Source organism: Nerophis lumbriciformis, linkage group LG24 (genome assembly GCF_033978685.3).
Source record: "Nerophis lumbriciformis linkage group LG24, RoL_Nlum_v2.1, whole genome shotgun sequence".
Classification (NCBI taxonomy): Eukaryota; Metazoa; Chordata; class Actinopteri; order Syngnathiformes; family Syngnathidae; genus Nerophis; species Nerophis lumbriciformis.
This window is the reverse complement of record NC_084571.2, coordinates 9,477,416-9,613,298: the sequence shown is the minus strand read 5'-3', so window position 1 is coordinate 9,613,298 and position 135,883 is coordinate 9,477,416. Positions and strand designations below refer to the sequence as shown.

Genomic DNA, 135,883 nt, shown 5'->3' with positions numbered 1-135,883 from the left:
AAATGTGGACTCGTCAGACCACAGAACACTTTTCCACTTTGCATGAGTCCATCTTAGATGATCTCGGGCCCAGAGAAGCCGGCGGCGTTTCTGGATGTTGTTGATAAATGGCTTTTGCTTTGACATAGTAGAGCTTTAACTTGCACTTACAGATGTAGCGACCAACTGTATTTAGTGACAGTGGTTTTCTGAAGTGTTCCTGAGCCCATGTGGTGATATCCTTTAGAGATTGATGTCGGTTTTTGATACAGTGCCGTCTGAGGAATCGAAGGTCACAGTCATTCAATGTTGGTTTCCGGCCATGCCGCTTACGTGGAGTGATTTCTCCAGATTCTCTGAACCTTTTGATGATATTATGGACCGTAGATGTTGAAATCCCTAAATTTCTTGCAATTGCACTTTGAGAAACGTTGTTCTTAAACTGTTTGACTATTTGCTCATGCAGTTGTGGACAAAGGGGTGTACCTCGCCCCATCCTTTCTTGTGAAAGACTGAGCATTTTTTGGGAAGCTGTTTTTATACCCAATCATGGCACCCACCTGTTTCCAATTAGCCTGCACACCTGTGGGATGTTCCAAATAAGTGTTTGATGAGCATTCCTCAACTTTATCAGTATTTATTGCCACCATTCCCAACTTCTTTGTCACGTGTTGCTGGCATCAAATTCTAAAGTTAATGATTATTTGCAAAAAAAAAAAAAAGTTTATCAGTTTGAACATCAAATATGTTGTCTTTGTAGCATATTCAACTGAATATGTGTTGAAAATGATTTGCAAATCATTGTATTCCGTTTATATTTACATCTAACACAATTTCCCAACTCATATGGAAACGGGGTTTGTAGATTTTCTGAATAAATTATGTGATAATGTTCATCAGTCAACTCATTGGTATGTCAGACTTAGCCTTGTCTTGGTTTAACTCTTATCTTAACTCTTATCTTACTGACAGGATGCAGTGCGTCTCCCATAAACAATGTGACATCGGACTATGTTGAGGTAACGTGCGGAGTTCCCCAGGGTTCGGTTCTTGGTCCTGCACTCTTTAGTATGTACATGCTGCCGCTAGACGACATCATACGCAAATACGGTGTTAGCTTTCACTGTTATGCTGATGACACCCAACTCTACATGCCCCTAAAGTTAAAGTTAAAAGTTAAAGTTAAAGTACCAATGATTGTCTTACACACACACTAGGTGTGGTGAAATGTGTCCTCTGCATTTGACTCACCCCCTAGGAGGTGAGGGGAGCAGTGGGCAGCAGCGGTGCCACGCCCGGGAATCATTTTTGGTGATTTAACCCCCAATTCCAACGCTTGATGCTGAGTGCCAAGCAGGGAGGTAATGGGTCCCATTTTTATAGTCTTTGGTATGACTCGGCCGGGGTTTGAACACACAACCTACCGATCTCAAGGCGGACACTCTAACCACTAGGCCACAGAGTAGGTAAAGCTGACCAACACGCCGGATTGTAGTCAGCTGGAGGCGTGTCTTAATGAAATTAAACAATGGATGTCCGCTAACTTTTTGCAACTCAACGCCTGGAAAACGGAAATGCTGATTATCGGTTCTGCTAGACACCGACATTTATTTGATAATACCACCTTAACATTTGACAACCAAACAATTACGCAAGGTGACTCGGGAAATAATCTGGGTATTATCTTCGACCCAACTCTCTCGTTTGAGTCACACATCAAGAGTGTTACTAAAATGGCCTTCTTTCATCGCCGTAATATCGCTAAAATTCGTTCCATTTTGTCCACTAGCGCCGCTGAGATCATTATTCATGCGTTCGTTACGTCTCGTCTCGATTACTGTAACGTATTATTTTAGGGTCACCCTATGTCTACCATTAAAAGATTATAGTTGGTACAAAATGCGGCTGCTAGACTTTTGACAAGAACAAGAAAGTTTGATCATATTACGCCTACACTGGCTCACCTGCACTGGCTTCCTTTGCACTTAAGATGTGACTTTAAAGTTTTACTACTTACGTATAAAATACTACACGGTCTCGCTCCATCCTATCTTGCTGATTGTATTGTACCATATGTCCCGGCAAGAAATCTGCGTTCAAAGAACTCCGGCTTATTAGTGATTCCCAGAGCCCAAAAAAAGTCTGCGGGCTATAGAGCGTTTTCTATTCCGGCTCCAGTACTATGGAATGCCCTCTCGATAACAGTTAGAGATGCTACCTCAGTAGAAGCATTTAAGTCCCATCTTAAAACTCATTTGTATACTCTAGCCTTTAAATAGACCCCCTTTTAGACCAGTTGATCTGCCGTTTCTTTTCCTTTCTCCTCTGCCCCCCTTTCCCCTGTGGAGGGGTAGACACACAGGTCCGGTGGCCATGGATGAAGTGCTGGCTGTCCAGGGTCGGCACCCTGGGTGGACCGCTCGCCTGTGCATCGGTTGGGGACATCTCTGCGCTGCTGACCCGTCTCCGCTTGGGATGGTCTCCTGCTGGCCCCACTATGGACTGCACTCTCACTATTATGTTGGATCCGCTGTGGACTGGACTTTCACTGATATGTTGGATCCACTATGGACTGGACTTTCACAATATTATGTCAGACCCACTCGACATCCATTGCTTTCGGTCTCCCCTATGGGGGGGTTGGGGGCGGGTCCTCTCCAAGTCATTCACATCGACGTCCCACTGGAGTGAGTTTTCCTTGCCCTTATGTGGACTCTGTACCGAGGATGTCGTTGTGGCTTGTGCAGCCCTTTGAGACACTTGTGATTTAGGGCTATATAAATAAACATTGATTGATTGATTGATTGGTGTTAATTATCAATCTATCAAGATAAAAAAAAAAAGATATCAAAATCAAATTACAGTATGTTATTTATGTAGTTTGATCATTTTCCTCGACTGATGTACTAACATGTGTCACGTGGGGGTCGCATATTGATGCGGAATCGTTCCTTCCGTGCAACACGGACACTCCGGACAACAACGTGAGGGTAAGAAATGATTTAATGATATAAATCATAGGCAAACAGAAAAACAAGCAAAAAAAAAGCGTGCCGAACACACAGGAAGCTAAAGTTTAAACTTAGCACAGGACTCTGGAACATGAAAAACAAACCAACGTGATGTAGCTTACCGCAAACAAGGAGCACAGGACGAGTGAACAGAAAGGCAGGCTTAAATAGTGTCAGTGATGAAAAACAGGTGCGCGTCGAGAACACAAGCGGCAGGTGAAAATAATAAGTAACCATGGTGACGAAACAAACTCACAGGTGCACAAGCAATAACTAAAGGAGTCCAAAACTAACCAAACATAACTAAACAAAACATGATCCGACCACGGATCATGACAGAGCCCCCCCCTTAAGGACAGATTCTAGATGTCCTAAAAAAAAAAAAACAACACATGCAGGGTGAAAAGTCACGGGAGGGCGGAGGGAGGACTTGGCGGTGGGTCGCCAGGCCAAGTGTCCCCGAATCCATCGAGGTAAAGTCAAGTGGCGGCGGCGAGTGGAGCGCCGCTGCAGCAGGCGAGGCGGGCGCCCAGGTAATGGCCACATTCGTGGCCAACTGGGAGGTGGGCGCACTTGGCGAGGCGGACGACCAGGGAGCGGCCACATCCGTGGCCGACTGGGAGGTGGTCGCACTTGGCGAGGCGGACGACCAGGGAGCGGCCACATCAGTGGTCGACGGGGAGGTGGGCGCGTCGGCGCCGTCATGGCAGGCTTGGACGCAGCAGCAGACGAGTCAGGCGTGGACGCAGCAGCAGACGAGTCAGGCGTGGACGCAGCAGCAGACGAGTCAGGCGTGGACGCAGGTGCAGGCGGCGAAGCTTGGCGTGGTGCGGGTGCAGGCGGCGAAGCTTGGTGTGGTGCGGGCGCAGGCGGCGAAGCTTGGCGTGGTGCGGGCGCAGGCGGCGAAGCTTGGCGTGGTGCGGGCGCAGGCGGCGAAGCTTGGCGTGGTGCGGGCGCAGGCGGCGAAGCTTGGCGTGGTGCGGGCGCAGGAGCTAGCCGAGGTGCAGGAACTGGAGCAGGAGCTAGCCGAGGTGCAGGAACTGGAGCAGGTGCTAGCCGAGGAGCAGGAACTGGTGCTAGCCGGGGTGCAGGAACTGGTGTAGGTGCTAGCCGAGGTGCAGGAACTGGAGCAGGTGCAGGAACAGGTGTCAGCCGAGGTGCAGGAACTGGAGCAGGTGCTAGCCGAGGACCAGGAACTGGAGCAGGTGCTAGCCGAGGAGCAGGAACTGGAGCAGGTGCTAGCCGAGGAGCAGGAACTGGAGCAGGTGCTAGCCGAGGAGCAGGAACTGGAGCAGGTGCTAGCCGAGGAGCAGGAACTGGAGCAGGTGCTAGCCGAGGAGCAGGAACTGGAGCAGGTGCTAGCCGAGGAGCAGGAGATGATGGTGGCGTCTGCAAGCCCACCGGAGATGATGGTGGCGTCTGCAAGCCCACCGGAGATGATGGTGGCGTCTGCAAGCCCACCGGAGATGATGGTGGCGTCTGCAAGCCCACCGGAGATGATGGTGGCGTCTGTAAGCCCACCCGGGCTGAGGTTAGCCATGAGCATGGCGGAGGCGGTCTAGCTGGGGGTTGCGGCTTGACATGCCGACGGATTGGTGGTGGAGGACGAGCTGGAGGTTGCGGCTTGGCAGATCGAAAAACTGGTGGTGGCGGCCGGGATGGAGGTTGCTGCCTGGCTGGGCGCAGCTGAGCAGCCCCACCAGCACAGCTCCCGGCCCCAGCCCCCCCCTCAAGGGGCGGATACCAGACGCGCTCCGGAACAGTCTTTAAGCGTGGGTGGCGGGAGGTAAGGAGGGGGGTAGAATTCTCCCGTTTAAATTGTCCTGGAAATCTTTTTTCCTCCCCCACCTGAGATTGTGTGGGAGGACAGAGGGAAAAAGTCCTTGACGTGGGCGGGGCTAGAGTCCGAGTCACTGGGGGCGGAGGTGATTGAAGTTGACAGAATCTATTTTCAGAAAAAGTGTCCTGATGGTACTTTATTTTTGGAAAAAAGTCATTAGGAGGTGGCTGATAAAGGGAGACAGACGGAAGAAAAAAAAAATCCAGATCAGAATCTTCCCTTGACGCCGGCGGAATGATGTCATCGCCGCGCGCCGTTTCAGTGACGTCATCGGAAGTGGGCGGAGTGACGTCATTCAAAATGGATGGCGTTATGTTGTTGTCAGAGTTCATGGAAATTTGGCTTGCAGCCCAATCTAAAAATTGTTTAGCAAAATGAGTAACTGGATTACCAAACAACTGAGGGGAGGAAGACTGAGCCGTTTGTGGTGACTTGCTGTTCGGAGGAGGAGTTTGGGGGAGCGACGCATTTTGGCGGCGAAAAACCTTTTTGGCTGGCTTCCGTCCTCGCCAGTGCGTCTCCATCTCCTCGAAGCCCGGGGCGAAGGAACTGTCAGCTGTGCTCCTTCTGTCACGTGGGGGTCGCATATTGATGCGGGATCGTTCCTTCCGTGCAACACGGACACTCCGGACAACAACGTGAGGGTAAGAAATGATTTAATGATATAAATCATAGGCAAACAGAAAAACAAGCAAAAGAAAAGCGTGCCGAACACACGGGAAGCTAAAGTTTAAACTTAGCACAGGACTCTGGAACATGAAAAACAAACCAACGTGATGTAGCTTACCGCAAACAAGGAGCACAGGACGAGTGAACAGAAAGGCAGGCTGAAATAGTGTCAGTGATGAAAAACAGGTGCGCGTCGAGAACACAAGCGGCAGGTGAAAATAATAAGTAACCATGGTGACGAAACAAACTCACAGGTGCACAAGCAATAACTAAAGGAGTCCAAAACTAACCAAACATAACTAAACAAAACATGATCCGACCACGGATCATGACAACATGTGGTTTATCTTGTACATACAGTATGGAGCATCATCTACAAAGATACAAAGAAATGCTATTGCGACATCCAGTGGACACATTTAGAACAGCTGTTTCTTTCACTAAAAAATTTCAGGTAAATTTTTATACTTAGCAAACTCACCCCGCGGGCCGGATAAAACCTGTTCGCGGGCCTGATCCGGCCCTCAGGCCGGACGTTTGACACCCCTGCCGTAGGGGCTTCTGACCTACCACTTGAGAAATACTGTGTTAATTTATTACGTACTGTGAACATGAACTATCAACATTTCCACTTACAAATAATGTAAGTAATACACTTTTTAATGTAAAAAATTATTAATCACATTTCATCCAAATTTGTTAATAAGTTGTACAGAGTTACCCAAATTTAAGAGCGTTTTGAGATATGAGGCTGATTGTTGTGCTTTAAATAGCAAGCACAAATTTGTTACAGTACAAGCATTATTGTCACAGTAAATCCCGCCCAAAACATCTGGTTTTACTCGCTAGCATTAGCTTATAGGCAATAATACAAATTCTACAATTCTATCTCGATCCAGTCACAAATCATATTAAGCCCAAAACAGTCAAAATATCGAATTTAATCCGATATTCACACATCGACTATAACATGAACGTCTCCCCCAAGTCTCGCGAGACTCGTCGAAGCTAGCGATGCCAAACCTCGTGACTATACGTCACAAAGACGCATTTGAAATTAAGATGCGTTCAAAGCACTGAAGAAAATGAGGAATTTGAGTGTTTTCGCTTGACCGAAGTGCAGAAATACTACAAACACTTATCGGTATGATGCGGTGTAATTGTCATGAATCAAAAGTGTTATTAGATATAATTACACGGCAGATAAGTATTTACAACTAATAAATATACTAATAAATATACATATAAGAATCTTTCAATCCATGTGCCATTATCAATAAGGATTATGGACAATGTTCTGTAGGAAATGTAAAAGTCGTGAAAGACCATGCGTCCTTGAAGGCATCATTGCGGGATCCAAACAGTATCACTTCGACCGTTAATGACGCCGAGGCTCGCCTGAGGAGCCGCCTGGTCCTTTTTTAAAACATATTTATACATTTAAATAATTTAAAACAAGATTTCAACGTCCACTGTAGCTCGGCAGCGATGGTCGAAGGAGACAACAAAAGCGCCAACATGCTGGTTTGTACTCTGAAGTTTAGTTACCGATTGTGGGTGTGGAAGGTTAGCGTGTTGTTTTGCTGCTTTTGTTGCATTTGATGGCCTCTGATGGCAACCACGAGCTTCCCTGTTGTTGGCAAGCAGACGAGTTTAGGATTTAATGTTTTTTATTGTGTTTGTCCCTGACTGCACTGACTTGCTATATGCTCAGCAAAGCTTTAGAATCGCTTCTGCTCGAATGTGACTGCTAACATGCTAACCAGTTAGCCGCCTGTTCCCTAAGCTAATGGCGTGACTTGCAGTCTGCTTAAAGATGAAGCCAACATGCTTTACTTCAACACATGAATTGCTTATTAATAGCTTACACATCGAATATACAATAGCTTCCAAAAAAATCCACCGTGTGAAAAATTCTAAACATGAAAAATAATTAGCGCATGATGTCCGTTGTGTAACGTCGCACCATTTAATGTTAACAAGATGTCGTGTAACGTGACATGGTGTTGTGTATTGTCTTGTGAAACGATGTCATACAATATAGTATGATGTCACGTCACGTACAATGTATGTAACACGACATGCGAACACATCATGTTGCGTAATATAGCATGATGACATGTAACATGTCATACAACATAGCATGACGTCATGTAAAATGTGTACAAAACAGAGTGATGTCATGTAACATAGTATGATGTCATGTAACGTAGAATATATGTAACACGACATGCGAACGCATCATGGTGCGTAATATAGCATGATGACATGTAACATGTCATACAACATAGCATGACGTCATGTAAAATGTGTACAAAACATAGCATGATGTCATTTAACATAGTATGATGTCATGTAACGTAGCATGATGTCGTGTAGCATGTCTACATATTTTGATGACAATACAGAATTCTATTCTTGTGTAATGTCATGTAACAGCATGATGTCGTGTAACATGCCATATAACACGGCACGATGTCACGTAACATGCTGTGATGTTACATAGCATGATGTCACAACATCAAATAAATGCCTCCATATAACATAGCATCATGGCTTTTAGCATAGTTGGATAACTATGCAAAAAGGACATCCATCCATCTTCTTCCGCTTATCCGAGGTCGGGTCGCGGGGGCAGCAGCCTAAGCGGGGAAGCCCAGACTTTCCTCTCCCCAGCCACTTCGTCCAGCTCTTCCCGGGGGATCCCGAGGCGTTCCCAGGCCAGGCGGGAGACATAGTCTTCCCAACGTGTCCTGGGTCTTACCCGTGGCCTCCTACCGGTCGGACGTGCCCTAAACACCTCCCTAGGGAGGTGTTCGGGTGGCATCCTGACCAGATGCCCGAACCACCTCATCTGGCTCCTCTCGATGGATGACAAAGCATTCTATTATATTCTGGTATGATGTCATGTAACAGCATGAGATCGCGTAACATGTCAAACAACATAGTATGATGTCATGTAACAACATTATGATGTCGTGTATCGCGGCATGATGTCTTGTAACAGCATGATGTTGCGTAACATGATGTTGTGTAATATAAGGCTCAGGAGACGGCCCAGCTAGAGGAGCAGCTCCAGGCCTGGGGGGAAGTGATCCTGGTGGGGGACCGTGTCCTACGCTGGGAGAAGCCGTGGTTCCCCGCAGCCCTAATGGGCGCCACCAGCGTGCTCTTCCTGTGAGTCACGTTGTCGCACAGATCACGCGCTTTCCCCGGCTTTGTAAATACACCCAATTCCTCGTCTTTCAGGCTCATTTACTACTTGGACCCTTCGGTGCTGACGGGCCTGTCCAGCACCGTCATGTTGCTGTGTCTGGCCGACTACCTGGTGCCCACGTTGGCCCCCAGGGTCTTTGGCTCCAACAAGTGGTGAGCGGAGTCACGGGCACAATGGTTGTGTGTGTTCACGTGCATCATTTTAACGTGCGTGTGTGTTTGCACGCGCCGCAGGACCACAGAGCAGCAGCAGCGCTTCCACGAGATCTGTGGTAACCTGGTGAAGACGCAGCGTCGCGTGCTGGGCTGGTGGCGACGTCTGTGCGCGCTCAAGGAGGACAAGCCAAAAATGGTATGAGAAAAGACAAAAATGGCCTCCTGGCGGACACAACTTGTGACCCCATGACTTGGTGTGTGTGCAGTATTTTGCATCGGTGATCAGCAGCCTGCTGGCGGTGGCGTGGATCGGACAGCAAGTGCACAACCTATTTCTCACCTACGTGATTGGTGAGTGACCATCGTTGCTATGGCAACAACAAACTGAGAAAAGAGGAGTTTGTGTTTGCATCAGTGTGGGACACAGCCATAAAAAAAAGAAAAAAGGGAAGAAAAACGTCTCACAACTGCGACTCGTTTCCAACCCTTCTTCACGTTAACGAGCCGGTCAGTAACCTCGGTTTGTTTGCGAAATGTCACAACCCTGCAGTCTTTTCATCAAATTTGATTTAAACTAACAACGGATCAACAAACTACATTTCATTTGCAGTTCTAATCATTCTTTGCATTTTTAAACATACTTTTTTATCGCTTTTGTGATGTTATTCCCGTCATTGCGATCAATTATGCAAATGAGGTGATGATGTCATCGGGCAACATTTAGGACAGTCAAAAGCAACTTTCCTTAGTGAGTATTTGTCCAATTAAATCAGCTACAACTGCCATCATTAAGTCAATTCTGGACATTTTGGATGATTCTATTGTTGTTATTTTCACTTTTTCTTTGCATTGTGTTTCCTAACCCTAACCTTGTGTATTTTTTAGGGGTTCCTAATCGCGAGTGGTATTTACAATTCTGAATCGACTCAACATTCTCAAGAATTGTTTAAAAAATATAACTTTTTTTTGGTAATTTTTTTATAATCATTCACACTATATACCAAATAACATGGAATACGGTACACCTGGAAAGTATTTACAGCGCATTACTTTTTTCACAGTATATGTTACAGCGTTATTCTAAAATGGAATACATTTGTTTATGTCCTCAAAATTCTACAACAAATACCCTATAACAACGACGTGACTGTTTTTCTGAATTTTTTTGGAAATGCATTAAATATACAAAACTTAAGAAATCACATGTACATAAGTATTCACAGCCTTTGCCATGAAGCTCAGAAGTGAGCTCAGGTGCATCTTGTTTCAACTGATCATTCTGGAAATGTTCCTACAGCTTACTTGGAGTCCACCTGTGATATATTTTGTTGTAACTTTTGCATTATATAGTTCATGTGTGATGATCATTTGATTTAATTGCTGATAAATTGATCTATTATTATTTACAGCTAAAAAGAGTTAAAAGGGAATTGATTTGATTTATACATGTATTTGATATTGATTATTTGAGAAACACTGACACTGAATTGAGTTGTTTCTACTCAATAGCCTAACAAAGGTTTAACTAAAAGACTGCATGTTCCACAATGCATTGCGGCAAAACAGGATGTTAGAAAAGACCGGGAGCAGGTGCATTGTGGTTGTTGAGATTGAGGATTACGAGCCCACGGGTGATGAATGAATGACAGATAACAAGATATAGAGATCGTTTTGTACCGTTTTGTATACCATTTTTTTCTTATATAAAGTACAACTTTATTACACATTTTCGACGTCCTGTCCAATACTTTGATCGTAGTTAATCTACATATTTAGTTGGTTGGACATGATTTGGAAAGGCACACGCCTTTCTATACAGTATATAAGGCAGAGCACATACCAAGAATGAAGTCGAAGGATTGGTGTGTAGACCTCTGAGTCCGGATTATCTCAAAGCACAATTTTCTGACAGAAGGTCAACCATCTCTTCCTGTATGGTAGAGTGGCCAGACGGAAGCCATTTTTTGACAAAACATTTTTCGTCAATATGCACCTGAAAGACTCTCAGACCATGATAAACTAAATGATCTGGTCTGATGAGACAAAGATTGAACTCTTTGGTGTGAATGCCTGGTGTCATGTCCCTACAGTGAAGCATGGTGGTGGCAGCATCATGCTGTGGGGATGGTTTTCAGCGCAGGTACTGGGAGACTAGTTAGGATAGAGGTAAAGATGAATGCAGCAACGTACAGAGACATCCTGGATGAAAACCAATGTTTCTTATCCAGCCTGATGGCGCTTGAGAGGTGCTGCAAAGAGGAATGGGCGAAACGTCCCGAAGATAGGTGTGCCAAGCTCGTAGCATCATATTCAAAAAGATTTGAGGCTGTAATTGCTGCCAAAGGTGCATCAACAAAGTATTGCTCAAAGGCTGAAATACTTATGTTTTTTTATTTTATTTTAAAAAAATTAGCACAAAAAAAACCCTTTTCACATTGTCATCATGAGTTATTGTGTGTAGAATTTTGTTGACAAAAATGAGTTTATTCAATTTTGGAACAAGGCTGTAACGTAACAAAATGTGGAAAAAGTTAAATGCTGTTTATAATCTGGATGCGCTGCATAGAGAGAATCAACTCTGAATCAAATGTTCACCTCAGGAATTGGAATCAAACTGAAACATGAGTGGTTGTAAAATTCACATCAGCACGGTTTAATATCTCCTCCTCATGACCCAAATACCGTGTACTGTCACATCATAGTTTTGTTGTTTACAGACTATTTTCCTGCAGTGGAAGTAAAGTGACAGTGAAAATTGCCGAGCCCTGGATTAGCACCTATCAGCTCGAAACAAATATCGTTAAAAATATTCCACAAAAACGTGGAGAACCACTGATCTGAACACATTTGTCAGAGGTCTGCGTGACGAAATGTAACGCTTTCGTGTTTGTAGTGAGTTTCCTGCTGCTGCTTCCTGGCCTCAACCAACATGGCGTCCTGTCCAAGTACGCCTGCATGGCCAAGAGGGAGATCAACAAGCTGCTCAAGCACAAGGAGAAGAAGAATGAGTAGTTTGTGTCCTGTTAGTGTCCTGCGTTCCCTTGGGGAGACTGACTACTGACTTTGTGTCCTCCATTGTGTCCCATGTCTCTTCATGTAAACACGCCCCTACTTCCTGTCAATCTTATTTATGTGTCCTGTCACCAATGTGAATAAAGTTCATTTTAAAAGATGCTTATTTGGCCCTTTTTAGTCTTTATTTGCGCAGACATTTTCTTCTCAGAAAGGTTATTCCTTCATCTACACTTGTGTGAAGTTGTCCCAATTGTTTGTGCTGCAAACATTTTTGGTCTAACTTAGTTTTATAAATAATTAACAAATTACGATTAATACCAGCTCCATAAAAAACTATAATAGACCAAAAATGTTAGCAGCACAAACAATTGGGACACGTTTGAAGAGTATTAAACAGGTCTCATCTACCGTTTGACTCAGGTTTCCATGACAACCGGTTCTGTGATTGTTAGGAAGGACATTTAGCGTCATAGGCTGTTGACGTTACATGTGTGACTTTAAAAAAATAAGATTTACAATATTAATTCTATAATACTTGGCGAGCAGTCATACAATGGTAATATTAATACATTAATTATATATCGTACATGTTAGCAATTTGTGCGGTTAGCATTCAGAAACAGTCAATTCCTTCACTTTCTATTTTCAACTTCATTGTGACTCCAATGTCGTTGTTACCGGTGTCCAGCAGGGGGCGGTAACAAAACGAGACAAGAGGTTTCGATTTTTGCATACAAAGAAACTACGGAAAAAACACTTTTTTGTGTCTTCACGTGATCTACACGGGAAATACGAAAGTTTTTTTTTTTTTCATTTTCAAAAACTTTATTTTAAAAACAGTACAATACAGGCATAACGGAGTATCAAATAACATGCACAAAAAATAAATAAATAAAACAAGGTACAAGTGCAAGGGATAACCGTAAAATAAAAGCAAGTAAAAAAATCAGGCCACACATTTATATTTTCTTTGATGGTGATCGTTTTTACCATTTTTTTGAGAACGTGGCCTTTTTGTTTTCCTTTGTCCTTACTGGTGAGTTGTACAATTGTTTTAGTTCAGAATGAAACAAAAACAATATTTGGTTTGCATGACAGCACTGTGGCTTTATGAATGTGAAATTTACCTAAAAGACATAACAGTTTTAGGGCATTCTCTCCACTTGATTAAAATTCCAATGCAAAAACAAAACCATACATTTATTTAACTCAAAAATTGTATGGTGGACTAAACAGAATAAAATAAACTTCCGTCCAAAACAACTGGGATAACGGGCAATAAAAACAAAATGGGTTATTGTTTTTTTCCAGTATAATAAAATGTGCATTCTCGAGGAACACCCTGTATTAATTTGGATATATAAAAGTTACAGGGGTAAAGGGAAATATGAAGGTCAACTCGGAAACATTTAAAAACACTCAAAGAGGTGTGGTACACACTGCAGCCTGTACGTGGCGCTGCAGGGCCTACCGCACAAGATGAGATAAAGGACATCACCTATGTGTCCCACACACAACTTTCAATGACGTATTCAAATAAAGTCACAGCATAATATGAAAGAGGAGCAACAAAGATGAGCTGCTATCTTTGATTATCCATCCATTTTCTACCGCTTGTCCCTTTTAGGGTCGCGGGGGGTGCTGGAGCCTATCTCAGCTGCATTCGGGCGGAAGGCGGGGTACACCCTGGACAAGTCGCCACCTCATCACAGGGCCAACACAGATAGACAGACAACATTCACACTCACATTCACACACTAGGGCCAATTTAGTGTTGCCAATCAACCTATCCCCAGGTGCATGTCTTTGGAGGTGGGAGGAAGCCGGAGTACCCGGAGGGAACCCACCCAGTCACGGGGAGAACATGCAAACTCCACACAGAAAGATCCCGAGCCCGGGATTGAACTCAGGACTTCTCAGGACCTTCGTATTGTGAGGCACATGCACTAACCCCTTGTTTGGTTCTTTTATGAATTTATTATGGGTCTACTGAAAATGTGACCAAATCTGCTGGGTCAAAGTATACATACAGCAACATACATTATCAATTTTAGTGATGTAGAAAAGGTACAATCAAATCAAACTAGCTGCATGGCATGGCCTCTTAACTTCATGTGAATGATTAGGGTTGATGACACTTGTTGACTTCTCTGAGCCCATTTAAATAGGGTTCATGTGATACAGTCATTGGACTCGGTTACAAACGCGACAATGGGAAAGTCATAGGAACTCAGCACAGATCTGAAAAAACGAATCATTGACTGGAACAAGTCAGGAAAGTCACTTGCAGCCATTTCAAAGCATCTTAAGGTCCCAAGAGCAACTGTGCAGACAATTGTTCATAAGTGCATAAAGTGCATGGCACAGTTTTGTCACTGCCACGATCAGGAAGAAAACGCAAGCTATCACCTGCTGCTGAGAGAAAATTGGTCAGGATGATCAAGAGTCAACCGAGAACCACCAAAATGTAGGTCTGTAATGAATTGGAAGCTGCTGGAACACAGGTGTCAGTGTCCACAGTCAAGCGTGTTTTGCTTCGCCATGGACTGAGAGGAAGCCCTTGCTCCAGAAACAACACCTTAAGGCTCGTCTAAAGTTTGCTGTTGATCACTTAGACAAAGATAAGACCTTCTGGAGGAAAGTTCTGTGGTCAGATGAAACAAAAAAATAGCTGTTTGGCCACAATACCCAGCAATATGTTTGGAGGAGAAAAGGTGAGGCCTTTAATCCCAGGAACACCACACCTACCGTCAAGCATGGTGGTGGTAGTATTATGCCCTGGGCCTGTTTGCTGCCAATGGAACTGGTGCTTTACAGAGAGTAAATGGGACAATGAAAAAGGAAGATTACCTCCAAATTCTTCAGGACAACCTAAAATCATCAGCCCGGAGGTTGGGTCTTGGGCGCAGTTGGGTGTTCCAACAGGACAATGACCCCAAACACACGTCAAAAGTGGTAAAGGAATGGCTAAATCAGGCTAGAATTAAGGTTTTAGAACGGCCTTCCCAAAGTCCTGACTTAAACCCCATTGAAAACATGTGGACAATGCTGAAGAAACAAGTCCATGTCAGAAAACCAACACATTTAGCTGAACTGCACTGATTTTGTCAAGAGGAGTGGTCAAAAATTAAACCAGAAGATTGCCAGAAGCTTATGGATGGCTACCAAAAGCGCCTTATTGCAGTGAAACTTGCCAAGGGACATGTAACCAAATATTAACATTGCTGTATGTATACTTTTGACCCAGCAGATTTGGTCACATTTTCAGTAGACCCATAATAAATTCATAAAAGAACCAAACTTCATAAATGTTTTTTGTGACAAACAAGTATGTGTTCCAATCACTCTATCACAAAAAAATAAGAGTTGTAGAAATGATTGGAAACTCAAGACAGCCATGACATTATGTTCTTTACAAGTGTATGTAAACTTTTGACCACGACTGTATGTATACAAATGTATGTATATATATATATATATATATATATATATATATATATATATATATATATATATATATATATATATATATATGCACACACACAAATAGATAGCCCGGCGTCAATGATTAAATGAGGAGTTTGTGTCTTCTACAAACATAATGAGTTAAACTTTCTTGAAGGGACAAGACTTAATTGTGTGTTTCATGGACGCACCAACACTCTGATCAAGTACTTATTTAAAACCAACTTGGCATATTTTTAATACAGTTTTTTCAAATGACCTTATATATAACGAACGTTACATTTTTTTATACTTATTTTTTTGGGAGCATTGCTGGGATTGGTTTGGAATTGGAATTATACTATTATGTATTATTATATGCTATTCTGTTGGACAGATTTACTTGCTGTGTGATTTTTGTAAATAAAATAGAAGAACATTTTTTAAAAATTTTTATTTTTTGGAATCAATTAAGAATTGGTAAAAAAGAATCGCAAATCATTTAAAAATCTATTTTTTCGACGCGTCTACCTAATGTGTCTGCTAAATTTTCAAAAGTTGTCTATTTCAAATAATAACATGTCTCATAGCATAAAGAATATAAGATAGAGTTATTTATATATCTCAAACGCTGAAGTATATTGAGGTAGTGGTGTGAATAACAATATAGTCAACAGAAATAACAGGATAAAATCATACAAAGCACACGAAAATGGTGTTTCAAACCATAAAAAAAATGAAATGAGTAAAATAATGAAGCAAATGGGATCAAAAAGTATTTGACAACAACTTTTCCATTTAAGTTTTTATGAAAGTGAATTACTCCTTTCTTTTTATGGTGATTTTAATCTGCAACCTGTATTAATAATGTCGAAGGAGTGTGTATATTGTACATATTACATATTGTTATGAAGGTGTCTGTTACTACATTATATATATACTTGCAGTGTGTATATTGTACATATTACATATTGTTATGAAGGTGTCTGTTACTACATTATATATATACTTGTAGTGTGTATATTGTACATATTACATATTGTTATTAAGGTGTCCGTTACTACATTATATATATACTTGTAGTGTGTATATTGTACTTATTACATATTGCAAGAGGGCACCAAGCAAGCTACAGAACGTACAAATGAGCAATACCCCCAGAGTCTCCCAAGAGGGGGGGGAGGATGAGAGACTCTCTAGGACAGATTCAACAGCAACGACAAGGACAGTGACACAGACACAGAGAAGGCTCAAACAAACCACCTTGACTGGGAAGTGAAATGCATATGCGGAAAGATCTGCAAAGGTGCAAGAGGGCTCAAAATACACCAGAGCAAGGCCAAGGACAAGGCCAAGTGTGGACAGGGACGGACGCATACACACCGCTCAGACGAACAGTCTGGTGAGACGCAGGAGAACCCTAGGCAGGAAGCAAACCATAGTCCTAGAGATCTCTCAGTGCCGGCAATCCCCCAAAACCACACAAGGACAACCTCAAATGCCATCCCAGAAAGCCCACCCCAGCCAACGAAGGAAAGAATCAAGTGGCCTAAGATGAGTGAGACCAAGGAGTGGTCCATGCTCGATGAAGATCTGGACATGGTGCTTGAAATGGTTCAAGCAGGTTCAGTAGAAAGGAAGGTGGATTCACTCACAGCCATCACCTACAACTTGGCAAAAGAACGGTTTGGAACAGTGCCAAGGAGAGAGAACAAAGCCAGACCAGAAAAGGAGGAAAACAGAAGAAAAATAAAGATCAAACAACTTCGAAAGGAGATTAAAACCCTGAAAAAGCAATTCAAATTGGCAAGCACGGAAGAAAAGGAAGGTATAAAAGAACTGACAGCTAGCCTCCGCGAGCAACTCATCAGGCTGAGAAGAGCTGAAGGGCAAAGGCAAGGGCGGAAAAGGCAGGAAGCTGCACGAGCCCAGTTCATAAAAGACCCCTATTGCTTCACCAAGTCACTTTTGGGAGAGACGAGGTCAGGGACTCTAACAAGTTCTAAGGAGGAGGTGGAGGAGAAACTATGCCCTACTAGAAAATCACGGGCTTGGTACCATCAGTCCACCAACATCCTCCCTCAGCACAGAATATCCATCATGGAGAGAGGTTCAAGAGGTTGTCAAGCACGCAAGATCAGCTTCTGCCCCAGGTCCCAGCGGTATACCCTACAAAGTATACAAGAAATGCCCTAAGCTCCTACACAGGTTGTGGAAGCTTATGCGGGTAATATGAGCCAAAGGAACCGTACCAACAAGCTGGAGAAGGGCAGAAGGGTGCTTTGTGCCGAAAGAACAGGGATCCACACAGATCAGCCAGTTCCGAACCATTTCCTTGCTCAGTGTGGAGGGGAAAATCTTCTTTTCAGTGCTGGCCAAAAGAATGAGCTTCTTCTTGACCCGTAATGGATAAATTGACACCTCTATCCAGAAGGGCGGGATCGAAGGGGTCTCCAGGTGCCTGGAGCATACAGGGGTCCTCAGCCAACTTATCCAAGAAGCAAAGGAGAAGAAAGGCAACCTAACAGTAGTCTGGCTTGATTTGGCTAATGCATATGGGTCAATTTCCCATAACGTGATCCAAGTGGCTATGGAGCATTACCACATCCCACATCACATCCAGGGGATGATCACCAGCTACCTGGGAGACATCAAGCTACGATTCCAAGCAGCCATGTTCACAACAAAATGGCAGCCAGTGGAGAAGGGAATAGTGACAGGATGCACCATCTCCCCCATCTTGTTTGTCATGGGAATGAACCTGATCATCTATGCAGCGATCATAAAGTCAAGAGGACCAAAGACTGCAGTAGGAAGTCAACAACCAGCAATTAGGGCATTCATGGATGATCTTACCGTGATAACACCAACTCACGTGCAGGCAAGATGGGTTCTGGCGGAACTGGATCGTATGGCTACTTGGGCGAAGATGATCTTCAAGCCCAAGAAATCAAGGTGTCTGGTGATCCAAAAGGGGAAAACAATGGGAAAGTTCAAGCTGCTTGTTCAGGGGGAAGCAATCCCGAACATCCAGGGGAACCCTATTAAATGCCTTGGAAAGTGGTATGACGGATAAAAACAGCATCTCCAGCACCGAAAATCAAGTTGAAGAATGGTTGAAAAAGATTGACAAGTCTGGTCTGCCTGGGAAATACAAGTGCTGGATCCACCAGCATGGCCTACTCCAAAGACTTATGTGGCTTCTCACCGTGTACGAAGTGGCTATAACAACAGTCGAAGGGTTGGAGAGGAAGTTCAACAAGCACCTTCGGAAATGGTTGGGAATACCCCCGACCTTTACATCTACGGGCTCTACATAAGGTCGGGTCAGCTCCAGCTCCCCATGTCTTCAGTTCTGGAGGAGTTTAAAGTCGCAAAATGCAGACATTCCCTGACGTATAGGGACTCCCAAGATCGACTGATCAGGGAAGCTGGAATAAGAACAAGATCTGGCAGGAAGTGGGCCGCCAGCACTGCTGTTATCCAGGCAGAATCATCTCTCAGGACCAAAGATACCATCGGAAGCCCCTGCACTGGAAGACAGGGTCTAGTAACATCACATTTCCAGCAGTGGTCCAAATCCACTCCCAGGGAAAAGAGGACCATGATCAGCGTTGGGTTAGTTACTGAAAACCAGTAACTAGTTACAGTTACTAGTTACTTTATTTCAAAAGTAACTCAGTTACTAACTCAGTTACTTACACCAAAAAGTAATGCGTTACTGTGAAAAGTAACTATTTAGTTACTTATTTTTTTCTTTAAGGCTCCCATTAATGCCCTTTTAGCCTTCATTTCAGTACTGTTATTGCACTGGAGAATAATACAATCTGTTGATCAACTTGACATGCATTTGCATCATTGAACTCAGAAAGCAATGTAGTCTACATACAACACACAAAGACAAAGATATGTTTCAAAGGGCCAATTTATTTCAGGCCAGAACAAATTGACAAAACTATTTTAAATAGCTGCAACATAACATACATAAGTAACAAACAGCATAATAACAGCATAGCTTTAAACCTGGCTTCACCCAAGGAAGGCACATATGACATACACAAAGCCTAACCAGGCATTTTTTTTCCCTTAAGGAATTCGGAAATACAATCATGTATTCAGGAGATCAACACTGTATTGAAGCCCAGAACACTACACATTTCCCCAGTTTTAGTTGAGAGATAAGGAAAGATTGCCCTGGCCCACTAGGATCCCTCTTTATGTTTGTGAACTTTATAGTCTATACATTTAGAGTGATGTGATAATCAAACACTCTAGAAGTCTAGAATGAAAGAGTATATAAGAGAATTGACAAGAGTGTGTACCTTCAATGATGAATGATGAGCAGAGGCAGAGTTTGGAGTGTTTTCTTTAGCTCGCTTTCCATGTTTATGTACTCACTGTCCAGGTACTTAGAACATGTTTTCTGTGCCATTTACTGTTTGACGCCGGTATCATGCTAATTAGCTGCCTGAAAGCGGGTGACTCCACTGTAGAAATAGCCTGCATGTCTTCTAGCACATACGCTGCAATGGCTCTATCAATGTTGTCCTGGCTAGCAGTCCCTATGTTAAAATCCTTAAGTGGAGCTAAAGTGGCATCGGAGTCTGTGTCTCTCTTTACTAGCTTCGCAGAAGCATGTTGCATCTTTGATCCAAGACACAACTTACATTTAACTAAAATGTTCTTTTCTTTGTGCTCGACAAAAGAAAAGCAGTGAGATTGTCTCCATGTTAAGAAACTCGACTTCTGGCTTCGCCATGTCTTGTTAGTTGTTATGAGAGTAGCGTATGTGTGTGTGTGTGTGTGTGTGTGCGAGGCCCTTTAAGATATGACAGCATGTGAGGTGAGTGACGTCACTGAGTGAGTGGGCGAGAGAGGTGAGGGAGCGGCAACAGTGAGTGCGTGCAGGTGCTCTAGCTTGGTGGATAGCTGCGTTCAAGACACCAATAAAGTCACAAAGTTGCAACAAACCGCCGGCCTCGTCATTCACCCTCGAGTCCGGAGCTGAAGGTTGTTAGCCCCGAAGTACATAGGCCCTGGAGGAACGTCTCCCCTGCGCTCCTCGACTACCCCCCTCCACCACCACACACACACCCACAAAAAGCATGCTTTTTTTTTCTCGTTGTGACACAGAAGGACGACACCTCAGCGCTCCAATAAAACACACTCAGATCTTCTGTTTCTAGCTAATACTGCAAACCCCGTTTCCATATGAGTTGGGAAATTGTGTTGAATGTAAATATAAATGGAATACAATGATTTGCAAATCCTTTTCAACCCATATTCAATTGAATGCACTACAAAGACCAGTTATTTGATGTTCAAACTCATAAACTTTTTTTTTTTTTCGCAAATAATTAACTTAGAATTTCATGGCTGCAACACGTGCCAAAGTAGTTGGGAAAGAGCATGTTCACCACTGTGTTACATCACCTTTTCTTTAAACAACACTCAATAAACGATTGGGAACTGAGGAAACTAATTGTTGAAGCTTTGAAAGTGGAATTCTTTCCCATTCTTGTTTTATGTAGAGCTTCAGTCGTTCGACAGTCCGCGGTCTCCGCTGTCGTATTTTACGCTTCATAATGCGCCACACATTTTCGATGGGAGTCAGGTCTGGACTGCAGGCGGGCCAGGAAAGTACCCGCACTCTTTTTTTACGAAGCCACACTGTTGTAACACGTGCTGAATGTGGCTTGGCATTGTCTTGCTAAAATAAGCAAGGGCGTCCATGAAAAAGACGGCGCTTAGATGGCAGCATATGTTGTTTCAAAACCTGTATGTACCTTTCAGCATTAATGGTGCCTTCACAGATGTGTAAGTTACCCATGCCTTGGGCACTAATGCACCCCCATACCATCACAGATGCTGGCTTTTGAACTTTGCGTCGATAACAGTCTGGATGGTTCGCTTCCCCTTTGGTCTGGATGACACGATGTCGAATATTTCCAAAAACAATTTGAAATGTGGACTCGTCAGACCACAGAACACTTTTCCACTTTGCATGAGTCCATCTTAGATGATCTCGGGCCCAGAGAAGTCGGCGGCATTTCTGGATGTTGTTGATAAATGGCTTTCGCTTTGCATAGTAGAGCTTTAACTTGCACTTACAGATGTAGCGACAAACTGTATTTAGTGACAGTGGTTTTCTGAAGTGTTCCTGAGCCCATGTGGTGATATCCTTTAGAGATTGATGTCGGTTTTTGATACAGTGCCGTCTGAGGGATCGAAGGTCACGGTCATTCAATGTTGTTTTTCGGCCATGCCGCTAACGTGGAGTGATTTCTCCAGATTCTCTGAACCTTTTGATGATATTATGGACCGTAGATGTTGAAATCCCTAAATTTCTTGCAATTGCACTTTGAGAAACGTTGTTCTTAAACTGTTTGACTATTTGCTCACGCAGTTGTGGACAAAGGGGTGTACCTCGCCCCATCCTTTCTTGTGAAAGACTGAGCATTTTTTGGGAAGCTGTTTTTATACCCAATCATGGCACCCACCTGTTCCCAATTAGCCAGCACACCTGTGGGATGTTCCAAATAAGTGTTTGATGAGCATTCCTCAACTTTATCAGTATTTATTGCCACCTTTCCCAACTTCTTTGTCACGTGTTGCTGGCATCAAATTCTAAAGTTAATGATTATTTGGGAAAAAAAATGTTTATCAGTTTGAACATCAAATATGTTTGTATATGTATATGTTTGTAGCATATTCAACTGAATATGGGTTGAAAATGATTTGCAAATCATTGTATTCCGTTTATATTCACATCTAACACAATTTCCCAACTCTTATAGAAACGGGGTTTGAACATAAAAAATAACGTAAAATAACGCAGTAACGCATCATGTAGTAACGGTAACTGAGTTACTGAATATAAAAAAATAACGCGTTAGATTACAAGTTACCGCCGAAAACAACGGCGTTACAGTAACGCGTTAGTCCCAACACTGACCATGATCCAAGATAAAGTTTGAATCCTTGAGGAAGAAGGAAGAAGAGCTAAAGCCGTCGAGCTCGCAACCCAAGGTGCCTGGACAAGGTGGAACCTTCCCAAGAGGAACGGGACGTGGAGTGAACTGTGGAGGCTGGAGCCGTTTCGTATCTCGTTTCTGCTCCGGGCAGTATACGACAGCCTGCCGACCCCAGTCCACTTGCACAGGTATGAGGGAGGACCCGCTGTGCAGGTTGTGTGGCGGTAAAGGAACTATGGCGCACATTCTTTCTGGGTGCAAAACAGCATTGACCCATGGAAGATACAGGTGGCGCCATGACAAGGTGTTGGCAATGCTCGCAGACATCTTGGAGCAAGAGAGGAGAAAGAAACACCCAGCCAAAACTAAGCCACTGCTGAGCAGTGTTGGGACTAACGCTTTACAAAGTAACGTGTTACTGTAACGCCGTTAGTTTCGGCGGTAACTAGTAATCTAACGCGTTATTTTTTATATTCAGTAATTCAGTTACCGTTACTATATGATGCGTTACTGCGTTATTTTACGTTATTTTTTATGTAGTATCGACTAGAAACAGAAGATCTGAGTGTGTTTTATTGCAGCGCTGCGATGGAAAAGAAGAGGTGTGCTTTGTGTGGGTGAGGGCGGGGGGCGGGGGGGGGGGGGGGCGCAGGGAGACGTTCCTCCAATGCATACTTGCCAACCCTCCCGGATTTTCCATGAGACTCCCGAAATTCAGCGCCTCTCCCGAAAACCTCCCGGGCCAAATTTTCTACCGAAAATCTCCCGATTTTCAGGCGGAGCTGGAGGCCACGCCACCTTCAGCTCCCCTCTTAACCACGCTCCCCTCCCCCAACCACGCCCCCCCCCCACCTCCCGAAATTGGAGGTCTCAAGGTTGGCAAGTATGACAAATATGTTGAAGATGTTCTACGAGTCGATGGTGGCGGGCGCCTTCTTGTACGCCGTGGCCTGCTGGGGTAGCGGACTGAGAGCGGCATCAGACTGTATAATGCATATGTTCCTTTTTGACTGTACTTGAAATAAATAAATTATAAATGGGTTATACTTGTATAGCGCTTTTCTACCTTCAAGGTACTCAAAGCGCTTTGACAGTATTACCACATTCACCCATTCACACACACATTCACACACTGACGGCGGGAACTGCCATGCAAGGCGCTAACCAGCAGCCATCAAGAGCAAAGGGTGAAGTGTCTTGCCCAAGGACACAACGGACATGACTAGGATGGTAGAAGGTGGGGATTGAACCCCAGTAACCAGCAACCCTCCGATTGCTGGCACGGCCACTCTACTAACTTCGCCACTTGAATGTATAATAGACTGTATTTATATTATTCACATGTGAATAATGCTGTATAATAGACTGTATTTATATATTATTCACATGTAAAAAATACCTAAGTGTTTATTGTTTATTGTGAGCGAACTGTGGTGCTGAATTTCCCCCAGGGATCAATAAAGTAGTTTATATTCTATTCTATGTGCGCACTATTTATTTATTGCTAATTTGGGTATTTTTTTTGGTTGTGTTGTACTTTTGTAGCTGTATGTAGAATGGCACCACGTTCATGGCCCAATCATATGTGCGCAATATTTATTTATTGCTCATTTTTTTGTTGTACTTTTGTTTGCGCCTCTTTCATGGTGCAATCGTATGTGCGCAATATTTAATGTTGCTCATTTTTGGGGGGTTTATTGATTGTGTTGTACTTCTGTAGCTGTATGTAGAAGTGGTGGCTGGTTGCAATAGCTCTGTGCTCTTTAATGTATTTTGTGTTCTTTAATGTCTTCCTCTTGTTTGCGTGTGTTTTTACCTTTCTTTTGTGTACTTTTTGAATCTGAACTGCAACCACATCATTCCCCTTAGTGGGATGAATAAAGTCTATCCTATCCTATCCTAAATACAAATCTTACTCAATCACTGAGTCCAAAGTTGGGCGTTGGAACAATGTCTTACTTTAATTTCCCCAAAACGCAACATAATCGCCCACTTCTACATGGGGAAGCTGTTTATGTATTATTTCTGCTAATATTCTTAGTTATACCAGTTTTGTTAATTGGAAGGGTTAAGAATCGCATTTGATTTTTTTTTTACATATTTTGTCGCTGAATTCTCAGTGTATGTTTGACACCGCTTTGTCCCACAGACCATGAAGGCAGCATGCTATGATAGCGGGTCATCAGGTGTGGTCGGTACCAGACGGCCGGACTCCACCGAGCAGAACCAGGCCTTCGCGGAACCTGCCGACCAGCTGTCACAACATGAGTGAGTTTAACACATTTGGGCAAGTTTATTTGAGGTCTTGTCAAGTTTCGTTGGCACCTAGTCCGCGTCAGGTCCGGTTCTGGACTATAACCGGACTACATGTTTAAAAGATGGCGTTATTTGCTGTCAAACAACACAATAGCCAACAATAACTCTTCATGATCTAAATCCCTTTTAGTGAGTCTCCTGGAAAGCATACGAACTGCGTTCAATTTTCCATTGTTTTCAGCACTCAGAATCCACCAACATTGCGTGAAAAGTGGGCGCTGAAACTGTCAAAATGGAAGTTCTTGTGCTAAATGTGTTTGCCGAATTAAAGATCTCCTCTAAAACGGCTACTGTAGTTCTAAATGAGCAACAGCAAAGTGACATTTTATGTTGTTCATATTTCTATGTGAAAGACGAAAAGCTACAACGAAGTTTGGCTCAAAGCCGGAAGGTGTTGTGTCGTGACGTCACTGCGTCGCTATCGCGCTAGCCTAGCTTAGCATACAGCTGCTCTTCATAGATATCAAAGCCATTTTTGTAGCACATCATTAAAGTGATCTAAGCAGCTCATTTAAAAGTTAGCGAAGTTTAAACACGGAATTATACGTAATTCACGTGACTGATGGTTAGGGATGGTGCGTTCCAGTGCATTTTTTAAACACGGAAGTTCCACTTGCCTCGCTGAGACATTATTTAGGTCTAATCTCTGTAGATAAGAAAAGTACATTTTGTATATTTGTGGACTGATGGGTGAACAAATGTGGAGCTGTTCTTAGAACAAACATTCTTTAATGAACAAACTGTTACATTGTCTCGCCAACTTTTTTTTGTTGCTAAAAGATAGTCTTTGCTCAACAATGCTTGTCATTATTAGCAATTACACGGACGCTATGCCGAGTATAAATAATGTGATACATGAGTCAAAGCTAAATATAAAGAGGCTCGTTTACGGGTTTTTTTTTTCGTTTGGAATGCGGGACATTCTCACTTCCGCTTACAACGAAACGTAACATAACGTTCCGGCTTGTTTGTTTTCCATTAAAGTTCTTATCTAAGTTCATCACGTCTTTCATCTAATTTACTATCAGACTTTCATCCTTTAACTTGAACAAGTCACTCATTTGGAAAAAATATATTTTTTAACATGACTCATTTATTTAGAAGTGTGTTAAAAAGTCCCTAGCTTCCTGTGATGGATGTATTTACTAAAAATGTGGTCATGGAAACTAATCCTTCCTCGTTTTGAAACAAGAAGTCTCCATTTTTGTCTCCATCCAGGCCTCCTCTTCTAAAGAAATGAGTGACCCTTCACCCTGTTGTCAAACATCAGACAAAAAGAGGAAGATGATTTTTGAATAGTTGTCCTCGAGGAGCGAGAAATCTTCATGTTTGCATGCAGAGCTGTGATTGGTGCAGCCATGAGTGACTGGAGCAAAGAGCAGCTCAGATCTCCACTTTGGAGCTGATGGTCTCCTGATGCTTCCTGGTCTGAAGACTAAGGACAGGACCCAGACTCCCGTCAACGCCTTCTTCTTTGTTGTCATAATGGCGGGAAAAGACTACAATCATCTCTTTAAGTTACTCATCATCGGCGACTCTAGTAAGTTAAACGTTGTCTTCTCTCGCTTCATATTTCATGTCTGATCACTCGCTTTGTCCTCCATGATCCCCAGATGTCGGGAAAAGCAGCCTCCTGCTCCGCTTTGCTGACAATTCCTTCTCTGGTGAGTTGGCGTCTACATTATTATTACTGATATATTTTTCACATGCACAACGCTGAGAGGTGATGTTCCCAAATGGTTGACCCATCGCAGCGTACTATAGAAAGAAAGCCCCCTGGTGGCTTGGATCATTTTGACCTCAGAACTTTCAGATTGTCACAAAGTATTCTCCATGAGGGGGCCCCTATGGAAGTACTGTATTAATGTAGCAAAACTATTTGCAAATGCGTATCGCAATCTTTGCATCTGTAATCTCAGTCACATGTGCGTGTACTTTGTAATTTGTGTGTCTGTATCTCAATCAGTGTGTGTGTAATCATATCCACGGGTGCGTGTTTTAATTTGCGTCTGTACTGAATATAATTTGTGTAAAAAAAAATATAAAAAAAAAATACAAAAAATCAGTCAGCATTTCGATCCATGTGTAAAAAAAAGAAAAGAAAAAAAGTGTGTATTCAGATACGTGTAAACAGGCACCCTGATTGGATGCCTGTTTACACGTGACTTTTGCGACACTTCTGCCGTATAAGACTTGTGTCCGTGCAGTGATCTGAATGTGTAAAAAAACTTCTGTCTGGAACTTCAACTTTTCTTTCCCTATACGCACCACTCGTCGGCGCCTTGCACCCACTCATGTTATTCCGTGTTGACGTCAACATTAAACACTGTGACACACCTGCCGAAAAAAACAAGAACTTGTTGACCGATAACATTACTGAACTTATTTGAAGAAAACAAAAATACTTCTGACAACTAAGTTACTGCTTAAACATGGACTGTTACTGACAGCAAGTGATGGAAAGAAAAGAAAAAGACAGCCCTTTAGGGTTCCGGCTTTAAACAAATCTAAATAAATGCTCACACACACAAATCGAAATCCGGACACACAAATTAAAACACAGGACACGTAAATCGTATTACAGAGGCAAAGATTGAGATACGCATTTGCAAGTAGTTTTCTTACAATAATAATTTCATAGGCTCCCTTAAAGTTTTGTTAAGTAGAAAAGGATGATGGGTGCATTGGGGAGTTTTTAAGTATCTTCTGACTGGCGCCTCCTGGTGGTCTGACAGGAAGCTACATCACAACTATCGGCGTGGACTTCAAGATCCGAACGGTGGACATCGGCGGCGAGCGCATCAAGCTGCAGATTTGGGACACCGCGGGCCAGGAAAGATTCCGAACCATCACGTCAACGTAAGAAACGTTTAGTTTGGGGTACCGGCACCGTACTAGTCTCTGCACGGGCTAAAGACGCCGTGTGTGTATAATAAAAAAAAATTGATATTAAGAGTATGTGAAAGTTTGACTCCTACCTTGTTTACTTTCGTAACGACCTCCTTAAAGTTTTGTAAACAATCAGAAATATCAAGCAGCTAAAATATGCCAAACAAGTGTGGAGAGTTTTGCATTTTCCCATCACGTATTGTAGTGGGTCTAATTTTGAATTATGTATAGTGCTTTGCCATTTGTTGTAATATCCACAAAGTTCAGTGAGCAGATTGTGTTATGTGTGACTGTGTGTGTTGACTTTCTATGTGGGTTGCAGTTCGCACCATGAGTCGGAAGGTTTGTTTGGATTAGGTCATAAAGAAATGCTGTGCTGTGTAAACTTCATGGTCGTTGACATGCTTTACTCACGTTGTCTACAAGATGGCAGCAAATGTGCAGTAATTAGAAAATTCAAAATTAATTTGTTGCCACCCAACGGGCTTTTATTAAACTTATATCTCGCAGGCCAAACTGAAATTGCCCACAGGCCGAGGTTTAAACACCCCTGACCTAAAGTGTGTGTGTGTGTTTGAGCAGGTACTACAGGAACACACACGGTGTCATCATCGTGTATGACGTCACCAATCCTGAGTCCTTTGTCAACGTCAAGCGGTGGTTAAATGAGATCTCTCAGAACTGTGACAACGTCTGCAAAGTTCTAGGTCAGTTTGTCCCCACGATGACGACGATGATGTGCAAAAATCAGATGTTTTAATCTTGTTTCCATCCAGTGGGAAACAAGAACGACGACCCCTCAAGGAAGCAGGTGGATACCCAGGATGCTTTGCAGTTTGGAGAGTCGGTGGGGGTGCCCGTGTTCGAGACCAGCGCCAAAGAGAACATCAACGTGGAGGAGGTGATTGGTCGATGTTTGTTTGCGTCGTGCTGCTGTTGTAAACGAAGGTCTTTCTGTTTTGCTCCAGATGTTCATGGCCTTCACCCACATGGTGCTGCGGGCCAAGAAGCAGAGCCAGAGCCGAGCCGAGCGGGATCGAGAGCGCGACAAGGACACTGTGAACATCAATGCGCAGAGAGAGCGAGACCGCAGGAAGCGAGGAAAGAAATGCTGCTGAGGACAGGAAGTGACCTGCGGCCTCCTCTACTTGTCTTATTCTTACGCTTGAAAGGACTTGTCTAGGACTAGAGGAGCAGCAAGTTAAAAACAAACTTTTGCACTTTATTGTGCCACAATCCAACTGACCGAAAGGGAACTTACTAGAAACTAACACATGTGACCAGGAGCTTTCATTTTTTTAACTATAATAAAGTCTTACCTCCATCGTGTCTGCCACGCTTTGACGTCAGGAAGTAGAAAAAACAGGCGCAGAATGTCCTGTGGCACTTGAACACGGTGTAAGGTCTCAGGTGGTCTTTGGAAGTCTGTAGACCCCAGCAGAGAACATCAGCTGATGCTCCCTGACCTTCCTATGCAAGAAGGCCTCCAGCTCGTTGACGTCCATCTCCGTGACGACGGGTCCCGTGGTGACGAACATCCTCAACATGGAGTGGATGCGTTCCAGGGTCATGGCGTCCAGGTTGGTCAGCATGGCCTGGATGTAGGCCCAGAAGAGCTGCAGGCACAAGAGAGTGTTCCTCCACACGTCTTAAAACAAGATGGGCGCAGACGGCGTGCGTTTTACCTGCAGCTTCTCCTCGCGCTGCTCCGACTGCGTGGTGGTGTTGGAGTCTCTCTCCTCGTCGCTGTCGATCAGCATGACTCCTCTCTCCATCTCCTCTGTGGAAGATCCTCTCTCCAGTACGCTGTAACGCCCGCCGCCCTCCTCCCGCAGCACGCCGTGCTGCTGCCACAGCGCCAGCTTCCTGTGCACCACCTCTTTGGGAACGCTCAGCTCCACGCTCAGCTCCTCCAGTGTCCACGAACCTAATGCACAACGACTTCATGAAGAAAGGAACACGGGAATGGCGAAGCGACTGTTGGAATACTCCACTCTTGTCCTGGAAGTGCAGGATGATGGCGGCGTGGACCGGCGAGACGTTAAGGTTGCTCAGCGTGCGGTCTTCCAGCTCCACGTCCAGAGTGACGGAGCCCAGGTGAGGCTTCCAGCTCAGCGTCCTCATGGCCTGAAAGCACGCCAACGTTAGGGCGCGCTCACCTGAGCGACATGCGTGTGGCGGCCGTGGTTACCTTCAGCTTCTCGTAGCGCCGCGTGTACGCCTCCATGGCGCTGCAGATGAGCGGCGGCAGCTCCAGCTTCTCCTCCTTCAATGTTGGCCAGAACTCAGACGACAGGATGATGGCCGAGAGCCATGAGGACGCAGGCTCCTCCCCCAACCTTGAGTCCTCCTCGCCGATGTTTGTGTTAATGCGACGAGAGTCAGCCATGTCCTACGCAGCAGACGTTACAATGGTTATTAATATTCTTCTATTACCTAATACATATCGCACACCCTTTTTTACACGGATCATTCCATCGAGGTGATTTTGCCGCTCTTAAAATGTGAATTGGGACTTCATTTTTAATATTCCATATTTATGGGGGGAATATAATGGACTGCATTAATCAACACTAATAATTTCAGTATGTGAACAACAAGACACTTGTCTGTGCAACAAATACACAAGTACCTCGGGATACAACTTTAATTGTTCCTGGTTTGCACTTTGTACTTCAAAAACTAGAATTGCTAAATGATTTAAAATCAAATTAATTGGTGCTGGGCCCCCAAAACATCACCATTTTAACATTCATCATGCCTTTAAAAAAAACATACTTTTAGAAAATAAGTATTATGTAAAACAATACAACGGAATGTAGTACAAACAAGTACAGTAGTTTTATGTAATAAAAATTTATAGTATTTACCTTGTACTGGACTTCTATGGTATCTATTTCTAGCTGCTTGTATGTCAAACACACCATCTACAGCTTCTCAATATTTTCATGGATAAATGTTTAGATATTTTAACATCCTTAGCTGGTGTAACGGAATAATTCTGCTTCAGTATGGTGCAAACTGGCAGTACTACGCTCCAACTGCTTCACCAAGTTAGCAAGCACATTCCACAGCCCCCAGTTTTCATCCGATCGGAACCGTTCCATTATCAAAACCTTTGGCTCAACCGGGAATCGTGAGCTCCCCTCAAAACATTTTCAAAATATCCCAGGTTACCCGATTTTCCGGGACAATTTTCCATTGAAAATGAATAGGTAATTTTTCTAACTTTCACAATTCCCACATTTCTCAACCGATTCAAACCGTTCCACTATCCACACACTCATCTCACCTTGGACAATCAAACTACTAAGTTCCAAAAAATTCCAGAAATTCCCAGAATACCCGGTTTTCCAAAGCCCTATTTTCACCTCTTCCTGGAAAGTTTTCACAGTCCACATTTTTCAACTGTTTTTGACCATTCTACCTTCACAACATTCCTCTTAGTTGGGACAACAAAAGCTGTCATTTTTTTCTTCTTAAAAATTCCCGGTTTTACCGAAATTCCAGGAATTCCGAAACACCAATTCGCATTCAAACTGTTTCCACGTCAACATTTTTCAACAGTTCCGAAAAATTCCAACACCAACCCATTCATATCATCTAGGACAATTGTGGTATTATCTATATTTTCAAAATCTCCCGTTTTTCCCCAAATTTCTAGGAAATTTTCATTCAAATGAATGGACATATTCATAGTTCTACAATGCCCAAAATGTTCAAGATTTTGGGCCATTTTTTAACCGATTCCAACCTTTCAATTCATCCTCCCACACTACGCTTTCCATATATCAAACGTAAAATATGTTTTCCCGGAATTTGCAGGAATTTTCTCCCCGTTGACGATGAATGGGAAATATACTGCAAATTACAACTGCATATTCCACATTTCTCATCCAATTTGAACTGTTCCACCATCCACACACTCTATCCAACCTGGAAATTCAAGCCAGCATGTTTCCCAGTTCAGAAAATTCCCTGATTACCTGGAATTACCCCTCCCCTGAAAATGAACGGGCAACAAACAAACCTCTCCATAGTCCACATTTCTCAATCCTTTCGAACTGTTCCAACATCCACATACTGCACTCTCCCTTGACATTCAAGCATTGAAATTGCAAATTCTAGTTGTGAATGTGTTGGTTATTCTTATTGTAAATATTGTGTGCATGGAAACAGTCACTTCCTCCACTACAGTGCCGTGTGTAGTTGTTCACATTGTTTGAAACTGTGACCACCTTGGCCAAATGGAGGAGTAGGTAGCACACGGACAACATGAAGGCTGATCGAACTGCACAGGTTTGTAGTGTGTCACATGGAGGAGGAAGACGAGAGCATTGTTACCTTCAGCATGACCTCGCAGAAATGCATGTGTGACTCTCCAAAGCGAAGCTTCAGCAGCTCCACGTTGCGAATCTCCCTGCCAACACACAAGGCGAGCACTTGGGTCCAGAGGAAGAGCGGGGACCTGTGCGGCGTACCTGGCGGTGTTGTAGTTGAGCTGCTGCAGCAGCCGGTCGGCCAGCACTGTCCTGTACTCGTTGATGAAGATGTCCTTACTGCCGTAGATGCTGACCAGCAGGCTGATGATGTCGGACGAGCGCCGCTTGGGGCCCGACTTGTCTGGCAGGCAAACACAACGTGAGCCACGCGCACATCTGAGCTAAAACCTTACCGCAGTGCAATCACTGACCGGCAACGGCGTCGGTGGGGTCCGGAGTCCAGCTCTCCGGGTCGCCGCCTTCCTCGTCGCTGTCCTGCATCTCCAGCGTGACCGGGTCACCCCGGGACAGCTCCGAGGCCAGGTCGGTGCAGCCGGTCACTGCGTCCCCGGTCAGGCCGTCCACGATCTGCCGCACCGTGTCCTCGCGCGTCCTGATTGCACAACAGTTTCTCAAACGCCTGTTTGACTGGCACTGTCGAGAGGGGGCGTGTCCCCATCGGGAATCACCTGAGGTATTTTCGGATTGGCTGACAGGCCACCTGCAGGATGACCATGGACGGGTCCAGCTCGCGAAGTGTCTTGATAGCCGAGATGTAAACGGTAAGGATATCAGATGTGTGGACACCTGAGGAGAGACGAAACTGTCTATTATTCTATGTATTGTCGCTTTAAGACACATGTGTCAAACTCAAGGCACCAGGGCCAGATGTGGCCCAAAATAATACAGTATACTTAATAAAGTACCTTTTCTTTTATTAATAAATGTATTTGTAATTTCTATTTTGAAATATATGTACTGCATGAAATTGCATACCTTTTAATCGTATCCAATATTGGAACAATTATTATATTATCATACTTTCTAAATATTTTTGGTCAAAATAAATACTTAAATATCTTAGGATTTCAAAGCAAGTTATCCATCAAACTGTACACTGTAAAAATTACAAGAGATTTTATTGTGTTTTTTTTTTTTACAGTACTTTACTGTAAATTGAAAAAAACTAAACCACAGTTTTTTTTAATGCCTTTTGTTTAACGTATAATCTACAGTTGTTGTTTTTACGGTGTATGGTTATGGTAAAAAAAAACAAAAAAAAACGTCCCACTGTTTTTCCATTAACAAAAACATGTTGTAAAAAACACTGTAAATATTACAGTAAAATTCTGGCAATGAAGCTGCTTGTTTTTTTTCCTGTAAAAAGCAATGGTACTGTTTTTTCATTTACAGTAATAAACCGTAAAAACAACAATTGCAACTCAGTCACCAGAATATTACTGTAAAATATAGTGTTTTTGGGTTGTTGTTTTTTTACAACAAATGTTTTTCTTTTTTACAGTGAATATCTACAGTTGCTGTTTTTACGGTGTAGTACTCATAGCATTTACAGTAATATGTTGTAAAAACCACCGTAAATTTTGCAGTAAAACTCTGCCAACTAAGCTGCCATTTTTCACCGTAACAAAACGGTTGTACTGTTTTTCCATGTACGCTAAATTGTTGTAAAACAAACATAGTTTACAGTAAAATTCTGGTAACTGAGTTGTCAGTTTTTTACAGTAAAATCTATGGCTGATGTTTCTACGGTGTACTGTAAATGGAAAACCGACAACATTGTTTTATTCTGGCTCAATTGCCAGGATAAAAAAAGCAAAAAACAGTGGTACTGTTTTTGTATTTACAATAATATGTTGTAAAAACCACCGTAAATTTTACAGTAAAATTTTGACGACTGAGCTGCCATTTTTTTAATCTGTAAAACATACAGTTGTTGTTTTTACAGTGTATTACGGTAAATGGAAAAAACTGTACCACATTTGTATTTCAGTAAAAAACTGGCAGTTGCCAGAATTAAAAAAACAGTGGTAAATGAGCTGCCAGTGTTTTTCGTAAAATCTACGGTTGTTGTTTACTGTAAATAAAAAAATGGTACCAAATTTTTTCGGGTAAAAAACTGGCAGCTAAGTTGGCAGAATTCTAAAAAAAAGCAGTGGTACATAACTGCAATATGGCCCTCAAAGAAAAAGGAGACAATCCAAGCTCACCAGGGTGCAGCAGACGGCTCTCAAACGTGGATTTGAGCGAGGTGAGGAGCTGCTGGCGTTGGTTTGTTCTTTCTAAACAGAACTTGAGGTCTTCAATGGCGGCTTTGGATTCTGGGAAGTCTGAAAGAGGAAGACAATGAGCGCCTCTTGAAATGTAAACCTGACGGCGATCTTCGCTCACCTCGGATAATGCTGAAGAGCTCTTCGATCCTCATGTTGACGTAGATCCTGCAGAAGAACTGGTGCATGTGGCATCTCCACTGCTTCAGCACCGAGCTGGAAGACGCCGCACCCTGGATGTGGCTGGCGAAGACGCGGCCCAGCCAGCCCACCACCAGCTCCAGCCACTGCGCACGGAGAGTGGACGTGTGAAGAAGAGCTCCTGAAGGGCTTGCAAGATGCAAGAGCTACCGGTACTTCGTTATTTTGTTGACTAAAAATCTTTGTCGAGGGTATCGTCAACGACCTATTTTCCCCTGACTTAAGTAGAATAACTAATCAAAACAAATGGACGTTGACTAAAATAATAACCAAATTAACTGACTATTTAGTCAACGAATAAAAACAAGACGAAAATGTTGCTCTTCGGGGGAGTTTATTGAAGCGTCTGACACTTCAATAAACTCTCCTGAAGAGCAGGGAAACCTGTGAAACAGACCTGTAGGGATGAACATATATATACACACATACATACAATTATATATATATATATATATATACACATTCTAGATTTATATCACTGTTTGCTGTATTTAAACAGGCCAGTGGCCAAGACGTCAATTGTGTCGTTGTACACAATATAGAATATAACTACTTTGTTTCTTCATATGACAATTTTAGTCACATAATATTTAACTATTAAAAACATGCTTAATTTCAGCTAAAATAATAACACACATTAAGGTTATTGTGAAATGTACTTTTTGAAATGTTCATGGAGTGCACGTCTTGTTGTGAATTTAATAATCAAATTAAATTAATTAAAGCGGTTTTAAAACAGCTTCAAATATGCCTTGACTAAAACTAAATCATTTTAGTCAACTAAAAGTAGACTAAAACTAAATCAATATAGATGACTAAACTAGACTAAAACTAAATCAATTTAGTCGACCAAAAGTAAATAAAACTAAATACATTTAGATTACTAAAACTAGACTAAAATTAAATCAATTTTGTCGACTTAAACTAGGCTAAAACTAAATCAATTTAGACCAAACAAAAACTATGTACTCTACTAAAAATAGACTAAAAGTAAATCAATTTAGATGACTATAACTAAATCAATGAAGTCATCCATCCATCCATCTTCTTCCGCTTATCCGAGGTCGGGTCGCGGGGGCAGCAGCCTAAGCAGGGAAGCCCAGACTTCCCTCTCCCCAGCCACTTCGTCCAGCTCCACCCGGGGGATCCCGAGGCGTTCCCAGGCCAGCCGGGAGACATAGTCTTCCCAACGTGTCCTGGGTCTTCCCCGTGGCCTCCTACCGGTCGGACGTGCCCTAAACACCTCCCGAGGGAGGCGATCGGGTGGCATCCTGACCAGATGCCCGAACCACCTCATCTGGCTCCTCTCGATGTGGAGGAGCAGCGGCTTTACTTTGAGCTCCCCCCGGATGACAGAGCTTCTCACCCTATCTCTAAGGGAGAGCCCTGCCACCCGGCGGAGGAAACTCATTTCGGCCGTTTGTACCCGCGATCTTGTCCTTTCGGTCATAACCCAAAGCTCATGACCATAGGTGAGGATGGGAACGTAGATCGACCGGTAAATCGAGAGCTTTGCCTTCCGGCTCAGCTCCTTCTTCACCACAACGGATCGATACAGCGTCCGCATTACTGAAGACGCCGCACCGATCCGCCTGTCGATCTCACGATCCACTCTTCCCTCACTCGTGAACAAGACTCCGAGGTACCTGAACTCCTCCACTTGGGGCAGGGTCTCCTCCCCAACCCGAAGATGGCATTCCACCCTTTTCCGGGCGAGAACCATGGACTCGGACTTGGAGGTGCTGATTCTCATCCCAGTCGCTTCACACTCGGCTGCGAACCGATCCAGCGAGAGCTGGAGATCCTGGCCAGATGAAGCCATCAGGACCACATCATCTGCAAAAAGCAGAGACCTAATCCTGTAGCCACCAAACCAGATCCCCTCAACGCCTTGACTGCGCCTAGAAATTCTGTCCATAAAAGTTATGAACAGAATCGGTGACAAAGGGCAGCCTTGGCGAAGTCCAACCCTCACTGGAAACGTGTCCGACTTACTGCCGGCAATGCGGACCAAGCTCTGACACTGATCATACAGGGAGTGGACCGCCAAAATCATACAGTCCGATACCCCATACTCTCTGAGCACTCCCCACAGGACTTCCCGAGGGACACGGTCGAATGCCTTCTCCAAGTCCACAAAACACATGTAGACTGGTTGGGCAAACTCCCATGCACCCTCAAGGACCCTGCTGAGAGTATAGAGCTGGTCCACAGTTCCACGACCAGGACGAAAACCACACTGTTCCTCCTGAATCCGAGGTTCGACTATCCGGCGTAGCCTCCTCTCCAGTACACCTGAATAGACCTTACCGGGAAGGCTGAGGAGTGTGATCCCACGATAGTTAGAACACACCCTCCGGTTCCCCTTCTTAAAGAGAGGAACCACCACCCCGGTCTGCCAATCCAGAGGTACCGCCCCCGATGTCCACGCGATGCTGCAGAGTCTTGTCAACCAAGACAGCCCCACAGCATCCAGAGCCTTAAGGAACTCCGGGCGGATCTCATCCACCCCCGGGGCCTTGCCACCGAGGAGCTTTTTAACTACCTCGGCAACCTCAGCCCCAGAAATAGAAGAGCCCACCACAGATTCCCCAGGCACTGCTTCCTCATAGGAAGACGTGTTGGTGGGATTGAGGAGGTCTTCGAAGTATTCTCTCCACCGAGCCACAACATCCGCAGTCGAGGTCAGCAGAACACCATCCACACCATACACGGTGTTGATAGTGCACTGCTTCCCCTTCCTGAGGCGGCGGATGGTGGTCCAGAATCGCTTCGTTTTCCATGGCTTCCCCGAACTCCTCCCATGTCCGAGTTTTTGCCTCCGCAACCGCTGAAGCCGCACACCGCTTGGCCTGTCGGTACCTGTCCGCTGCCTCAGGAGTCCTATAAGCCAAAAGAACCCGATAGGACTCCTTCTTCAGCTTGACGGCATCCCTCACCGCCGGTGTCCACCAAAGGGTTCTAGGATTACCGCCACGACAGGCACCAACTACCTTGCGGCCACAGCTCCAATCAGCTGCCTCGACAATAGAGGCGCGGAACATGGTCCACTCGGACTCAATGTCCAGCACCTCCCTCGTGACATGTTCAAAGTTCTTCCGGAGGTGGGAATTGAAACTCTCTCTGACAGGAGACTCTGCCAGACGTTCCCAGCAAACCCTCACAATGCGTTTGGGCCTGCCAGGTCTGTCCGGCATCCTCCCCCACCATCGCAGCCAACTCACCACCAGGTGGTGATCGGTTGAAAGCTCCGCCCCTCTCTTCACCCGAGTGTCCAAAACATGAGGCCGCAAATCCGATGACACAACTACAAAGTCGATCATGGAACTGCGGCCTAGGGTGTCCTGGTGCCAAGTGCACATATGGACACCTTTATGTTCGAACATGGTGTTCATTATGGACAATCTGTGACGGGCACAAAAGTCCAATAACAAAACACCACTCGGGTTCAGATCCGGGCGGCCATTCTTCCCAATCACGCCTCTCCAGGTTTCACTGTCGCTGCCAACATGAGCATTGAAGTCCCCCAGTAGAATGAGGGAATCACTCGGGGGAGCACTCTCAATTACTCCCTCGAGCGAATCCAAAAAGGGTGGGTACTCTGAGCTGCGGCTTGGCGGGTAAGCGCAAACCACAGTCAGGACCCATCCCCCCACCCGAAGGCGGAGGGAAGCTACCCTCTCGTCCACCGGGTTGAACTCCAACGTGCAGGCTCTGAGCCGGGGGGCAACAAGAATTGCCACCCCAGCCCGTCGCCTCTCATTGCCGGCAACGCCAGAGTGGAAGAGAGTCCAGCCCCTCTTGAGAGAACTGGTTCCAGAGCCCTTGCTGTGCGTCGAAGTGAGTCCGACTATATCTAGCCGGAACTTCTCAACCTCGCGCACTAGCTCAGGCTCCTTCCCCCCCAGCGAGGTGACGTTCCACGTCCCAAGAGCTAGCTTCTGTAGCCGAGGATCGGACCGCCAAGTGCCCTGCCGTCGGCTGCCGCCCAGCTCACAATGCACCCGACCTCTATGGCCCCTGCTATGGGTGGTGAGCTCATTGGAGGGGGGACCCACGTTGCCTCTTTGGGCTGTGCCCGGCCGGGCCCCATGGGGACAGGCCCGGCCACCAGGCGCTGGCCATCGTGCCCCACCTCCGGGCCTGGCTCCAGAGGGGGGCCCCGGTGACCCGCGTCCGGGCGAGGGAAATCTGGGTCCTTTAATTAATGTAGTCGTACTATACTAAAACTAAATCAATTTAGATTACTAAAACTTAATAAATTTAGTCAAGTAAAACAAGACTAAAACTAAATCAATTTAGTCAACTACAAGTAGGCTAAAACTAAATGAATTTAGATGACAAAAACTACACTAAAACTAAATCAATTTACCGGTAGTTGACTAAAAGTTAACTATAACTAAATAATTTTAGTCGGCTAAAACTAGACTAAAACTAAATCAATTTAGTCGACTATAAACTAGACCAAAACAAAGTCAATTTAGTTGACTAAAAGTGACTAAAACTAAATCAATTTAGATAACTAAAACTCGACTAAAATTAAACCAATTTAGTTGACTGAAAGTGACTAAAACTAAAACAATTTAGATGACTAAAACCAAATTAGTTTGGATTACTAAAACTAGACTAAAACTAAATCAATTTAGATGACTGAAACTGAATCAATTTAGTCAAGTAAAACAAGACTAAAACTGATTAAATTCAGTCAACTACAAGTAGACGAAAACAAAATTAATTTAGATGACTAAAACTAGACTAAAACTAAATCAATTTAGTTGACTACAAATAGACTAAAACTAAATCAATTTAGTCACTATAAACTAGACCAAAACATAGTCAATTTAGTCGACTAAAAGTAGACCAAAACAATCAATTCAGATGTCTAAAACTAAACTAAAACTAAACCAATTTAGCCGACTACAAGTAGAATAATACTAAATCAATTTGGATTACTAAAATCAGACTAAAACTTAATCAATTTAGTCGACTAAAAGGAAATCAATTTACATGACTAAAACTAAACCAATTTAGATGACGACAACTAAATCAATTTGGATGACTAAAACTAAATCAATTTAGTCACTATAAACTAGACCAAAACAAAGTCAATTTAGTCGACTAAAAGTAGACCAAAACAATCAATTTAGATGACTAAAACTTAATCAATTTAGTCAACTAAAAGGAAATCAATTTAGATGACTAAAACTAAACCAATTTATTCGACTACAAGTAGACTAAAACTAAATCAATTTAGATGACTACAACTAATAGAATTTGGATGACTAAAACTAAATCAATTTAGTCGACTATAAACTAGACCCAAACAATATCAATTTAGTCGACTAAAAGTAGACTAAAACTAAATCAATTCAGATTACTAAAACTAAATCAATTTGGATGACTAAAACTAGACTAAAACTAAATCAATTTAGATGACTAAAACTGAATCAATTTAGTCAACTACAAGTAGACTACAACTAAATTAATTTAGATGACTAAAACTAAATGAATTTAGTAGACTACAAGTAGACTAAAACTAAATCAATCTAGTACACTACAAGTAGACTAAAACTAAATAAATTTAGTCAACTATAAACTAGACCAAAATAAAATCTATTTAGCGCACTAAAATTAGAACAAAACTAAATCAATTTAGATGACTAAAAGTAGACTAAAACTAAACCAATCTAGTCGACTACAAGTAAACTAAAACTAAATCAATTTAGATGACTAAAACTAAATCAATTTAGATGACTAAAACTAGACTAAAACTAAATCAATTTAGATGACTAAAACTAGACTAAAACTAAATCAATTTAGATGACTAAAACTGAATCAATTTAGTCAACTGAAACAAGACTAAAACTAAATCAATTAAGATTACTAAAACCAGACTAAAACCAAATAAATTTAGTCGACTACAAGTAGACTAAAACTAAATCTATTTAGATGACTAAAACTAAATCAATTTGGATGACTAAAACTAGACTAAAACTAAATCCATTTAGGTGACTCCACCTAAATAGATTGTCGACTAAAATCTGCTGTCAAAATAAAGACCAGAATGCTACCTCCTGAAAGTCGAGCAGGAAAGAGCGCTCGTACTCGCCCCTGCAGTGCTGCTCCATCCAGCGCTCGATGAGTCTGTGCAGGATGGAGGTGACGGCGTCCGAGCTGACCCACTCCAGCAGCTCCATCTTGGACCTTCACGCACATTTGATGGATCACGTGGCGCACGTTCAAGAGGCACCAACAGCGACTGTTTAACTCACAGAATGTGGCTGAGCTCATGCAGGTGTTTGAGGGCCTCCTCGCACCAGCACTCCTCGTTTGGGACCGCACAGCCGGGGCAGGAGCCCGCATCTGGAGCCTCGGAGCCCACGGCCCCGCCCTGCCCCTCCTGCCCCTCCTGCTTCATATACACAGAGAAGGTCCTGCTGTAGAACTCCAGCACCCGATCCTGGAGAACCCGTGACGGGGGGAAAAGGAGGAGACCCCTGATGACGGTGTAGGCCCGCTCCCTGAGGGTCCCGGGTCCCGGTCCACACAGTCCGTCACGGCCCTCATCCTGCCACGTTCCGAGCCTGTCCAAGCCAACTAGAAGAACAAGTAGAAGAATCAACGTCAAACTTCCAACATATTCACCATCTCACTCTACTTGGATAACTTGCCCAAAAACGGCTGGAGACGGTCCAGGAGAGTCCGGAACGCGGTGAGGAGAACCCAGGCCCGACCTCTCTCCTCCAGCTCGTTCTCCACCTGCCTGAATCCAGACCAGAACTCCGGAACCACGGAAGACGACAGACGCATCTGCAGCGTCTCCAGTAACCAGCTGGCCAGTAGCTGACCCAGACCTTGCCCGGCCAACACAACTAGGGAGTCTGACAGGTTCTGGTCCACCGTCCTGCCAGGACACATCTGGTCCAGACCAGAAGAGAGTCAGGATTAGGGTCTTCTTTTCCTCAAGTAAACAACACAAGTCATATTTATGTTTAAAGAGTTCAAATGTTGATTTGAACAAGATTAGCTTCAATACTGACCAGCGCTGCTGTGACGTTGTCCCAAGCTTCGGCGACTCCAAACTGAGGTTCGCTTTCCATCACAATTTCATTCATTTTTTTACGCGTTATCAACAACAGTAGAGAATATACTGGATATTCCTATAAATATTTGTAAACGAAAATATTAAAGGGACACTAAAATGTTTTGCTGTAGCACTTTAGCGCTGCTCATTTTTGTTCTTCTTCTTCGTTTACTTTTTTCCTGACGTCGCATTGATGGTGACACAGTGCTGCCACCCAGCGGCCATAAAGGTAACACTCGCAATGCCCTGTTGGAGATGGAGTTGTTGTTTGAGTTTCTTTTTAATAATTAGTGAATAGGTTGTATTGCATAGGGTGAGATAAATACGATTATCAATAAGTTCAGAAAGTTTATCATGGTTCTTCTTTTTTGTACTTTGTAAACCCTTTGAGTTTGAACAGTTTCATAAATTAGATCATATTAGTACAATGTTCGATTTCTTTACTTAATCCATCCATCCATCCATCTTCTTCCACTTATCCAAGGTCGGGTCGCGGGGGCAGCAGCCTAAGCAGGGAAGCCTAGACTTCCCTCTCCCCAGCTCCTCCTGGGGGATCCCGAGGCGTTCCCAGGCCAGCCGGGAGAGATAGTCTTCCCAACTTGTCCTGGGTCTTTCCCGTGGCCGGTCAGACGTGCCCGAAACACCTCCCTAGAGAGGCGTTCGGGTGGCATCCTGACCAGATGCCCGAACCACCTCATCTGGCTCTTCTCCATGTGGAGGAGCAGCGGCTTTACTTTGAGCTCCCCCTGGATGGCAGAGCTTCTCACCCTATCTCTAAGGGAGAGCCCCGCCACCTGGCGGAGGAAGCTCATTTCGGCCGCTTGTACCCGTGATCTTGTCCTTTCGGTCATAACCCAAAGCTCATAACCATAGGTGAGGATGGGAACGTAGATCGACCGGTAATTTGAGAGCTCTGCCTTCCGGCTCAGCTCCTTCTTCACCACAACGGATCGATACAGCGTCCGCATTACTGAAGACGCCGCACCGATCTGCCTGTCGATCTCACAATCCACTCTCAAATGCAGAGGACAAATTTCACCACACCTAGTGTGTGTGACAATCATTGGTACTTTAACTTAACTTTAACTTTACACATACAAACTGTAGCACACAAAAAAGCACATTTAATAATAAAAACGTTATTATGGTCTTACCTTTACTTATAAATGAAGTCCATGCGCCGCTCCATCTGAACAAAAGCATTGATAACTTGTTTATAGAAGTCTTCCTTATCTTTCTTCAGTTTTAAAAGTCTCTCTGTCTCGATGGAGATCTTCCTTTAATTATTACCTCCTGCTTCGATTGAAAGTCCAGTTTAGAAAACTGTTTTATTTTAGATATGCAATCCTCCATGTTAAAAGTCCAGGCGAGAGGAAAAAATAAACGATCCTAACTGTTTCTGCTTGTTGTCACTTATTCTGCAGCCGAGTAGTTGCAAAAATGATCTCTGGGATCACTAGCGCCCTCTACCACCATGAGGCGGGATTTCTGCGAGCCTCAGCCAGTGCGTCTTGGCAGCCGTTTTATGATTGCTCAGCACAAGAAATACGTTACACACATACAGTTGTTGAAAAAATACTCTGTACATTATATACCTCAGCTAACTAAACTATGGAAATGTATAATATAATTCATATAGCAATACGGTCTCACTGCACAGCAGGCCAGCAGTTAGCCGAGTCATTGCGCAATCCATGGTGAGGCTCAACTGGCTGCTGATCACCGCAAGTCTCTTCTCAGTATTTGAACGGCAAATGTGAAAATTCAGCGATTTTGAATAAAAATAATCTAAAACTGGTGAAGCTAAATGAACGATAACTTTATAGTATAATCACTGAATACATATAACAATTTAATAAATTTTTTTTATTTTTACATTTTTTTTCTTTCCATGATGGCACGTGAGGCCATCATGGTCATCACCTGCCTCCCCTGACTGCACGTCACTGAGATATAGTAACACTAGCGAGCAGTAGAGAATATGTCTACAACCATGGATAAAAAAAATGCAAACTACTGTATTGTTACAAATAGTAACAATATGGGCCATTATCTTTTCATTAATGGAAATAGAAAAACACAAAAATGTATTTGAAATTAATTTTAAAAAACAAAACAGCAAATTGAAAAACAAAGCTTTTTTTTTATTTTTTTGGTGTCGAACATCAATAAATACAGTACATTCCCCAAAAAACGGTTTGATTTTAAATTCACATTTCATACAATAAAAGTTAAATTCCATACATTCCTTTGCGTTTAGGATGTTTTTAGCATAACGGTAACATCTTTGTTCAACAGGAGTCCTACTGTCGTTTTAAAAAAGTGTCATTAAATAGTTGTCCAACTTTTGTTTCAGAAAAAATGGCCCGACATGTGTTTTTTGATTTGCATTTAAGAATTAAATAAATAAATAATAAATGATAAATGGGTTATACTTGTATAGCGCTTTTCTACCTTCAAGGTACTCAAAGCGCTTTGACAGTATTTCCACATTCACCCATTCACACACACATTCACACACTGATGGCGGGAGCTGCCATGCAAGGCGCTAACCAGCAGCCATCAGGAGCAAGGGGTGAAGTGTCTTGCCCAAGGACACAACGGACGTGACTAGGATGGCAGAAGGTGGGGATTGAACCCCAGTAAATATAATGAACGGAAGGTACACGGACCAATATGGTGTATGTTTTGGTGATTCATTTTCTTGTCATGAATGGAAATAGAACAACAAAAAAACAACTAATTTATTTGAAATTCATTTAAAAAAACAAAAAACAGCAAATTGAAAAACAATTTTTTTTTTTGGTGTCGGACACCAATAACTACAGTACGTTCCCCAAAAAACGGTTCGATTTTCATTTCACATGTCATACAACAAAAGTTAAATTCCATAGTAAACACAAATGCAAATACAGACAAAACCGGATGTTTGTTCATATTCTGACACTGGAAGTATTTTTATGTCCCCATTTACGATATAAAAGATTACATTTGGTATATTTATAAAGCATAAAAACCGAGAAATGCTTGTTAATATTATTATGTTGCAAGCTCATTTGTTTATACATAAGAGTCGATTTCTGAAAGTAAAACCCAAACTTTCACATTGGTTTAATAATTTCTAATTATTAGTAAAATCTTGGAAAATTGTGACAAGTAGAAAAGCCCTTAAATTAATATGTTAATTGGATGTTTTTTTTTTAGATACGCCCTTTTTTATAAAAACATGTATGTTTTAATTGTTATTATCTTACTTTATTTTATTAACATTTTTGTTTGTATAAAGATGTTAATTGCTCAACCCTTTGTGTTTGAAAAATTATAATACATTGAAGTGCCTCAATTTATCTGTATATTTTCAATATGTACAATTTGTTCAAGTTAAAGTTAAAGTACCAATGACTGTCACACACACACACACTAGGTGTGGCGAAATCTGTCCTCTGCATTTGACCCATCCCCTTGTTCACCCCCTGGGAGGTGAGGGGAGCAGTGGGCAGCAGCGGTGGCCACGCCCGGGAATCATTTTTGGTGATTTAACCCCCAATTCCAACCTTGATGCTGAATGCCAAGCAGGGAAGTAATGGGTCCCATTTTTATAGTCTTTGGTATGACTCGGCCGGGGTTTGAACTCACAACCTACCGATCTCAGGGCGGACACTCTAACCACTAGGCCACTGAGTAGGTTTTGTGTTTGTAATTGTTCAATAATAAAAAAAAATCTTTAAAACTTCCGGTGTTTTCCAGTTTCTAATTACTAGGGTTTGTTTTATTTTTTGATACCCCCATTCATCCATCCATCCATTTTCTACCGCTTGTCCCGTTCGGGGTCGCAGGGGGTGCTGGAGCCTATCTCAGCTGCATTCGAGCGGAAGGCGGGGTACACCCTGGACAAGTCGCCACCTACATTAAATATAAAATGAAGATCAAAGCGTATTTTAGAAGGCTTTGTTTTCTAATTGTATTTTAAAATGAAATTTAGATAAACCAACTGTTTTTCGTTTTTCAATTTCCATTCATGAAAATAAAATTCAAATACCAAAACATACACTGACCAAAATGAATATGGTATTTTGTTGTGGCGAGCAGCACGGTGACACAGGGGCTAGTGCATGTGCCTCACAATACGAAGGTCCTGAGTAGTCCTGAGTTCAGATCTTTCTGTGTGGAGTTTGCATGTTCTCCCCGTGGGTTCCCTCCGGGTTCTCCGGCTTCCTCCCACCTCCAAAAATATGCACCCGGGGATAGGTTGATTCGCAACACTAAATTGGCCCTAGTGTGTGAATGCGAGTGTGAATGTTGTCTGTCTATCTGTGTGGGCCTGCGATGAGGTGGCGACTTGTCCAGGGTGTACCCCGCCTTCCGCCCGAATGCAGCTGAGATAGGCTCCAGCACCCCCTGCGACCCCAAAAAAGGGACAAGCGGTAGAAAATGGATGGGATGGAGGGATTTTGTTGTGGGTTTTGTTTCTTGATTACTTTCAGTAATGTGTCACTCTCTCTCCTATACACTAGAGGGCGGTGCCGCCAAAATGACGTAATTGTCTGAAGCGCAGAAGAAGAACTAGCACTAGCGGCGTTCTGTGGACAACAATCATGGCGTTGGACAGCGAGTAAGTTAGTAGACAACTTGTCTCAATGGTCTCCTTTCAAATTGCTGCCATTTAGCGGCAGTCGAACACCGTATCGTCCCATTGTGTCAATGGGACGATACGGGACCGGCGGTGCTAAGTAGTCACGTTTAGCTAACATGAGCTAAAGTTAGCCTCGACGGTCTGACAGCTCGAAACATAGAAAATATTATCTTTCACATGTGTAGCCATTAATGAGCCGGAAGTGTAAAGTATGAATGATGTTGACTTCCTCCTCCAGTGTGCAGTGTGAGATAGAAGTTCTGCAGTCCATCTACTTGGAGGACCTGCAGGTCACCAGGACACAGGATGGGTGATGACGTCATCATGTCACGTGTTTATTTGACGTGTTTACAAATATGCCTTAACACACGTGCGTTGGGATTGCAGGGCCTGGGAGGTCAGCCTGGTTCTGTATCCGTCCACAGCCGAGGATTCCGGCTCCCAGTTCGTCCGACTCACCCTGAAGTTGACCCTGGACCAGCAGGTAACGCCTGGTAGCACCTGAGCTCCAGCAGTCCGGATGTCGCACGTTAACTTCCTGTGTTGTGCCTCAGTATCCGTGCTCGTCTCCGCACATTTCCATCCACAACCCGCGTGGTCTGTCGGACAACAAGCTGAGCAGGTGAGCCTTCCAGAGATCTACTTCTTCCGCCGCCGTCGACTGACGCCATGTTTTTTGTTTTCTTCTTTCAGTGTACACAAATGTCTGCAGATGGAAGCCGAGTCGTGCGTCGGCTCGCCCGTCTTGTATCAGCTGATCGAGGTCACGGCCTTCACTCGTTTCGACCTCAAACAGGATGTGAAGTCGTGTTTCATTTCCTATGATTTGTTCCTCAGAAAGCCAAAGAAATCCTGACTGAAAGCAACATACCTCATGGAAACTGCGTCATCTGCCTCTACGGCTTCAAGGTAATCGTGCAGTGCTCGTAGTAGACCTGGGCCGATGTTCGATAAGTCAATTGATCAATGAATGAAAATGAACTCTTGCAAGCAAGCTTAAAAGCTTACATGAAAACAAGAGACATTAACGTCTTTCTCCATCAAGAAACGTCATACCCCTAACTAAACTTGTGTAAACATTACTGTCTAAACTACTAAGATACAGTATTCACATTAAACACAAACAAATGTGCAGTCTTTGCACAAAGTGATCGATATAAACGCCACAGTGTCAAGTTGAAACTGACGGACGTATCGTCAACAGGAAGTAAACTTGCGTGACGTCACATAAACATGAAGTGAAACCAACTGATAACCCAAAAGAACATTATCAATAAAAAACCTTCTAAAAAAGTTTACAAATGAGAGAAGATATTTGAACAGACAAATAAAAGTGAAATGCTCTTACGAAGCCAGAACAATATTTAATGTTTCCACTGCCAAGAAAGTATATTGTTAGAGATGTCCGATAATGGCTTTTTTGCCGATATCTGATATTCCGATATTGTCCAACTCTTAATTACCGATTCCGATATCAACCGATACCGATATATACAGTCGTGGAATTAACACATTATTATGCCTAATTTTGTTGTGATGCATTAAACAATGTAACAAGGTTTTCCAAAATAAATCAACTCAAGTTATGGAAAAAAAATGCCAACATGGCACTGCCATATTTGTTGTTGAAGTCACAAAGTGCTTTTTTTTTTTAACATGCCTCAAAACAGCAGCTTGGAATTTGGGACATGCTCTCCCTGAGAGAACATGAGGAGGTTGAGGTGGGCGGTTTAAGGTAGCGGGGGGTGTATATTGTAGTGTCCCGGAAGAGTTAGTGCTGCAAGGGGTTCTGGGTATTTGTTCTGTTGTGTTTATGTTGTGTTACGGTGCGGATGTTCTCCCGAAATGTGTTTGTCATTCTTGTTTGGTGTGGGTTCACAGTGTGGCGCATATTTGTAACAGTGTTAATGTTGTTATACGGCCACCCTCAGTGTGACCTGTATGGCTGTTAATCAAGTATGCATTGCATTCACTTGTGTGTGTGAAAAGCCGTAGATATTATGTGACTGGGCCGGCACGCAAAGGCAGTGCCTTTAAGGTTTATTGGCGCTCTGTACTTCTCCCTACGTTTGTGTACCACTCCATACAGCGGCATTTTAAAGTCATACATTTTACTTTTTGAAACAGATACCGATAATTTCCGATATTACATTTTAAAGCTATTATCAACCGGTAATATCGTCAGTCCGATATTATCGGATATCTCTATATATTGTCTCTATTTATTTAATCATGGTCATAAGATTTTAGTGTGTGCATAACTACATTCTGAGCACATTCAATATTAACCGCGATCATTTTTGTCACAATAACTTTATTTAAAGATTTTATTTATTGTTTGGGTTGCGTTTATTTGAGGGTCTCCCACCCTCTCCTCAACAAAAAGTGAACCTATTTTATTGCTTCTGCTATGATTTTTTTTTAAGTGCAAAATTTTGCTGACAGAGTATATTTTATTTGTTTGTTTTGGATATCTAAAAGTTTAAATTCCAATTACAATGTTAAAATGTTCGAGAAATACAAATTTATTGCATTTGAAAGGGTATGCATGTATTATTATTTCATCAATGGTTAATTTGGTCTCAAAATAATGCTGACAATAATGTTTACTTTAAAATTTTTCTTTTCGTTAGACAATATTTTTGGTGTAGTAGCTTGAATTTTGCCTCAAAATAAAAATAAATATATATATCATATTTTACATTTTGATTAATTATATTTTTAGGTATATAGAATACCGAAAATATTTTATAATAAAAATCTTTCTAATAAATCTTTAAATTTTTACTATAATTTTTTGTCCAAAAATGCAACTAGTATACCAAAAATCCTGTCTGACTAAAAGGAAATTAAAAAAGTATATGAATGAGAAGACATAATGAACCTTTTTGAGAAAAAACTTCTCTCCAAGTATCAACATATAAATACGGTAGTGTAGTAGGTCAAAGTATTCATTAAAAACAAGGCAGAGGTTTTATTTACCAAGTATATTAATATTTTTGGCCACTGTAACATTACAGACAGTTTGAACAGTAACACTGTTTGAATAAAAGAAAAGAAAACACTACTTTAATTAAGTGATTCTTTGGCGTCCCACTAGATAGAGCCAGTATCACAATTTAAGAATCACTGAATTACAGCTGAATGCAGCTGAGACAAGCGGTAGAAAATGGATGGATGGATGGATGGATGAATTAGAACAAACAATTCCGAATGTGTCCAGGAGGGGGAGACATTCACCAAAACCTGCTGCTACCACTACTTCCACTCACACTGCCTGGGCCGCTACGCCAGCCACTCGGAGAAGGAGCTCCGCCTCCGAGAGAAGGAACTGGCTGAGGACAAGACGGCAACACGCCATCAGGTCACACATTGCCGGTTGCGCTCCGTCGCAGGAGTCCAGCCGGGCGTTCTAACGAGCCACGTGACGTGTCCGCTAGGAGCTGACGGTGGTGTGTCCTGTTTGCCGCGAGCCTTTGGCCTACGACCTGGATCACCTGCTGGCCAGCGCCGCCCCCCTGCTGCCCGAGGTAAGGCACACGTGTGCAAGCGGGAGGCGGTTAGCTTGACCGCGCCTTCTCATCCTCCAGTTGGACGGCGTCGGCCTCGGGTCCAGTTTTCAACAGAAGTGGCGAGAACTTCAAAAGGTTCTGGAGAGACAACAGAGGAGAGGTGGAGTCATCGATCCCGAGATGGAATCCAACCGTTTCCTCATCCACACTAACGAGGTGAGTGCATCACGTGACCCTCAAAGCTGCGTCAGCTGGGATGTTTGTCGTGTTCCGCAGGCGCCACCTGTTGATGAAGACGCCATCCAGGACCCGGCGCCAGCCTGCGCCTCGCAGGAGGGTCCACTGCCATCGCGACACTTCATTCCCGCGCCGACGCACTGCCGAGGCGCTCACGCCCACAGGCGCCACAGCCGCGGCAGGGGTCCGAGGCGAGGCGGCGGGCCCAAGCCGCATCACGCCAGAGGTGCGCCTCTCGCAGAACACATGGACGGACTCAGCCTGTCCTCGCACGCCTCCGAGGGGTCACCGGGCGCCAACACAGAGGGACGCACGGAGTTCCGAGAGACGCGCGAACCAAAACCGACCCACTTCGTGTATCGTCAGGCAGGAAATCGCGGCCTGAAATGTTCTGCAGGTGGGGGGCCCCAGCGTGGCAGGAGGAGGGGTCCCCCGCAACACCACCACTGGGACCCCAGAGCATCGAGAGGGGGCGCTCCCTGCCAGCAGAGGGTGGGGGACAGGGAGGAGGGGCTATGACCAAAGGCCGCAGCAGGTTCAGAGAATGAGCACACAAAAACACAATCATTTATTAAAATCTCTGGAAAAATAATTTGGTTTTAATCATTGATACTTTTTATAGTTATTTTGATTTTAAAGGTAAGCGCGGTCCCTCGAGGGGCGGGTCCGTGCGTGATGACGTAACCAAGCGTCCTGTCCGCCATATTGGCGCTTTGTTGTGAAGGCGGGCGTGCGCGTTTGTTTTGAAGCGTAGTGCGCGGACGGCTGGCGGGAACGTAACCCGGCAAAGACGGGTTCAGAACCGGCCATGGACGCGGATCTGGACCCGACTCAGGCGGACAACGATGGCGGAGATCTGGACGCTCGCATTCCGACTGCGTGCTCGTCGAACGGCAGCGGCGGAGAGGACGACGAGGCTGAGGCTCACGTTCGAGAAGCGGGAGGCTCCGTTAGTCAGCTCACGCCAGACCGAACCGGGCTACTCGGCAGGGAACAAGAAGTGTCGGTGGAAATTGGAGGAACTTATTTGTGTCAACGCGCCGACAAAACATGGCGTAAGTTGTTCCCTGCTAGCATGGTAGCATGCGGCGGTAACCGTTTCTGACGTGTGCTTATATTCACAGACATATTTACGTAGACGCCATATTGGATGTGTCAATGGAAAAGAAGCAACAACCAACCAGTTTATAGTCCTAATACCTATGTGTCTGTGGCAAAAAATATCATGGGTTGTTTTTTCATGCTCATTTGTGTAAAAAAATATTTAAAGGCGGCCCATTTACTTACGTTAGTTTACGTAGTAGATTTGCCACATCCAATATGGCGGGCACGCTGACATATTGCAGTGTATTTATGTTTACGCCATCCCGGGAAACCAAATCGGTCCACGCATGCGCGAGGAATTTCTGCGACGTCACGTGCTGTGATATTCATTCGTATTTTGTATAAAACGGATAGTTAACGTAGTAGTAAAAGAGGACAATAATATGAAGATGAAAATGGGGTAGATTAAAAAAAAAAATCAGGTTGTATTATCGCCACCATTTAAATAACTTTCACTCGTCTGTCATTGCAATAAATGACGCACGGGGGTGCCACTGACTCATTGCGTAATTTCTTTATTAAATTTACTTTTTTTTTTTTTTTAAACAAGACACTTTACATACATATCTGCTGCCTGACAAAAATTGTGAATTGAAGTATTTGATTTAAATAAAGAAGTAATGTGTATTCTTAAATTACGTTTTTTTGTATGTATTATTTTATATTACATTGTTTTTTAAATGAATAAAAAAGAAGAGCATGGTAACGGTGACAGCGTGCATAAACATAACTGCCGTAAAACAAGTTGACAGGAAGTGATGCAATCTTGGCACATGCGTCGACTAACCGCGTAGTGACACGCCGGTCACATGATCACTGTCAGCTAATTCCAACTGGTTCCGAAAACCAGACAAGATCAAGCAATGACATCATGGCGTCGTCAGAAGATCATAGCACTTCCGGTTTGATTGAGTCAACCGCCATGTTTGCGTGTTTGCTAACATTGTTATGATCTGCTGGGATGTTATTAAAGTCATGTTTTCGTGGCAGATGCCGCCGAAGTCATTCAGTCCCGACTCAATGAGCAGGAAGGAAGAGAGGAGTTCTACGTGCACTACGTGGGATGTAAGTCTCACACATACGCGCGCACGCACACACACACCTCGGCGTGGTGATCATGTGATGGCTTCAGTCAACAGACGTCTGGACGAGTGGGTAGGCAAGGCTCGCCTGGCGCTCACCAAGACGGTGAAGGACGCTGTGAGGAAGAGCGTGGAGATCGGCGGCGTGGGCGACCTCGGAGAACAACCTGAGCGCAAGATCACGCGCAACCAAAAACGCAAACATGACGAGATCAACCACGTGCAGAAGGTGCGTGGGGGTGGGGCTGGCTGACCCGTGGGGGCTCGCTCGGCTTGGCGGCGGCGTCTGAACCCACATTTTGTCCACGCAGACGTACGCCGAGATGGACCCGACCACGGCCGCACTGGAGAAGGAACACGAGGCGGTAAGCGCCGGCGTGGTGTGCTTTGATGTCACGTGACTCCTCGTCACGCCCCGTGTCTTCCGCAGATCACCAAAGTCAAATACGTGGACAAGATTCAGATCGGAAACTTTGAAATCGACGCTTGGTACTTCTCGCCGTTCCCCGAAGACTACGGCAAGCAGCCCAAACTTTGGATCTGCGAGTACTGCCTGAAGTACATGAAGTACGAGAAGACCTTCAGACACCACCTGGTCAGTACTGCACACACACTGCACACCTTGTACACATAGCATTTGGTAGTATACCTAGAATGTGGTAGTATACCTAGAATGTGGGAGTACACCCAGAATGTAGTAGTACACCTAGAATGTAGTAGTACACCTAGAATATAGTAGTATACCTAGAATGTGGTAGTACACCCAGAATGTAGTAGTACACCTAGAATGTGGTAGTACACCTAGAATGTGGTAGTACACCCAGAATGTAGTAGTACACGTACAATGTAGTAGGACAACTAGAATGTAATAGTACACCTAGAATGGGGTAGTACCCCTAGCATGTAGTAGTAGTGGGGTATTACACACACAATGTAGACGTTGTACTCGTACAATGTAGTAGTACATCTAGAATGTGGTAGTACACCTAGAATATAGTAGTACACCTAGAATGTGGGAGTACACCTAGAATGTAGTTGTACACATTCAATATAGGCGTTGTGCACGTACAATGTGGTAGTACACCTAGAATGTAGTAGTACACCTAGAATATAGTAGTACACCTAGAATGTGGTAGTACACCTAGAATGTAGTAGTACACGTACAATGTAGTAGGGTATCTAGAATGTAGTTGTATACGTACAATGTAGTAGGACAACTAGAATGTAATAGTACACCTAGAATGTGGTAGTACACCTAGAATGTAGTAGTACACCTAAAATGGGGTAGTACACCTAGAATGGGGTAGTACACCTAAAATGTAATAGTACACCTAGAATGGGGTAGTACACATACAATGTAGACGTTGTACACGTACAAGGTAGTAGTACATCTGGAATGTAGTAGTACACGTACAATGTAGTAGTACATCTAGAATGTAGTAGTACATATACAATGTAGACGTTTTACACATAGAATGTAGTAGTACATGTACAATGTAGACGTACATGTACATTATAGACGTACATTTACATTATAGACGTTGTCATACCAAAGACTATAAAAATGGGACCCATTACCTCCCTGCTTGGCACTCAGCATCAAGGGTTGGAATTGGGGGTTAAATCACCAAAAATGATTCCCGAGCGCGGCCACCGCTGCTGCTCACTGCTCCCCTCACCTCCCAGGGTGTGAACAAGGGTGATGTGTCAAATGCAAAGAATAATTTCGCCACACCTAGTGTGTGTGTGACAATCATTGGTACTTTAACTTTAACTTTTGTACATGTACAATGTAGACGTTGTACATGTACAATTTAGACGTACATGCAGAATGTAGTAGTACACATAGAATGTAGACGTTTTACACATAGAGTGTACAACTACATTCTATGTGTAAAACGTCTACATTCTAGAATGTAGTTTTACACGTACAATGTAGTTGTACACATAGAATATAACTGTTGTACACACAGAATGTAGATGTTGTAAACGTAGAATGTAGACGTTTTACACGTAGAATGTATTTGTACACATAGATTGTAGACGTACACGTAAAATGTAGTTGTACACGTAGAATGCAGACATGTAGACGTTGTACACGTAAAATGTAGTTGTACATGTAGAATGTAGACTGTGTACATGTAGAATATAGTAGTACACATAGAATGTAGAAGTGTACACGTAGACTGTAGTAGTACAGTACACATAGAATGGAGAAGTTGTACATGTTGAATGTAGTTGTACACGTAGAATGTAGACATGCAAGTAGAATGTAGTTGTATGTGTAGAATACACACGTAGAATGTAGAGGTACAAGTAGAATGTAGTTGTACGTGTAGAATATACATGTAGAATGTAGTTGTACGTGTAGAATATACATGTAGAATGTAGTTGTACGTGTAGAATATACATGTAGAATGCAGACACTTGTAGAATGTAGTATTTCTGGTCATTCACCCTTGACCTCTCTGTGTGTGCGTGTGCGTGTAGTCCCACTGCCAGTGGAAGCAGCCTCCAGGCAAAGAGATCTACAGGAGAAGCAACATCTCCGTGTACGAGGTGGATGGACGTGACCACAAGGTGAGGTCATCACACTGATGAATGGACCAATAATGGATCAATAATAGATCAATGAGTGCAATGCAAAAAGTCAGTGTTCTAAAACAAGAAAAAAAAAAAAAAAAAAATAGGGGTATTTTATTTCAACTAAGCAAAATTATCTGCCAATAGAACAAGAACATTTGGCTTGTCAAGACTTTCCAAAACAAGTAAAATTAGCTAACCTCAATGATCCCAGAAATACCTTTAAAATAAGTATATTCTTACTAACAACAAGTGCACTTTTCTTGGTAGGAAAAAAAAAGACCTTTTTGCTCAATATGTTGAAAAATATTCTTAAATTAAGTAAATGCGAGTGCCATTATCTTGACATAATGATATGCGCTCGGCATTACATTTCTTGAAACCAGCAAATTTATACTAAAAACTAATTTATTGTTCTTAATGGAAAGGTAACAAGGCGACCGCGTATTACTCTCGGTGTCTCCTAGCCGCTCAGGCAAATCATATGGTCTAAAAATGAATTTTTCCATCGATAACATGACATCATCGTGCCAAGTGCGTGCTCTTTCAGTCAATTAGTGCGCATATATACAGCCCGGCCCCCGGTAAAAAATTTTTTATGGTAATTTTGAAGAATTTACCTGAATGTGCATGAACTATTTCTGTTCAAAATTTTTAGTAATGTCACATGTTAAATGTTTAAATATTAACTGTCAGTTTATTGTACTGTGCTAACTGTACTACTATATGAGTACGTATTTTCTATTGTTTCATTGAAAATAAAACAGCAAAGTCCATTTTGCTGTCATCTGTTTTAATTATGAGACACAATTGTGTCAAAATCATAATTTTTTTTTTTCATACTTAAAATAAGAAATTATTAATTAAAAAAAAGGTAATTTTATACTTGTGAGTAGGGATGTCCGATAATGGCTTTTTGCCGATATTCCGATATTGTCCAACTCTTTAATTACCGATACCGATATCAACCGATATATACAGTCGTGGAATTAACACATTATTATGCCTAATTTGGACAACCAGGTATGGTGAAGATAAGGTACTTTAAAAAAAAAAAGAAAAAGATAAATAAATTAAAAACATTTCCTTGAATAAAAAAGAAAGTAAAACAATATAAAAACAGTTACATTAAAACTAGTAATTAATGAACATTTGTAAAATTTACTGTTAAAGGTTAATACTATTAGTGGACCAGCAGCACGCACAATCATGTGTGCTTACAGATTGTATCCCTTGCAGACTGTATTGATATATATTGATATATAATGTAGGAACCAGAATATTAATAACAGAAAGAAACAACCCTTTTTGTGAATGAGTGTAAATGGGGGATGAAGGTTTTTTGGGTTGGTGCACTAATTGTAAGTGTATCTTGTGTTTTTTATGTTGATTTAATTAAAAAAAACAAAAAAAAACGATACCGATAATAAAAAAAACGATTCCGATATTACATTTTAACGCATTTATCGGCCAATAATATCGGCAGGCCGATATTATCAGACATCTCTACTTGTGAGTGTTGATAACACAGCTTTGCAACACTTGATATTCTAGTTTCAAGCATGTTTTACTCAATATAGGTCATAAAATCTCAGCAACAAGCTGTAATATCTTACTGAGATAATTTAGGACCAAAACCCTTAAAACAACTCTAACATAAAATCTGCTTAGTGAGAAGAATTATCTTATCAGACAGAAAATAAGCAAATATCACCCTTATTTGAGATATTTAATCTTACTTAGATTTAAGTTTTTGCAGTGTGTGATCAGTGTGCTGTGTCGTCACCGAGCAGATCTACTGTCAGAACTTGTGTCTGCTGGCCAAGCTCTTCCTGGACCACAAGACTCTGTACTTTGACGTGGAGCCCTTCATCTTCTACATCCTCACCGAGGTCAACAAACAAGGAGCGCACATCGTTGGCTACTTCTCCAAAGTAAGATGTCCATCATGGAGGACGTGTGTGTGGGAGGGGGGTGTCCGGGCGGGAAGTAAAACACCGCTGGTCGTGTTGCAGGAGAAAGAGTCTCCGGACGGGAACAACGTGGCGTGTATTCTCACGCTGCCGCCTTACCAACGCCGAGGCTACGGGAAGTTCCTCATCGCCTTCAGTGAGCGTGACGCCTTTTAGCTTACATCGCCACATCACACTGATTGTCACACTGTGCGTGCGTGTGTGTGTGTGTAGGCTACGAGCTGTCCAAGCTTGAGAGTGCGGTGGGTTCCCCCGAGAAGCCCCTGTCAGATCTGGGCAAGCTGAGTTACAGAAGCTACTGGTCCTGGGTTCTTCTGGAGATCCTACGAGATTTCCGAGGAACGCTTTCCATCAAAGACCTCAGGTACACACGCACACTCGTGCACTTGACGCGCTTGACGTGGGCCCCTCCCCCCCAGCCAGATGACCAGCATCACGCAGAGCGACATCATCAGCACGCTGCAGTCGCTCAACATGGTCAAGTACTGGAAAGGTCAGCACGTCATCTGCGTCACGCCCAAACTGGTGGAGGAGCACCTCAAGAGCGCCCAGTACAAGAAACCGCCCATCACAGGTGAGTGGGCGTGGCTTGCTGTGCCACACACACACACCCCTCCCCTCCCCCCCACTGGTCTCACACCGCTTGTCGTCCCCTCTGGCCCGCAGTGGACACCATGAGCTTGAAGTGGGCACCTCCCAAGAACAAACAGGCCAAGTTGTCCAAGAAGTGAGGGGGGGCGGAGCCACGCACATGACATCACTTCCTGTCGCATGTAAATAAGTTGTTATTTTCTTAAATAAAGACATTTTCTTTAAAACAAGGTGTGAAATATTCTTTATTCCAAAACGTTGTCGTTCAAAGGCACCATTAGAACCATAGAATAACCTTTTACAGGAAAACACGTTAAAATATGTATCATAAATATGTCTTCATGGTGACAAAAGTTGCACCATGAGAAGAACATTCTGGACCTCTGGAGAACAAACATTCAATTCATTGAAATAAACACTTATCAAAATGAATCGGTCTCGATTAACAATTCAGATCCATTTTAAATAAATGGATAAAATATGCAAGTTAATTTGTGTCTTATACACAAAGCGTTTTTACTAACAGAAATTTTTGCGTTGAAATATTTTTTTTTACATCAAATCATGCTGACAACTTCACTGAGTAAAAATTAATGAGTAAAATGTATTTAAATATAATTAATAATTAATCAATTTTTTACCACTATGTATGTATTTTTTTATTAAACAACATACATATACAATGTACAAACACATTGAGGCACCTCCAAAACAATACGATTCAACATTTTTTCAATAATTTATAACAGGTTGAGCCATTTACATAATAAATCAGATTCAATAAAATACTCACACAAACAATATATATTAAAGAAAGTAAAAGTAAATATAAGAGACAATGTAAATATATTTTAATCTAATTTGTATGTAAAAAAAAACTACTCCAGAACAACTTAAATTCCTCCAATAAAGATAATATTTTAAGGGCTTTTCTACATGTAGCCATTTTCCAAGATTTTAGTAATAATTAGAGTTTTAGTGAGCACAAATGGACTTTAATGTATGAACAAGTTAGCTGGCAACCTAACATTAACATAACACAGCTGTTGTAAAAATTAAGTTCAGAAATATTCGTTACGTCACAACTTCCGGTAAATTAAGAACCAGCCAATTGGGCCAAATGTGCAGTCACGTGACGCATTTTTTTTTTACCGGAAGTTTTGCAGCAACGAATATTTCTGCACCAAATTTTCATATACTGAGATTTAAAACACCGTACTTTAACAAACTGAATTTTTTAAACACACATTTTACTCGCAATTTTCCATTTAATGCAGCTGTCAACATAATTTGATGTAAAAAAAAAAAACACTGTTGAAAAAAACTGTTGGTAATAAGGACACAAACTGACCTCCACACTAAAACAAGAAGACATTCGCCATATTTTTTTAATATAATCAATGTGAAAGATTTGTTCCATCAATCACGATAAACACATTCTTGACACTTGTGTAGTTGAAAAGTGTAAAACATTTTTTTTGTGTCTTTTTACTATTGTGGAAAATTCGTCAAACTTTCCATAACAATTTGAATACTAATAGCTTGTTTTCTATGGAAATATAATAAAAACAATGTAATTTTAATAAGTGAGACACTATTCAAGTATAACAATTAATTGAATACAAAAGAGCGAGCTTACATGAAGCTTGGAGAGTCACGTGACAAATGTGAAATAAAGTTAAATCAAGTACAAAACTTAATAAAACACATTTTAAAGTCTTCCTATGAGTTAAATATCACAGTGTTGATCTTTCATTCACATGTACTTTTACGTGACCTTCATTATGCTAATGAGCTACACGTCAAGGCAGTATCGTTAGTCGAATCGGACAATAAATACTTCATCAATACCTAAAAAGTCAACGCAATGGGAATAATAAATAGGTTGATTGATAACTTATCAGTCTGTGTCAAGTATAATGAGGAAAACAGATGACGTGAGTTCGAATCCCGGCCAGCGCCTCAATTGGAAAAGAAGAGCAGGAGCAATTCTGGTATCTCGCCACTAAGCGGCGCCATTTGACTTTTACTTTGAGGAACAGAATGTTTCATTGTTCCTGTCAGCTTCACACAATAAAACGTTTCACCACAGATTTTCAAAATAAAATGCTTTTAAAGTGACACACATTGACAGGAGGGGCGTGTTAAATAAGAAATAAATACAAAGGTGGGCGTCCTCCAGGTGCGTCCGTTACCTGATGCGTCCGTCCTGCCGGGCCGGGCCCAGTTCTGACTTGGGGTCCGGACTGTGCGAGCTCCAAACGGTCAGGCGGCAGCGTTGCATGATGGGACACGCGCTGGGGCCCGTGGAACAGACGTCTGCCGCTGACCAGTAGGCCTCCAGCAGGCGGTCCAGCCAGCGCCGTAGCCCGGCCCCCGTCAGCCCGGCGTTGGCCTCCGCCTCCTCCACGGCGCCCAGGCTGACGGGCAGTCTGAGGACCGGGTTGAGGCCGTGGAAGCTCTGCTCCATGTAGGAGTTCTTGGCCGGACCGCCGTGAAGACGCAACGCCTCCTCTGGGGGGTGGGTCAAAGATGGCCGCCACAAAAAGAAACAACACTGTCAGCACCAGGGAGAGTCTGGACTGGTTCCGGTTCCGGTTCTGGCGCTCACCTTGTTTTATTGGCTGTTGGCGGTAGAACTCCAGCGGGGCCACGATGAAGCTGGTCTGGCCCAGCAGGTTCCAGTGGTTCAGGACCCTCAGGGTCCACACGCCCGGACGCAGCGGCGCCGTCAGGGGGGGTCGGTAGTGCGTGACCTCGGCGGAGGCGTCCACGTGGATGTCGTAGGTGGCGGCGATCACGTTGGTGGGGTCGATCCACACCACCGTGGCCGTCAGGTTGCCCGGGCCTCGGGTCCAGCGCTGCACTGCCACCGGCTCGTCCTGGGGGCCCAGCAGACTTCCCCGGTTCCTGAAGAGACGCTCCTTTGGGTCCCAGTCCGCCCCCACCTGGGCAAGACCCAATATCATGTTACCTGTGTGTGTGTGTGTATGTATGTATGTATGTGTGTGTGTGTGTGTGTGTGTGTGTGTGTGAGACCTGGACGTGCTGCAGTCTGTTGGGGGACTGCGGGGGGCTGGCCATGGTGAAGTGGTCTCTGGGGGTCACCAAGGTCTCCAAGTCTTCCAGCTGGGCGGACGCTCGGTTCAAAGCCACGTGACGCAGCAAGTAACCTTGGAAGCGGTCCGACAGGAAGTACATGTGGACCGAGAGCGGGTGGCCGCTGGGCTCGTACCTAAAACACACACACACACACACACACACACTTGAAAATCATTTTTACAGCTGCGACACAATCATGTCTTTCTTTAACACACACACACACACACACACACACACACACACACACACACACACACACACACACACACACACACTTGTATTTCTTACCTTCTTGGGACCTCTGAAAAAAAGCTTACCTCTTTAGGACCACCCTTTTCTAGATATATAAAGGTGTGTATTTACAACATTGATAATATATACACACTATGCAAATATAAAAAAGCTTGTTGTGAAAAATGAGTTGGAATTTCACAGGAAAAACTTAATTTTGGCAGTAGTATAATAAGAGTCGTCATTTTACTCAACGCAAGTCAAAATTTTACAAGAAAAGCTTAACATTTTGGCAATTTTATGAAAAGAGTCGTAATTTTACTCGACAAAAGTAACAATTTTTATAAGAAAACTTAAAAATGTTGGCAATATTGTAATAATAATCGGAATTGTACTTGGCAAAATGATGACAAAAGTCATAATTTTACTCCAAAAATGTCACTATTTTACAAGAACAACAAAAAAATTGGCAATATTGTGATAAAAGTCATTATTTTATATGACAAATGTCATCATTTTGCATTAAAAAGTAATACTTTAACATAAAAAAAGTAATAATTGCAATATTACAGAAACAGAAATAATATGAGAAATGGTTCCCTATTTTATAAGAAAAAAGTCGACACATTGTGAGATTATTTTTGAATTTTTTGTTTGTAATTGGTTTTTAATCTTCATTAATTACTTCAAGTTATTACACTATGTCTCGATATACATATTTATTTTTTTAAATTAATTTTGACCAAAGGGGGCGCATTTCATTTTCTTACACACACTTGTTATTACATATGTTGACCAGAGGGGTAGCACTTTTAAAACCCACACACAATCAATTTGAAAAATCCCTCCTTTTTGGGACCACCCTCATTTTGATAGATTTCACCACCAGGGGTGCTAATGAGATCTCTATTTTTTGTTTTTTGTAATGTGCTTAAGGCCGATGACAAACGAGTCACGGACCAAATGTGGCCCCTGTGCCGCACTTTGGACAACCCAGTTGTAGAAGCTAACTGTTAATGGCCACTATAGTCTTAGTACTTGTGACAGTTTGACCCCACACTGTCACTGTTCGACCTTTAGACTTCCTCCCAAACCGTGCACATTTGTTAGGAAGCTCAACATGGACACACAAACATTCAATTTTGTTAGCCAGTGAAAAGCATGTGCTCAACAAACAAATTGCTACCTGTCACTCACCATGGCTCTGAACAAATGACCAAAAGAGTCAGGGTGGGGTTGAGGGCTTTATATAGGTGACCACACCTGTATTCACTAATTAGGCCAAATTTGGGTCGAACCATGATCTTCAAATGCTGGGTGTTACAGAAGGACACTGGACATTTAAAAGTTGTGTTGTCTAAGCCTGAATATACTGTGTACAAAAATGACTGCTCTACACATGCAAAAGTACCATGTGAATACTTTTTAGACATGTGATGGTTATTTATGGTGAAATTTACAAAATAACTGTTTTCTTAATTTCCCCTGTCAAATTGGTCCCAGCTAGTGGGCGGGGCTAAGGGCTATTTAAGTTGGAAAATGCCGTTTTTCTGGCAGTCTGCTGTCGGTCACTGCCAGAGGAGGATCTCTGTCCTGAGCAAGAGTTTCGGTCTCCATGCATCAAACATCTACTGAGGTGATTATTTTGATGATGAGATTATGTTGTGTTGTAACCGGCTAAATGAGTTTTGTTGACTGCTAATTGATTTTGCTAAATCTGTTTTGATTAGTTAATTCTTTACTTTGACATATTTGATTATTGACCTTTGATTATGAATACATGTATTTTGATATAATGAATGATTTATCTTTTGATTATTTTTAATATGCTTATTTTGATTAATTATATAGGCCTATTTAACGCATGCAACTTCGAAATGTATATAGAATATAAATGTACTATATATAATATACGATACTAATAGTGTCTCTATTTATTACCATTACAGATTGTGGGTGCTTTGTTTTTTTTGTCGTTGTTCACCTCTTGACACTTTTTGGGATTTCAATAAATGTTTGTAAACTGTTACCAACTGCGTGCCTTGCCATCCTTGATTTGAAAGTCTGGTTTGCAAAGGTTACATTAACTTCACCCGAGCCGGGGTGTGACATATGGTGGCAGTGGTGGGATGGCAAGCCGCAGAGTTTACAACAAACCTGGCAGAGGGCAGGCCAGAACTGGTTTGAGATCCCAAGTGTCGGAGGTGGCAATGACAAAGGAGACTGATGAGATGGCTGGTCGAGGGGCCACGGCGATGAGGCTGGACCGGACGACTATGGCTGAGGAGCGTGAAGTTGGATGGAACACCGAGGAGTCCGAAGAAGACGTCAAAGGTTTTGAGAACTCTGGGGCTAGGCGTAAGCAGCATAGGAAGGGGTCTGGGAAGGTTAGGTGGTCTGCTGAGCCACCAAGGACTGAAAGAGTGTTAAGTGAACCTGTCCTGGTTAACATGTTCCAAGACTTTTTGATTGGACAGCAACGTAGGGAAGCTGTCCTAGTTCGTGAACTCCAGGAGTTAAAAACTGTCTGTACAAGGCCTAGCCTAGATCAGTCACTCACTAACCAAAATGCTAACCGTACTCCCGACGATAGTTGTTGTGAGCAGTCGCTCAAACTCAAACCCAGAACTCGCCCACATCCAAATCTTAGTCCTCAAGCGTCGCCGTCCAGAGATTCCTCGCCACCTGACCATCATCTCAGACAAGGCCCAAAGATGCTCCCTTTCCAGCGGGGTGAGGACATCAAAAACTTTCTTGTCCGTTTTGAGCGCATTGCTCGCACCTGGGGCTGGCATCAGTCTGACTGGGCCTGCCGACTTGTTCCACTCTTGACCGGTAAAGCTCTGGATGCCTATTCTGCGATGGAGGAAGATTCTTCCAACGTCTATGCTGACCTTAAAGAAGCCCTCCTTGCTAAGTTTGATATCTCTCCTGAGACTTATAGGCTCCAGTTCCGGTCAACCTACATTCCCCCTGGTGAATCTCCCAAGGAGACTTACAACAGACTCAAAGGACTCTACAGAAGATGGATCAAGCCAGAGCAGCGTTCCAAAGAAGACATCGCAGAGCTTTTCATTTTGGAGCAAATGCTTCGCTTGCTGCCCAGTGAAATGAAGACTTGGGTCAAGGAACACGAGCCAGAAGACGGACTTACTGCTGCTAAACTTGCAGGCCAGTACTTGAATGCTCGTAAAGGACTCCGAATGCCAAGGCAGCAGAACAACCGTGTAGCAGCTCAAGGTGCAGCCGACCTGTCACACTAAAGAGGTGTGCAGAAAGCAGGTGGTTACAGCACCTCAGGGGACAACAGACTGCTCCCGAGACAGAGTCCAGTGAAGGATCTCATCTGCTACCACTGCCAACAGCCAGGGCATCGAGCCCCAGTCTGCCCCTTGAAACAGAAGACCTGGTATGACCAAAAAGCACGTCGTAGGGTGCTACAGCCAGGTCAAAAGGTCATGCTGTCGCTTCCAACCTCGCGTCATAAACTGCTGGCCCAATGGAAAGGTCCTTACTCCGTGGTCAGACAAGCTGGTCCAGTCACTTATGAGATCTCACATCCAGAGAAAGGAAAGGCATCCCAAGTGTACCACATCAACCTTCTGAAGGAATGGAAGGAGAGGAAATCCTCTGTGGAAGGAAAGGATGTCCAGGCCAGTCAAGTACCTACTCAAAGCAAGGAGTTACAAGAGGAAAAGGTGATGCTGGCACGGGAAGTGAAAATGGAGAATGATGTGGAGGAGACAGATCTGTCCATGCTCACTACACCACAGAAACCTGATGTAAGTCACTTGTCTGCACAATCTGCCCTTAAATTATTGCAAGTGTGTGAAGAATTCCCCGTATTGTTCAGTGGAAAGCCAGGAAGAACTCCACTAATTGAACATGTCATTCATTTAAAAAACCCAACACCTATCCGTCAGCGCCCCTACAGAGTGCCTGAGCGGCTGGTGGAGCCCCTCAACCATGAAATCCAAACCATGCTGGATCTAGGAGTGATTGAACCCTCAAACAGTGAGTGGTGTAACCCCATAGTCCTCGTTCCTAAAAAAGACAACACAATAAGAGTATGTAATGACCTACGCAAAGTGAACGCCGTTTCTAAATTCGATGCTTATCCCATGCCACGTATTGATGAACTTCTTGAGAAGCTCGGCAAAGCTGTGTTCATCACCACCCTTGACCTGTGTAAGGGATACTGGCAAGTCCCTTTAGAGAAGGAGTCAAGGGAGTACACTGCCTTCCGTGGACCAAAGGGTCTCTATCATTACACGGTTATGCCGTTCGGACTCCATGGAGCCCCCGCAACATTTCAGCGGCTAATGGATCACGTTCTGCAGGGGTGTGGCCAGTTCTCTGCTGCCTATCTCGATGTGGTGGTTTTCAGCACTTCCTGGAAAGACCACCTCTCTCATCTGCGTCAAGTCCTGCTCCGGATCCGTTCTGCCAGGCTCACTCTTAACACCCAGAAATGTGAGTGGGCCAAAACTGAGGCGTGTTACCTAGGTTACCATCTTGGCAACGGGCAGATACGTCCTCAGGTGGACAAGGTGAAGGCTATCCAAGACAGTCCTAGACCCCGGACAAAGAAGCAGGTCCGGTCATTCTTGGGACTTTCCGGGTGGTACAGAAGATTTGTGCCCCACTTCTCTACCATCACAGCTCCTCTTGTCGAGCTGACAACTAAAGCATCCTCTAATCCAGTCAAATGGACAGACACATGTGAAACTGCCTTCACAAAGGTCAAAGCCATTCTATGCTCTTCCCCGGTCTTACAAAGTCCTGACTTCAACCAGCGATTCCTTGTTCAAGTTGATGCCTCCGGTGTGGGCCTTGGAGCCGTCCTAGCCCAAGGAAAGGAGGGCGAGGAACAACCGCTTTTATATCTGAGCCGTAAACTGCATCCCAGAGAAACTAGGTACTCTGCCATTGAAAAGGAATGTCTTGCCATCAAGTGGGCATTGGACAGCCTACGTTATCTTCTGGGACGGACCTTTGATCTGGAAACGGACCACCGGGCATTGAGCTGGATCAACTCCATGAGGGATAAGAACTCCCGTGTCACCAGATGGTACTTGGCGTTACAGCCCTATTGCTTCAACGTTACACATCGAGCTGGCAAAACTAACTTGCTAGCTGATTACCTGTCTCGTCTCCCTGGACTTGCTGTCGCTGGAGAGGAGGGAGGTAATGTGACAGTTTGACCCCACACTGTCACTGTTCGACCTTTAGACTTCCTCCCAAACCGTGCATATTTGTTAGGAAGCTCAACATGGACACACAAACATTCAATTTTGTTAGTCAGTGAAAAGCATGTGCTCAACAAACAAATTGCTACCTGTCACTCACCATGGCTCTGAACAATTGACCAAAAGAGTCAGGGTGGGGTTGAGGGCTTTATATAGGTGACCACACCTGCATTCACTAATTAGGCCAAATTTGGGTCGAACCATGATCTTCAAATGCTGGGTGTTACAGAAGGACACTGGACATTTAAAAGTTGTGTTGTCTAAGCCTGACTATACTGTGTACGAAAATGACTGCTCTACACATGCAAAAGTACCATGTGAATACTTTTTAGACATGTGGTGGTTATTTATGGTGAAATTTACAAAATAACTGTTTTCTTAATTTCCCCTGTCAAATTGGTCCCAGCTAGTGGGCGGGGCTAAGGGCTATTTAAGTTGGAAAATGCCGTTTTTCTGGCAGTCTGCTGTCGGTCACTGCCAGAGGAGGATCTCTGTCCTGAGCAAGAGTTTCGGTCTCCATGCATCAAACATCTACTGAGGTGATTATTTTGATGATGAGATTATGTTGTGTTGTAACCGGCTAAATGAGTTTTGTTGACTGCTAATTGATTTTGCTAAATCTGTTTTGATTAGTTAATTCTTTACTTTGACATATTTGATTATTGACCTTTGATTATGAATACATGTATTTTGATATAATGAATGATTTCTTTTGATTATTTTTAATATGCTTATTTTGATTAATTATATAGGCCTATTTAACGCATGCAACTTCGAAATGTATATAGAATATAAATGTACTATATATATAATATACGATACTAATAGTGTCTCTATTTATTACCATTACAGATTGTGGGTGCTTTGTTTTTTCTGTCGTTGTTCACCTCTTGACACTTTTTGGGATTTCAATAAATGTTTGTAAACTGTTACCAACTGCGTGCCTTGCCATCCTTGATTTGAAAGTCTGGTTTGCAAAGGTTACATTACCTTCACCCGAGCCGGGGTGTGACAGTACTGTAGAGTATTTGTTCATCCTATGGTCACATATGGGACGCGCATTGTCTTATGTCAGCACCGGAAGTCGTAAAATCAGCTGTTCACCTGGCGGGTTCTTTAGGGGATGAATAGGGAAGTCCTTCTTTAGCTGCCGTCTTGTTTTATCACATATTGCTGCCTTTGCACCTGTCGATGTTTACTCTTGTATGCACATAAAATCAACACAAAAATCCTGACTTTGGAGCAATGTTCACGGACTCTAGTAATTGGCTCTCTATTAGATGCAATGGTTTTCCGTATTGGGACCATGATTTATGTCCTAACTTGTTCACACCTCCTCATATGGAAGGTACTTTTCCTTGTTGATGTCTCAAGAAGGGTAGACATACAAGAACACGCGCATGCGCACACACACACACACACACACACACACACACTACTGGTACCCACCCCATTGCTAACAAGAACCTTCTTGTACCTTCTGAGGGGTCCGACTAAACCACACACACACACACACACACACACACACACACACACACACCCCAATACTAACAAGAACCTTCTTGTACCTTATGAGGGGTCCAACTCAAACACACACAGACACACACACAAACACACACTCAGACTGAGGACTGATTGTGCGCGGCTCCAAGCTATCGTCATGTTTAGCAAACACAAACATGCTTCACTCAGGTGGAACATTTCTATGGAAGTGTTATTATGTGTGCGTCTGTAATCCAATTCACGTGTGTGTACTAATTTGTGTGTCCGTACACACAAATTAAAACATGCACACGCGGCTCTGATTATACACACACACACACACACACACTTATTGGAATAAGACACACAAATTAGTACACACGTGTGAATTGGATGACAGACGCACAGATTGCAATACACACTTGCAGATAGTTTTGTTACAATAATACTCAACACAAGCAGAGAACACCTGATGACCTTTCACCCCTGTGGCGGCCATGCCGGTTGTACCTGCAACTGTTGTCGCTGGGTCGACCTTGCAGCGAGCGGGCGGTGCGGCTCAGCCCCATGCGGGCGAAACTGTGGTAGTGACTGAGCGCCGCGTCCGAGGCGCCGGCGATGCCGTCCGTCTCACGCTCGTAGACGTTCTCCCAGTAGGCGGTGAGGCCCGGCGTGCCCGCCGCGTACTCGCCAAACAGCTGAGCGTCCAGCTGGTTGATGACGTCCTGGCTCACACTGGCCTCAAACTTCCTGGCGAAGAAGGTGGGCCTGGATGCCTGCTGAATGATAGGTCAACAACACGTCAATAACATGTCAACACACATCAACAACACGTCAATAACATGTCAACACACAACATGTCAACAACACGTCAATAACATGTCAAGAACACATCAATAACATGTCAACACACATCAACTACACATAAATAACATGTCAACACACATCAACAACACAAACATGTCAACAACACATCAATAACATGTCAACACACAACATGTCAACAACACGTAAATAACATGTCAAGAACACGTCAATAACATGTCAACACACATCAACAACACATAAATAACATGTCAACACATTAATAACATGTCAACACACATCAACATGTCAACAATACGTCAATAACATGTCAACACACATCAACAAAATGTCAACAACACTTAAATAACATGTCAAGAACACATCAATAACATGTCAACACACATCAACTACACATAAATAACATGTCAACAACACGTCAATAACATGTCAACACACATCAACAACACATAAATAACATGTCAACAACACCTCAACAACAAGTCAATAACATGTCAACACACATCATGTCAACAACACGTAAATAACATGTCAAGAACATGTCAATACACAACAACACATAAATAACATGTCAACATGTCAATGACATGTCAACACACATCAACAACACGTCAATAACATGTCAACACACATCAACAACATGTCAACAACACTTAAATAACATGTCAAGAACACATCAATAACATGTCAACACATCAACTACACGTAAATAACATGTCAACAACACATCAATAAGATGTCAACACACATAAATAACATGTCAACAACACCTCAACAACAAGTCAATAACATGTCAACACACATCAACATGTCAACAACACGTCAATAACATGTCAACACACATCAACAACACATAAATAACATGTCAACAACACGTCAATAACATGTCAACACACATCAACAACACAAATAACATGTCAACACACATCAACAACATGTAAATAACATGTCAGCAACACGTCAACAACATGCTAACAACACAAATGTCAACACCTCAACACATGTCAACAACACATCAATAACATGTCAACAACACGTCAACACGTCAATAACATGTCAACACACATCAACATGTCAACAACACGTAAATAACATGTCAAGAACACGTCAATAACATGTCAACACACATCAACAACACATAAATAACATGTCAACACGTCAATAACATGTCAACACACAACAACATGTCAACAACACGTCAATAACATGTCAACACACATCAACATGTCAACAACACTTAAATAACATGTCAAGAACACATCAATAACATGTCAACACACATCAACTACACATAAATAACATGTCAACAACACGTCAATAACATGTCAACACACATCAACAACACATAAATAACATGTCAACAACACCTCAACAACAAGTCAATAACATGTCAACACACATCAACAACATGTCAACAACACGTAAATAACATGTCAAGAACACGTCAATAACATGTCAACACACAACAACACATAAATAACATGTCAACAACATGTCAATAACATGTCAACGCACATCAACAACACGTCAACAACACGTCAATAACATGTCAACACACATCAACAACATGTCAACAACACTTAAATAACATGTCAAGAACACATCAATAACATGTCAACACATCAACTACACATAAATAACATGTCAACAACACGTCAATAACATGTCAACACACATCAACAACACATAAATAACATGTCAACAACATCTCAACAACAAGTCAATAACATGTCAACACACATCAACATGTCAACAACACGTCAATAACATGTCAACACACAACAACACATAAATAACATGTCAACAACACATCAATAACATGTCAACACACAACACAAATAACATGTCAACACACATCAACAACACGTAAATAACATGTCAGCAACACGTCAACAACATGCCAACAACACAAATATGTCAACAACACCTCAACACATGTCAACAACACATCAATAACATGTCAACAACACGTCAATAAAATGTCAACAACTCATAAATAATATGTCAACAACACCTCAACACATGTCAACAACACATCAATAACATGTCAAGAACACATCAACAACATGTCAACAACACGTCAACAACACATTAACAACATGTTAACAACACAAATAACATGTCAACAACATATCAATAACATGTCAACAGCACGTCAACACATGTCAACAACACGTCACCAATAAGTCAACAAGCTGTCAACAAGTTAACAAGATGTCAACAACAAGTCAACACCACGTCAACAAGATGTCAACAACACATCAACAACACGTCAACAATATTTCAACACCACATCAATAACATGTCAAAAATATGTCAATAACACATCAACAGCACGTCAACAATATTTCAACACCACATCAATAATATGTCAACAACACATCAACAAGATGTCAACAGCAGGTCAACAACATGTACACAACAAGATGTCAATGACATGTCAACAACACAGCAACAACACTTCAATTACACGTCAACAAAATGTCAACAACTTGTCAACAACATGTCAACAAGATTTCAACAACAAGTCAACATGTCAATTACACGTCAACAAAACGAAAACATGTCAATTACACGTCAACAAAACGAAAACATGTCAACTACACGTCAATAACATGCCAACAACATTTCAAAACCATGTGAACAACTCAACAACAAGATGTCAACAAAACAATGTCAACCACATGTCAACAACACAATGAGACATCACGATAAGACAACACGAGACATCAGGATGAGACTACACAATTAGACTACACAATAAGACAACACAATGAAACAACAGGATGAGACAACACAATGAGATCACACAATGAGACAACCCAATAAGATAACTACACAATGAGACGACTCGATGAGACAACACAATGGGACAACACATGAGACAACACAATGAGACAATACAATGAGACCACACAACGAGACAACACGAAGAGACATCAGGATGAGACATCACAATGGGACAACACAATGAGACAATACAATGAGATAACACAATGAGACCACACAATGAAAGAACACGACAAGACCACACAATGAGAAAACACGAGACAACACAATGAGACAACACAATTAGACCACACAATGAGACCGCACAATGAGACAATACAATGAGACAACAAAATGAGACCACACAATGAGACAATACAATGAGACCACACAATGGGACCACACAATGAGACCACACAATCAGACAACACAATGGGACCACACAATGAGACAACACAATGAGACAACACGATGAAACAACACGATGAGACAATACAATGAAAGAACACGACAAGACCACACAATGAGACAATACAATGAGAAAACACGAGACAACACAATGAGACAACACAATTAGACCACACAATGAGACCGCACAATGAGACAATACAATGAGACAACAAAATGAGACCACACAATGAGACAATACAATGAGACAATACAATGAGATCACACAATGAGACCACACAATGAGACCACACAATGAGACAACACAATGAGACCATACAATGAGAACACACATGAGACAACACAATGAGACAACACAATGAGATCACACAATGAGACAATACAATGAGAAAACACATGAGACAACACAATGAGATCACACAATGGGACTACACAATTAGACAATACAATGAGACCACACAATGAGACAATACAATGAGGAAACACACGAGACAGCACAATGAGAAAACACATGAGACAACACAATGAGACCACACAATGGGACCACACAATGAGACCACACAATCACACAACACAATGGGACCACACAATGAGACAACACAATGAGACAACACAATGAAACAACACGATGAGACAATACAATGAGACAATACAATGAGACCACACAATGAGACAACACAATGAGACTAGATGAGGCTGTAGAGTGCCCCCTGTGGCTGGTGGGGATAATAAGGGGTTTAAAAATAAATCAGCTTCACGAGGTAATAATTAGTCCAAGTTATTTTAGCCCCGCCCACAAAGACCAACTTATTACAGACGCCACACGGGGACAGAAATATCCAGAAGCAAACGCCCAAAGTACAAACACAACTTGTCTTCTACTGCTGGAGCTGTGACCACAAGAACGTGTGATCATCAATTACACAACTGTAGTGTAACACATGTATGCGTGTGTGTATGTGTGTGTGTGTGTGTGTGTGTGTGTGTGTGTGTGTGTGTGTGTGTGTGCATTGTTGTAATGTCAAATGTGTAAAAATGTTGCATCCATTTTCTGTAGGAATTTTGTTGTTTTGTTGAATCAAGTGATCCACATGTTGCAATTATGTTATTGTTGTGTTACTGTGTGTTATTACGGTCTTATTTTTCTGTTGTTAGCGTGTTCATATTGTGTCATTTTGATGAGTATTTGTCTTACTATTGTTTGACTATTGTTTAATTATGTTGCTATTGTGTTGTTGTATTAATGTTGTTTTATATTAGTGTGTTAATGTTGTGTCATTGTGTTGTGTAATTGCCTTACTGTTGAGTTATTGTTGTATGATGAATACAACACAATGATGCCATAACAGTAAAACAGCTAAAACACAACAACTTCATAATAACAACTTAGTGGCGCAGTGGAAGAGTGGCCGTGCGCGACCCGAGGGTCCCTGGTTCAATCCCCACCTAGTACCAACCTCGTCATGTCCGTTGTGTCCTGAGCAAGACACTTCACCCTTGCTCCTGATGGGTGCTGGTTAGCGCCTTGCATGGCAGCTCCCTTCATCAGTGTGTGAATGGGTAAATGTGGAAGTAGTGTCAAAGCGCTTTGAGTACCTTGAAGGTAGAAAAGCGCTATACAAGTACAACCCATTTATCATTTATCTAATTTAAATCAAAATAAGACTAGTGTTATAATGGTGTAGGTGTGCTATCAATGTGTTATTGCATAGTTGCGTTATTTATTATTATGTAGTTGTGTTATCATTGTGTTGTTGCATTATTATTGTGTTATTATTATGTAGTTGTGTTACTCTTGTGTTATTATTGTGTAGTAGTGTTAATATTGTGATATTGAAATCTAGTTGTGTTACTATTGTGTAGCTATGTTATTGTTGTGTTATTTGTATATAGCTGATATCAAAATGTAGTTGTGTTATTATTGTGTTATTATTGTGTAGCTGTGTTATTGTTGTTACTATCATGTAGTTGTATTAATATTGTGATATTAAAATCTAGTTGTTACTATTGTGTTATTATGTTATTGTTGTGTTATTATTGTGTAGTTGTATTAATATTGTGAAATCAAATTTTTATTTTTTTTGCTGTGGTATCGTGTTATTATTGTGTAGTTGTGTTGATATTAAAATGTAGTGGTGTTATCACTGTGTAACTGTGTTTTTGTTTTATTATTGCACAGTTGTGTTGATATTGTGATATCAAAATGTAGTTGTGTTATTATTGTGTGGCTGTGTTATTGTTGTGTCATTACTGTGTTTTTGTTTTGTTATTGTTATGTAGTTGTATTAATATCCTAATATTAAAATCTAGTTGAGTTATTATTGTGTAGCTATGTTATCGTTGTGTTATGTTTGTGTATCTGTGTTATGTTTGCGTTATTATTGTTTAGTTGTGTTGATATTGTGATATTAAAACGTAGTTGTTTTATTATCGTGTAGCTGTGTTGTTATTGTGTAGCTGCTTTGTTATTATTGTGTAACTGGGTTACTGTTGTGCCATTACTGTGTTGTTGTGCTATTGTTGTGTTTTTGTTATGTAGTTGTATAAATATCCTGATATTAAAATATCGTTGTGTAGCTGTATTATTGTTGTATTATTGTGTAGTTGTATTAATATTGTGATATTATTATTTACTTGTGATACTATTGTGTTATTATTGTGTAACTGTGTTATTGTGTTATTATTGTGTAGTTGTAATAATATCATAATATTAAAATGTAGTTGTGTTATCATCGTGTAGCTGTGTTATTGAAATATTGTTGCTTAGTTGTGTTGATATTGTGATATTAAAATGTAGTTGTGTTATTATTGTGTAGCTGTGTTATCATAGTGAAACTGTGTTATTGTTGTGATATTATTGTCTAGTTGTGATACTATTGTGGTATTATTGTGCAACTATGTTATTGTTGTGTTATTATTGCGCAGTTGTCTTGATATTGTGATATTAAAATGTAGTTGTGTTATTGTGTAGCTGTGTTATTATTGTGTAGCTGTGGTATTGTCGTGTCATTACTGTGTTGTTGTGTTATTGTTTTGTTATTATTGTGTAGTTGTATCAATATGGAGATTAAAAAATCTAGTTGTTTTACTATTGTGTAGCTGTTTTATTGTTGTGTTATTATTGTATAGTTGTATTTATATTATGATATTATTCTTTAGTTGTGGTACTATTGTGTTATTGTTGTGTTATTATTGTGTAGTTGCAATAATAGTGTGATATTAAAGCAGTTGTGTTACTATTGTGTTATTCTGTAACTGTGTTATTTTGTGTTATTATTATGTAGTTGTATTCATTTTTTAATATTAAAATGTAGTTGTGTTATTGTGTAGCTGTGTTATTATTGTGTAGCTGTGTTATTGTCATGTCATTACTGTGTTGTTGTGTTATTGTTTTGTTATTATTGTGTAGTTGTACCAATATGGAGATATAAAAATCTAGTTGTTTTACTATTGTGTAGCTGTGTTATTGTTGTGTTATTATTGTATAGTTGTATTAATATTGTGATATTATTGTTTAGTTGTGATACTATTATGTTATTATTGTGTAACTATGCTATTGTTGTGTTATTATAGTGTAGTAGTAATAATATTGTGATATTAAAACAGTTGTGTTACTATTGTGTTATTGTGTAACTGTGTTATTTTGTGTTATTATGTAGTTGTATTAATTTTGTAATATTAAAATGTAGTTGTGTTATTGTGTAGCTGCGTTATTATTGTGTAGTTGTGTTATTGTCATGTCATTACTGTGTTGTTGTGTTATTGTTTTGTTATTATTGTGTAGTTGTATCAATATGGAGATATAAAATCTAGTTGTTTTACTATTGTGTAGCTGTGTTATTGTTGTGTTATTATTGTATAGTTGTATTAATATTGTGATACTATTGTGTTATTATTGTGTAACTATGCTATTGTTGTATTATTATAGTGTAGTAGTAATAATATTGTGATATTAAAACAGTTGTGTTACTATTGTGTTATTGTGTTATTTTGTGTTATGTAGTTGTTTTAATTTTGTAATATTAAAATGTAGTTGTGTTATTGTGTAGCTGTGTTATTATTGTGTAGCTGTGTTATTGTCATGTCATTACTGTGTTTTTGTGTTATTGTTGTATTATTATTGTGTAGTTGTATCAATATGGAGATATAAAAATCTAGTTGTTTTACTATTGTGTAGCTGTGTTATTGTTGTGTTATTATTGTATAGTTGTATTAATATTGTGATATTATTGTTTAGTTGTGATACTATTGTGTTATTATTGTGTAACTATGCTATTGTTATGTTATTATTGTGTAGTTGTAATAATATTGTGATACTAAAACAGTTGTGTTAATATTGTGTTATTGTGTAACTGTGTTATTTTGTGTTATTATTATGTAGTTGTATTAATTGTGTGATATTAAAATGTAGTTGTGTTATTATTGTGTTATCGTTGTGTGGCTGCATTATTATTGTGTAGCACTGCTGGTATTGTGTTACTGTTGGGATTGTATTTACAGTCAAAGCGTGACTAAGCAGTGTGACCTGGCCGATGAGCATGTTTGGGAAGGGGCGTGTCTCTGACAGGTGGCGAGCGAGGTGATTGGCCATGCTCACCTGGAAGCGCGGCAGGTCGGCGGTGTTGAAGTCGTTGGGCGAACAGCCGCACCAGTCCACGATGTGTTTGTACTGACACTTGCAGCCCAGCTTGCGGTTCCAGTTGGTGAGTCTCAGGTTGTTGTCCACCATGGTGTGACACAGGGCGCTGTTCTCCAGGACCGTGTGGAAGAAGGACTGCGGGGGACGGGAAGGGGCGGCGGCTCAGTGACCTTTCACCTCAACAAGACAGTCACGTGACGTTACCTCGGCAGGAAGCAGCGTGTAGGCGTAGAAGCGCTTGGTGGCGCCGACCAGCTCGTCCTCCGAGGTGACCACGTAGTCCACCAAGGCCCGGCTGAGCAGGAACCAATCGGAGCCTCCGTCCACCGCGATGCCTTCAGGGATCTTGCGGTCCCCCAGGCGCCACATGTGGGCGTCGCACTCCAGGAAGAGGCGGTCCAGGCCCTGTTTGCGGATGAAACTGAAGAGCAGCCCGTGAGCCAATGAGAGCGAGGGGGCGTGTCCACAGTGTCTCACCGTGCGTTGTCGCGGCCGTGAGACTTGATGAAGTTCAGGTGACGATGCTTGGACAAGAACGCCACCAGCTGCTCGTTGGTCCTGTCAGGAGACACCAGCCAATCAGCTCGCAGGACAGAGACCACCTGACCTCCATTTTCTTTGTCATCTCCTCTGACCTACTGGAATGTTCTTCCGGACCGCCAATCGACTGACACGCGGCTGACGTCAGAACCATTGATGGCATCGATTTTAGCTCGGGGTGTGTGTGTTTGTGTGCGTGTATGCGTGTGTGTGTGTGTGTGTGTGCGTGTGTCTGTCACATGGTTATGCTCAGTCTGTCAGTTGAAATGTGAAAGAATGTATGAGTCGTGTTTATTATAAATAGCATGTATTGTAATACATATAAGTATATGTACATATATATATATATGTATGTATATATACACATATACATGCATACACACACACACATATGTCATATACCTGTACATATGTGTGTACATACGTATATATATACATATATATGTATATATATATAGATATATAAATATATATGACAAAAATATGTATGTATGTATATGTATATATGTATGTACTGTACATATGTATAAATGTGTATATACACATACATACATATATAAGCACATATACTGTATCTATATATGTGCATAGTATATGTATGTCTATATATATACGTATATATTTGTATATACCGTACATACATATATATGTCATTTATATACTGTATATATGCCATATACTGTATCTACTGTATATAGACATATACGTGTACAAATGTTTGTATATATGTATATATACACACATATATATGTATATATATATATATATATATATAGATATATATACATATATACAGTATATAACTATATATGTATGTATGTATGTATGTACAGTATATGTATAAATGTGTATATACACATATACATACACACATATACAAGCACACATACTGTATCTATATATGTGGATATATATGTATGTGTATATGTATATATTTGTATATATATACACATATGCATACATACATATAAACATACATACAGTATGTCATATATATCTACATATAGTGATATTTTTATAAACATATATATCTACACATTTACATATATATATAAATATATATACACGTATATATACTCTTATATATTTTATTAAGTGCATCCATATATATATATATATATATATATATATATACATATACATATATATTTGTATAATATATATGTGTATATAATCCATCAACGCGATCAGCCCCTCCCTCCCAGTAGAGGACACGCCCTTGCCGCTTGTTGATGCCAACTAAACCTCACCACTGGCAGGAAGTAGAGCACAAGACTTCCTGTTGTCTGCCTCACCTGATGGGGTAGTCGGCGGCACTCAGGTTGACGAAAAAGTCCCACGACCAGTCAGCCATCTTGAGAAGGTCCTCCATGGCGCGCAGGTATGTGGTCAGCAGGCTGGCCCCGCCCCAGATGGTCGCCATCCTCCAGGGGGTCACGCGCACGTTGCGGTACTGCCGGGCCACAGCCGTCACCTCACGATGGAGGTAGTCGGACCTCTGGGAGGAAGATGTCATCGTGATGATGTCATGATGACACCATGAGATGCGTGGGCGTGTCCTGGTCTCACCTGGTCCACGTGGATGTAGTAGTAGTGCGCCGCGTGATAGACGGCCTTGAAGAGACGCCGGAACTGACGCGAGGCACGGCCATGGACCACCAGGACAAAGGCCACGCGTACCGGGGCGACGTGGGCGGAGTCAGACATCCCTTCGTCCCACTGGATGTTGACGCTGACTTTACCTGGGAGGGGAGGAGTCACATGACTTTGTGTGAGATGCTCTAGGTTGATCATTAGGTTAGTGGGCGGAGGTTGAGGTGTGGTGACCACCAGCTGAGGGTTGGGAGGCGGGGCCATGAGCGCTTTCTAACAACAAACCACTTCGATTGGTCGAGAGGCCTGTCAATCAAAGTCAGGTTGGCCTGTCATCATAAAAAGTCATTAGTCAGCACATTTCAAAATAAGACGCTTGTAAGTGGCCCCGCCCACCAGCTGGCCAGCTAGAAGCAAAGGTGGTCGCCATGGTGACAGGTGTGTCTCACCTTGCAGGGGGCAGTAGCGAGGAACTTTCTGAGGCATCAGCTCGTCCTTCTTGTGTCGGCAGTAAACGTCGGCCATCTTCTGGCGACACTCCCGACTTTTAGCCCGCGACAAAGCGGAGATGACCTCCTTCCCGCTGATCTCGCACTCAGCCTGCTCCTTCCTCTGTTGCCATGGCGACGGCGTGGCACTCCCCTTGTGCATCAGCAGCTTCGCCGAACTCTTCTTGGACTTCGGCGAAGCTTCTGGGACGCCGGTGCGGTTGTGGCTGGAGGCTTTTCCCAGGATGCTTTGCGCTTGAGGCTTGTCTGGCTTGCGAGTGTCGGCGACCGCCGCCCGCCGCCGTTGTGACGGAGCGGCCGGATTGCTGCTGTCCGTGGCGTCGAAGTCTTTGGGGACGGAGTTCTCGTTGTTGTTGCTGTCAGGAGGAAGTTTCTCTTTGGGCCGATGAGAGCGATAAACGTCCTGAAAGGAAACAGGAAGTGCTAAATGTTAGCATCTTTAGTTAGTCAGCAGGACTGTGTCTCAAACTTGTGTCAGTACACTTCAATACCTACACTTTATTAAATATTTATTAAGTATGCTTTAATAACTATGCTTTATTAAGTACGCTTTAAAAGGGACAAGAAAGAAATTGATGGATGGAATAAGTGCACTTTAATAAATACTTAAATACGTGCACTTTAATAAGTATGCTTTAATAAGTACACTTCAGTACGTGCTCATCATTAAGTACACTTTGATAAGTATGCTTTAATAAGTATGCTTTAATAAGTATGCTTTAATAAGTATGCTTTATTAAGCACGCTTTAAAAGGGACAATAAATAAATTGATGGATGGAATAAGTGCACTTTAATAAATACTTAAATACGTGCACTTCAGTACGTGCTCATCATTAAGTACACTTCGATAAGTATGCTTTAATAAGTACACTTCAGTACATACACATCAATATGTACACTTCAAGAAGAACAATTCAATAAGTACACTTTAAATAGTATGCTTTAATATGTACTTTGATAAGTGCACATTAATAAGTATGTTTTAATAAGTACACTTCAATATCTACACTTAAATAAGCACTTTGATGAGTGCACATTAATAAGTATGCTTTAATGAGTACACTTCAATAAATACACTTTAATAAATCCTTTAATAAGTGCACTTTAGTAAAACACTTTATGAAGGAAGTAAGTAATTTCAAAAAGTACACTTATCTAAATACACTCAAATAAGTACACTTCTCTAAGTATGATTTAATAAGTACACTTCAATATATGCCTCAATAAGTGCGCTTTAACTATTGTGCTTTAAAGTTAAAGTACCAATGATAGTCACACACACACACACACACACACACACACACACACACACACACACACACACACACACTCTAGGTGTGGTGAAATGTGTCCTCTGCATTTGACCCAACCCCTTGTTCACCCCCTGGGAGGTGAGGGGAGCAGTGAGCAGCAGCGGTGGCCGCGCCCGGGAATCATTTTTGGTGATTTAACCCCCAATTCCAACCCTTGATGCTGCGTGCCAAGCAGGGAGGTAATGGGTCCCATTTTATAGTCTTTGGCAACGTTCCCTCTAAGGTGCGCGCCTGCGCAATTGCGCACTGCTCAAGCGTCCTCTGCGCACAGCAAATATATGCCGCGCACCAAATTAAATCCCATCTGAATTCTAAACAAAATAAACACATTTATTTTGTGTAATTTTGCAATGCAACTCTGAGTGACAGTGACAACAAGCGGCCCTAACGGTGTTCGTCAACACCGTTCAATTGAACACCGTTCAATTGAACACCGTTCAATTATTGTAACGTCTATCAAGATGCTTCGAGGACAGGAATTATATCGATCACTTTATTGAGCAAAACTGTTTATATTGGGCCATAACCACACCAAAAACATGAGTAAAAAACTTCTATCTCGAAAAACTAGTCATTTTCTGCCGTACAAACCAGGCCAAAAGCAACTTGTCATCTGTCACCAACACGCATAGCACTAAGCCACTGGTGCGTCTAAGACCACACAAAAAGTCGGACAACTCAAACACCACACAAAGTTACACTATGACTCTTCAGTCATAAGTGTGCTTATTCTACTGTCATTTATTATTAATGTTAATTTATTGATATTAATCATGGAATGCTGTTACTAGAGAAAGTTACAGGAATGCACACTTCATCCTATGCTTACATTTCATTGTGCAACATGAGGATGTTTAAGGGCAACTAAATGTGATCTCTGAAAGGGTTACAAATGATTTCCAAAGCAAGACCCCCACCCAGACATATTGTACAATACTAATTCATAGCTTATGAAAAACAAGATTTATTTTATTTTCATTACAAGTGGGCCAAATCACAAATATTACAAAAATAATCTCATGAAAATGACTCCTCTCATTTGAGTGTTATTATAAAAGATTGGTTTGAGACAGGTGTGCTGCTGGTATTGCCACGTGTGATGTTGCTCACATGTGCTCCACTGAATGCTCAGAGAGTTTTTGTGTTTGCTCAGACACATGAACAATTAGAGGGAACATTGGTCTTTGGTATGACTCGGCCGGAGTTTTAACTCACAACCTACCGATCTCAGGGCGGACACTCTAACCACTAGGCCACTGAGTAGGTCAATAAGGTTAATAAGTGCGCTTTGAAATGTACACTTTGATAAGTGCACTTTGGTAAATACACTTACAAACCCTGTTTCCATATGAGTTGGGAAATTGCGTTAGATGTAAATATAAACGGAATACAATGATTTGCAAATCATTTTCAACCCATATTCAGTTGAATATGCTACAAAGACAACATATTTGACGTTCAAACTGATAAACTTTTTTTTTTTTGCAAATAATCATTAACTTTAGAATTTGATGCCAGCAGCAACACGTGACAAAGAAGTTGGGAAAGGTGGCAATAAATACTGATAAAGTTGAGGAATGCTCATCAAACACTTATTTGGTACATCCCACAGGTGAACGGGCAAATTGGGAAAAGGTGGGTGCCATGATTGGGTATAAAAGTAGATTCCATGAAATGCTCAGTCATTCACAAACAAGGATGGGGCGAGGGTCACCACTTTGTCAACAAATGCGTGAGCAAATTGATGAACAGTTTAAGAAAATCCTTTCTCAACCAGCTATTGCAAGGAATTTAGGGATTTCACCATCTACGGTCCGTAATATCATCAAAGGGTTCAGAGAATCTGGAGAAATCACTGCACGTAAGCAGCTAAGCCTGTGACATTCGATCCCTCAGGCTGTAGTGCATCAGCAAGCGACATCAGTGAGTAAAGGATATCACCACAGGAACACTTCAGAAACCCACTATCAGTAACTACTGTTGGTCGCTACATCTGTAAGTGCAAGTTAAAACTCTCCTATGCAAGGCAAAAACCGTTTATCAACAACACTCACAAACGCCGTCGGCTTCGCTGGGCCTGAGCTCATCTAAGATGGACTGATACAAAGTGGAAAAGTGTTCTGTGGTCAGACGAGTCCACATTTCAAATTGTTTTTGGAAACTGTGGACGTCGTGTCCTCCGGACCAAAGAGGAAAAGAACCATCCGGATTGTTATAGGCGCAAAGTTGAAAAGCCAGCATCTGTGGTGGTATGGGGGTGTATTAGTGCTCATGACATGGGTAACTTACACATCTGTGAAGGCAACATTAATGCTAAAAGGTACATACAGGTTTTGGAGCAACATCTGTTGCCATCCAAGCAACATTACCATGGACGCCCCTGCTTATTTCAGCAAGACAATGCCAAGCCACGTGTTACATCAACGTGGCTTCATAGTAAAAGAGTGCGGGTACTAGACTGGCCTGCCTGTAGTCCAGACCTGTCTCCCATTGAAAATGTGTGGCGCATTATGAAGCCTAAAATACCACAACGGAGACCCCCGGACTGTTGAACAACTTTAGCTGTACATCAAGCAAGAATGGGAAATAATTCCACCTGAGAAGCTTAAAAAATGTGTCTCTTCAGTTCCCAAACGTTTACTGTGTGTTGTTAAAAGGAAAGGCCATGTAACACAGTGGTGAACATGCTCTTTCCCAACTACTTTGGCACGTGTTGCAGCCATGAAATTCTAAGTTAATTATTATTTGCAAAAAAAAAATAAATAAAGTTTATGAGTTTGAACATCAAATATCTTGTCTTTGTAGTGCATTCAATTGAATATGGGTTGAAAAGGATTTGCAAATCATTGTATTCCGTTTATATTTACATCTAACACAATTTCCCAACTCATATGGAAACGGGGTTTGTAAATAAGTAAGCTTTAATAACTACACTTCAATAAGTACACTTTAATATATGCTTCAATAGTGTGTGAATGTGAGTGCGAATGTTGTCTGTCTATCTGTGTTGGTCCTGCGATGAGGTGGCGACTTGTCCAGGGTGTACCCCGCCTTCCGCCCGAATGCAGCTGAGATAGTCTCCAGCACCCCCCGCGATCCCAAAAGGGACAAGCGGTAGAAAATGGATGGAAGTGTGCTTTAATAGGGACGCTATAATAAGTACGCTTTGATAACAGTTTAATAAGTGTACTTTAATAAGTACACTTTATTTAGTACACTTTAGTAAGTACACTATGATAAGGACACTTCAATAGGTGTACTTTAATAAGTACAATTCAATAAGTAGACTTCAATAGATTTACTTTAATAAGTACACTTCAATAAGTACATTATAATAAGTACACTTAAGTAAGTACATTTTATTAAGTACACTTTAATTGGTACATATAATAAGTTAACTTTAATAAGTACACTTCAATGAGTACCCTATAATAAGTACACTTTAAGAAAGTACACTTGCAGTGTAATAAGTACACTATAATAAGTACATTATAATAAGTACACTTCAATAAGTACACTTTAATAAATACATGTTAAGTACACTTTATTAACTACACTTTAATACATGCAGTTTAAGTACACTTACTTTAAGTACACTTTTTAAGTACACTTTAATGAATACACTATAAGTACACTTTAAATAAATACACATTAAGTGCACTTTATTAAGTACCCTATAATAAGTACCCTTTAATAAGTACACTTTAATAAGTAAACTTTAATAAGTACACTGTGTACTTGCAGACGTTGGCAGTGCAGTGCTGTCTTAACTTCTTCATTGTCTAAACTACCGATCACAATATTTACTTTTTTCTTCTCTCCTTTTTAATGCTGAATTGCAACCACTTGACTTAGCCCCTCCCCTTTTGCTACGTAGCCAACATGGCGACTTTAGAGGGGGTGGTAAGTGTCCATCACTGCACGCTCACCCTCCTTACACTTCTCAGTGTGAACACACTTAAGTAAGTACGCGAGTGTGTACTTCACAAAGTGTACTGACACAAGTACACGATACATGAATCGTCTTTGGTAAGGAACACAAAGAGACAACCTCTGACCCCAGCAGTGAAGAGACTGTCGAGTGAACAAGCGCACACATTGATGAAGATGATGAAGAGGACAGGTCATGTGGTTTTACACATTGACAAGTAAAGCCACATGACCTCAGAGTGTATTTCCATCGCACACTGCGTGTCTGACCACACACACACACACACACACACAAACACACACACACACACACACGTGGGAGGGCGGGGCCATGGCTGCCACCTGCTCGGCACACAAGCGTTCATTATGTCGGCGTAATATCAGCTTGGAGGAATGTCGCTTTTTACTGGGAAAACAAAAGTTTTGACGTTCTTTCCAACACACAAAAAAACTAAACAGGACTTGTTTAAAGTGTTTAAAGTTGAAAAAAACGTTTAGAATTGACATTTACTAAACAAATGATGGTCATGTGATAAATCATGTGACCATCCCAGCATGATCTTCTAAATCAGCGTCGAGTAAGCGAGCTTATTTCCAAAAGCTTATTTTTCATATTACAACTACATTAAAATGTATGTAACAACTATGCCTGATTAGCACTCCAACAAGTCAATAACATCAACAAAGCTCACCTTTGTGCATTCACGCTCAGCATAAAACGTTTGGTGGACAAAACTCGACATCCATTGCATTCGGTCTCCCCTAAAGGGGGGGTTGGGGGGGGGTTCCCACATATGCGGTCCTGTCCAAGGTTTCTCATAGTCATTCACATCGACGTCCCACTGGGGTGAGTTTTTCCTTGCCCTTATGTGGGCTCTGTACCGAGGATGTCGTTGTGGCTTGTGCAGCCCTTTGAGACATTTGTGATTTAGGGCTATATAAATAAACATTGATTGATTGATTGATTGAACTTAATAGCATTTTTTTTTTTTTTTTTTTTTTTTTTTTTACATATTATTCATAACCACCTCCATAACAAACATTTTCATAGTTAGATGACATTTTTTGCAGCACAAACAATTGGGACGAATTTGGGGGGCTGGTTATAAATAAATAATTGTTAGTAACATAAAAACTATCATATACTTTTTTTCTTTTTTTTTTAGCACCTTGCCATGATATTTGTCTTTGGCAACATAATGAACGCAGCCTGCAGGTGGCGCCATGACAACAAGGTGAGGTTGTAAAGAGGAGGTGATGAAGGGCATGACTAGACAAGCTCGTGTATGCCACACGTTTCCACGGAAACCAGACCGTGGGGAAGCATGGCGCTTACCTACCAGGACATCATTCTTTCCCAGCAGAGCTCTCAGGACCCCCCCCGCCATCTAGACGAGAGCCCGTTGCTACGGCGTCCGCTCTCAACTGAAAGGCCACAGTACTGCCTGTGTCCTGCGGGGGCGCCATCACAGATGCAGACACGGGAAGACGCGGGCAGGATGGCAGGATTCATTCCGTAACACAGATGTATGCTTTTAATGTCCCACTATTACTGCAAATACATAATAATTTGTGTTGCAAAAAATATTTTATCTAAATATTACAGTTTTTTTAATGTTATTAGAGCCCTATAACATTAAAAAAAAAGACATTTTTGCAGCACAAACGATTGAAGCAAATTTGTGGAGGTTTTGACAAGGTTGAGGGCCGGTTATGAATAATACCGTAAAAACTATAAAACGTTAACAAAAAAAACTATTATAGTTACACAAAGAAAGTTTGGGGAATTTTGACAAGGTGGGAGAGGCTGGTTTATTAATAACACGTTAATTACACGTTAATAACATAACGTTAATATAAAACTGTAAAACGTTAATAACAATAAAAGTATAACTGTCGGATAAAAACATTTTGCAGCAAACGACTGGAATAAGTTTGGGGAGATTTTGACAAGGTGGGAGGGGCTGGTTATAAATAATAACACGTTACTTAATAATAAAAACGTTAATGACATAAAACTGTAAAACGTCAATAACATTAAAAGTATAATAGTTAGACAAAAGTGTTTTGCAGCACAAAACATTGGGACACGTTTGCGGAGATTTTATCAAGGTGGGAGGGCCTGTTATAATAATAACACGTTAATTACACGGTAATGATCTTAAACTATAAAACGTTAAAAACATAAAAACTATTATAGTTACACAAAAAGAAATGTTGCAGCACAAACGTAGCACAAAGAAAATAGGATAAGTTTGGGGTGTTTTTGACAAGGTGGGAGAGGCTGGTTATAATAACACGTTAACTACACGTTAATAACATAAGACTATATAATGTTAATAACATAAAACTTTAAAATGTTAACAATAAAAGTATAACAGTCAGACAAAAACATTTTGCAGCACAAACGACTGGAATAAGTTTGGGGAGATTTTGACAAGGTGGGAGGGGCTGCTTATAATAATAACACGTTAATTAATAATACAAACGTTAATAACAATAAAAGTATAATAGACAAAAGTTTTTTGCAGCACAAACGATTGCGACAAGTTTGGGGAGATTTTATCAAGGTGGGATGGGCTGGTATGAATAATAACCCGTTAATAACAATGTAATTATGTAAAACTATAAAACGTTAAGGATATAAAAACTGTAAAACAATAACAATAAAAGTATAATAGACAAAAACATTTTGCAGCACAAACAAATGGAATACGTTTAGGGAGATTTTGACAAGGTGGGAAGAGCTGTTATGAATAATAACACTTTAATTACACGGTAATAATGTAAAACTATAAACTTTAATGGCATAAAAACTGTAAAACAAATAATAACAAAAGATAATAGTGAGACAAATGTTTTTTGCAGCACAAATGATCAGGACAAGTTTAGGAAGATTTTGACAAGGTGGGAGGGGCTGTTATGAATAATAACACGTTAATTACATGTTAACATAAAACTATAAAACGTCAATGACATAAAAACTATAAAACGTTAATAACAAAAGTATAATAGTTAGACACAAGGTTTTTTGCTGCACAAACGATTGGGACAAGTTTGGGGAGATTCTATCAAGGTGGGAGGGGCTGTTACGAATAATAACGCATTAATTACACGGTAATAATGTTAAACTATAAAACGTTATTGATATAAAAGCGGTAAAATGTTAATAACAATAAAAGTATAATAGTTAGACAAACGTTTTTTGCAGCACAAACGATTGGGACAAGTTCGGGGAGATTTTATCAAGGCTGTTATGAATAATAACACATTAATTACATGTTGATAACAAAACTACAAAACGTTAATATACAAAGTATAAAATGTTAGCAGTAAAACTATAATAGACAACATTGTTTGCAGCACAAACGTAGCACAAAGTTGTGGGAGATTTTCACAAGGTGGGAGGGGCTATTTAAGAATAACACGTTAATTACATGTTAATAACAAAAAACTACAAAAAGTTAACATAAAAACTGTAAAACGTTGATAACATTAAAAATATAATAGACAAAAATTGTTTGGCAGCACAAACAAATGGGACACGTTTTGGGAGGTTTTGACAGGGTGGGAGGGGCTGTTATAAAAAATAACACGTTAATAGCATAAAAACACTACAACGTCACTACAATCAGAAAAATGTATCATCAAATAGATTTAAAAAACTTAACGGCACAAATTAAATGTTTTACAGCACAAAAGTGTTGTTTAAATATCCACCATGGAGAGGGGTCACACTTGGGGGTCTAATAATAACATGACAAATGGGACACGTAAACATCTTTTTTTACTAACACCATCACACTTACAAAGCATCTCCATGTGAAGGCAGTTATATACAGTATGCCTTGCCCAAGGACACAGACGCAGTGACTAGGATTCGAACCATGAACCCTCAGATTTCTGGTCGGCCGCTCTACTATCTGAGCCCCCATTTACATTTGTCTTCACCAGGTCAAAGTTCATGGCGGGTAACCTTTACACTGTCAAAAAGGTCCTTGCTGAGACATAAAGACAAGCACACCACTGATCAATCAATAATGTCCTTGCTGAGACATAAAGACAAATACACCATTGGTTCATCAAGCAGGTCCTTGCTGAGACATAAAGACAAGCACACCACTGATCAATCAATAATGTCCTTGCTGAGACATAAAGACAAATACACCATTGGTTCATCAAGCAGGTCCTTGCTGAGACATAAAGACAAATACACCATTGGTCAATCAAGCAGGTCCTTGCTGAGACATAAAGACAGGACACCATTGGTCAATCAAGCAGGTCCTTGTTGAGACATACATACTAGGACACCATTGGTCCATCAAGTAGGTCCTTGCTGAGACATAAAGACAAGGACACCATTGGTCAATCAAAAAGGTCCTTGCTGAGACATAAAGACTAGAACACCAGTGATCAACCAATAAGTCCTTGCTGAGACATAAAGACAAGGACACCATTGGTCAATCAAAAAGGTCCTTGCTGAGACATAAAGACTAGAACACCAATGATCAATCAATAAGTCCTTGCTGAGACATAAAGACAAATACACCATTGGTCAATCAAGCAGGTCCTTGCTGAGACATAAAGACAGATACACCATTGGTCAATCAAGCAGGTCCTTGCTGAGACATAAAGACAAGGACATCATTGGTCAATCAAGCAGGTCCTTGCTGAGACATAAATACTCGGACACCATTGGTCCATCAAGTAGGTCCTTGCTGAGACATAAGAACAAGGATAACATTGGTCCATCAAGAAAGTCCTTGCTGAGACACAAAGACAAATACACCTTTGGTCCATCAAAAAGGTCCTTGCTGAGACATAAAGACAAGGACACCATTGGTCCATAAAGAAGGTCCTTGCTGAGATATAAAGACAAATACACCATTGGTACATCAAGAATGTCCTTGCTGAGACATAAAGACAAATACACCATTGGTACATCAAGAATGTCCTTGCTGAGACATAAAGACAAGGACACCATCGGTCCATCAAGAAAGTCCTTGCCGAGACATAAAGACAAATACACCGTTGGTTCATCAAGCAGGTCCTTGCTGAGACATAAAGATAAGGACAACATTGGTCCATCAAGAAAGTCCTTGCTGAGACACAAAGACAAATACACCTTTGGTCCATCAAAAAGGTCCTTGCTGAGACGTAAAGACAAGGACACAATTGGTCCATAAAGAAGGTCCTTGCTGAGATATAAAGACAAATACACCATTGGTCCATCAAGAATGTCCTTGCTGAGACATAAAGACAAATACACCATTGGTCAATCAAGCAGGTCCTTGCTGAGACATAAAAACAAGGACACCATTGGTCAATCAAGCAGGTCCTTGTTGAGACATAAATACTAGGACACCATTGGTCCATAAAGTAGGTCGTTGCTGAGACATAAAGACAAGGACACCATTGGTCCATCAAGAAAGTCCTTGCTGAGACATAAAGACAAATACACCATTGGTCCATCAAGAATGTCCTTGCTGAGACATAAAGACAAATACACCATTGGTCCATCAAGAATGTCCTTGCGGAGACATAAAGACAAACACACCATCGGTCCATCAAGAAAGTCCTTGCTGAAACATAAAGACAAACACACCATTGGTCAATCATGCAGGTCCTTGCTGAGACATAAAGACAGATACACCATTGGTCAATCAAGCAGGTCCTTGCTGAGACATAAAGACAAGGACACCATTGATCAATCAAGCAGGTCCTTGCTGAAACATAAATACTAGGACACCATTGGTCCATCAAGAATGTCCTTGCTGAGACATAAAGACAAATACACCATTGGTACATCAAGAATGTCCTTGCTGAGACATAAAGACAAATACACCATTGGTACATCAAGAATGTCCTTGCTGAGACATAAAGACAAGGACACCATCGGTCCATCAAGAAAGTCCTTGCCGAGACATAAAGACAAATACACCTTTGGTTCATCAAGCAGGTCCTTGCTGAGACATAAAGACAAATACACCATTGCTCAATCAAGCAGGTCCTTGCTGAGACATAAAGACAAGGACACCATTGGTCAATCAAGCAGGTCCTTGTTGAGACATAAATACTAGGACACCATTGGTCCATAAAGTAGGTCCTTGCTGAGACATAAAGACAAGGACACCATTGGTCCATCAAGAGAGTCCTTGCTGAGACATTAAGACAAATACACCATCGGTCCATCAAGAAAGTCCTTGCTGAGACATAAAGACAAATACACCATTGGTCAATCAAGCAGGTCCTTGCTGAGACATAAAGACAAATACACCATTGGTCAATCAAGCAGGTTCTTGCTGAGACATAAAGACAAATACACCATTAGTCCATCAAGAAGGTCCTTGTTGAGACATAAAGACAAATACACCATTGGTCCATCAAGAATGTCCTTGTTGAGACATAAAGACAAATACACCATTGGTCCATCAAGAATGTCCTTGTTGAGACATAAAGACAAATACACCATTGGTCCATCAAGAATGTCCTTGTTGAGACATAAAGACAAATACACCATTGGTCCATCAAGAATGTCCTTGAGACATAAAGACAAATACACCATTGGTCCATCAAGAATGTCCTTGTTGAGACATAAAGACAAATACACCATTGGTCCATCAAATTAAACTTTGATAGTTTCTGTCCGAACGCACCATTTCATGAAAGTGCCAAATAATAAAAGCAGTTAAGTCTTAATGGAAAATCTATTTTTGTGCGTGCGTGTGCTAGCCTGGAACCATCCACGTGGCTGTGAAATTTTTTTTTTTATATTCTAGCCAAAATGCCTTGAATGTGCTCTCTGTGTGCAGCAGGGAAAGTTCCAGGTGTTAGTTTTGGCCTCCAACCAGCGGGGGCAGCAGAGCGCCATCATGCCATTGTCAGGTGACACCACGAGGACGTACTCCATTTCTTAAAAGTTGGACGTTTTCTCAATGATGGACGCTAACTTTTACAGCCAGCTTTGTCGTCGTCGACCACGAAAGAAAAGTCACGAATACAACATGACGTTGTATCGAGATGTCACTGTTGCAAAGCATCATGGGAGATTTACTCATCGCTGACTTCAACTCTTTAAATAGTTTATGCCACTCAATCTCTTCCACGATAAACGCTCGTCCTATTGGACGGCTGCCAGGTCCACACACACACACACACACACACACACACACACAGAGAAAGAGAAGATGACAGGGTAGAAAGTATAATGAAAGGATGTAAAAACGGATGACAGCCCACATGGCGGGTTTCCTCAACATACACTATAACTACTACTACTATACACACACACACACACACACACACACACACACACACACACACACACACACACACACACACACACACACACACACACACACACACACACACACACACACACACACACACACACACACACACACACACACACACACACACAAAACTAGTTTTTCCATAAAGACTTAACTGCTTTTATTCTTTGGCACTTTCATGAAATGTTGCATTCGGACAGAAACTATCAAAGTTTAAATACACAATACATTGTACTAATTGATGCCCATATCTATCTATCTAAATCATTTAAAAATGTTATAATAATTTAATTTAATATTTTGCACTAGTTTTGTTGGCCTGCAGAATATTGTCAGAAAAAAAAAACAATAAGAAAATGCCAGAAGAATAAGCAAAAATATGTAATGTAATAAGAATAGCTGAAATGTGGATTTCAATAAGTCAGGGGTGCAACAAGGGCCACACACTGAAAAGTCAAAGTATGCAGTATTTTTGGTAAAAATAATGGAAAAAAATAGGCATTTTATGTATTTAAAGACCAAACTTTTTGTCATTTTTGTGCTACAAGTGACAAACTGTAGTTATTATTGTAAAATGTTACTTTTTTTTAATTTTTTTTTTTTTATACATCGTGTCTTCTCCCTCCCCCCTTTCCATTTTTACTACTCAACTGCAGGCCGCGAAAGGCCCCAGGGCCACACTTTGGACACCCTGTAATAACTAACAATAGTATACTTTGTCACTTATAACACAAAGCTTGCACTTTTATTATAAAATATATATGTATATATTTATGGCGACTTGTCCAGGGCGTTCCCTGCCTTCCGGCCGAATGCAGCTGGAAAAGGGCTCCATCCACCCCCCCTGACCTCGACAGGGACAAGCGGTAAGAAATGGATGGATGGATGGATATATGTTTATCCATCCATATAAAATCCCTTCTTTTTTTACTTTGCAGTTTTCTTTGCGTGTTTCACAAGACATGAAGAGAATTTCACATGAATATTTTTCATTTAAGTGAGGAGAAAAAGCTCCTTGCCAAACTAGCTTAAAAAACACTACTTTTAGTCTGTGTTTAATAATATCACAGTAACTTGTACCAATTAAGTTAATTTCGGTTAAAGTCAGTTCGGTTTTCCGATCGGCGTTGCTCGGCGATTTTTTTTATGGAGGTTTGCACCTGGCAACCTGCTTTAACCGGCATTTCTACAAGAAACCAGCAGGTTCTCGGACACCTTAAATTGCCTCAATTGTGCTCCAAGTTCGGCTCCGCTGGTCGAGCTCGCTGAGAGATGCACAAGCATCTTGGAAACATCTCACGCACACACACACAAACACGGACATTCACACCATGGACCTACCGCTCGCAGCTTGTGTCTCACGACCGCCTTTCCGTGCGGCGGCGGGTCACTCTTCCTTTGCAGTCCGCTTCTCGGCGGCGGTCTGTCGGCTTTGTCCGCCCCCGCGGCGGATCGCTTCTCGCGGCTGCGGCTGCCTCCATGGTCCCCGCCAGATGAGGCGTCCAAGCTGCTGAAGTTCCACACCAGCAGAGTCTGGATGAGCAGCACGGCCAGCGCGGCAACGACCACCGCAGCCTTGGAGCGACGCGCCAGCCTGCGGGAACACGCCGGAACGCTCATGGCGTCCTCCCTGCGGCCGCTGCACGCCGTCCACCGAGCAGCTGCCGGGGACAGAGGAGGGGGGCAGGGGGAGGCGGGATGTTGGGCAGGCTTTTTTGGCAGGGGCGTAAAAAGAGGAGAGAACCGCAGGCGTAAGTCCACACCAGACGGATGACGTCAGCAACACGCTGCGTCTATGCCCCCCCACACTCCCCGGGGTCTTCTCATTGGATGAATTTACAGTGATTGACAGTTGACAGCTCCTAAAAGTAGCCCCGCCCACCACACGTGGGGTTAGCGTGAAGGTGTGGATTCTCGCAATGCATTGTGGGACGCCCACAAGCAGTCTAACGTTCGGAACCTTCTTGCGTCAGAACTTAGTGAAGCCCCTCTACACACCATGTCAGTCATTGCAATGCAGCTCCATCTAGTGGACAAATGGAGCCATTACACTCCCAGAAATACGTAAAGAAGAAACGTTTCCAGAGTGTAACGATATAGCAGGTCACGCGACGGAGACCTGAACAACGTGGAAAACATCCAACTTGAATTTATCTGAATTTAAACGTTTTCTCAAGTAAGACACCTGGCCACGAAAACTAAGATACAACAAACAAATATGACACTAAAAATCCGTGAAGCAGGTCACCCGCCCCCATGAAAAAAGAACAAAGCGCGAAACTTCCAGAAATTAGTCAATACCAAATTAAGACGGCTTTGTTTTTATAGTTTAATTAGACGAAATTAATGGATATATTGTGACACCATGGGATTATGTGTGTTTCAGAATGGATCTAACCATCAACTTTTATAGACTACTAAAATTTTAAATTGCTTCATTTGTTCACTCATTAGACGGGTTCATCAATTAACATGACGTCATGTGGAATAACTTAAGATACACAATTGTGTTCAAACGGAGAGAAAAACGACACATTGGTAGAGTTAACATAATCAAGGCTGTGAATCTTTGTGCACCACACAATTAGATTCTTGGGGGTACCCATTCAATAAACAGAATCCTAATTCAAAATCAATACTTTAAATAACATCGGATGCCTTATCTATGATTAACGACATTCCTCCATAAAAAAAGACAAACAGCGCTGATAAATGTTTGTATTACTTAGAAGAAAACTGGTTTTGTTTAATAAAATGTCATCCAAACATTTACTCAAATAAAATAAGGCAACAATGAAAGTGTCCAACACTTCTCTTTTGCAAAATAAATGTGTACAGCAGATGTGGGCTTCTACATCAACTATATATGATTGGCCTGAGTGGCTGGACAGGACAGATTAAAAAAATTATAAATTAAAAATCTAAATTTTAAATTGTGAGTCAATCAAAAATAGATTTTTTTTGGACACTCCTAATTATTTTGTCAACACATTAGCATACGCTGTTAGCATACGCTATGAACGGACTAATGTCTTCACTTCAAAAAAGAGCAAAAACCAGGCATAAGTTTGACGCGTAACGTATTTAAAAATGGAACAACAAATTGGGGCACTTAGAAAAAAGAAGACTAGTCTACAGTGTTTGCTTTGTTAGCTGTAACACAAAGCTAGGATGTTGGTAAAGTTTAGCATAAACATTGGATCGCTGTTATGTACAAATCCTATTTTACTTGTGCAGCCCTAAGGAGAAAAAGTTCAGACCTATCTAAGCCCCGAAAGACTCAGGAACAGGAGGCTTAGGTTGCAAGCCGTGTGTCTTCATGTGAAGTCTCACGTAGGCCTTCCGGAAGAAGCTCTTCCCGCAGACCTCGCAGCTGTGCGCCTTCTCACCCGTGTGCACGGTGCTGTGCTTCTTGAGCCCGGAGCGGTCGGCGAAGCAGCGGCCGCACACGGAGCAGGCGTAGGGCTTTTCTCCCGTGTGCGTGCGCTCGTGGCGGTTCATGTTGTGCAGGCAGTTGAAGGCCTTGTTGCACACGGCGCACGAGAAGGGCTTCTCGCCCGTGTGCACCCGCATGTGGGTCTCCAGGTCTCGGCGGCTGTCGAAGCACTTGCCGCACTCGTGGCACACCTTGCCGTTCCGGTGGGTCTTCAGGTGGACCATCAGGTCGCTCTGGCACTCCATGCGCGCGCCACACACGCCGCAGTCCGTGGTGTGACTGTTGGCGTGGTTCACCAGGGAGATGATGGAATGGAACATCTTACCGCACACCACGCAGATCTCTCGCCGCTTGGGTTTCGGCATGGCGCCTGCGGCGCCCTGGGCGTCATTCTCTCCCGCGTTCTTCTTGTTCTCGTGCATCTGCAGGTGGCGCTTCCGGGCCGAGTAGTCGTTGAACCTCTTGCCGCACACGGAGCAGGCGTACGGCTTCTCTCCCGTGTGCGTGCGCATGTGTCGCTTCATGTTCTGTTGGTAGTTGAAGGCCTTGCCGCAGTGGCTGCACAGGAAGGGCTTCTCGCCCGTGTGGACGCGGATGTGCACCTCCAGCTCTTTGCAGCTGTCGAAACACTTGCCGCACATGGCGCACTCCTTGCCGTCGCAGTGGGACTTGCGGTGGAGCGTCAAGTCGTCCTGGGAGTCCATGTGAAGGCCGCACACGCCGCAGTCGGTGGGGTGACTGTTGCCGTGGTTGACCAGGGTGGTGAGGGAGTTGAACATCTTGCCGCACACCGCACATATGACCCTGCCCGTCTGCTGACTGGGGGACGTGGACGTCGTGATCTCCATGGCTTCGCACTCGTGGATCATCATGTGGCGCTTCCTGGTGGAGTGGTCGTTGAAGTGCTGGCCGCACACGTCGCAGGCGTACGGCTTCTCACCGGTGTGCGTGCGCATGTGCCGCCGCATGTTGTGCTGGCAGTTGAAGGCTTTGTGGCACTCGCCGCACTTGAAGGGCTTCTCGCCCGTGTGCACCCGCATGTGCGTCTCCAGAGCCTTGGTCGTGCCGAAGCCTTTGCCGCAGACGCCGCACACGCTGCCTCTCATGTGCGTCTTGACGTGGCCGGTGAAGTCCGCGTCGGACTCAAAGCGCTTGCCGCAGACGCCGCACATGTCTTTGGCGTGAGCCTCGCTGTGATTGGCCAGTGAGATCATGGCGTGGAAGCCCTTGCCGCAGACCTTGCAGCTGATGGCCGACTTTCTTTTCTCTCGGACTTTGAACTGGGATTTTTTGCTCTTCTTCCACTCGTCCCCGCTGTCGTCGCTGGGAACGCTCTCGTCGCCTTTCCACTCCTCTTCGCTGTCGATGGCTGCGGCGCTGAAGGAGGCCTCGTCCCCGCACGCCGCCGCCATCTGCTCCTGTGAGCTGCTCTGCTGGGGACTCTTTTCTTTGGTGCTTGGAAATTCAGAGAAAGGTGCCATGACGCCAACTTTGCTGTCGAACTCGGCGCCCGCTGTCATCTCGTTGCCCAAAGGCGCTATCCATTCCTCCTCGGATTGCTCCGCCTCTTCCTGCGGCTGATTACCGGGTTGGAAGTCTTCATTCCAGACGGAAAGAGCCAGCTCTGGTTGATCTTGAAGACGAAATACAGAAAATTCATAATAATATCATCACGCATGAGGGTGACACAATTACTGTAAATTCCAGACTATAAGCCACAACTGTTTTCCTACGCTTTGTACCTTGCGGTTGATAAATTGGTGCAGCTAGTTTATGGATTTTTCTTCGCTTACGACCATAATGCAAATACACCTATGAAGGTTCTCATTCATCCAGGTCGTTATATCAGGGCGTTCAATCGTTCGCAACTAGACTGCTTGGTTTGTCTTGGAAGACGTTTCGCCACTCATCCGAGTAGGCTTCATCAGCGCATGTTCACAGACTTAGCTTGGTCAGATCTAGTCCAAACGGTTGGTGCCAAAACTCCAAATATTTATAGCAGAACAAGCAGTAGAAAAGGGATGGATAGATATTTGGGGTTTTGGCACCAACTGTTTGGACTAGATCTGACCAATCGAAGTCTATGGGCACAAACTGATGAAGCCTACTCGGATGAGCGGCCAAACATCTTACAAGACAATCCAAGCAACCTAGTTGCGAACGATTGAACGCCCTGAAATCATAATGCAAACTGGCTGAATGGGTGTTATTGTTTGTGCTATGGCGCCATCTTTTGGACGAGTTCGCTCCCTGTAGGTGTTGCAGTGCTGCATTGCCCTTTTAGACTGAGCTTTTAAACGGAAGTACAAGTGACAGTCTGTCATCTAGCTGTCCACAGCGTTTCTACTTGTATGGATTTTTCATTCACCATCACTCCAGGCAATGTTTGGAGGTTTTACAATATAACTAAAACAATTCATATTTAGTAAACCGTCCCATGTGTGATGTCTGTTGGAGTGTTTTCATGCATATTTGTACATGCTATTGTAATGTAATCAAGCTAGCGTCGTTAGAATTACCTAATATGCTAACACGTTTACAGGTGTCTGTGTTAATATTATTAACTTACAATGGCATTCTTTTTGTATTGTTTCACTTTCATAAATTTAACCAAAACGTCACCATGGAGTTATTGAGTCTGATTAGCTGATTGGAGAGCTAGCTTCCGCAGCTCGTGGGTCCATGACGATGACTTCTGTTTTGTTTGATCAGCCGTTTCGCTGTAGTGTTAGAGACACTGTTTGGAAACAATTAAGGTATGTAAATAAACATTTACAAAGTTTTTCTGTGTAAATAACTCATTTCACAACATATATATATATATATATATATATACACCTGTGGCTTATATATGGAAAAATAGTTTTTTCTTTTGAAATTTTGTGGGTGCGGACTATATACTGTTGCACTCTAAAGTCCTGAAAATACGATACACAATATTATTATACGCAGCGATTTAAAGGGGCTGTTTGCAACTTGCTCAAAGTTACATCACAGGCTAGCTTTTGTTGGTGGTTTAACCGAACAGATTGTCTATTTTGTCACAATTAAAACTTTATAAACACATATGCATAAACAATGAAATGTTGGCATTCTTCCAAATGCTCACCCACAGGAGATCTTTGCGTACCAAATGATCAACAAAATGGATGCAATGGCCGCCATGAAGAGATTAAAGAGGTTAGCAAGACCATAAATCAATCCTTGCGTTCTTTCTGCATGTGCGTATCCTAAAGGTTTGAACTAGGATGACAGCGGGTCACAATGATCAAACACCAGCGCTCTCTAACCATCTACCTATGACTGGGTCAATAAAACAATATCAGTATAGATCGCCATAGACACGCAATAAATAAATAAAAAGTTTGATACATATATTTTTTTTGGCCGGAAGAAAAAGGTTACAAAGCAAGGTTGGTTGTATAAACAAAGGCTCATGCTTTCTGGTAAGTGAGCAACGCAGGAAGTGATCATTGATCAGTGGGGGTGAGACATTAACATTACCAGTATCAAGTTTGGTTGGCCGTCTTGTTGTCTGGCTTTTGTTTCTTTGCATGGAGTGAGAAGAGAAAGTAATTTATGAAGAAATTGCAAATAAAAGAGGAAGTCACCTCAACAGTATGGCAGTTTTTTGGATTTAAGTATTATTATTATTTTTTTTTAAAAGGGACCATTTCTTTTACTTTTCAACCCTTGTCCGCTCCCTATTCGGGTATACGGAAACAACAGGTAGGAACCCAAGCGCAGGACTGTATAAATAAAATAATTTAAAAAATATAGAAAATAGAACCATAGTATTTTGGTGTAATAATATTTAAATAATTACTGCAAAACATACATTCATTTCCATACTTGAATCAGAATAACTGACCAAATTAAATGTTACAGTTAAATGTAACTGGCACTAAACATGCAGAAAATAGTTATTCTCAGGTTTCTCTGTTTACATTTTCACACGTTGCACTATTTTGTTACACTCTAACAAGCATTTCTTAAATTGTCCTTATTTTTGCACATTAATTTAAAGGGGTTATCGTTAAGTGTTCAATGTTATTTTACCATTTAGTTTACATTGATTGAGTGATTTCCATGCTGGTGTTGACATTTCCTTTCCGCCTTGATAGCTGATGGGATTACAATCAGGTACTTTTGAAATAAAAATGTTTACATTTATTATATTTTTCTCCTGATCCTTTTTTCGATGGGTCATAAAAATATCAACACTTACCGATGTCGACCAATACAAAACGCTTATATCGTGATACAGTTTTCCGCCGTAACACCCAGCCCTAAATCCGCTTAACTGTGACATAAACAGCTTTCATTTTATACCCTTACCGACGTATTCAACAGATTGAATTAAACTACTCACGTTTGAACATTACACGGGAAACTGAAGAAAAATTAGATAGTCCCAAAAATGGTCCCTGCATACCAAAATGGCTGACTACCTATGAATCTTAGTTATGGTCTTTCATGACTTTTGTGCATTTCAATTGTGTTGTACGTGCAATTTTTCACCGATATTCATAAAGTTGCAAGATTTGCTACGTTTTCCAGTATGTTAAAGCCCTCAAAAAGATGATTTAATTACCGTATTAATATTAATAGAAGTGGCATGGCGCAGTGGATGAGTGGCCGTGCGCAACCCGAGGGTCCCTGGTTCAATCCCCACCTAGTACCAACCTCGTCATGTCCGTTGTGTCCTGAGCAAGACACTTCACCCTTGCTTCTGATGGGTGTTGGTTAGCGCCTTGCATGGCAGCTCCCTCCATCAGTGTGTGAATGTGTGTGTGAATGGGTAAATGTGGAAGTAGTGTCAAAGCGCTTTGAGTACCTTGAAGGTAGAAAAGCGCTATACAAGTACAACCCATTTATCATTTATTTATTTATCAAAGAACAACAAGAAAGGAACCATTTCAAGAGGGGTTTTTTTTAGGTACATTTTTAAAAACAGACATGTTTTTCTTGACACAACTTTCGATTTTAGCGTGTTTAATGGATTAGTATTGGGTCCGTCCCCCATTAATTGTTCTTATTAACTCAGTCGTCAGCCGACAACCTTTACGGACACATTAATAAGCGCGCGACAATGTCTAGAAATAACTGTGTGGGTGGAATTGAATACTTCAGTCAGTATACTTTAATACGTATACAAATGCACTGGAACACTTAGTGGAAATATTTACCCTCTTATTCTAGAGACACCGCTACAGTCGCCATTGTTGGAAGTTGGTCCCTCCTCTTCCGGTACCTACCCAAGATGGCGAGTATTGAGGGCGGTAAAGCCCGTCACTGCGCACTCGCTGTCAATATGGCCACCTTGAATGCGACATCCGGGCACTGACAGCGCAATGCAGAGTGCCTTAATTCCAAATGTAAACATAACCAATACACTTCTTCCTGCTCTGTTATATTTTAATATTTAGTTATAGATGATATAATGATTACGACTCCAAATGATGACTACCCTACCCTGACTCAATGTCGCCCCTAGCGGCAGCGTAAAAAAACGGTTAAAGTTGGCGGGTGTTTGGTGTCAGACGTGGGGGGAAAAAAGCAGATAAAAACGAACCTGCAGATTTTTTGTCGGGGTCGGTGGGGATTTTGTTGAGCTTCTGCAGTCGGTCAATCTCCCGTTTGGAGCGCACCAGCTCTTCGTGCAGACCAACAATGGTGCCTCTAACCGCCTCAAAGATCTCTTCCGCGGCCGCGCTCAGCCGCTCGTTAACGGTCACTTTAAGACGCTGGAAGCTGGACATGACGCAGGAGGACAATTGACCGCGTATCGTTGTCGTCAACGAGCTCAAATGGGATTTCTCTAGGCGGCAACACACGCCAGGATCGATTGTTGGGAGCGGGACTAACTTCCGGTTTCTTTTTCTTCTTCTTCGATTGTAGATGAATGCAGGGTGCTGTTAAATAAATGCTGCCTCTACAGGCTGCTAGTGAAACTACACCCTTTGATTGATTGAAACTTTTATTAGTAGATTGCACAGTACAGTACATATTCCGTACAATTGACCACTAAATGGTAACACCCGAATACGTTTTCAACTTGTTTAAGTCGGGATCCACGTTAATCAATTCATGGTACAAATATATACTATCAGCATAATACAGTCATCACACAAGTTAATCATCAGAGTATATACATTGAATTATTTACATTATTTACAATCCGGGGGTTGGGTTGCTATCAGCATACTTCAGTCATCAACAATTATATCGTCTGAGAAATGGACATTGTACAAACCCTGTTTCCATATGAGTTGGGAAATTGTGTTAGATGTAAATATCAGAGGTGTGGACTCGAGTCACATGACTTGGACTCGAGTCAGACTCGAGTCATGAATTTGATGACTTTAGACTCGACTTGACAAAATGTAAAAAGACTTGCAACTCGACTTAGACTTTAACATCAATGACTTGTGACTTCACTTGGACTTGAGCCTTTTGAATTGACATGACTTGACATGACTTGCTACTTTCCCCAAAACCCAAAGATGAAAAAGTTATTCGGGAGCGCTCTGTGTTTTTCATTGTGTACTTGTCTATCAGCGTTGCGTGTGTCAGCTGGTGTGCTCTCAGTACAACAGCCAATCAAATTAGATCTACTTTGTTTTCATCACACAGCATTCATCCAATCAAATTGCAGGAAGAAGACATGTCCAAACCACACGCCAGTGAACAAAAAATGATACCTAAAATAATTTCGTTTGGGTATAAAAATTACGAGGTGGTCAACACAAAACGGTTTGCAGTATGCAACACATGCGGTTCGAAAATTACTGATGGAGAGGCAACAACTTCCAACTTCGTCCGGCATTTGAAGTTGCACAAAGAACGGTAAGTTTTGAATGTAAGATAACGTTTATTGGCTAAGTAACGTGACTTTTATTTGCAGTGAGGCTGTAAACTCACTGCTAACGTTATAACGTTATTGCAAACACGGGAATCTGTTGCAGTTCACTATCTTATTCATACTTTTTGTTCAGTGATTTTTTTTAAGCAGGGTTACGTTAGTCAATATATCACACGTAACGTTAGACGGCGGTCAGCAGCACCGCGTATTTTAGCCACCTAAAAAAAGACAAAAATAGTAAAATAAAGGTCAGTTAAAATGTATACTATATTATGAATATGTGTACCGTTTTAGCTAGCTTTCTGACATACTGTTGGTTGTTTACCTCAGTGGTCCCCAACCACCGGGCCGCGGCCCGGTACTGGTCCGTGGATCGATTGGTATCGGGCCGCACAAGAATTTTTTCTTTTTTTTTCCTTTTTTTAATTAAATCAACATAAAAAACACAAGATACACTTACAAGTAGTGCACCAACCCAAAAAAACTCTCTCCCCCCTTTTGTTCTGGGCATTGAACATGAAGACTCTTCCTTCACTGTTCCGAGTGGCCATGAGAGTCTTGGCAGTGCCTGCCTCCAGTGCTCCAGTGGAGCGAGTTTTCAGCCATGGTGGCATCATACTACGCCCCCATCGTGCACAAATGACTGACAGACTCTTGGCTAATTTGGTCTTTTGCAAATGCAATGCAGCATAGGGCCCTGACATAAAAAGTACAACTTTTTTGTTATGTTCACGTATATGTCATGTTTTTTCAATGTTAACACTTTTGTACAAATAAGTACATTTGCACTTTATTTTTCAATGTGTTTGTTCTGTAAAGGAATGAGTTAATGTTTAAAATGACTGGTTAATAGTGCTATTATAAAGTGCAATGTCAGCACAATTTTCTTTCCTGCAATTTAAAATGCACTTGTTTTAATAAATAAATACAGCGTTTGAAAAGCATACACAATCTGTGTTAATATATTAGTCTGTGGTTAAAAGGACTTGAAAGGACTCGAAACTCAAAATGCAGGACTTAGGACTTGACTTGAGACTTTCCAGTCTTGACTTTGGACTTGACTCGGGGCTTGCCTGTCTTGACTCGGGACTTGACTCGGACTTGAGGGCAAAGACTTGAGACTTACTTGTGACTTGCAAAACAATGACTTGGTCCCACCTCTGGTAAATATAAACGGAATACAATGATTTGCAAATCATTTTCAACCCATATTCAATTGAATGCACTACAAAGACAAGATATTTGATGTTCAAACTCATAAACTTTATTTGTTTTTGCAAATAATAATTAACTTAGAATTTCATGGCTGCAACACGTGCCAAAGTAGTTGGGAAAGGGCATGTTCACCACTGTGTTACATGGCCTTTCCTTTTAACAACACTCAGTAAACGTTTGGGAACTGAGGAGACACATTTTTTAAGCTTCTCAGGTGGAATTATTTCCCATTCTTGCTTGATGTACAGTTTAAGTTGTTCAACAGTCCGGGGTCTCCGTTGTGGTATTTTAGGCTTCATAATGCGCCACACATTTTCAATGGGAGACAGGTCTGGACTACAGGCAGGTCAGTCTAGTACGCGCACTCTTTTACTATGAAGCCACGTTGATGTAACACGTGGCTTGGCCTTGTCTTGCTGAAATAAGCAGGGGCGTCCATGGTAACGTTGCTTGGATGGCAACATATGTTGCTCCAAAACCTGTATGTACCTTTCAGCATTAATGGCGCCTTCACAGATGTGTAAGTTACCCATGTCTTGGGCACTAATACACCCCCATACCATCACAGATGCTGGCTTTTCAACTTTGCGCCTATAACAATCCGGATGTTTCTTTTCCTCTTTGGTCCGGAGGACACAACGTTCACTGTTTCCAAAAACAATTTGAAATGTGGACTCGTCAGACCACAGAACACTTTTCCACTTTGTATCAGTCCATCTTAGATGAGCTCAGGCCCAGCGAAGCCGACGGCGTTTCTGGCTGTTGTTGATAAACGGGTTTTGCCTTGCATAGGAGAGTTTTAACTTGCACTTACAGATGTAGCGACCAACTGTAGTTACTGACAGTGGGTTTCTGAAGTGTTCCTGAGCCCATGTGGTGATATCCTTTACACACTGATGTCGCTTGTTGATGCAGTACAGCCTGAGGGATCGAAGGTCACGGGCTTAGCTGCTTACGTGCAGTGATTTCTCCAGATTCTCTGAACCCTTTGATAATATTACGGACCATAGATGGTGAAATCCCTAAATTCCTTGCAATAGCTGGTTGAGAAAGGTTGTTCTTAAACTGTTCAACAATTTGCTCACGCATTTGTTGACAAAGTGGTGACCCTCGCCCCATCCTTGTTTGTGAATGACTGAGCATTTCATGGAATCTACTTTTATACCCAATCATGGCACCCACCTGTTCCCAATTGGCCTGTTCACCTGTGGGATGTTCCAAATAAGTGTTTGATGAGCATTCCTCAACTTTATCAGTATGTATTGCCACCTTTCCCAACTTCTTTGTCACGTGTTGCTGGCATCAAATTCTAAAGGTAATGATTATTTGCAAAAAAAAAAAAAAAAAGTATCAGTTTGAACATCAAATATGTTGTCTTTGTAGCATATTCAACTGAATATGGGTTGAAAATGATTCGCAAATCATTGTATTCCGTTTATATTTACATCTAACACAATTTCCCAACTCATATGGAAACGGGGTTTGTAACAGTGTAAGTCTCACTTTGTAGGAAATGTACAGCGAGCGGTGAACATAGTGAGCCCAGAAAGCATAAGACAGGGGTGTCTTATAAACGACTGTAACATAGAAATGTTTGTCAACATTATTACTGTATGTTACAGGCAAAATGTTTTCTACATAAATGCAGATTTATTAAAGTAAGGCCTACATTTTCTGATTGGCTTAATGGTTTACAATTATTAATCAAATCTTGGAGGATGATTAAGTGTACAAAAGCCCTCAAATTGATATCTTTGTTAAAAACATTTAAAGTGATTTAGGTAGTCCTTTTTGTCATTTTTTTTGGTCATATTTTTTTACTATTATTATTTATTATTATTTAATATTCTATCTAAATTTGCTTTTGTTTCCTTTCCTTGACATGTTTCGCTGATGTTGAAAGTGCCTAGACCTTTGTGTGCATTATAAATGTATGTTTTTTCTTAAAAAAACAACAACAAAAAACAACAAATATTACAGGGGTGTCAAACTCATTTTATCTGTGCACACGCAGGCCGGACTATTAAAATCATGGCATTAAAACTAAAACAGAAAGACAACTTCAGATTGTTTTCTTTGTCTTACTTTGGGCGAAAAATAGAACAAACTCATTCTGAAAATATTACAATAAAAATATCGAAAAAAAATACCAGCAACGGTAAAGTTTGGATCCGAAAAGAAGAAAGTGAATGAATGTTTATAACTGAATACATTTACATATGCATAAACATTTGTTTTTGTTTGTATTATTTTTTTTAATTATTTCAGTAACCTTTATGACAACCTTTTTCCAAAACACAATATAGAATGTGAGATATAACAGGATAATGCATACATTTATCATTTGTTTTCAAAACGCATAAAAAAAGTGGGACCCCAAAAATTTACTGTGGGACCCCATTTTGAAAATTCCTAGCACCAACACTGATTGGTGCGTGCAAAACAGCAGCAGGCGGTTGTGGCCTGCGGGCCGGTTCTGATACTAATCAAATATCATCCCGGGGCCATAGATCATTCAAAAGAAAAAAAAATAGCCTGTATGTCAGCTTTGTAATATTAGTGTTAACATTTCGACGCTTTCTCATTATTTTACTCCTGTATGGGCTTTTACTCCATTTTTTAAATTATTATATATATATATATATACATATATGCATACATATATATATATATATATATATATATATATATATATATATATATATATATATATATATATATATATATATATATATATATATATATATATACATACATATATATATATATATATATATATATATATATATATATATATATATATATATATATATATATATATATATATATATATATACATACACATATATACATACATATACAGACACATATGTACATATATGAATACCCATTTATATATAAACATATATATATATATATATAAGCATACAAACACACACAAATATATATATATATATATATATATATATATATATATATATATATATATATATATATATATATATATATATATATATATATATACACATACATATATAGTACATACATATATTGTCTGTTTGTCTGTGTTGGCCCTGCGATGAGGTGGCGACTTGTCCAGGGTGTACCCGCCAACTGCCCGAATGCAGCTGAGATAGGCTCCAGCACCCCCCGCGAACCCAAAAGGGACAAGCGGTAGAAAATGGATGGATGGATAATTTTTTTTTTTAGTAATAGTATTTTTGGAATGTGCTGTGGGACTATAGACATGGTTCCCCCTTAATGTAACTGATAGTGGCACACCACCAAGGCAAAATTAAAGCCGCCACACCTTGAAAATATGTTTTTTTTGGTAAAAAAAATCAAAATAAAGAAGAATCCACACAAAATCTGATGCTATTTTTAACTTTTATTGCCAGTGCTATGCTAACACCCGGCCCAATTCTAACTGTATTCCGTCCCGTACACACACGTTTGTCTCCGTGCTTCCTCCGACACACAACTACACTTCTTCGACCTCCACCAATCCCCTTTCAGGCACAGACGGTGTGTTCACGATCATGGGAACAATGAACAACAAATCGAAACTACGAGGAACATAAAACATTACCACCAGCCATACTTGCCAACCCTCCCAGATTTTCCGGGAGACTCCCGAAATTCAGCGCCTCTCCCGAAAAACTCCCGGGACAAATTTTCTCCCGAAAATCTCCCGAAATTCAGGCGGAGCTGGAGGCCACGCCCCCTCCAGCTCCAGCACAACAAGGAGACGAAGCAGAAGAACGAGGAAGATACAGCCATGGCGACGCCGAGCGCCGACGACAAGTAAGATGAAGAAATACGCTTGTAAGACCCAAGCCGCAGCTGCGATTGGACCTGGTTAGCCTCCGGGAAGAAGTAGTGGACTACCAAGTGCTTGGCAGTGAAGATCTTCCTCAGGAAGCAAAGATTGACCGGTTTTGGGCCATGCTAGGGAGAGATAGAAGATTCCAGACTCGTGCATTTGATGACAGCACTTTTGTGCGTGCCACACAGCAATGCATCATCAGAGAGGGTGTTCAGCATGGTTAGAAAAATAGTGACAGAGAATAGATCAAGGATGGACAATTCAACCCTTAACTCAACAATGAGTAGATGAGTGTTATGTGTGTGTATATGTGTAAATAAATGAACAGTGAAATTAAAGTATTTCTCTTATTTATATATATATATATATATATATATATATATATATATATATATATATATATATATATATATATATATATATATATATATATATATATATATATATATAGCTAAAATTCACTGAAAGTCAAGTATTTCTTATATATATATATATATATATGTATATGAAATACTTGACTTGGTGAATTCTAGCTGTAAATATACTCCTCCCCTCTTAATCACGCCCCCAACCACGCCCCCGCCCCACCCCCGACCACGCCCCCGCCCCCACCTCCCGAAATCGGAGGTCTCAAGGTTGGCAAGTATGCCACCAGCAAGTCGTTACTATGAATATACATATTTCAACTATTATTTGCGCACTACTGACAAGTGATACAAAATATGCCTTTAAGGAGACAACGTCCAGATATGTAATATTTTGTGTTTGAATATTTAATTAAGTGATTGGAAGGGCTTTAAATGTAGATCAAAAACGTAATAAACCTTTAAAACCTTTAAAAACCTCTCACACTGCATTGCTAAATGTCCAAAATGAATATTAGCCTTCCATGTGAGAACTTGAAATAACTGGGAGATGCTTGCCAACCTGCAATGCAATATATATATATATATATATATATATATATATATATATATATATATATATATATATATATATATATATATATATATATATATATATATATATATATATATATATATATATATATATATATAATGCAATATTTTTTTCAGTGCCTTGTTTGAATTGTTAGTCATCAATTAAATCACTTTGTTATTTTCTGAAGTGGGATGAAGAAACAACCAAAGTGCTCTCAGCAGCTGTGGCTCATTTTCCTCTCACTGATGAAGAAACAATGCATGTAGTCGTCCCGGGCATATTTCCACAAGCCAAGGCACCACTTAAGCTGGAGTGAAAATTGACAGGTGGGGGAGCGGAGCAATAAAGACTCCCACTCAAATAATACACCAAATATAATGAAACAATTTGTTGTGAAGCACGCTGACTCAGCAGCTGACAGCTAACACACATTGCATACAAACAATCAAATAACACACAATCCTTCCTTACTAGAAAAACACTCGGACAGCGCAGACATCCGCCAAGACCGACCTGCCAATAGTAAGACAATAATCCGGATCAGCCCCGAAATGTCATCACTCATCCCATTATCTACCCATAACTTGTTGATTTATGTTGCTAACTAATTACAGACAAACCACTGGCAAAAAATAAATGGCCTTCTACAGTAAATTATTTGGAATGTGTCTTTAATGACACAAAAACCCTTTTTTTCCTACATGTAAACTTTTGGTGAAAAGTCACTTTGAGCGAGCTCGCATAGCGTGTGAAGCAGCCTTGTTAGCACTAGTTAGTAAAATAACGTGTGCAACAAGGCCACACTATATATCAAAATACTGCATTTGTATATACACTATATTGCCAAAAGTGTTTGGCCACCCATCCAAATGATCAGAATCAGGTGTCCTAATCACTTGGCCTGGTCACAGGTGTATAAAATCAAGCACTTAGGCATGGAGACTGTTCCTACAAACATTTGTGAAAGAATGGGCCGCTCTCAGGAGCTCAGTGATTTCCAGTGTGGAACTGTCATACAGGATGCCACCTGTGCAACAAATCCAGTCGTGAAATTTCCTCGCTCCTAAATATTCCAAAGTCAACTGTCGGCTTTATTATAAGAAAATTGAATATTTTGGGAACAACAGCAACTCAGCCACGAAGATGTAGGCCTAAACTGACAGAGAGGGCTCAGCGGATGCTGAAGCGCTTAGTGCAAAGACTTTCTGCACAATCATTTGCTACAGAGCTCCAAACTTCAATTGGCCTTCCAATTAGCCCACGTCCACGCAGAGAGCTTCATGGAATGGGTTTTCATGGACGAGCAGCTGCATCTAAGTCATACATCACCAAGTCCAATGCAAAGCGTCGGATGCAATGGTGTAAAGCACGTCGCCACTGGACTCTAGAGCAGTGGTGATGTGTTGGGGCGCGGTTGGGAGAGTGGCCGTGCCAGCAACCTGAGAGTTCCTGGTTCGATCCCCACCTTCTACCAACCTCGTCATGTCCGTTGTGTCCTTGAGCAAGACACTTCACCCTTGCTCAGTGATGGGTCGTGGTGAGGGCCTTGCATGGCAGCTCCTGTCATCAGTGTGTGAATGGGTGAATGTGTAAATAGTGTCAAAGCGCTTTGAGTACCTTGAAGGTAGAAAAGCGCTATTATCTATCTATATATATATATATATATATATATATATATATATATATATATATATATATATATATATATATATATATAGATAAGCCCATGAATAAGATTAGCCCGCAGTGTGTTTTTGGCTAAATTTAGTCCCCTGTGGATAGAACTGGAGTGACATTGCCAGGCTCTCGTGGGCGAAGATAGAATCTACGGTCAATGACCACAAAGTGACTTGAGCACAGCATCAATATATATGACCCAGTCCAAACAACTTTCCCCACTCATGGTGTAAATTACCTATATATATATGTAATGATTCCCGGGCACGGCCACCGCTGCTGCTCACTGCTCCCCTCACCTCCCAGGGGGTGATCAAGGGTGATGGGTCAAATGCAGAGAATAATTTTGCCAGGCTCTTGTGGGCGAAGATAGAATCTACGGTCAATGACCACAAAGTGACTTGAGCACAGCATCAATATATATGACCCAATCCAAACAACCTTCCCTACTCATGGTGTAAATTACCTATATATATGTAATGATTCCCTGGTGCGGCCACCGCTGCTGCTCACTGCTCCCCTCACCTCCCAGGGGGTGATCAAGGGTGATGGGTCAAATGCAGAGAATGATTTCGCCACACCTAGTGTGTGTGTGACAATCATGGGTACTTTAACTTTAACTTTAAATACACACCACATTGTTACATCACAAATACACACACAAAAGCATCGTAATGTGTGTACTAATGTCTGTGTGTGTGTGTTTGTGCACATGTAAACGTATAACAGGTTATTTGCAATTACCCGCAAAAAAATGGCTTTACCGCAGTTTGTACTGTATTCTCACACTTAAAGCATTGCTATTGCCGATTAGCAGTAGTGTGCCGTCAGGGCCAGCAAGGCCTTCTCTGCTGGCCTAACATAACCACAAATCATGATCATAATTAAAGATAAAAGTCATTTTTTATTTACTTTCCCTAAATATCTAAAAGTATCCATTTTCTCTTTATGTCATATTATGCTCCTTCCGGTGCTGTTGTTTTTAGTTAAGAGTTTTTATCCAATCAGAATTCAGCTAGCTTATGTTGCCATGCTGTACCAAATCTGCCAGGGGCCTTCAGAATCAATAATGCGGGCGTCCGTGCACTGTAAGTGAACGGGCACATACAGTTGATAGATACTTGCGATAGCCAATCAGATCACGAGTTGTTGTCAGTAAGCCTTCTAGATGGCCTAAGGTTGAGCGTGACATTTACGCGTCCTGTGATTGGATACTGACTGGGACCTTTAGCGGATGAATATGAGAACACATACAGTTGATAGACAGTTGCGATAGCCAATCAGATCACAAGTTGTTGACAGTAGCCTATCTAGGTAGCCTGACGTTAACGAGACTGTGATTGGATATTCATTTGTCATTCCAAAGTGAGTATCCAATCACAAGTTGCAATTTACTGAAGCAGGAAGTGTTGCACTGTAGCAGTGAAATCACCAATACTCACTTTTTTAACCCACAAAGAAGGAGAACAAAACGTTGATTAGGTGGCAGATATATATTTGCAAGGCCATTTTCAAGAAGGATATTTAAAGAGAAACTATATCTTGTGAGACCATGTCGGCGATGAAATGGGGAAATGCCCGCCACTTTCACATGAATCAACCGACTACGAGCGGTATCACTGGCTTATATGGCATTGAATGGGTGCTACAAATTGTGAGTTCAAATATTTTATTTCTTTATTTTTTCACATATAATGTTTTTTACAATTTTAATTTTGACAGTACCACATAAGATATGTTTTAATTGCTGATGCGGGTTTATTGATTTAAATGTGCCAGAAAACAGCCCGTTTTGTAAACTGTTGAGGTGTTTCAATGCCCGGTAGTGCGTAAATGTGTTCCTGTATTGTATTTCTCCAGCAATGGTCACGTGGGGACATAAATGATGGTATTTTGAGAGGTAATCATTGAAGTCGGACATCACTGAAGGCCTAGGTGGGAAACGCACGGCCCGATTAGGTGTAAAAACATTTGTGTAAACGTGATGGCAGATCACTCTGAGACAGCACACAAATGTATTTAAAAATAATAATAATAATAAATGCATATTTTAGCCAATTTTGCAGCCGTGCGCCTCACAGTTAGATAACATGGTACTTGACACATGTTAACTGTTAACATGCTAACTTTAGCATGCTAGCATTCCTGAAACGTTTGGTCGTGGGTGAGGTTATCGGGAAGGGCGTGACCACAAGCGTCAGGCGTGAACCCCGCGGTGCAAAAAGGGGCTGCTTTAATAATTACATATTTTCTTATTGAGAAATTTGCTCCACGATACAAACTTTTCCATTTACGAACCATGTTTAAGAGCCAATTAAGGTCTTAAACCGAGGTTCCACTGTATATATAAATATGTATACATACATTCTGTATGTTGCTTTTTAGGAGCAACATGAATAAGGTAAATACAAGTTACAAATGTCTCCAATATACACACTTTTCCATTTACGAACCCTGTTTGAGAGCCAATTAAGTTCTTAAACCGAGGTTCCACTGTATATATAAAAATATGTATGCATACATTCTGTATGTTGCTTTTTAGGAGCAACATGAATAAGGTAAATACAAGTTACAAGTTGCTCCACTATACAAACTTTTTCATTTACGAACCCTGTTTAAGAGCCAATTAAGTTCTTAAACCGAGGTTCCACTGTATATATAAATATGTATGCATACATTCTGTATGTTGCTTTTTAGGAGCAACATGAATAAGGTAAATACAAGTTACAAGTTGCTCCACTATACAAACTTTTCCATTTACGAACCCTGTTTGAGAGCCAATTAAGTTCTTAAACCGAGGTTCCACTGTATATATAAATATAAATATGTACACGTACATTCTGTATGTTGCTTTTTAGGAGCAACATGAATAAGGTAAATACAAGTTACAAGTTGCTCCACTATACACACTTTTACATTTACGAACCCTGTTTGAGAGCCAATTAAGTTCTTAAACCGAGGTTCCACTGTATATATAAAAATATGTATACATATATTCTGTATGTTGCTTTTTAGGAGCAACATAAATAAGGTAAATACAAATTACAAGTTGCTCAACTATACAAACTTTTCCATTTACAAACCCTGTTTAAGAGCCAATTAAGTTCTTAAACCGAGGTTCCACTGTATATATAAATATGTATACATACATTCTGTATGTTGCTTTTTAGGAGCAACATGAATAAGGTAAATACAAGTTACAAGTTGCTCCACTATACACACTTTTCCATTTACGAACCCTGTTTGAGAGCCAATTAAGTTCTTAAACCGAGGTTCCACTGTATATATAAAAATATGTATACGTATATTCTGTATGTTTCTTTTTAGGAGCAACATAAATAAGGTAAATACAAGTTACAAGTTGCTCCACTATACAAACTTTTCCATTTACGAACCCTGTTTAAGAGCCAATTAAGTTCTTAAACCGAGGTTCCACTGTATATATAAATATGTATACATACATTCTGTATGTTGATTTTTAGGAGCAACATGAATAAGGTAAATACAAGTTACAAGTTGCTCCACTATACAAACTTTTCCATTTACGAACCCTGTTTAAGAGCCAATTAAGTTCTTAAACCGAGGTTCCACTGTATGTATAAATATAAATATGTATACGTACATTCTGTATGTTGCTTTTTAGGAGCAACATGAATAAGGTAAATACAAGTTACAAGTTGCTCCACTATACAAACTTTTCCATTTATGAACCCTGTTTAAGAGCCAATTAAGTTCTTAAACCGAGGTTCCACTGTATGTATAAATATGTATACATACATTCTGTATGTTGCTTTTTAGGAGCAACATGAATAAAGTAAATACAAGTAACAAGTTGCTCCACTATACAAACTTTTCCATTTACGAACCCTGTTTAAAAGCCAATTAAGTTCTTAAACCGAGGTTCCACTGTATGTATAAATATACATATGTATACGTACATTCTGTATGTTGCTTTTTAGGAGCAACATGAATAAGGTAAATACAAGTTACACGTTGCTCCACTATACAAACTTTTCCATTTACAAACCCTGTTTAAGAGCCAATTAAGTTCTTAAACCGAGGTTCCACTGTATATATAAATATAAATATGTATACATACATTCTGTATGTTGATTTTTAGGAGCAACATAAATAAGGTAAATACAAGTTACATGTTGCTCCTCTATACAAACGTTTCCATTTACGAACCCTGTTTGAGAGCCAATTAAGTTTTTAAACCGAGGTTCCACAGTATAAATAAATATAAATATAAATATGTATTCGTACATTCTGTATGTTGCTTTTTAGGAGCAACATGAATAAGGTAAATACAAGTTACAAGTTGGTCCACTATACAAACTTTTCAATTTACGAACCCTGCTTGAGAGCCAATTAAGTTCTTAAACCGAGGTTCCACTGTATATATAAAAATATGTATACGTGTATTCTGTATGTTGCTTTTTAGGAGCAAAATAAATAAGGTGAATACAAGTTAAATGAAGGATCGTTGTGTTTGTGGTTCTACCAGCGTGATTTGCGGTGGTAGCGATGTTAGCGGCGTTAGCTATTTGACGTCATTGACGAGTGCAAGTAATTTATTTCCATAAAAGCGCTAGGCACCAAATTTTAGTTTTCCGGCGCTGTTACGCCCCCGTTTGTGGTAGCGTTTGTAGGCGAAGGCGGCGTTAGCGACGCCCCGCTGGTCGGCTGTCCTGCTTCCGTCTCCTCTCTGTCAAGGCAACCGGCGTTTCCATTCTGGCAGACTCCGTAAACCTCGGTCATTTCCGAGGCGTCCTCCTGGTCGTCGCCATCGTCATCTCGGCGTTGGAGACCCTGCCCCTGGCTCTCACGGGGCACCAACGCCATCCTGCCGTCGTCCTGCGCCGGCCGGCGCCGCTCCGCCCGACGGTCCTCCACCTTCCTGCTGGCGCGACAGAGGGCTTTCCTGAAGCCCTGCTTGAAGTTGTCCGACAGGAAGCCGTAGACGAAGGGGTTGGCGCAACTGTTGGCGTAGCCGAGCACCACCACAAAGTAGTAGAGGCCCTGGTAGTCGGAGGGCAGCGCCACCAGCAGGTTGACCACGTTGAGCGCGTAGAACGGCAGCCAGCAGAAGACGAAGACGGCCACCACGATGACCACCATGCGCGTCACCTTTCTCTCCGACTTCCTGCGCTTGGCGGAGGCGGCGTGCACCTTCTTGGCCGAGCTGCGGACCTTGAAGACGATGAGCAGGTAGCAGAAGCAGATGATGAGGAGTGGGCACAGGAAGCCCACGCTGGACGTGTACACGATGAAAGCCGCTCGCCACACGTTGGCCGGCTGCGGCCACACAATGTTGCAGGTGCCGCTAGCCTTCTGGACGTTGGCGAAGACCACCACGGGCAGCACCACCAGGAAGGACAGCGCCCACACGGTGCCGTTCACCATCTTGGCCACCCGGGGGCGCCGCCATTTGGCCGAGCGTATGGGGTGGTTGATGGCCAGGTAGCGGTCCACGCTCATGACGGTGAGGCAGAAGATGCTGGTGAACTGGTTGATGGAGTCCACCGTCATCACCAGGCGGCACATGAACGACCCGAACGGCCACGCCTGCAGCGTGTTCTGCACCGCCAGGAAGGGCAGGCCCAGCATGAAGAGCTCGTCGGCGACGGCCAAGTTGAGGATGTAGATGTTGGTCACCGACTCCATCTTGGAGTAATGCAGCACGATGTGGATGACCAGCGTGTTTCCGCCCAGGCCGATGGCGCACACGATCACGTAGATCAGTGGGATCAGTACGCCGGCCGCGTCGGACCCCCACGGCCCGTCCGAGGCCGTGGGGTTGGTGCGGTTGAGCAACGACTCGTTGAGGTCGCTGGCGTTGAAAACGGGAAAGTCAGAGAAGAAGACGTCGCTGGCATTCTCGGCCTCCATGTTGCGATGGCGTCAGGCTGGATCTAAGCCTCGAGACCAAACAGAGAGCATGACAAGTTCCTCCAGTGTGTTTTTAGTGCGTCCTTGCACACATTCACGCCTGCAAGAAGACAACAATAGCATCAACATTGGCTTCACGTTACGTTCATCACCTTGGGTCGTCATGGAAACCAGCCCCAGGGAGGCACTGATATCAGTGTCATCAGTCAAATAAATGTCAACACTTCTTTTTTTTCATGGCATGACGTTTTTCTTCTTTATACACATTCTTAAACATGTCAACATCACTGCATTACATATTATACATACATACATACATACATATATACATACATACATATATACTGTATGTATATATATTGTGTGTATATATATATATATATACATGTACTGTATATATATATGTATATATATATATATATATATATATATGTATATATATATATATATATATATATATATATATATATATACATATATATATATATATATACATATATATATATATATATATATATATATATATACATATATATATATATATATATATATATATATATACATATATATATATATATATATATATATATATATATATATATATATATACATATATATATATATATATATATATATATATATGTAAATAAATAAGGTGAATACAAGTTAAATGAAGGATCGTTGTGTTTGTGGTTCTACCAGCGTGATTTGCGGTGGTAGCGATGTTAGCGGCGTTAGCTATTTGACGTCATTGACGAGTGCAAGTAATTTATTTCCATAAAAGCGTTAGGCACCAAATTTTAGTTTTCCGGCGCTGTTATGCCCCCGTTTGTGGTAGCGTTTGTGGGCGAAGGCGGCGTTAGCGATATATATATATATATATATATATATATATATATATATATATATATATATATATATATATATATATATATATATATATATATATATATATATATATATATATATATATGTATGTGTGGGGAAAAAAAATCACAAGACTATTTCATCTCTACAGGCCTGTTTCATGAGGGGGGGTACCCTCAATCGTCAGGAGATTTCCTGAGGATTGAGGGTACCCCCCCTCATGAAACAGGCCTGTAGAGATGAAATAGTCTTGTGATTTTTTTTCCCCACACATACATATATTGCGCTCTAATACGGTATCGAGCACTATTTTTTGGATAACCTTATTAAGACATATATATATATATATATATATATATATATAGGGGACGGCGTGGCGCTGTTGGGAGAGTGGCTGTGCCAGCAACCTGAGGGTTCCTGGTTCGATCCCCACCTTCTACTAAGCTAGTCACGTCCGTTGTGTCCTTGAGCAAGACACTTCACCCTTGCTCCTGATGGGTCGTGGTTAGGGCCTTGCATGGCAGCTCCTGCCATCAGTGTGTGAATGTGTGTGTGAATGTGTGTGTGAATGGGTGAATGTGGAAATAGTGTCAAAGCGCTTTGAGTACCTTGAAGGTAGAAAAGCGCTACACAAGTATAACCCATTTATATATATATATATATATATATATATATATATATATACATATATATATATATATATATATATATATATATTAAGCTATATATATTGTAGATGTATGTCCTTATGTATAGATATTAGGAGTGTCCTGATCCAATATTGATAAAAAATGTATGGATAGTATAATCTTGCATGGGAAATGTGTGGTATCATGTGCGATACAAGTAGTCCTGCAGCGTGTTTATTTGTGTGTGACAACGCGGCAGCACAACTTTTAACAGGGGCCAGGAAACGCGAGCATATAACCCCAGTTCTTCAGAGTTTGCACTGGCTCCCTGTTCATTTTAGAATTGATTTTAAATCCTTGCTGTTTGTTTTTAAAGCTTTACATGGACTGGCACCTCAATATATCTCGGACCTCATCCAAATGTACACTCCTACGCGCACTCTGAGGTCCGAGAGCCAGCTCCAGCTCGTGGTGCCCAAGACCAGACTTAAATCCAGGGGAGACAGGGCCTTCTCTGTGGTCGGCCCTAAGCCCTGGAACACTCTGCCCCTCCATGTTCAAACTGCTCCCACAGTGGAGTGTTTTAAGTCTTGTCTTAAGAACCACTTTTATTCTTTGGCTTTTAACACTACGTAAGTTGTGTGGTCCTCTGTCCTCTGTTGTCCTCTGTGTTTTTTTTTAATCAATTTTGATTTCTATTTACTGTTTTAATTGGTTTTTCCCTTTAAAATCGTTTTTAATCATATTTATTTTTATATTGTTTTTATATTGGTTCTTTATTTATTTATTTTTTTGTTTTTATTCAGTCATTGGTGGAGCTAAGGAAAATATTTGATTATTGTTTTTAATATTGTTTTTAATATTGTTTTGCAGCACTTTGGAAACATTTTTGTTGTTTGAATGTGCTATATAAATAAAGTGGATTGGATTGATTGGATTGGATATGCTGTGCGATACAAGCAGCCCTGCAGCGAGCGTGTTTACATGTTTGTGGAATCATGTTCGATACAAGCAGTCATGCAGCATGTTTACCTGTGTGTGACATATTGTGTGACACAGGCAGTCCTGCAGCGTGTTTACTTGTGTGTGATATCATGTGCGACACAAACAGTCCTGCATCGTGTTTACTTGTGTGTGATGCCATGTGCGATACAAACAGTCCTGCATCGTGTTTACTTGTGTGTGGTATCATGTGCGATACAAGCAGTCCTGCATCGTGTTTACTTGTGTGTGGTATCATGTTCGATACAAGCAGTCCTGCAGCATGTTTATTTATGTTTGACACACTGTGCGATACGAGCAGTCCTGCAGCGTGTTCACTTGTGTGTGATGTCATGTGCGATACAGCAGTCCTGCAGCCTGTTTACTGTGTGATATTATGTGCGGTACAAGCAGTCCTGCAGCATGTTTACTTGTGTGTGATATCATGTGCGATACAAGCAGTCCTGCAGCCTCTTTACTTGTGTGTGATATCATGTGCAATACAAGCAGTCCTGCAGCGTGTTTACTTGTGCAAAGTTGAACAGACAGTTCACATCTAAATGTCCTCCAATAAGCACACTCCTCTATTTTAGTCAAGTCATTTACTAAAGGTAAACCTGCTAGGCTATACGCTACTAGGAGCTAGCAGTTACACAACAGTTAAGCACACAGTAGCACACAAGCTAGACATACGTAATAATAATTGAACAATAAAACAGCACATTTGTCAATAAAATATGCATATGTTCCTTCTTGACTGCACTTAAATGTAGAATATATGTATAATATATTTATATTATTCACATGTGAATAATACTGTATAGTATTTGTTGTCTATTGTGAGCGAACTGTGGTGCTGAATTTCCCCCAGGGATCAATAAAGTACTTTCTATTCTATTCTATTCTATTCCATAAACAAGCATCAAATAATTATAGTTACATATAACTTACACATACAAAGTCTCCAAGGCAGAAGCGTATTCGAAAGTATGCGGTAACAAACGTGTCCGCATCATTCAACTTACTTCACTCCCCTTCCACTTAAAGGCAAGTCCATTACGGTTTATAATTTATAATTTATAATGTAATTCATGACGGCCGCAGTTCTCTTTTAAAAAAGTACTAAGAGTTTAGGCAAATATTCTTTGATCGTTTGGTAAGCTGCTCGAAATTTGATGGCTGACGAGCTACCGGTGTGAGACCCCTGCTCTGTGACGTCACATTTCATAATGATATGCTATATGCTAAATGCTAATCGTGCTAACGTCAGGACTTGGTTGAGCAGCGCCTTCATCATAAAGGTCAACCTGTGTGGCAGAATTGAAAGCTTGTGGGAGGAGCACGCACACGCACATGCACACGCACACACACACACACCCCCGCACACACACACACACACACACACACAGTGATTGAAGGCATCAGAAGACTAACTCGAACGTCACACAGTCGAGAGCAGACCTTCACCAATGCAGAAAAATCCTAATTGTGTGTGTGTGTGTGTGTGTGTGTGCATGTGTGTGTGTGTGTGTGTGTGTGTGTGTTTTGTATTGAATGCTACAGTGAGCACCATTAAGAGTAACCACATAGTAATAATAAAGAATACTATTTTCTTATTTTTCATGAGCAAACATTGTTGAAGTTGTTCTGAAACTTTGTCTTGTTTTCAAGCAGCATATTGGTGCTAAAATGCTAAGATGCTAACCAACAACATGACCATGCCGTGGCTTGCAAATAAATCCTGCCAGCAACTGAGCTTACCTTTGAGCTTCTTCCTGTCGTCACAAGGCGGACACGAGCTCGCACGTGTCGCCGGGCTCCATCGACTCAGGTCCACGTCTCATCGTGAGCCGGGGCTGCGGCGGAACCCCCAAAAGTGGAAGAGAACCACGGAGATGCAGCCGGAGCAGGTCCACGGCTTGTAACTAGGAAACAGACAGTCAAGTGGGAGGTGTCTAAAGACAATCGTGTGTGTGCGTGTGTGTGTGTGTGTGTGTGTGTCTGGTTGGCATTATTGGTGGGATGGCTACCTTTATTGATTCATATACATTTATACATTCATGTGCTTTTAGACAACCATATACATTTCTATACCTTGTTACATTTATGCAAGTTCATATACCATTACATAATCATTGTGATGATCCGTGGCCCGGATCATGTTTTGTTTTAGTTTAAGACTCCCTTAGTCCTGTTTCAGCACCCCGGGGTTTGTGTTTCTTGGTTGCCATGGGTGCTGATTATTTTCACCTGCCTCTGATTAGTGTTCGGGACGCTCACCTGCTCCCGGGCACTAATCAGAGAGCTATATACCTGCCTTTTGCCACCCTTGGTCTGGCTGTATGAGTTACATTAGCACTCCTTTGATTTCTCTTTCTATACTAAGCTTTCGAGTGCTCGTTTTTTGCCTTAGCTCCCCGTGCATTCGGCACACTTGTCTTGTGTTTGTTATTTTGACTGATTTATGGACAATAAATCATTTTTCTACCTTTCCGTTGGCATCTCGGGGAAACGATCCGCACATTAACATGCAACAATATGTTTATATACCTTCGTACGTTTATACACCTTCACTCGTTCATATATAATTAGAAGTTTATATTTTCTTTATACGTTCTTAGAGGGCAGCACGGTGAAACAGGGGTTAGTGCGTCTGCCTCACGATACGAAGGTCCTGGGTTCGATCCTGCGCTTTGGATCTTTCTGTGTGGAGTTTGCATTTTCTCCCCGTGACTGCGTGGGTTCCCTCCGGGTACTCCGGCTTTCTCCCACCCCCAAAGACATGCACCTGGGGATAGGTTGATTGGCAACACTAAATTGTCCCTAGTGTGTGTGAATGTTGTCCATCTATCTGTGTTGGCCCTGTGATGAGGTGGCGACTTGTCCAGGGTGTACCCCGCCTTCCGCCCGATTGTAGCTGAGATAGGCTCCAGCACCCCCAGTGACCCTGAAGGGAATACACGGTAGAAAATGGATGGATGGATGGATATATGTTCTTAGAGCTTTACAGGTTTATAAACATTTTAGCATTACATACCTTTATACTTTTATATACCTGTATACGTTTACCGTTGTATACCTTTACATGTTTATACACCTTTGTACACTGATATACCGTTTTATAACACATTTAAACACAGTTATACATTGATATACCTTTTTGCTTTCATATACCTTTATACCGTTATATACATTCATAACTTCATATATTATGTATATGCATATACATTTAAACAGTCATACCTTTATATATGTTCATATACCTTTATGTTTCTATACATTTAAATAATTGTATACCTTTATATATGTTCACATACTTTTATTATGTTCCTATACCTTTAAACAATCGCACGCCTTTATATATGTTCATACACCTTTATGTATTTTCCTATACCTTTAAACAATTGTATACCTTTATATATGTTCATACACCTTTATGTTTGTTCCCTTGTCCTATAAACTATAGTATTCCTTTATATATGTTCATACACCTTTATGTATGTTCCTATACCTTTAAACAATGGTATACCTTTATATATTTTCATACACCTTTATATATGTTCATACACCTTTATATATGTTCCTATACCTTTAAACAATCGTATTGTTACGCCTTCGAGGCATTGTGATGCCGGAGGTCGTCTTTTCAAGATGCAGAGGGATGTCAGGAAGCGGCTTGCAGGTGAGAATAAATGATTTATTCTGATTGCAGAACAAAATGCTGCGCGGTGCACCACGGCACGGAAAACAAGAGGGTAGCAAAGATGCTAATATCAAAATGTAAACTATGAGCGAAACTAGGAGCGTAACTTGTTGCGTAGGAGCAAACAAAACCAACAGACCGAATGAGGCCAGCGCGTAAACTAAATAGCCCTCTGATTAGTGCCCGGGCAACAGTTGCGCGTCCGGGACACTAACCAGAGGCAGGTGACTATAATCTGCCGTCATGGCAACAGAAACAAACTCAAGAGGTGCTGAAAACACAAGTGACTTGAAAAACAAAAACAAAAATATGATCCGGGCAGCGGATCATAACAGTACCCCCCCCTTAAGGGACAGATTCCAGATGTCCCCTGGCAAAACTAAAACCCCCCCGACTATGACAAAGTTCAAGAGTCAAGGGAGGGTGGAGGGAGGATTTGGCGGAGGGTCGCCAGGCCACGTGTCCCCGAATCCACCGGGGACGAGTCAGGTGGCGGCGGCGAATGGAACGCCGCTGCCGGAGGCGAGGCGGGCGACCACGGAAAGGCCACATTCGTGGCTGCCGAGAAGGTGGGCGTGAGTGGCGCCAGAAGTTCAGCAGCCGGAGAGTTCTGCGACTACGTCTCGGGTGTCGCTGCTGTTTGCGCCACTGGCGTCCATACACAAACCTCCAAGAGCGCCGCTTGCGCAGCCAGACCACTCGAGGTCGCTGAGACGACGATGAGGGCGAGAGAGCAGACGTCGCCGTGGAAGCAGGAGGAGTCGTCGTCGCCGTGGAAGCAGGAGGAGTCGTCGTCGCCGTGGAAACAGGAGGAGTCGTCGTCGCCGTGGAAACAGGAGGAGTCGTCGTCGCCGTGGAAACAGGACGCGTCGTCGTCGCCGTGGAAACAGGACGCGTCGTCGTCGCAGTGGAAACAGGAAGCGTCGTCGTCGACGTGGGCGGAGCAGGCGGCTCGTCTGCCGGCGTGGGCGGAGCAGGTGCTGGTGTGGGAACCAGACTTGGAGCAGGTGCTGGTGTGGGAACCAGACTTGGAGCAGGTGCTGGTGTGGGAACCAGACTTGGAGCAGTTGCTGGTGTGGGAACCAGACTTGGAGCAGTTGCTGGTGTGGGAACCAGACTTGGAGCAGTTGCTGGTCGTGACTTTGGCGGAGGTGGCCTGGCCGGGGGTTGCGGCTTAGCACGCCGAAGGACTGGTGGTGGTGGCCGGGCAGGAGGTTGCGGCTTAGCATGCCGAAAAACCGGTGGTGGCGGCCGGGCAGGGGGTTGCGGCTTAGCATGCCGGAGGACTGGTGGCGGCGGCCGGGCAGGAGGTTGCGGCTTAGCATGCCGAAAAACCGGTGGTGGCGGCCGGGCAGGGGGTTGCGGCTTAGCATGCCGGAGGACTGGTGGCGGAGGCCGGCATGGAGGTTTGGGTTTGGCTGGGCGCAGCTGTGCCTGCCCACTAGCAAAGCACCCAGTACTAGCCCCCCCCCTCAAGAAGCGGATCCCAGACGCGTCTTGTGCAGTCTGGAACAGTCTTTAGGGGTGGGAGGGAGGAGGTGAGGAGGGGGGTAGGCTCCTCCCCTTTTGATTGTCCAAAACCTCTATTCTGCTCTTCAATAGCATGCGGAGTGTCCTTTGCCGCTTGGGATTGTTCCTCAAGTTTTAGTTCAATCAGTACCTTCCGGTACCACTCATCCACCCAAGCAGGACTGTACTTCTCGAGGGGTGTCTCGGAAGATGACTGGGCTGGAACAGGAAGTGGAGAAGGCAGAGCAGCATGTGGCACAGTAGACAGAGGAGTGGGTGGAGCTTGAGCCTTAGGGGGTGGGGCCAAAGTAATTGGGGGCTGAGCTTGAATGTCAGAAGGTGAGTGGGACTGACTAGACCTAGAATTAACAAAAATGTCCTGATAGTATTTAATTGTTGAATTAAAGTCATTTGGAGGCAGCTGACAGAAAGAGTTGACTGAATTTAAAAAAATGTCTTCGTCTATGACGTCATCACCAGTGGACGGGATGACGTCATCCGCGCGGGTCTCCAGCTGACTGACAGCCCAATCGGTGAACTGTTTGGCAAAGTGAGTGATGGGATTACCAAACATCGGAGGAGGGAAATCCTGGGCTGCTTGACTGTGTTCCGGAGGGAAGAATTGTGGGATAGGTGCGTCTTTGCCGCGAGCCGAAGTCTTCTTGGTTGACTTCCGCTTTCGCTGACGCGTACGGGCTGGCTGTGAGCGGACATCCCCGGGCCAGATGGAGTCGATATGGACCAATGAACCGTCAGGCCCCCACAAAAGGTATTCGCGCTCCAAAGGGGAATACTGGAGAGTCTCTCTCTCCATCGCCTTTAAGACCAGCCACGTCCCGTAGCCGGAATCCTCCACGCCCTCTTCGAAGAGACTGTCTGCTGTTGGTTTTCAGTTACGTCATCGAGGCATTGTGATGCCGGAGGTCGTCTTTTCAAGATGCAGAGGGATGTCAGGAAGCGGCTTGCAGGTGAGAATAAATGATTTATTCTGATTGCAGAACAAAATGCTGCGCGGTGCACCACGGCACGGAAAACAAGAGGGTAGCAAAGATGCTAATATCAAAATGTAAACTATGAGCGAAACTAGGAGCGTAACTTGTTGCGTAGGAGCAAACAAAACCAACAGACCGAATGAGGCCAGCGCGTAAACTAAATAGCCCTCTGATTAGTGCCCGGGCAACAGGTGCGCGTCCGGGACACTAACCAGAGGCAGGTGACTATAATCTGCCGTCATGGCAACAGAAACAAACTCAAGAGGTGCTGAAAACACAAGTGACTTGAAAAACAAAAACAAAAATATGATCCGGGCAGCGGATCATAACACGTATACCTTTATATATGTTCATACACCTTTATGTATGTTAACATACCTTTAAACATTCAAATAGTTTTATAAATGTCCATATACCTTTATGTATGTTCACATACCTTTAAACAATTGCATACCTTTATATATGTTCATACACCTTTATGTATGTTCACATACCTTTAAACAATTGCATACCTTTATATATGTTCATACACCTTTATGTATGTTCACATACCTTTAAACAATTGCATACCTTTATACAGTATATGTTCATACACCTTTATGTATGTTCACATACCTTTAAACAATCGTATACCTTTGTATATGTTCATTCACCTTTATGTATGTTCTTATACCTTTAAACGATCGTACAATCGTATACCTTAATATTTATTCATATACTTTTATGTATGTTCATGTACCTTTAAAACAATCGTATACCTTTATATTCAGTTCTACTGCATTTATTTTTCTTTATTTGAAAGTAGAAGAAAGTGTTTTCTTTCCAATGTAAATAAAACAGGACAATGGGTCTCTAAGCAGACATTTCCGTTTTAGATGCTGGCAACAACAACAAGGTCGTTGTCATTGGAAGTCAAAGGAATAATATTAGTTTCTGTGGTTTGTATATGTTCTTCTTTGACACAGCGACACAGGAAGTAGATCTCTGCCAGCCGCTTAGTTTGTCACATCATGTATTTGTGAACTCTGACCTTTTGACGTGTGCACCATTAATGATGGCTTTGTGGGCGGGACTCGTCATCTTCATCGTCATCACCATCATGGGCGCAGGTGAAAAAATGGAAGGCACACGTTCCTTTGTTGCCACACCCAATGAAAGCCCGCATCTTGCATTAAGCCGCGTGCTAGGGCTGGATGTGCCAAAGCTAGCTGGCGAACAAGTTCCCCTCTGCGACGTTGCTCACTACGATGACAGGGTGGCTTTTACATTGTGCTGTCAGGTAACCATGGCAACAGGACCCGAAGGCAACCAGACCTTGAGCTCTTCAAGTGGACTTTTGTTATTAGCGTGTCCAATTGGAAGCAAACTTTTCTTTCTCTGCCTTGTCACTTTCACAGAATTATTATTTGTCACGATCCCCCTGATCCCATCACTATTGACAACGTGATCATGTGTATTGATCCATCTGAGGGACATTCTTTACATGGACACCTTCGTGTCAAATTAGATACACAAATAAATATGTTTATGCCCTCTGTTTAAGTACACGTGTTCATGTGTACTTACTACTTCTACTGGGTAGTAGTGGTAAGTCAGCATGTGTTTTTGTGTACTTACTACTCTTACTGGGTAGAAGTGGTAAGTACACAAGTGTTCCTGAGTACTTACTACTTATACTGGTTAGTAGTGGTAAATACACATGTGTTCTTACTACTACTATTGGGTAGAAGTGGTAAATACACATGTGTTCTTACTACTACTATTGGGTAGAAGTGGTAAGTACGCAAGTGTTCCTGAGTACTTACTGCTTGTACCTGACTATTAATAGTAAATAAACATATTTTATTGTGTAATTACTACTACTCCTGGGTAGTAGTAGTAAGTACACAAGTATGAGCACTTACTAATGTAACCAGTCGTAGTAGTAAGTACACATCTGTTCATGTGTACTTACTAATCCATATGGGTAGTAGTGATATGTACACACCTGTCTTAATGTATGCTTATCTCTTCTCCTGGGTAGTAGTGGTAAGTCCGCAGGTGTTCCTGTGTACTTACTACTCTTACTGGGCAGTAGTGGTAAGTACACATGTTCCTGTGTACTTACTACTGCTACTGGGTAGTAGTGGTAAGCACACATGTGTTCATGTGTACTTACTACTACTATTGGGTAATAGTGGTAAGTACACGTTTTAATGTATACTCACCCCTTCTACTGGGTAGTAGTGGTAAGTCCACATGTGTTCAAGTGTACTTACTACTATTAATGAGTAGTAGTGGTAAGTCCACATGTGTTCAAGTGTACTTACTACTACTATTGGGTAGTAGTGGTAAGTCCACATGGGTTTAATGTGGACTTACCATTTCTACTGGGTAGTAGTGGTAAGTCCGCATAGGTTCGTGTGTACTTAACCCCTTTAACTGGGCAGTAGTGGTAAGTTATTATGCGTTTTTGTGTACTTACTACTCTTATTGGGTAGAAGTGGTAAGTACACAAATGTTCCTAAGTACTAACTGCTTGTACTGGATATTAATAGTAAATAAACACATGTTCTTGTGTAATTACTACTACTCCTGGATAGTAGTAGTTAGCACAAAAGTGTTCCTGAGTACTAACTATTTGTAGCCAGTCGTAGTAGTAAGTACTCATCTGTTCATGTGTACTTACTAATCCATATGGGTAGTAGTGATACGTGCACATATGTTTCTGTGTAGTTACTACTCTTACTGGGTAGTAGTAGTAGTAGTAGTAGGAGTAGTAGTAGTAGTAAGTACACAGTAAGCTATGCTTACTTACTACTTGTACTGAGTAGTAGTAGTTAGTACACAAGTGTTCCTGTGTACTTACTACTACTATTTGGTAGTAGGAGTAAAAACGCACACATGTTCCTTTGTACTTAATTCTTCTAATGGGTAGTAGTGGTGAGTACTCACGTGTCCCTGGGTACTTGTTACTTGTACTGAGTAGGTGTAGTAAATACACATGTGTTCCTGTGGACTTACTACTCCAACTGTGTAGTAGTGGTAAGTAAATATGAATATTATAATATAATATACATTCATCATCAAATTTATCAATATATTTAACCATACCGTAATCAATACAATACATTCATCATTATACTGATCAATGTACAGAAACACAACATGACTGATGAAGATAAGAAGAAATGCGGATGTGACGCACACACACACACACACACACACACACACACACACACACACACACACACACACACACACACACACACACACACACACACACACACACACACACACACACACACACACACACACACACACACACATTAGTGCAAGCAGTGCAGGCGAGGAGGATGAGCCACAAACAAACCACTTCCTCGTTGCACAAGCCGGGTGAGCCTCACACCTTTTCTTTTTCAAAATAAAAGTTCCCATTTCCTGTGCATGTCATGAAACAAATAGCATGGTTGCAGTCTGCAAGCTCAACTTAACTTGCTACATAAAACAGTATAATTTTATTTTCACTTTTATTGTGGTTAACAATAACAAACATCTCCAGGTAACGTTCACACTTCAAAAAGTAAATTTTCTGACAAGTTTAAAAACACTTTTAGTTTTAGTTACTTGGATTTTTCTGCTCGGACAATTACATGACAACTACACGTCAACTATATGACAAAAGTACGTAACAACTACAGTAGATGGCAACTATGGGAAAACTGCATAAAAAATATGGGTCAACTATAGTACATGACAACTACGTGAAAAGTATGTGACAACTATGTGAAAAGTACCTCTGAAGTATGTGACATTACGTTAAAAGTTTGTAAAAACAACATGAAAAGTATGCGAAAACTACGTTCAAAGTATGTAAAACTACATGAAAAAGACTAGACAACTACAGTGCATGTGACAAGTACATGAAAACTATATGAAAAGTATGCAACAAGTTGTTGCATACTTTTCACATAGGTGTCACACACTTTTTATGTAGTTTTCATGTACTTGTCACATACTTTTCATGTAGTTTTCATGTCCTTGTCACATACTGTTCATGTAGTTGTTGCACTTTTCACATAGGTGTCACATCATTTTCATGTAGTTTTCACATAGTTGTCACACACTTTTCATGTAGTTTTCATGTACTTGTCACATACTTTTCATGTAGTTGTGGCCAACAACTACATGAAAAGTATGTGACAACTATGTGACAAGTATGTGACAACTGTGTGACAACTATGTGAAAACTACATGAAAAGTGTGCGACAACTAGGTGAAAACTACATGAAAAGTATGTGACACCTATGTGAAAAGTATGCAACAACTACATGAAAACTACATGAAAAAAGCGCAACTACATGAAAACTACATGAAAAGAGCGCAACTACGTGAAAACTACATGAAAAGTATGTGACACCTACGTGAAAACTACATGAAAAGTATGTGAAAACTATGTGAAAACTACGTGAAAAGTGCACAATAACTATGTAAAAACTACATGAAAAGTGCACGTCAACTATGTGAAAACTACATAAAAAGTATGTAAAAACTACAAGAAAACTACATGAAAAGTATGTGACAACTAGATGAAAACTACATGAAAAGTGTGCGACAACTATGTGAAAACTACATAAAAAGTATGTAAAAACTACAAGAAAACTACATGAAAAGTATGTGACAACTAGATGAAAACTACATGAAAAGTGTGCGACAACTATGTGACAAGTACATGAAAACTACATGAAAAGTGTGCGACAACTATGTGAAAGCAACATGAAAAGTATGTGACACCTATGTGAAAAGTATGCAACAACTACGTGAAAACTACATGAAAAGTATGTGAACCTATGTGAAAACTACGTGAAAAGTATGTGAAAACTACGTGAAAACTACATGAAAAGTGTACAATGACTATGTAAAAACTACTAGAAAAGTCCACAACAACAATGTGAAAACTACATAAAAAGTATGTAAAAACTACAAGAAAACTACATGAAAAGTATGTGACAACTAGATGAAAACTACATGAAAAGTATGTGACAACTAGATGAAAACTACATGTAAAGTGTGCGACAACTATGTGACAAGTACATGAAAACTACATGAAAAGTGTGCGACAACTATGTGAAAACTACATGAAAAGTATGTGACACCTATGTAAAAAGTATGCAACAACTACATGAAAACTACATGAAAAGAGCGCAACTACGTGAAAACTACATGAAAAGTATGTGACACCTATGTGAAAACTACGTGAAAAGTATGTGAAAACTGTGAAAACTACATGAAAAGTGCACAATAACTATGTAAAAACTACTAGAAAAGTGCACGACAACTATGTGAAAACTACATAAAAAGTATGTAAAAACTACAAGTACTACTACTACATGAAAAGTATGTGACAACTAGATGAAAACTACATGAAAAGTGAATGACAACTACGTGAAAACTACATGAAAAGTATGCAGCAAGTACGTGAAAACTACATAAAAAGTATGCAACAACTATGTGAAAACTACATGAAAGGTGCACGACAACTATGTGAAAACTACATGAGCTCACGTGTAGCAAAGAGCACCTTGGTTAAAGGAGTGGCTGCACAGCGTGGGGGCGTGGCCTATGCTGAAGCGTCACAGGTGTTTGGTGTAGTTGCTGGGAAACAAGCCGCTCTTGTCCCTCAGCCGTCCTCTCCACCACGACGTGTCCGAGCTGTCCATAACCTCGATGATGTCCCCGGCGCAGAAACTCAACTCGTCGTCTTCCTCGGCGGTGAAGTCGTACATGGCCTTAACCTGCAGAATGCACGTAGGCGATGTTGCTCGTGAAGGGGTGTGGTCAGACTGTGGAGGGGTGGGGTCTGACCTGAGATGGGCGTGTCGTGTCGGCACTGCTCCCTCCTGTTCGGACCAGGCACTGAGTCGGCTCCTCCTGAAGCTTCTGGGCCTGCAGAACAACTTTCAACTTCAAGAAGAGGCAGCATTAAGAATGTTTTTAAATCTTTGGAATGAAAATGTTTTTAAATAAAGCGTTTTTTTAATAAAGGGCTTTAATTGACACTATTTTCTTGATTAATCGTTTTTTTACGTGTTTTTTTTTCCAGATAAAGTGTTTTGAATAAAGCGTTTTCAAAGTGTGTTTTTGTAATAAGGTATTTATAAATTAAGTGTCTTTGTAAATAAAACGTTTTTTTTTACTAAAAAGCATTAACAAAAATAAAAAATTCATACAAAGTGTATTGTCACGGCCCGGGCGCATGCCAATGCGCACTCATCTGTACACTCTGATGAGCGCACCTCCAGGAGCGCACCTCCAGAAGCGCAGTTACAGGAGCGCGCCAAGCGCGTGTCAGTCCGGCGGCAGCAAGAGGCTGCAATCAATCTCCAGCAATCAGCGCACCTGCGGCTGATCAGAGGACCGCCTTCAAAAGCCTGCACAACCTGCTATCTGGCGCCAGAACGTAGTCTTCTGTTTGAGTACAGTAAGCCAACTAACAAAGCTCTATGCATTTCTCTCTCCGTTTTTCTTCCCCCCCGTCGTGCTGATTGGTCTTGTGTTCTCCCTTTCTTGTTCCTTGCAGCTACCCCTTTGTTCTCGCGTGACAAGCTGTGCGTCTCGTCTCCCCTGTGTTTCCCCTCTGGTTCTCTGGCTGCCCCTTGGATCTCGACTTCCCGCCTGGACACGGACCTTTTGACGTCTCGCTATACCCCCGACTACCCGCCTGTCTCACGGACATTCGAGCCTGCCTTTCCCCTCCGGGACTTCCACCTCTCGCTCAACACTCCGGTAACACACAACAGTTAATTCACACATACACATACACACTCTTGGATTTAGTCACACCACATTTCCCTTGTCTATTTATATTATTATTTGTTATTTATATATATGTATAATGTATGTATATGAATAAACAGAGCTAAATATGACTGCCCTGTTGTCTGTGCCGTCTTCTCCTCCTGCACATAACATGTATTTAATTAAAGTGTTATTAATCTAAGTGTTATATATATATATATATATATATTTTTTTTTAAGTGTTTACATAAGAAATTGTTTCCTATTTTTTTAAATTGTTTTTGTAATAAAATATTTTTTTAAATAAAGTGTTTAAAGTGTTTTTGAATATGTATGAAAAATATGTTTTTTTTAAACAAACTATTTTTTAAAAGTGTTCGAAGTGGGATTTTTTCAATAGAGTGTTTTTAAATCAAGTGTATTTAAAATGTTTTTGTGTCAAAGTTTTTGTTATTAAGTGATAATGAATAAAGTGTTTTAAAATAGTGTTTAATAGTGTTTTTTTCTTCAATGTTTTCAAGCAAAGTGTTTTAAATTCATGTTTTTATTAAATTCATGTTTAAAAAATAATAATAATTAGATGTTTATGAATAAAGTGTATTTAAATACAATTTTTTTTTTAATAAAATAAAATTTTTCTTCATAAATATGTTTGGAATAAAGTGCATTTTTTCTTCATAAAAATGTTCGAATAAAGTGTAGTTTTAAAGTGTTTATTAAACCAAATGTTTTCCAAGGTATTATTGGAATAAAATATTTATAAGAAGTGATTTTGTAAATAAATGTTTTTTTTTTAATGAAAAGCATTAAAAAAAAAAATTCATTAGATGTTTAAAATAAAGTTTAGAAAAAGTGTTTTTTAAACAAAGTGTTCATAAATAAAATGGTTTTGAAAAAGGTGTTATAGAAGTTATATATTTAAAAAAATTAAATAAATATTTTGTGTATTTAGTGTTTTTAAATGTTTTTTTTTTTTTACAAAAAGTGTATTTAATCACTTTTATTAGTGTAAGTGTTGATAAATAAAAAAAATTCTAATGTTTTCTTAAGTGTTTTTGTAAGAAAAATATTTTTTTTTTAAATAAAATGTTTATAGTGTTTTTGAATAATATGCATTAGAATTTTTTTTTTAACAAACTATTTTTTTAAAAGTGTTTGAAGTGTATGTTTGGAAAAAATGTTTTTAAATCAAGTGTATTTAAAAAAAATGTATAAAGGTTTTTAATATTAAGTGATAATAAATTAAGTGTTTTAAAATAGTGTTTAATAGTGTTTTTTTTTCTTAAACGTTTTCAAGTAAAGTGTTTTAAATTCATGTTTTTTTTTAATTAATATTTTTTAAATATATTTTTTTAATTAGATGTTTATGAATAAAGTTTTTTTAATTTTAATTTTTTTTTATTTTTTCTTCATAAATATTTTTGGAATAAAGTGCATTTTAAAAAGTGTTTATTAAATCAAATGTTTTCCAAGGTATTATTGGAATAAAGTATCTATAACAAGTGATTTTGTAAAAAAAAATGTTGTTGTTTTTTAATGAAAAGCATTAAAAAAAATGTTTTTCATAAAATGTTTAAAATAAATTTTATAAAAAGTGTTTTTTAAACAAAGTGTTCATGATTAAAGTGGTTTTGAAAAAGGTGTATTAGATGTTATATATTTCTTTATATAAAATAAATATTTTTATAAGTGTTTATAAATGTTTTTGTTTTTTTTTATAAAAAGTGTATTTAATTAGAGTGTATTTTTAATCTAAGTGTTAGTAAATAAAAACATTTTTATTTTTAAAAAGTGTTTACATAAGAAAGTGAAGAAAGTGTTTTTGTAATACAATATTTTTGAAATAAAGTGTTTAATAGTGCTTTTTAATAATATGTATGAGAAATACGTTTTTTTTTAACAAACTATTTCAAAAAAGTGTTTGAAGTGGATTTTTTTGAAAAAAAGTGTTTTTAAATCATTCATCCATTCATCCATTTTCTACCGCTTATCCCTGTCGGGGTTGCGGGGGGTGCTGGAGCCTATCTCAGCTGCACATGGGCAGAAGGTGGCGTACACCCTGGACAAGTCGCCACCTCATGGCAGGGCCAACACAGATCGACAGACAATATTCACACTCACATTCAAGTGTATTTAAAATGTTTTTATACAAAGGTTTTTAATATTAAGTGATAATAAATACAGTGTTTTAAAATAATTTTTAATAGTGTTTTTTTTCTCAAGTGTTTTCAAGCAAAGTGTTTGACATTCATGTTTTTTTTTTAATTCATATTTTCTTTAAATAATTTTTTTAAATTAGATGTTTAATGAATAAAGTGTATTTAAATACAAACATTTTTTAATACAATGGATTAAAATGTATTTTTCTCTCCATAACATATGTGCATTTTTAAAAAGTGTTCATTAAATCAAATGTTTTTCAAGGTATTACTGGAATAATGTATTTTTAAATAGGAATTTTTATTTTGAACAATTTCTTTACGTGGTTTTAAGTGTATTCTTACAATAAAGTGTTTTTAAATGCAGTGATTTTAATATTAAGTGTTTATGAATAAAGTTTTAAAGGAAGTGTTTTCTAAAATAGTGTATTTAAATAAACTATTTTTCTTCATGAAAAAGTGTTTGTTAAATAGTGTTTTATTAAAAACAGTGTTTTTAAATCAAGTGTTGCCCTTTGTTTAAGGCAATGTTTTTCAATCTTTTTTGAGCCAAAGCACATTTTTTTCATTGAAAAAAATCCAGGGGGACACTATCCCATCCTCATCGCCATTGTTGTGTGCCAAAAATGTCACTTTTTAGCAATCTAAGCTTAATAATACACCCAAAGAAAGCTTATTGTCTTTTTCTGCCTTTTATTCCCACTCTTACTTTTTCCACTTCCAGGTGTCCAACACACAACACATGTCATCAAATCCTGTGTCCCCCGCCCTTAAAGGCCTACTGAAACCCACTACTACCGACCACGCAGTCTGATCGTTTATATATCAATGATGAAATCTTAACATTGCAACACATGCCAATACGGCTGGGTTAGCTTACTAAAGTGCAATTTAAAATTTTGCGCGAAATATCCTGCTGAAAACGTCTCGGTATGATGACGCCTGCGCGTGACGTCACGGATTGTAGAGGACATTTTGGGACAGCATGGTGGCCAGCTATTAAGTCGTCTGTTTTCATTGCAAAATTCCACAGTACTCTGGACATCTGTGTTGGTGAATCTTTTGCAATTTGTTCAATGAACAATGGAGACAGCAAAGAAGAAAGCTGTAGGTGGGAAGCTGTGTATTGCGGCAGGTGTTGTGCCGGATAATGCACCCCCGCCGTAGAATGCACCCCCTGACTGGTGTGCCGGATAACACAGCCGGTGTTTCATTGTTTACATTCCCGGAAGATGACAGTCAAGCTTTACCATTGGCCTGTGGAGAACTGGGACAACAGAGACTCTTACCAGGAGGACTTTGAGTTGGATACGCAGACACGGTACCGTGAGTACGCATGCAGCTGCGGCTTCCAAACATTTGATCGCTTGCCCGTACGTGCGTGCCGCTATGTGCATGTCACGTACGTAACTTTGGGGACTTTGGGGAAATATATGTGCTGTATGAACTTTGGGGAGGTGAACCGTACTTTGGGCTGTGGGATTGAGTGTGTTGTGCAGGTGTTTGAGTTGTATTGGCGGTTTATATGGACAGGAGGGGGGAGGTGTTTGTTATGCGGGATTAATTTGTGGCATATTAAATATAAGCCTGGTTGTGTTGTGGCTAATAGAGTATATATATGTCTTGTGTTTATTTACTGTTTTAGTGTAGTGAAGTGAATTATATTTATATAGCGCTTTCTCTCTAGTGACTCAAAGCGCTTTACATAGTGAAACCCAATACCTAAGTTACATTTAAACCAGTGTGGGTGGCACTGGGAGCAGGTGGGTAAAGTGTCCTGCCCAAGGACACAACGGCAGTGACTAGGATGGCAGAAGCTGGGATCGAACCTGGAACCCTCAAGTTGCTGGCACGGCCACTCTACCAACCAAGCGATACCACCCGTTTTAGTCATTCCCAGCTGAATATCAGGTCCCACCCGCCTCTCACAGCATCTTCCCTATCTGAATCGCTCCCACTGCCCTTTAGTCCTTCACTCTCACTTTCTTCATCCACAAATATTTCATCCTCGCTCAAATTAATGGGGAAATCGTCACTTTCTCTGTCCGAATCGCTCTCGCTGCTGGTGGCCATGATTGTAAACATTGTGCGGATGTGAGGAGCTCCACAACCTGTGACGTCACGCGCATATCATCTGTTACTTCCGGTACAGGCAAGGCTTTTTTATCAGCGACCAAAAGTTGCGAACTTTATCGTCGATGTTCTCTACTAAATCCTTTCAGCAAAAATATGGCAATATCGCGAAATGATCAAGTATGACACATAGAATGGACCCGCTATCCCCGTTTAAATAAGAAAATCGCATTTCAGTAGGCCTTTAAGTTCCCCTTACAATGGTTCCGGTATTGTCTTGTGACCGGAGTAACCAATAGATGACACCGCCAGCAGAAAATGTTAAAAAACGAAACTCAATAGCCTATATTGACAATATAAAGTCGTTCTCGTCAAATACCTGACGCAATTGTTTGATATGACTTCAAACCATAACCATAATTAATTCTCTTGTCTCAAAGTAGGCTTACAAAGCAATGAGCTACCTGCTGCCACCTGCTGGCGCGGAAGAGTATTACATGGTTACTCTGCTGATCTACAGACAGCACAGACACTCTACAACGGCACATTGTTTGTGGATTTTAATTATTGGTTTGCAAAAAATATTTTTTCGACCATCCATCGAAAAAATAGGGAGGCGTTCGGGTGGCATTCTAACCAGATGCCCGAACCACCTCATCTGGCTCCTCTCGACCTCTATTTTTCAGACCAATTAAGTCCATCCATCCATCCATCCATCTTCTTCCGCTTATCCGAGGTCGGGTCACGGGGGCAGCAGCCTAAGCAGGGAAGCCCAGACTTCCCTCTCCCCAGCCACTTCGTCCAGCTCTTCCTGTGGGACCCCGAGGCGTTCCCAGGCCAGCCGGGAGACATAGTCTTCCCAACGTGTCCTGGGTCTTCCCCGCGGCCTCCTACCGGTCGGACGTGCCCTAAACACCTCCGTAGGGAGGCGTTCGGGTGGCATCCTGACCAGATGCCCGAACCACCTCATCTGGCTCCTCTCGATGTGGAGGAGCAGCGGCTTTACTTTGAGCTCCTCCCGGATGGCAGAGCTTCTCACCCTATCTCTAAGGGAGAGCCCCGCCACCCGGCGGAGGAAACTCATTTCGGCCACATGTACCCGTGATCTTGTCCTTTCGGTCATAACCCAAAGCTCATGACCATAGGTGAGGATGGGAACGTAGATCGACCGGTAAATTGAGAGCTTTGCCTTCCGGCTCAGCTCCTTCTTCACCACAACGGATCGATACAGCGTCCGCATTACTGAAGACGCCGCACCGATCCGCCTGTTGATCTCACGATCCACTCTTCCCTCACTCGTGAACAAGACTCCGAGGTACTTGAACTCCTCCACTTGGGGCAAGATCTCCTCCCCAACCCGGAGATGGCACTCCACCCTTTTCCGGGCGAGAACCATGG

The 135,883-nt window shown here is 41.5% G+C and overlaps 9 protein-coding genes across 15 annotated transcripts in view; 4 read left to right on the top strand and 5 right to left on the bottom strand.

The window, feature by feature from the left end:
• The first annotated feature begins 6,827 nt into the window (after positions 1-6,827).
• Positions 6,828-12,045, top strand: arl6ip1 (ARL6 interacting reticulophagy regulator 1). The gene is made up of 6 exons (XM_061981508.1): positions 6,828-7,023; positions 8,543-8,676; positions 8,749-8,868; positions 8,950-9,067; positions 9,138-9,222; positions 11,765-12,045. The coding sequence occupies exons 1-6, from the start codon at positions 6,988-6,990 to the stop codon at positions 11,881-11,883; spliced, it is 612 nt and encodes a 203-aa protein (XP_061837492.1). The 5' UTR covers positions 6,828-6,987; the 3' UTR covers positions 11,884-12,045.
• A 12,372-nt stretch (positions 12,046-24,417) lies between these two features.
• Positions 24,418-28,833, top strand: LOC133620214 (ras-related protein Rab-35). Its single transcript, XM_061981507.1, has 7 exons — positions 24,418-24,572; positions 25,839-26,160; positions 26,234-26,284; positions 27,356-27,479; positions 28,092-28,216; positions 28,286-28,410; positions 28,478-28,833. The coding sequence occupies exons 2-7, from the start codon at positions 26,037-26,039 to the stop codon at positions 28,625-28,627; spliced, it is 699 nt and encodes a 232-aa protein (XP_061837491.1). The 5' UTR covers positions 24,418-24,572; positions 25,839-26,036; the 3' UTR covers positions 28,628-28,833.
• Positions 28,834-28,915: 82 nt separating this feature from the next.
• On the bottom strand, positions 28,916-41,566 carry anapc2 (anaphase promoting complex subunit 2). The gene is made up of 14 exons (XM_061981506.1): positions 41,301-41,566; positions 40,932-41,178; positions 40,533-40,857; positions 40,332-40,464; positions 34,181-34,346; positions 34,000-34,119; positions 32,461-32,578; positions 32,203-32,384; positions 31,991-32,132; positions 31,854-31,929; positions 29,701-29,901; positions 29,504-29,636; positions 29,195-29,436; positions 28,916-29,125 (listed from the first exon to the last, which is right to left on the bottom strand). The coding sequence occupies exons 1-14, from the start codon at positions 41,373-41,375 to the stop codon at positions 28,916-28,918; spliced, it is 2,370 nt and encodes a 789-aa protein (XP_061837490.1). The 5' UTR covers positions 41,376-41,566.
• Positions 41,567-46,027: 4,461 nt separating this feature from the next.
• rnf25 (ring finger protein 25) lies at positions 46,028-50,303 on the top strand. Its single transcript, XM_061981505.1, has 9 exons — positions 46,028-46,287; positions 46,365-46,461; positions 46,532-46,599; positions 46,671-46,740; positions 46,815-46,886; positions 49,201-49,341; positions 49,418-49,507; positions 49,568-49,705; positions 49,766-50,303. The coding sequence occupies exons 1-9, from the start codon at positions 46,193-46,195 to the stop codon at positions 50,243-50,245; spliced, it is 1,251 nt and encodes a 416-aa protein (XP_061837489.1). The 5' UTR covers positions 46,028-46,192; the 3' UTR covers positions 50,246-50,303.
• Positions 50,304-50,420: 117 nt separating this feature from the next.
• Positions 50,421-57,289, top strand: kat8 (K(lysine) acetyltransferase 8). The gene is made up of 11 exons (XM_061981503.1): positions 50,421-50,781; positions 51,821-51,895; positions 51,963-52,141; positions 52,224-52,277; positions 52,343-52,507; positions 54,403-54,492; positions 56,289-56,429; positions 56,511-56,604; positions 56,682-56,832; positions 56,888-57,042; positions 57,135-57,289. Exons 1-11 carry the CDS (start codon positions 50,535-50,537, stop codon positions 57,197-57,199), a joined length of 1,416 nt encoding a protein of 471 aa, XP_061837487.1. The 5' UTR covers positions 50,421-50,534; the 3' UTR covers positions 57,200-57,289.
• Positions 57,290-57,292: 3 nt separating this feature from the next.
• Positions 57,293-92,602, bottom strand: LOC133620210 (xylosyltransferase 1-like). 2 transcript variants are annotated; one of them, XM_061981501.1, is made up of 11 exons: positions 92,284-92,602; positions 78,347-78,809; positions 77,874-78,046; positions 77,600-77,802; positions 76,242-76,322; positions 75,969-76,185; positions 75,723-75,899; positions 67,634-67,902; positions 60,099-60,294; positions 59,671-60,007; positions 57,293-59,573 (listed from the first exon to the last, which is right to left on the bottom strand). In XM_061981501.1, exons 1-11 carry the CDS (start codon positions 92,560-92,562, stop codon positions 59,251-59,253), a joined length of 2,718 nt encoding a protein of 905 aa, XP_061837485.1. In that variant the 5' UTR covers positions 92,563-92,602; the 3' UTR covers positions 57,293-59,250. The 2 variants fall into 2 exon arrangements, with proteins under 2 accessions (XP_061837485.1, XP_061837486.1); XM_061981502.1 differs by having other exon boundaries at positions 67,634-67,899.
• Positions 92,603-93,646: 1,044 nt separating this feature from the next.
• On the bottom strand, positions 93,647-100,264 carry LOC133620209 (uncharacterized). Of its 2 annotated transcripts, none has more exons than XM_061981499.1 (2): positions 99,954-100,264; positions 93,647-96,011 (listed from the first exon to the last, which is right to left on the bottom strand). In XM_061981499.1, exons 1-2 carry the CDS (start codon positions 100,138-100,140, stop codon positions 94,207-94,209), a joined length of 1,992 nt encoding a protein of 663 aa, XP_061837483.1. In that variant the 5' UTR covers positions 100,141-100,264; the 3' UTR covers positions 93,647-94,206. The 2 variants fall into 2 exon arrangements, with proteins under 2 accessions (XP_061837483.1, XP_061837484.1); XM_061981500.1 differs by lacking the exon at positions 99,954-100,264 and adding an exon at positions 99,568-99,667.
• A 13,115-nt stretch (positions 100,265-113,379) lies between these two features.
• Positions 113,380-114,771, bottom strand: LOC133620693 (somatostatin receptor type 5-like; the record flags this gene model as incomplete). Its single annotated transcript, XM_061982295.1, has 1 exon — positions 113,380-114,771. A coding segment is annotated over one exon (1,263 nt), but the record flags the coding sequence as incomplete, so codon positions are not given.
• Positions 114,772-119,425: 4,654 nt separating this feature from the next.
• The window catches only part of LOC133620208 (GRB2-related adapter protein 2-like), a 26,175-nt gene continuing 9,717 nt past the window's right edge, over positions 119,426-135,883 (bottom strand). For 3 of the 5 annotated variants that reach the window (XM_061981496.1, XM_061981497.1, XM_061981498.1), the window contains exons 6-7: positions 129,321-129,401; positions 126,669-129,250 (exon numbers count right to left, since the gene is read on the bottom strand). In XM_061981496.1, the coding sequence (XP_061837480.1) occupies positions 129,089-129,250; positions 129,321-129,401 (243 nt within the window). In that variant the 3' untranslated portion in view covers positions 126,669-129,088. Of the gene's footprint in view, positions 120,220-126,668; positions 129,251-129,320; positions 129,402-135,883 lie in introns of those variants that run through there. The other 2 variants (XR_009817490.1, XM_061981494.2) reach the window with 2 other exon arrangements.

Bases quoted from the DNA above. Each gene is read 5' to 3' on its own strand.
- arl6ip1 (XM_061981508.1), top strand. From the start codon at position 6,988: ATGGTCGAAGGAGACAACAAAAGCGCCAACATGCTG. The intron at 8,677-8,748 runs GTGAGTCACGTT...CTCGTCTTTCAG, and splicing joins GCCACCAGCGTGCTCTTCCT to GCTCATTTACTACTTGGACC. The intron at 9,068-9,137 runs GTATGAGAAAAG...GTGTGTGTGCAG, and splicing joins AGGAGGACAAGCCAAAAATG to TATTTTGCATCGGTGATCAG.
- LOC133620214 (XM_061981507.1), top strand. From the start codon at position 26,037: ATGCTTCCTGGTCTGAAGACTAAGGACAGGACCCAGACTCCCGTCAAC. The intron at 26,161-26,233 runs GTAAGTTAAACG...CATGATCCCCAG, and splicing joins ACTCATCATCGGCGACTCTA to ATGTCGGGAAAAGCAGCCTC. The intron at 27,480-28,091 runs GTAAGAAACGTT...GTGTTTGAGCAG, and splicing joins TTCCGAACCATCACGTCAAC to GTACTACAGGAACACACACG.
- anapc2 (XM_061981506.1), bottom strand. From the start codon at position 41,375: ATGAATGAAATTGTGATGGAAAGCGAACCTCAGTTTGGAGTCGCCGAA. The intron at 40,858-40,931 runs GCAAGTTATCCA...TTGTTCTTCTAG, and splicing joins CCGTCTCCAGCCGTTTTTGG to TTGGCTTGGACAGGCTCGGA. The intron at 29,637-29,700 runs GTAACCACGGCC...GCGTGCTTTCAG, and splicing joins GGCGCTACGAGAAGCTGAAG to GCCATGAGGACGCTGAGCTG.
- rnf25 (XM_061981505.1), top strand. From the start codon at position 46,193: ATGATGTTGACTTCCTCCTCCAGTGTGCAGTGTGAGATAGAAGTTCTG. The intron at 46,887-49,200 runs GTAATCGTGCAG...GAATGTGTCCAG, and splicing joins TCTGCCTCTACGGCTTCAAG to GAGGGGGAGACATTCACCAA. The intron at 49,508-49,567 runs GTAAGGCACACG...CTCATCCTCCAG, and splicing joins CCGCCCCCCTGCTGCCCGAG to TTGGACGGCGTCGGCCTCGG.
- kat8 (XM_061981503.1), top strand. From the start codon at position 50,535: ATGGACGCGGATCTGGACCCGACTCAGGCGGACAACGATGGCGGAGAT. The intron at 51,896-51,962 runs GTAAGTCTCACA...TGATGGCTTCAG, and splicing joins CTACGTGCACTACGTGGGAT to TCAACAGACGTCTGGACGAG. The intron at 56,833-56,887 runs GTACACACGCAC...CCTCCCCCCCAG, and splicing joins CTTTCCATCAAAGACCTCAG to CCAGATGACCAGCATCACGC.
- LOC133620210 (XM_061981501.1), bottom strand. From the start codon at position 92,562: ATGAGCGTTCCGGCGTGTTCCCGCAGGCTGGCGCGTCGCTCCAAGGCT. The intron at 60,295-67,633 runs GTACAACCGGCA...TGTGTGTTTTAG, and splicing joins CCCAGCGACAACAGTTGCAG to GTACGAGCCCAGCGGCCACC. The intron at 59,574-59,670 runs GTGAGCGCCAGA...CCCACCCCCCAG, and splicing joins CCAACAGCCAATAAAACAAG to AGGAGGCGTTGCGTCTTCAC.
- LOC133620209 (XM_061981499.1), bottom strand. From the start codon at position 100,140: ATGTCCAGCTTCCAGCGTCTTAAAGTGACCGTTAACGAGCGGCTGAGC. The intron at 96,012-99,953 runs GTTCGTTTTTAT...TTCGTCTTCAAG, and splicing joins CCCCGACAAAAAATCTGCAG to ATCAACCAGAGCTGGCTCTT.